At 42.5% G+C, this 144179-nt stretch overlaps 4 protein-coding genes and 1 long non-coding RNA gene across 9 annotated transcripts in view; all 5 read left to right on the plus strand.

Annotated features, from left to right (window-relative positions):
- The first annotated feature begins 1860 nt into the window (after positions 1-1860).
- On the plus strand, positions 1861-2417 carry LOC120237997 (40S ribosomal protein S27-like). Its single transcript, XM_039241565.1, is given in 2 exon segments — positions 1861-1967; positions 1969-2417. Coding segments are annotated over 2 exon segments (240 nt in total). The 3' UTR covers positions 2102-2417.
- A 15727-nt stretch (positions 2418-18144) lies between these two features.
- FAM200B (family with sequence similarity 200 member B) lies at positions 18145-29635 on the plus strand. The gene is given in 4 exon segments (XM_039241566.1): positions 18145-18164; positions 26773-27695; positions 27698-27990; positions 27992-29635. Coding segments are annotated over 3 exon segments (1962 nt in total). The 5' UTR covers positions 18145-18164; positions 26773-27520; the 3' UTR covers positions 29486-29635.
- Positions 29636-40158: 10523 nt separating this feature from the next.
- On the plus strand, positions 40159-68874 carry BST1 (bone marrow stromal cell antigen 1). Of its 5 annotated transcripts, none has more exons than XR_005530111.1 (10): positions 40159-40376; positions 42770-42896; positions 44587-44722; positions 47842-47924; positions 52119-52195; positions 52540-52632; positions 55421-55507; positions 55852-55974; positions 59430-59489; positions 67414-67446. XR_005530111.1 is itself a non-coding variant. In XM_039241560.1 (10 exons), exons 2-10 carry the CDS (start codon positions 42390-42392, stop codon positions 67517-67519), a joined length of 777 nt encoding a protein of 258 aa, XP_039097491.1. In that variant the 5' UTR covers positions 40289-40376; positions 42332-42389; the 3' UTR covers positions 67520-68874. The 5 variants fall into 5 exon arrangements, 4 of the variants coding, with proteins under 4 accessions (XP_039097488.1, XP_039097489.1, XP_039097490.1 ...); XM_039241560.1 differs by lacking the exon at positions 55852-55974 and adding an exon at positions 42332-42397 and having other exon boundaries at positions 40289-40376; positions 67414-68874; XM_039241557.1 differs by lacking the exon at positions 55852-55974 and having other exon boundaries at positions 67414-68874.
- A 2813-nt stretch (positions 68875-71687) lies between these two features.
- On the plus strand, positions 71688-98916 carry LOC120237982. The gene is made up of 3 exons (XR_005530108.1): positions 71688-71764; positions 79367-79542; positions 98844-98916. It is a non-coding gene; the product is annotated as an uncharacterized LOC120237982 (long non-coding RNA).
- A 9748-nt stretch (positions 98917-108664) lies between these two features.
- Positions 108665-144179, plus strand: part of CD38 (CD38 molecule) — a 50422-nt gene continuing 14907 nt past the window's right edge. The window contains exons 1-2 of the mRNA XM_039241535.1: positions 108665-109036; positions 142937-143066. Of these exons, the coding sequence (XP_039097466.1) occupies positions 108783-109036; positions 142937-143066 (384 nt within the window). The 5' untranslated portion in view covers positions 108665-108782. The remainder of the gene's footprint in view (positions 109037-142936; positions 143067-144179) is intronic.

The raw sequence follows: 144179 nt of genomic DNA on the forward strand, positions 1-144179 counted from the left end.
CAGCACTCCAGTTTCTACAGAATAGGACTCAAATACTCCTATGTGTTGTTCAGTGAGGAACCCAGTGCAATACCTCATTTACAATACCCAGTGAGTACAATGCATTTTATTTTCATTGATATGAATATCTCTTGCTTCCCCACTACAGTGAACCCTCTTTGAAAGTAGGGACATTGGGGACACCTGGGTGGTTCAGTCAGTTAAGTGTCCACTTTCAGCTCAGGTCATGATCTTCCAGTTCGCGAGTTCAAGCCCTGCATCAGGCTCTGCACTGACAGTGAGGAGCCTGCTTGGGATTCATTCTCTCTCTCTCTCTCTCTCTCTCTCTCTCTCTCTGTCTTTCTCTGCTCCTCCCTTGCTCTCACTCTATCTCTATCTCAAAATATTTTTAAAAAGAAAATAAATTAAGTTTAAAAGGATAGAAGTAGGGACACTTTTGTTCATCTTTATATAACCATATTTCCCCAGGCCCCAGGAGCCCACAGGTGCAAGGGAGGTCACAATATCATTAATATACGAACCTTAACGATTCATTGCTCTTCCAGCAGGTGCAAGAACTGTAGCTTCAGCAAAATCCACCATTACTACAGAGAGTTTTGGGTTCCCCAGGGATCTTTCTTTTTTTAAAATTTTTAATGTTTTATTTATTTCTGAGAGAGACAGACAGACAGTGTGAGCAGGGGAGGGTCAGAGAGAGAGGGAGATACAGAATCTGACCGGCTCCAGGCTCTGAGCTGGTTGTCAGCACAGAGCCCAACATGGGGCTGGAACCCACAAATCATTAGATCATGACCTGAGCCGAAGTCGGATGCTTAACCGACTGAGCCCCCCCGGCCCCCCCCCCCCCCCCGCCCAGGATGTTTCTGACATGCTCAGTAGCATATTCTCTCCCACTGTAGCTACGCAACTGCCCCGCGTGACAAGTGACCCACTGTGGTTCTCCCATTCATCCTCGGAGCCCCGTGTGCTGCTTGTCATCACGAGCTTAGGTGCCACAGTAGTAAAGAAAGGCTTTCTTCCCTGTGAAATAATGTTAAAGGAGGGTTGGCTTCAGCCTCATGAGTTTAGTGCAATAACTTTCACGTAGAGCCCTATAGCTCCCTGGGCATGAATGACATCTACTGTCAGGGGTCTGAGGCAGGACAAGTTTGAGGTACAGCCATACCATCATTTTTGAATCCCTCGTTCCCTGCAACAATGGTTTCATATTGGTCCAACTCATTTCTTTTCCCTTTCAGATGGTCTGCCTTATTTAAGTGACCTAAGCAAATCTGGTAAAACTTCTATGAGGCCGCCCTGGCAGTGTGCTAGATGCATACGATATCTGAGTCAGAGAGCGCCCACAGGGAGCAAACCCTCCGAGCTGCACCTGTCTGCCCCTCCCCACACCCCTCACCAACCCCACTGCTTAGCACGGAGCTCTGTGCATAGAAAATCTCAGTGTTTTAAAACATAATAAAAATAACTTTTATGCCACTTGAGAAGAGCTAGAGTTTATCTGAGGAAGGGAGCACAAATTGGGGATGAGACTCTTTGGCCCTAAGTCCACAACTACACAGAAATTCTGGCATTTCAGGAAAACAAAAACAAAAAACGTGGGCTCTCAGCTGAGGTGCGTTTGAAAGTTGCTAGGACTCTGGTGACAGCAGTATAAAATGGATGGGTGTTCTCCAAAGCACGCCTTCAGAGGATTCTGGGTCACAAGTGAAGTGTGCAAGACCACATGCCTACCCTTTCGGCTGAAGCAAGGGGAAGCTGATTCATTTCTTGTGACCCATTGCGGAAAGGATTGCAAGTGCCTATTGACACACTCTTTAGAAAGACTATTTATCCGACAGCGATGACCTCCCCCAAGAGAACATGAGCCTTGCAAAAGACCTCCTCCACTCTTCCCTGGAAGAGAAGAGGGAGCACAGGAAGAAGCACTTGGTGCAGAGCCCCAACTCCTAGTTCATGGGTGTGAAGTGCCAACATGACCATCATCTTTCGCCATGCAATAAGAGTAGCTTTGTATGCTGGCCATTCCATGGTCCTCCGCCAGCCTACCGAAGGAAAAACAAGGCTTACAGAAAGATGCTCCTTCAGACAGAAGCAGCACTGAAGGCATCCTGACTCAAGATAAGTAGGAAACTATCCCAATAAGCACATATTGGATTAAAAAAAAAAAAAAAGACCATTTAGTTATCTTGTTCATGTAATGCAAACCTTTTAGATTGACTTGACTTTTCAGGTTCTAAATATATGAGGTATTTGCTTTGGGTGTTTTTATGAAATGGAGCCTATTAGCCATTAGGTGTTAATGAAAGAAACTGCCAACTGGATCAGGGTTTTAAAACATTGGAAGTGTTTGTTTGCAGTTCACTGGTATTAAGATTCATTTAAAAAGAAATTACCAGTTGTTGAATACTTTCCAGTTTAATGTGAGAAATTATAAACTATTACAAATTACAACTATTAATCATGAAATTTCAAAAAAATCATGAAATTTCATCCCATGCTTAATGATTTGAATCATGGTAGGTGTAAAGAACATTTGAATACATGTCACAGTACTTGAGGTTCTATTCTTTGGTTCTTGCACTAAATAACCAAGTGATAATGGGCAAGATCGTTAGCCTTTATGGCAATCCCTGAAAAAAACATAGTAAAAGTGCCTAGCGTAACACTTGACATATTCTACAGGAATTCAATATTTGTTTTTCTGGGTTTTTTAAATTTTTAAAAAATGTATTTTTTTTTTTTAGAGAGAGAAAAAGTGTGAGCAGGGGAAGGACACAGAGAGAGAGGGTGACATAGAATCTGAAGCAGGCTCCTAGCTGTCAGAATAGAGCCTGATGCGGGACTCCAACCCACGAACTGTGATATCATGACCTGAGCTGATATTGGACGCTTAACTGACAGAGCCCACTCAGGAGCCCAGGAATTTAATATTTGTAAAAATGGAAGTTTTAACACAAATTAAACAACTTGTATTCTTTATGAGTTATATACTAAGTAGTAGTATCCTCCTATGTGACATGTACATCTGGAAAGACTCATCATTGCATTAAAATGAGACTAAGCAAAGTCTTATATTGCCCTAAATGCAAACTAAATGGCATAATACAATGCTTTTTTAAACAAGTCACAAGCTCATTGTGAATTGAAACCAGCAAACCTTTTTAATAGAAAATGCCAGAGCAACTTGCTTAAAGTCTGAGCAAGGACTATTGCCTATTGCCACAAATACCATCATTAACCATAGCAACTGTTGTAAGAAACAATCAATGTAAAGGATGTAATAAATAAAACATGAATTGCTAGGATGGTTTGATTGCTGCCTTCTCATTTGCTTTCCTGTATAAGATGGTCACCTTAACTTTGCTTTATTGGGAAAGCTCATAATTGTACAACAAAATGTTTGGTTAATATAATCCAATTATTTGTGGCTTAATGTGTGAAGGAATTCCATCTGCTACCAACAGGAGATATCAAGATTTTCAGCTACAGATGTTCAGTCCATTTGTCAGAAACTATGTAGTACGACGTTTTCGATTTTGTAAATTTTAACATTTTAATAAAATTTATACAAATCTCACAAAATACAAATTGCACATAAACTATGTTTTAAAACTAATTTTTAAAAGTATGAAGTGAAGAAGTCCCTAGCTGGCTCAGTCAGTAGAATATATGACTCTTTTAATTTATTTAAAAAAAGTTTTTAAATGTTTATTTATTCTTTGAGAGAGAGAACATGAGCAGGGGAGGGGCAGAGAAGGAGACACAGAATCTGAAACAGGCTCCAGGGTCCAAGCTGTCATCACAGACTCCAATGTGGGACTCGAACTCATGAACTGCGAGATCATGACCTGAGCTGAAGTCAGATGCTTAACTGACTGAGTCACCCAGGTGTCCCGAGAGCATGCGACTCTTGATCTTGGGGTTGTGAGTTCAAGCCCCAGATTGGATGTAGAGATTATTTTGTTTTGTCTTTTGAGATTACTTTTTTAAAAAGTTTCCAAAAAAAAAAGATTTTTTTAAGTATGAAGTGAAAACAGTATTCAAGCTCAACTCGAATGTTGAGTTGAACATTTGACTGAACATTGGCTGAACCTGGAATATAAAGTAATGACTGTATGGAGAAAAACGTTTATTTGTTTTTTAAAAAACTTTTAAAGAGTTTATTTATTTTTGATAGAGAGGGGGTGTGCGAGCAAGTGCAAGCAGGGAAGGAGCACTCAGAGAGAGAGAGAGAGAGAGAGAAAGAGAGAGAGAGAATTCAAGCAGTCTCTGCACTGATACAAAAGACTCAAACCTATGAACTGTGAGATCATGACCTGAACTGAACCCAAGAGCCAGATGCTCAGCTGACTGAGCCACCCAGGCACCCCCAAAAATGTTTAAACAACAAATCTTTACTTCATCGATGTTACATTCTTCATTTTTAATATTTTTATTTTTAAGTAATCTCTATACCCAGTGTGGGGCTCAAACTCACAACCATGGGATCAAGAGTAACATGCCCCACCAACTGAGCCAGCCAGGTGCCGTCATTCAAGCTACATTCTAAAAAGATAAAAAGTACAGAAGATTATAATAAAGATAATTTAATTTATGGGCTTATCAAATTATTGCTGCTTAAAAAATTTTTTTTAGTGTTTTATTTATTTTTGAGAAAGAGAGACAGCGTGAGCAGGGGAAGGTCTGAGAGAAAGAGGGAGACACAGAATCTGAGGACAGGCTTCAGGCTCTGAGCTGGCTGTCAGCATAGAGCCCCACACGGGGCTCGAACCCATGAACCTTGAGATCATGACCTGAGCCGAAGTCGGATGCTTAACTGACTGAGCCACCCAGGCACTCCTCAAATTATTGCTATTTTTAAAATGAAAGCATAAGATCTTTAAAATTAAAAAGCTACTTGGAAACAAGCTAAAATTATTGATGAAAGAAAAGGAGAAAAGTACATTCAAGTCCCCACTCTAATTTCTTAGTCCACCATTGTTACTGATGAAACCTTACTATCATCATTAAAACATATTATGAGACAAGAGAAAGTGACTTACAAGCTTTCTTTCATCATGTTTGGATACGGTATGTTTACCTTTAAGTTTCAGCTAATTAATTAAAACCTATGCAGAGTGACAGCAAAGTAGCTCATTTATTACTATTTCATAACATTTAGAGTCAATACTTATTACTTAGTCTGTAGAGATTTCAAAATCCGATTTGACTTAGAACAAATTGCATAACACCTTGATATATGTAGCAAGATGAGTTATTACAGGATTTGTTATGTTGTTAAACTATAACATTGCACAAAACTTAATTAGATTTTTTATTTTTTTAATGTTTTTTATTTATTTCTGAGAGAGAGAGACAGCGTGAGCAGGGGAGAGTGAGAGAGAGAGGGAGACACAGAATGTGAAGCAGGCTCCAGGCTCTGAGCTAGCCATCAGCACAGAGACCGATGTGGGGCTCGAACCCACGAACTGTGTGATCATGACCTGAGCCGAAGTCGGACATCCAACCGACTGAGCCACCCCGGCGCTCCTGAATTAAAATTTTTTTTTTTACAGGAGATAATACATTCTTGGGTAATGTAAATTAAAAAAATATATTTTATGGTGGAAAATCCCAAACATAAGAATAGAGACAATAGTATAATGAACACTCTCATGTACCTAACACCGGGCTTCAATGATCATCAACATACTAGGATGCTTAAAAAATGTGCAATCCATTCTTAGCTTATAGGCAATTAAATAACAAGTTGCAGACCTTTTTTTTAGTCTCCAGCATATTTCTACCTGCCTGAAAGACTTGACTTCCTTTAACTTGACTTCCTTCTGCATAACAGATCTGCTAATGATGAATTCTTTCAGCTTCAGTGTGAAAAAGTTTTTTTGCCTTTGTTTTAAATATATTTTACATAGATCTTATTATTTATCTAAATATTTAAATAAATACTTCTCTTTTTAATTTGCTTTTTAATTAGTTAGCATATAGTATAACAATGATTTCAGGAGTAGATTCCTTAATTCCCCTTACCCATTTAGCCCATCCCCCCTCCCACAACCTCTCCAGTGACCCTCTGTTTGTTCTTCATATTTGAGTCTCTCATGTTTTGTCCCCCTCCCTGTTTTTATATTCTTTTTGCTTCCCTTCCCTTATGTTCATCTGTTCTATGTCTTAAAGCTCTCAGATGAGTGAAGTCAAATATTTGTCTTTCTCTGATTAATTTCACTTAGCATAATACCCTCTAGTTCCATCCATCCACGTAGTTGCAAATGGCAAGATTTCATTCTTTTTTTTTTTTTTAATGTTTTATTTTTATTTCTAGGAGGGAGAGAGAGAGAGACAGACAGCGTGAGCAGGGGAGGGTCAGAGAGAGAGGGAGTCACAGACTGAAACAGGCTCCAGGCTCTGAGCTGGCAGTCAGCACAGAGCCCGACGCGGGGCTCGAACCCACGAACCGCGAGATCATGACCTAAGCAAAAGTCGGACGCTTAACCGACTAAGCCACCCAGGCGCCCCAAGATTTCATTCTTTTTGATTGCTGAGTAATACTCCATTGTATATATATACCACATCTTCTTTATCCATTCATCCATCGATGGACATTTGGGCTCTTTCCATACTTTGGCTATTGTTGATAGTGTTGCTGTAAACTTCGGGGTGCATGTGCCCCTTCAAAACAGCATACCTGTATCCCTTGGATAAACAGTAGTGCAATTGCTGGGTAGTTCTATTTTTAAATAAATACTTATCTTTAAATAAAGATATTTTCTCTGGGCATAGAAATTTAGATTGATGGGGTTCTTTTTAGCACATTATGTGTACTGGCTTTTATAATTTGTTTTCTAAAAGAAATCTGATTTCATCCTCATCTTTTAACTTTGTTTCCAAGTTACTTGCAAATAGTGCCTTTATCCTCTGGTCTCTCTCTCTTTTTTAATCTCCCATTGGTACTAAACAATTATAATGTGCCTTGATGAACTTTTCTACATACTTCTTGTGCTTGGGATCAGTGGTTCTTGAATCTGTGGGTTTATAGTTTTCATCATATTTAAACAATTTTTAGCTATCATTTCTTCAAATAGGTTCTTCTAATTCCTACCCCACTCCTTAGTCTATTACAACATATTGGATGCTTTTAAAAATTTGTTATCTTGGATTGTTTCCATTGGTAGTTCTTCAAACTCATGAATCTTTTCTGCTGCAATGTTGAATCTGCCATTTATCCCAACCGGTGTTTTATATTTCAAACATTATACTTTATCTCTAGAAGTCTGGTTGGTGTCTTTCCATCCTCCATGTCTCTACTTGATTTTTGAACAAATGGAATAGTTACAATATAATGTCTGCAAATTCTAACATCTTTGTCAGTTTCAAATGATTTGACTCATTGTGGGTCCTATTTTCCTACTTATGTACATCTTTGGTAGCTTTTGACTTGATGCTAGACATTAGGAATTTTATCTTTCTGGATACTGGGTATTTTTGTATTCCTATAAATCTTTGTTCTGGTACAGTTCCTTGGAAATAATTTGATGTTTTCAGGTCCTGCTTTAAATGCAAGGCAAGACAGAACAGTGCTCAGCCTAGGACTAATTATTTCCCACAACAGAGGTGAAACCCTTTCATGTATTCTACCCAATGCCCTGAGAATGATGAGGTTTTCCAGTCTGTCTTGTAGGAGGAGACACGATTCCCAGCCTTTTGAGCTGCTCTATTGCTTTCGGGTGGGTTTTTCCTCAGCTGCATATGCTGATTAGTACTCACCTAAAAACTCAAGGAGAGTCCTTCCAGATTTCTAGAGCTTTCTTTCTGTACTGCTCCCTTCCCTCTCTTCCCTTTACTCTAAGCTGCAAACTCTACACCAAACTCTCAGCTCTGTCTCCTAAGATCTCACCAGCTCTGTCTCTGTGTCCTCCCCTCTGCCCTTTGCCGTGGCCTAGAACTCTCTCCAGGCAGTAAGCTGGAGCAAGCATAGAACTCACCTTGTTCCCTCTCCATGAGGCTCACGTCCTTTGTTGCCTGATATCTTGAAAAACGGTGTTTTGGATATTTTGTCTATTTTTTACTGTTACTCTCCTGTCTCAAACTTTTAACCATTATGCCCCAGAAAAAACAAACATTTGATAAATTCAAGAAAAATACCTGGATAGATTCATTTGCTTTCTAAAACTCTGAGTCAGAAATTGAGTTACACTCGAGAATTAAAGAACATAAAACATTACTACTTTTCATAAACACTAAACAATGACTATGAGACATTAGCTTTATCATTCTTTTGAATGAAGACTGCCTATTAAAAAACAGAATTATTATAGCACTACTTATTAGTACTTTTAATACTTAATCCAATTAAAAGCAAAAGAAAGAAACAGGGTTAATAGCGTGTCAGACATGTGAGAATTGCCCGTGTATCTGACTGGAATGAACTCATAAAGACAGCACCCTCATCACATTAAATAATAATCTCCCCAGTTTTCATTTGCATTGTGTTTATCTGGGATTATTTCTCTGTTGTATTCATACATTAGTGAAATTGTATGGGATTTTTTTTCTTACAAAGTAAAGGGATCATCGCATGAAACTTTTCACTGATATAACTTTCCATTCTCCCTTTTTCTCCAAACGTATTTCTATTGTGTTAGAAAATGATCAAGGTAATGGCGTTTAAAGATGAATTAATTTGTCATATACCTACAACCATTGTCTCTGCAAATTCCCATCAGTTCACTGGGAGTTACTAAAAAAGAAAGCAGTGAGCCAGGCCACTTTTACATATCAAACAGATGAAGCAACTCTAAGATATTTCAGTGAAGTGGAACCAGGCTTATAGAAGATTTTTTTTGCATCACTGATTTCAAAGCATCTGTTCAGTTATATAAGCTACAGAAGAATGTGACTTCCCTTAAGTTTTCTTGTATTTTGTTACATAACTCATTTGCTTCAAATTAGAATTAACTTACAGCTAATATTTATAAGACAAATAGGAACTAAAATGGAAAATGAAGCATATACTAGTACAAGAAATAAGGTGAGGGGAATCTGGATGGGTGGCTCTGTCGGTTAAGCGTCTAACTCGATTTTGGCTCAGGTCGTGAGCTCACGGTTCTTGAGTTCCAGCCCAGTTCACTGGGCTCTGCCCTGACAGTGCAGAGCCTCCTTGGGGTTCTCTCTCTCTCCCTATCTGCCTCTCCCCAACTCGTGCTCTCTCTCTCTCTCTAAAAATAAACAAACTTAAAAAGAAAAAAAAAAGAATTCTCATACCCTGACAGCAGGATTGCAAATTGGTCCAATTACTTTAGAAAAATAGGAGTACTACTAATTAAGCTGTACACTGACACAATCCTATCATCTAGCAATTCTAACTGTGTTAGTTTACCAGAATTGCCATAACAAAAATACTATAGGTGAGGTGTAGTATAAACAACAGAAGTTTATTTTCTTGGTTCTGGAGGCTGGACATCCGAGGATCAAATTGTCAGCAGGTCTGAGTTCTCCTGAGGCCTCTTCCTTTGACTTGGTCGTGTCTCCCTCCAGTGTCAAGTGGCTTTTCCTCTCTACACGCACGTGTCCAGTGAGTTCTCTGTGCGTTCTAACTGCCCTCTGTTAGAAAAACACCAGTCAGACTAGATTAGGGACCTCTGTCAAAGGCCTTATTTTAACTTAATTATTTCTTTAAAGACCCTATCTCCACGTATGGCCCCATTCTGAGATATTGGGAGTTAGGGCTTCAGCATGTGAATTTGGGAAACACACAGCTCAGTCCCTAACACTACCTCCAGGCATTATTTGCCAGAGAAATTTTTGTACTTGTTTGAGAATGCTGATGGCAGTTTAGTTCATAATATACAAAAGGCTATACTATACAAAAGAATGGATCACTCAAGTGTGCTCTCTAATTATTTTTTTAACATTTATTTATTTTTGAGAGGTAGAGAAAGAGAGCACGTGCCCACACGTGCCCATGTGAGCAGGGAGGAGCAGAGAGAGAGAGGGAGACACAGAATCTGAAACAGGCTCCAGGCTCTGAACTGTCAGCACAGAGCCCGATGCAGGGCTCAAACTTAAGAACCTCCAGATCATGACCTGAGCAAAAGTCAGATGGTTAACCAACTGAGCCACCCAGGCACCCCAATGTGCTCTCTTTCTAAAACAAAATACTGTACTGTCTAGTAGTGAAAAAGAATGAGCTTTAGCTACGTGCATAAATTTGGACTGTAGCTTCTTAGAAACAGTATTATGTGGAAAAAGGTAGTTACAAAAATGTGTATGTAATAGAGCCCCATTTATATTAAGGTGAAAAAAGGCAAAGATAAGTACTTCTTTTGGGGATACATCTAGGTAGCCTTAAAACTATAATAAACTCTAGAAAAGAAAGGTAATGAGTAACACAACATTCAGGATAGTGGTTTCCCCCGGAAAGAAGGGGGAATTCATTCAGAAAAAGCCATAAGAAACTTAACAAAGGTACCTCAGCATTCCATTTCTTAACTTAGATATTAGGTATATGTGTTCTGTTTATTATTCTTTCATGGAGTAATAAAAAATGTATTTGATTTTGATTCCTGGTTTGGAGCTCAAAAGACCTTGGCATTTCCTGAGAGATAGGAATGTCTTGTTATTCTGGAGTCCCTTTCAACTTTATGTGAGTTTATGGTAATGAGGAGACTCAGCAGGGGTTGGGGATGTGAGGACACTAGTTAGATTCAAGATGGAAGCTGATCACCTGAAAAACAATCAGGTGATTACAGGGCAGGAACTTTCAGGCCCATCCCCCTTTTCCTAGGTAGGGGTGAGGGATGAGAGATTTGAGTTCAATCAAATAGCCCATGATTTAATCAAACATATCTACTCAATGAAATCTCATTTAAAAACCCTGAAACAACCAGGCTCAAGCTTCCAGGTTGGTGAATACATTGATGTGCTGGGAAGGTGGCATACCCACACGGGTCACAGAAGCTCTGCACCCTCTGCATCCCATACCTTGCCCTATAGATCTCTTCCATTTGGCTGTTTCTCTTGTATCCTTTACAATAAAACTGTAATAATAAGTATATTGCTTTCCTAAATTCTGTCAGTCATTCTAGAGAATTTTCATCCCGTGGTACAGGGGGGCGGGGAGTCATGGGCATCCCCCAAATTTGTAGTTAGCTAAGTAGAAGTGGAAGTAGTTTGGGGATACTGGAGTCTTGTGGCTGGTGTCTGAAGTCAGGGCAGTCTTGTGAGACTGAACCCGTGCTTGTCTGTGGGTCTGCTCTAATTTTACTTAAATTATAGGATACCAAGTTGGTATCAAAGGATTGCAATCGACTTTAAAAATAAAGAAGGGGGGGTGCCTTGATCTTGGGGTCGTTTCAGTACCCACGTTGCATGTAGAGATTAAATAAATAAACACAAAAGAAAGTATTGCTATTGAAACAATGTATCTTTATTTTTTTAATGTTTATTTATTTTTGAGAGAAAGACAGTGCAAGCCAGAAAGGGGCAGAGAGAGAAAAAGAGGGAGACACAGAATCCAAAAGAGGCTCCAGGCTCTGAGCTGTCAGCACAGAGCCCGATGCAGGGCTTGAACCCACAAACCGTGAGATCATGACCTCAGCTGATGTTGGACACTTAACCACTGAGCCACCCAGGCGACCCTGAAACACTATATCTTTAAATCAGGTGTATGCATGTATCACACACTCTCTTCTCTCACTTATATATTATATATTTAATAAGGAAAAATTCAACTACATGCATTTAAAATCAATAAAAAACTGTGAAGTAGCACATACCTTTAACCATGGAGCAACTGTTACCCATATGTCTTAAGTCTTGAAAGAGCTGGGATTGCCTGTACCATCATATTTGAAATTTTATGTTTTAGTCTAATAAGAGTTTCATCCATTTTATGCACAACACATTCTCATTCTGGCCTTTTCCAGCATACTTCCCAAGAATTTATTTAGAATCTGGCACACTAAAAACTGAACTTCATTGCTATTTGCCTCAGTCATGAAAAAAAAAATCAAATTATTCCCAGGTGGCATTATAATGACAACCATTTGATTTTCCCGAGATTCAGAATTCCAGAATTTAATAATAACTTATGAGAAAGCTACAATTCATGCATATATATATATGTTAATTTAATGCATAGGTATACTAAATATATTTAAGATAGTCATACTAAAAATATATTTAATATAGTCTCAACATAACCTTTACTTGAAATAATATTTGCCAAATAACAAGAATGCAATACTTTTTGGACCAAAAAAAAAAAAAGTCTTTTACCTTCCTATGTACTCATTTATATATATTTACCTCAAACTGGTTCTTAAGTTTTTAAAATTAAAACTAGCATTATAGGGGTGCTTGGGTGGCTCAGTCAGTTGAGCATTGAGCATCCGACTCTTGCTTTCATCACAGGTCATGATCTCATGGTTCATGAATCAGGATCTACACTCTGTGAGATTGAGAGCTCCCACACTCCTCCCCCACTCACAGTTTCTCTCTCAAAATAAAAAAAAAATTAAAAAAAAATAAGCTAGCATTATAAAAGTAACTAAAATAAATTAAACTTAACCTTATAATATAAATTGGCTTTTATTGTGATCATATTTTATCATACAGAAAAAAATATTTATAAGGTGACCTTCATAGGACATTAATATGTGTGTATATACATATACCATGAACTTACTTATCATGACATAAATTTAGATCCCTAGCTGTATTTTTTTTTTTTTTTTTTAGAGAGCGAGAGACAGCGTGAGCAGGGGAGGATCAGAGAGAGAGGGAGACACAGAATCTGAAATAGGCTCCAGGCTCTGAGCTGGCAGTCAGCACAGAGCCCAACGCGGGGCTCGAACCCACGAACCGCGAGATCATGACCTAAGCAAAAGTCGGACGCTTAACCGACTAAGCCACCCAGGCACCCCCTTAAGGTTATGATTTGAATGAGAAAACTAAATAAATGTTTGAAATAGGGAAATTTTAACATTGACTGGATATTACTGTATTAAGAAATTATTATTCTAGTTGTGCTAGTAGTGTTATAGTTTTTTTATGAGTTCTTATATTTTGGAAATATGTACTGAAATATTGATGACTGAAATGATTTTATATTGGGGTCTTATTTAAAACAACCTAGGAAAGTGGGGACTAGGTGAGAGTAGACAAGATTTTCCATGNTATCCCTACTTTCTTAAGGGTTTTTATCAAGAAAGGATGTTATATTTTGTCAAATTCTTTCTCTGCATCTATTGAGAGGATCATGCAGTTCTTTCTTTTACTGATGTGATGAATCCCATTGATTGCTTTGTGGATTTTTAAAAAATGTTTTTACTTATTTTTGAGACTCAGAGAGAGACAGCGTGAGCAGGGGAGGATCAGAGAGAGAGGGAGACACAGAATCTGAAATAGGCTCCAGGCTCTGAGCTGGCAGTCAGCACAGAGCCCAACGCGGGGCTCGAACCCACGAACCGCGAGATCATGACCTAAGCGAAAGTCAGACGCTCAACCGACTAAGCCACCCAGGCGCCCCCCTAGCTGTATTTTCTATAAATTATGCAAGCTCTTGGGGTGTTTGGGTGGCTCAGTTGGTTGAGTGTCCCAGTTTGGCTCAGGTCATGATCTCATGGTTCCTGAGTTTGAGCCTCACATCAGGCTCACTGCTGTCATTGCGGAACGTGCTTTAGATCCTCTGTCCCTCTCTCTCTCTCTGCCCCTCCGCTGCTTGTCCACTCTCTCAAAAAGAAAATAAACATTAAAAAAAATAAAATAAATTTTATAAGCTCTTAAAGCTTTAAACTCAGTAATTTTTTAAAGTTTATTTATTTAGAGAGATAGCAAGCAGTGGCGGGGCAGAGAGAGAAGGAGGGAGAATCCCAAATTGGCTCAGCGTCCTCAGGGAGGAGCCCAGCATGGGGCTTAAAATCATGAACTGTGAGATCACGACCTGAGCTGAAATCAAGAATTGGATACTTAACCAACTAAGCCACCCAGACACCCCAAGCCCAGATTTTTAAATGATATATACACTTACTGTATATGTTAATAAAAAATGACAAAACTCCAGAATACTTTCAAGAGAAGGTAAAATGGGGCGCCTGGGTAGTTCAGTCGGTTAAACGTCTGACTTCAGCTCAGGTCATGATCTCACAGATTGTGGGTTCGAGTCCGACATCAGGCTCTGTGCTGACAGCTCAGAGCCTGGAGCCTGCTTCAGATTCTGTGTGTCCCTCTCTCTCTGCCCCTCCCCTGCTCATGATCTGTCTCTCTCTGTCTCTCAAAAATAAGTAAATATTTTTAAAAAAGAGAAGGTAAAATAATTAAAATAACTTAGAATGTCACTGTCTTCATCGGCCTTCTGTTTGGCTAAATGAAGTAAAATAAACTGCTGCAAATTCTATTTCTCACTCTGCTGCAGGTTCATATTTACAGACTATCATAGTGTATTTAAGGTATGAACAAGTGCTCCCAAAAAATGTTTTAAGAACCAGAAATATTCAATCCTTCACAAACTACATGGATAAGTCTTTATCCCTAGCACTGACCTAAGACTCTTCAAGATATTAATAATTTCTCAGCAAACTAAAATTTTTATTCCTTAATAACTCTTAAATGCCTACCCAGAAGAACTTATTAAGGAAAATAGACTTGAATAATCATTTACTCCTGTCTCTCCTGTTTTTTAATTACTACCGTTATGGAGAAAGGCAGCACAGATTTTGATTACAAAAGATTCTTTTGATTCTTCCACACACCTTTCAATCTATTTAGAAAAATGTACCAAATATACATACAGTTCAGTTAAAAAATATGGGGGGAAGAAAAAAGCCACTGGTGTCAATTCAACACTGCCTTTTCTATTTATGCCTTCCTATAATACAGCAATTTCTTTTTGATATGTTGTTTATCATTGTAACTCATATTCCCACACTGTTATTTCACTTACAAATTTCTTGTCTATCATAAAATGTCCCCTTGGTTATAGTCCAGTGATTCCCAAACCTCTTCCTCCTCAAAAAAAAAAAACAAAAAAACAAAAAAACCCTCTCATACTTGGCCCTTCACTCTATGAAGGGCAGCTTCAGTATTTATCACATTTACAAATAGATCTACTAAAATGGGTACCTAGGTGGCTCAGTCGGTTAAGCCTCCAACTTGATTTCAGCTCACGCCGTGATCTCAAGGTTTTATGAATTCCAGCCAGGAGTTGGGCTCTGGCAAAGAAGTGTAGGATTCTCTCCTTCTCTTCTCTCTCTGCCCCTTCCCCACTTATGCTGTCTCTGTCTCTCAAAATAAACTTAAAAAAAAAATTTCGAAATACAAATCAAAACCACGATGAGATCCCACCTCACACTGGTCAAAATGGCTAACATTAACAGCTCAGACAACAACAGATGTTGGCGAGGATGCAGAGAAAGAGCATCTCTTTTGTACTGTTGGTGGGAATGCAAATTGGGGAAACCACTCTGGAAAACAGTATGAAGGTTCCTCAAAAATTAAAAATACAACTACCCTATGACCCAGCAATTGCATTACTAGGTATTTATCCAAGGGATACAGGTGTGCTGTTTTGAAGGGGCACAGGCACCCCAATGTTTATAGCAGCGCTATCAACAATAGCCAAAGTAGGGAAAGAGCCCAAATGTCCATCAATGGATGAATGAATAAAGAAGATGTGGTATGGGGCACCTGGGTGGCTCAGTCAGTTAGGCGTCTGACTTCGGTTCAGGTCATGATCTCATATGGGGTTCGTGGGTTCAAGTCCCATATAAGGCTCTGTGCTGACAGCTCAGAGCCTGGAGCCTGCTTCGGATTCTGTGTCCCCCTCTCTCTCTGCCCCTCCCCTGCTTGCCCCCTCTCTCTCTCTTGAAAATAAATAAACATTTAAAAAAATGTGATATATATACAATGGAGTATTACTCAGCAATCAAAAAGAATGAAATCTTGCCATTTGCAACTATGTGGATGGAACTAGAGGGTATTATGCTACGAGAAATTAGTCAGAGAAAGACATTTATCATATGACTTCACTCATGAGGACTTCAAGCTACAAAACAGATGAACCTAAGGGAAGGGAAGCAAAAAGAATATAAAAACAGGGAGGAGGACAAAACATAAGAGACTCTTAAATATGGAGAACAGAGAGTTACTAGAAGGGTTGTGGGAGGGAGAAGGAGCTAAATGGGTGAGGAACATTAAGGAATCTACTCCTGAAATCATTGTTGCACTATATGCTAACTAACTGGGATATAAATTTTAAAAATAAATTTAAAAAATTCCCTATTTGACCCAGTTCTGTTCAGACAATCTGACAGTTACCAGTGCAAATGTAGGAAATTATATGTATTCATTAAAACATCGTTTCTCAGGGACCTGGCTGGCTTGGTCTGCAGAGCACACCTCTTGGTCTCAGGGTTGTGAGTTTGAGCCCCACCTTGGGTGTAAAGACTACATTAAAAAAAAATGCTTTGAATGTGTAAATGCTGGAAACAAGTGTGTACACATCGTGGATTGGCTATAAATTGGAGTATGTCCACAAAATGGAATATGTGACAGTTAAAAAAGGGGAGAAAATGAGGAAATTTAACTAGATAGTGATAAGGAGTATCCAGAATATACTATGAAGTGAAAAAAGCAAACTGCAAAATAATGCAGAAAATATTGAAGAAGGGAATGGAGGGAAATAAGAATGCATAGTCACATTTGCTTGTATTTGCATGAAGAATGGAAAGATAAACATGAAACTGATTAAAAATAGTTACCTGTAGAAGACTATGAAGGACAGTACTGGATGGAGACTAGGAAGGAGAGAGCATTTCTCTCTAGGTAGTTTGTGCTTGTAAAATATTTACTGATCAGGGGCACCTGGGTGGCTTAGCCGATTGAGCGTCCGGCTTCAGCTCAGGTCATGATCTTGCAGTTTGTGGGTTCAAGCCCCGCATCAGGCTCTGTACTGACAGCTCAGAGCCTGGAGCCTCCTTCAGATTCTGTGTCTCCCTCTTTCTCTGCCCCTCCCTTGCTCATGCTCTGTCTGTCTCTGTCTCAAAAATAAACTAATAAAAAATTTAAAAAACATATTTACTGATCAATATGTGTGAAGTCTGAGTTAAAATAAAAACTTCTGCACCTAACATTTTTTTCTATTTTTTAATTATATTTTAAAAATTATTTTAATTAATTAACTATAAAAGGCAATAAATACAGGGGCGTCTGGAGGGCTCAGTTGGTTAAGTGGCAGATTCTGAATCTCAGCTCAGGTATTGATCTCAGGGTTTTGAGTACCAGCGGAGGTGGGTCACCACCACCACCACCTCCCCTTACCCCCGCCCCCCACCACAGGCACCGGGTGTGGAGTCCACCAAAAAAAAAAAAGGGATAACTATATCAATCTGAAAAATCTCTGGTTTGTAACAAAGATGCACTTATTTGCACTGATCTTGTCAATAATTAAGAAGTGTGTTTTGTTAAAATCATTACAAGAGCAGAAACATAAATATGTATCTATAGTTGTATCTTAAACCTAGTTTAATGAAATGAAGATGTATGTTAAAAATCAGTGAACTGTTCACCTAAAGAGACACAAGATCATGATTAGTAAATACAATATGGGTCTCTAAATAAGTAAACCAGGAAAGATGGTACTAAAACTCAAAATTCCCTACAATCCTTTTACGAAGACCGTCAGGATTAGCGGGCGCTCAGAGGATCACTCGTGGGTCCCGGGGGCGCAGCGGGGACTCCGGGCGAGGCTGGGGCCGCGCTGACCTTGCAGCAGGTGCGGCTCGGCGCCACCACCCGCTTCGCCGGGTTCTGGTGCGGCTGCTGCGCCAGCTGAAAGGCCTCCCGAGCCGCCGGCAGCCTCTTCTCCGCCCCCATGGCGCTGAGACTTGGCCGGGACGACCCTCGCCCGCGCCGGGGCCTAGTGGGACCGAACGACCGCGAGACCACACTCCAACGTCGACTTAAGATCGAATCCGCCCAAGCTGACCACCCAGGGGTAGGTTACCGCCAGAGCGTTCAAATACCTCCCGCTGAAGAAGCAAATACCGCGAGACTGCCGCGAGAGCGCCGGGAGGCGAAAATTTCGGCCCAGTCCGCCGTTTTGCGCGTGCGCAGAGGGCGGAGCCGGCCCACCCCCCTCCGCTGGAAATGAGACGTTTGTGAACGCCGAGGTTAGACCGGAAGTGGTGTTGCGTAGGGAATGGGTGGGGGCTTGGGGGCGAGCTGAGCCGCTGCTCGTCGAGCGAAGCGGGAGGCTTGTGGCGCTGGGCTGGAGGTGAGAAGAAAGGCAGCCTCTGATAGGGATGGACCAGAGCCGGCTAGCGGGAGATGTCCCGGGTTTCTGAGGGGAGCTATTCTAGGGTCGGTCGGAAGGGGGCAAGCTGAAATTCTTAGAAGGTCTAGTTGGACCCCAGAGGGCGGGGGAGAAGTCAGGAATCCGCTGGGAAGAGGATAACATGTGAATGTACCTAAAGGTGCTATCTGCAAGTTCCTACCCTTAGGGTCTAGTGTGCTACCTAATGAGTGCATCAAGGCAATACGGGAAACGAGAGAACAAGAGATGGAAGGTAATTTTAGGTGACTGGTTATGAGGCAGATCTGCAGTATCTTCAGGAGGGAATCAAGCCTTACATATCCTTTACAAATGAAGAATATTTTATACAGACAAAAGTATAAATCATACATTGTGTATTTGCCACCCAGCTGCAGAAGTAAATTACACTTATTGTTTGATAATATAAATTGAAGTCCTTTGCTCCACCGTATCTCATTCTGTTCCCTCTTGCCCAAGGTAACCACTCTGCCAAGCACCTTTGTGTTTTAATTTTAATTACATATATAGCACTGTTTTTGCATAATTTTAGCAATCAGCAACGTATATATCCTTTGGTAGCTTGCTTGTTTACTTAATGTTTAAGATTACCAGTGTGATGTAACTCTGGTTCATTCATCATAAAAGCTGAGCAGGTATTCCCTTATATTAATTTTTCAGTATTTATCTTTTTTTTTTTTTGGCTTTGTATGCCCAGTGCCTGATACATTGTAAGTTCCTAAACGTTAGTTAAGTGAATGGATGCTATAGCATTTGAATGCTGTTTCAGTCCTGACACAAATGCTGAAATCTTTGAAAGAATGAATAGGATCTCAAATGACTTAAATAATATTCCATACAAACAGAATACTAGTCAAAACCAGAATCATGGACTTGCTTGACGAAGTTCAAGAACTTTGACAGTTCTAGAGCTTAAAACCTAGTAGAGTTGTATGAAAGATAAGATGAGGCTTAGATTTAAAGATATTGCCATGAGGAGAATGCACTAGCTGAGAACCATTAGAGGTTTTTGAATTATGAGAAAACTGATCAAAACTATTTTTTATGAGTACCTGGCAATAACAATAAATAATCTGTATTTTTATTTTTATTATTTTTTAAATGTTATTTTTGAGAGAGAGAGAGAGAGAGGCAGGCAGAGCGCAAGTGGAGGTGGGGCAGAAAGAAAGGGGGACACAGAATCCAAAGCAGGCTCCAGGCTTCCAGATGCCAGCACAGAGCTTGCTGCGGGGCTCGAACTCACAAACTGTGAGATCATGATGTGAGCCAACGAGGGACACTTAACCAACTGAGCCACCCAGGCACTCCCAAAAACTGTATTTTTAGAAGATAATATTCGTAATACTATGGAGATCTATCTAAGATACAAGAATTGGTGTCAGGGAATTAAAGACCACCTGTTAAGCTTACAGCAATAATAATCATTGCATTAAACGTATAAGACAATCATGTATAACTTGCTGAAAATCCTGAAACATTTTCCTAGACCATTCATAGCACCACCTTCCTGAAGGACTATTTCACACCTTCTTCCGTCAAACTTGCAACATTTTCTACTTCTGTGTTCACTTAGCCGATGTCTTGCATCCTGTTTCAGTTAAAAAAGGACTTACCTGGCGGGAGCCTGGCAGTCTGAGTCAGAAGAGCTTGAGACTCTTGATCTCAGAGATTGGGAGTTTGAGCCCCACATTAGGGATAGAAATTACTTCATAAATAAATAAACTTAAAAAAAAAAAAGGATTTCACCATGCTTTTCATCACCGCTTCTACCAGGTCTATATCCTGGTACTAATACATTACCTCTGCTATTACTGTCGGTGAATTGTCTGATTTAGGAGAGGGAGTTAGCTCTTTAAGAATACTTTCTGAGGGTGCCTGGGTGGCTTAGTCTGTCAGGCATCAGACTTGATTTCAGCTCAGATCATGACCTCAGTTGTCTGTGGGTTCAGCCATGTGTTGGGCTCTGGATGGCAGTGTGGAGCCTGCTTGGGATTCTCTCTCTCCCTCTCTGTTTGCCCCTCCCTCACTCCTGTGATCACGCCCTCTCAAAAAGAAATAAACTTTTAAAAAAAAATGCTTTTTGAATACAACAGTCTGAAGCATAGCCAATTATAAACTCCCAAGATGATTGGGTTGAAGTAGGAGTAGTAAAAATAGAAAAAACCAGAATGATTAAATGACAGTTGATTTTGTCTGAAAAAATAGTAATTCATACTTAATAATACAAATGAGATACTAGTATTTTAGGTGAGTAATTCTTAGGTAGATTTAGGTGTTAAGCTTTATAAACTAAATCTAAACATAGTTTACATTTGTGTTTTTATAGGACCATTCTTTCTGCTACTTTAACGTAAGCAGCTTATTGTGAAATAGGATATCTTTGATTATCCTATTTTAAGGAATATGTTTTACTAGCCTTTGTCTTACATATTGCCAAACTGTTCAAATATAGTTAGGTAATTTATTTTTCACTGACTGGTAAAACTAGTGTCATTCATTCTCTCATTTATTTCAGATACATTTACTGAGTTCCTACCATAGACAAACACATTCTAGGAACAGGTAGATAAGATTCATTAGTGCAAAATCAGCAACCTGAAACCACATCACACGACTATATTAATGCATCTTAGTATATAAAAAACTTTCCACTACAACTAGTTGGTCACCTGAATTGAAATTTTGTCATAAAAGATAGCTACACTATATGTACGTCTGATTAAAGAGCATTATTGCTCAGAAATGACAACAGTCAACCTCAATGCGTGTATCTTAAGCATCAGTGCACACATTTATGATTTTTTAAGTTTTGGCCAGAAGGGATCTGTCCCAGCAGAGCCCAGCTGGGCTGTGGAATTACACTGATGTACTCGATCACGTTATGGTATGTGTATGCTCCGATGTATGTTGACTTCTAATTACGGATATGTCTCTTTAAATTAAAATTCCACAACTTATGATTAGACCAAAAACTTCAGATTTGAGCCTGTCACCCAAAATTGACTTCCCATTAAGACACCTTTCAGAGACAAGTTACGAAAAGGGAGGGCAAACTAAAGACTTTGGAGCACATTTAGCTCCATTTTTTTTTTTTTTATTGAGACACATTTTTCTTTACCTATATTAGGTAAATATCTATAAAATACCTGGGGGCCATGGCATATTTTATCCTTAAAATTGTAATGTTTGAGGGGCATCTGGCTGTCTCAATTGGGAGAGCATGCTACTTTTCATCTTGGGATTGAAAGTTCAAGCCTCAAGTTGGGTGTAAAGATTAATTTAAAAAAATATTTAAAAACAAAACAAAAAAAACCCCACTATAGTGGTTTGAGATTTCTTGTAGGGAAAGAAGTATTAAAAACAAGTGAGCTTCTCTATTGGAAATTTTAACTGAGAAGAAATCAGTAATTATTCTCTTTCACCTTTTAAGGGCAGCTGTATATCTGAGTCAGATTGCATTTAAGTCTACTGTGAATTTCCCTCCAACTCTTCTTATTCATTAAAAAGAAATCTAAGTGCAGTTGATTTTCCAATTAGTTCCGGTTTAAACGCTGATGATAATACACCATGCTCTGACATCCAAGAGAAATGAACTTTCATCCTACTAACCTATTTTGGAAGATAGGACATAAGAAAAGCTTCGCCTTTTTCAGACCACAGTGAAATATTTGGAACATGTCATCTTTCAGGGAAACTTCTAACTGAGATGAAGTCAAAGGCATCTACCAGTCCCTGAATTCTCTCCCAGGTGCACATCTTTTTAAGCATAGTCTGGTACTATATACAGTAGATTTCTAGTTCCTTAGGCTACTTAGCCATAGTTAAAGCATTTATAATAACTAGTCATGTTGATAAATAAACACTGACCTCTGTCTCTGTCTGTAGGTCTTCCTGATGGCACCGTTCCTTTATATTACTATAAACAGAAAACTATGCCCAAAGAGTGCTAGCCTAGAGACCAGGTGATGCATTTTGTACTATTGCACATTACAACTTAATCCTACTCTGGTAGCAACCTGTCTTCTCACATGGCGTCTGCTGCTCCCTTGCTGGCACAGTTCTGAAGTTACTTTCCAGCATTGCTCCAAGATGCCCATTAAAGCTTTTTGTAAAGTTTCAGCCCTTAAATTCAAGATTTAACATTTGTCCAGTGCTAAACTTACCAAATAGGATAGATTTCTCTTGACCAGCTCTTCACATCCCTGTTTTTCACTGAATTATGCTACATCGTGTGACCCATCTCACAGCCACCTTTACTTCTGCCTGTACCTTCAGATCTGTACTCTTCAGTTCTAACTTGCTTCTGTTTTCTGACATTTCATATCAGAGAGACCCTCCAACAAGGTACCTGAGTACCATGCTACTCCATTATGATTCATGAGATCCTCAGAGTAGTCCCTTGGGCATTTGAAGTCAGCCAGTATAAATGAATTAACATTGACACCATTTTCAAAAAAAAAATCAATCAACAACTACACTTTGTCTATAATGCCTAATCTGTATCCGCAATTATGGTATGCTCCAGCAACAAAAAGATACACAGCCTTTGCTGGGATCCTCATTTAAAATTCACCCGTATGTACAGTCCAGCAATCAGATACCCTTGTATTTACCCAAAGGAGTTGAAAAGTTATATTCACACAAAAATCTACAACTGATAGTTATAGCTGCTTTTTTCATTAAAAAAAATTGGGGGGTACCTAGGTGGCTCAGGCAGTTAAGTGTCCAACTTTGGCTTGGGTCATGATCTCACCATTCATGAGTTCAAACCCTGTGTCAGGCTCCACGCAGGCAGTGCAGAGCCTGCTTGGGATTCTGGCTCTCTCCTCTTTCTCTGCCCCTCCACCACTTACACTTTCTCTCTCAAAATAAATAAACTTAAAAAAAAATTGCCAAACTTTGGAAGCAACGAAGAAGTCTTTCAGTACGTGCATGGATAAATAAACTTTTATATCCAGACAATGGACTAGTATTCTGTGCTAAAAAGAAATGAACTGTCAACCCATGAAAAGGCATGGAGGAACCTTAAATACGTATTACTAAGTAAAAGAAGCCAATGTAAAAATTCTTCATACTGTAAATTCCAATTATATGACATTCCAGAAAAGGTAAAACGGGAGACATTTTTTTTTTTTAAATCAGTGATTACCAGGGATTGGAGGGAGATAGAGATGAGTAGGCAGAACATAGGAGTTTTAGGGCAATGAACATACTCTGTATGGTATTGTAGTGATGGATACGTGTCATACATTTGTCAATTGCCAAATTATTGTTAATAGTAAAGTCCATATAGATATAATTAGTGAAGTCTCACAATAGAATATCACCAAGACTATAGTCTTTTCTTTTATCGTCTTTTCTGACATCTTTTTTATTCAAGGTTACCATTCTCTGATGCCTCTTTCAAAGTTGGCTTTATAAATAAAAAAATATTTTTTTAATGTTTATTCTTGAGAGAGAGAGAGAGAGAGAGAACATGAGCAAGGGAGGGGCAGAGCAAAAGAGAGACAAAGAATCTGAAGCAGGCTCCATCAGCACAGAGCCCGATGTGGGGCTCGAACCCACAAGCTGTGAGATCATGATTTGAGCCCAAGTCGGACGCTTAACCGACTAAGCCACCCAGGCGCCCCAAAGCTGGCTGTATAATTAAAAGATTAGGTCCCCACATAAATACAATGACAACAGGCTGATGAACATTGATGACATTGAACTAACGTGTAGCACATTTGTCAGAGCCACCAGCTATTCCTTATACCCATACCTTGCTTGCATCCTAGTATATAAGTATTCTCTACTCTGCTTCACTCAGGTGGAGAATTGGTGGCAGCTAGAATGAAAATATTTAGTGTGTCCCCTAATTGGGGGATTCTAATATTCCTCTCAAGTGAATGGGGCAAATCCATTCACCAGGCAATTAATAAGTAATCTTAAGATAATGTGTGTTTCAGTTTTAACACTATGACTTCCTGGAATGCAGAATTTTTATACTGAAAAATAACAGACCTCATGGGGAAAATAGGATTAGGACCAAACTATATGACTTTGTAACTAGAACAATAACAACAACAAGAAACTATTCAAAACATATTCAGGATTTGTTTTAATCAGGCATGATAAGACATATAGACACAGAAATGTCACAAAATAGGAAGTTTTTATACTCCCAGATTCCTAGAGACAGGAGGTAGAGAATGCCAAGCCATGCTAGGGGGCCATGTGGGGAAACACGGGATTGGTCAGGAGGCAGCGGGAGTGGAAGGAAAATTTCAGAAAAGCCTGTATTGTGGAAAAGCCTGGGTTTTCTAGGAAGAGAATCAGTGAGGCAGGGTGAGCTGGTTAAGCAGGTTTAAAATTGGGTTTTTGATTATTTCAATAGGCTCTAGGGCATAGGGGCTGTCCCTAGTTGTCAGATAGCTGGCCCTGAGATGATTGGGCAGATGGGAATATTGCCAGAGTTTAAGAGTTTGATGGGGATGGGGTGGTGTGTGTGTGTGTGTGTGTGTGTGTGTGTGTGTGTGTGTGTGTGTGTGTGTATGCATGCGCGCGTGCGTGCTCAATGGACTCTGGAATGGTTAGTTTGCATATGAAAGTTGTTAACTGGTGTTTAGTTGTTTGCTATCAGTTTTATTGTTTGCCATCTCTAGGGTAGTTTTGGGGGATGGCCAATCCCTCCCTGATTAGTGAGAATCCAGATGCCAGAGAGCATCAAGAATACAAGTAATAAGGAAATATTAATGCAAAAAATTCTGATAAAAGCTATTCACACTGTAAAGTGTTGAATTTCTTTTTTTAAAATTTATTTACTTATTTTGGGAGGGAAAGAGCATGAGCAGAGGAGGGCCAGAGAGTGGGGGAGAGAGAATCCAAAGCAGGCTCCACACTGTCAGCACTGAGCCAGATGTGGGGTTAAGACTCACAAACCATGAGATCATGACCTGATCTGAAATCAAAAGAGTCAGACACTTAACTGACTGAGCCACTCAGGCACCCTTAAGTTGTTGAATTTCTAGTAAACAACACAGTAAGTATAAGACTTTCCCTCTTTCCCCCAAAACGGTGAAACAACTTGATGGAAGGGTACATAAGTAAGTCCTGGGTTATGATACTAAGACCCAAATAACACTAAGATCAAACAACAGTGCAGGAAGCCCCAGTGTCCCCTCAGAGCATTCCTATGAAATCCCCTGCTTTCAGAAAGTTGATGTTAGGCCACTTTGCTTTTACCAAAGACCTACGTTAAGATGGTAATGGCTTTTTTCATAGAAAATCCTCTTTAGATTTCTTTCAGTTAGCAAAAACAGGTATTAGTGTAGGTCTGTCTGAAATGTGAAATGGCATCACACCAACTTTTAGAAAGTAGGGGATACCTGTACTTCTAAGATGGACATACCCAAACTGGGCTAAGAGGAAGTCTAAAATGGCAAATGAACCATGCTCCTCCATGGCTTGCTGTATTCAGCTTTTCAAAAATTAAAAAAAAAATTTTTTTAATGTTTTATTTATTTCTGAGAGAGAGAGAGACAACGTGAGCAGGGGAGGCTCAGAGAGAGAGAGGGAGCTACAGAATCTGAAAACAGGCTCCAGGCTCTGAGTTAGCTGTTAGCACAGAGCCCAATGGGGGGCTCAAACCCATGAACCGTGAGGTCATGACCTGAGCTGAAGTCGGACGCTTAACCGACTGAGCCACCCAGGCGCCCTCCCACCCCAAATTTTTTAACATTTATTTATTTTTGAGAGACGGAGTGTGAGTGGGGGAGGGGCAGAGAGAGGGAGATACAGAATCCAAAGCAGGCTCCAGACTCCAAGCTGTCAGTACCAAGCCCGCCAGAGGGCTTGAACTCTCAGACCACGAGATCATGACCTGAGCTGAAGTCAGACACTTAACAAACAGCCACCCAGGCACCTCTTGCTGTATTCAGCTTTATTAAGTGTATTTTGCAATTCCTGATGCCAACATCCAGGTTTTATTGACATCAATTTTTCTTGTTTTTTTTAGTTAAAAAATTTATTTACTTTCTTTTTTTCTAATTTTTTTAAACGTTTTTATTATTGAGAGACAGAGAAAGACAGTACATGAGCATGGGAGGGGCAGAGAGAGGGGGAGACACAGAATCTGAAGCAGGCTCCAGGCTCTGAGCTGTCAGCACAGAGCCTGCTGCGGGGCTTGAACTCACAAACTGTGAGATAATGACCTGAGCTGAAGTTGGATGCTCAACTGACTGAGCTACCCAGGTGCTCCTGACATCATTTTTTCTATTTACCAATACTGGTTTAGATGATTTGCCTTATAGAAATAGACCTAAGCTGATATAACATAGTGATGAGAAGAGCTTTAAGCCTTTTGTTTCAGCACCCATGACCTTGGATATCCTGAAGGTTGCCATAACTGGCAATAATACCATCTGTATTATAAAGCTTTAATGTCATCTCTCTGCTCTTATTCCCAGGTCAAGGATGAAGTTCAAGAAAGTTCTAAAAATATATCATCAGGTCTGACTTGGTAGTTGACCTAGCCATGGAGAGCCTCATTGGATCCTCATGGGGTCAGACCATAACTGGAATTCTTAAAACTCTTACCACCATAAAGTATCAATAATGAAAATGTAGGATATATACCTACCACTTCAAGAAAGTTCCTGTACCAGCCAGCAGCCTAACAGATTAGCTAGCTGCTTTGATCATCAAGCAGACATACTCAAGCTCAGCTCAGCAGAGGAAAATCTCTCTATATCAATATTTTTCACATTCTGTGTATGACCTATTAGAAAGTTATGAAATCAGTTCTGTGAGTCACACTGAAAAATTTTTTAAAACAAAGTAAAATACATCAAGTGCTTTGTGTGAATCCTTTGCCAGAATTGTGCTACCAGGAATACTAAGGTCAATTTCAATATCTGAAAAGATAATTAATTAATGTAGGGTATATAATGAATAGAGTGTATACTGACCAAGAAATGTTTTTTTAAGCATTTGTCCACTCATGTCTTATTGACTTTTCATAATAATAAAGTTGGTGAGCAGTCTAGTTTTATGTTACCATGACTTACAACTAGATGTGAAGTCTGAAATGTTCAACTGAGATGCATTTGCAAACTATGTTTTTTGGAAAGATGTTATCTAGGCCATATATGTGTATAAATATATATGTAATTCTTTTAGTACCATTTAAAACATTTAATCAGAGTTGCTTTTAAAATGGATCCTATCTTTTTTAAAAGAGAGAGGAAAAATGAAGTGATATGTGCAGAAGCTTGTCCAAGTTCAGCTGCTGGATCTGGAAATGTGAGTAGTGAGCATATTGAGAGAAACACTGACTCTAATCTGCAAACTTCAACTTCATGTGAGCCACATTTCAAAAAGAAAAAACTGCAAGACATGACAATTATTTAAAATACGGTTTTATCAAATGTGAAAAACCCTTTGAAAATGACAGACCTCAGTGTGTTATTTATAATAATATTCTTGCAAATGAAAGCTTAAAACCTTCTAAATTAAAAAGGCACTTAGAAACTCAGCATGCTGAACTCACTGATAAGCCTCTTGAGTATTTCCAAAGAAAGAAAAAGGATGTAAAGTTGTCCACACAATTTCTTGGTTGTCCTACAGCTGTTAGTGAGAAGGCCTTACTATCATCATATCTGGCTGCTTATCAAGTGGCAAAAGAGAAAAATGGCTCACACGGTGGCTGAAAACATCATTCTTCCAGCATGTTTGGATACGGTACGTGCAATTTTTGATGACAAATCAGCTGACAAATTAAAAATGATATCTAGTGATAACATAATATCTCTTCGAATGTGTGCTATTGCGGAACACTTAGAAAGGATGCTTCTTACCCGGTTACAGACTGGTATAGACTTTGAGATCCAGCTCGATGAGAGCACTGATCTGGGGAGCGGCACAACACTCTTGGTTTATGTTAGATACGCGTGGCAAAATGACTTCATGGAGGACTTTTTGTGTTGTTTAAATATAACCTCACACCTAAGTGGATTAGAGATTTTTACAGAATTAGAGAAGTGCATCGCTGGCCAATATAAACTGAACTGGAAGAACTGCAAAGGAATTACGAGTGACGGAGCAGCAAGCAAAACTGGAAGACACAGCAGAGTGCTTAGAAAATTGCTAGAAGTTACTGATAACGGTGCTGTGTGGAATCACCGTTTTATCCATCGTGAAGCTTTCGCCTCCAGAGAGATTCCACAGAATCTCATGGAAGTACTGAAAAACGCAGTGAAAGTTGCCAACTTTATTTAAGGAAGCCAACTTAATAACCAGCTTCTCGAAACATTTTGTTCAGAGATTGGAACGAATCATACCCACTTACTGTATCATACCAAAGTTCGTTGGTTGTCTCGCGGCAAAATACTAAGCAGAGTTTACGAACTCAGGAATGAGATCCACACTTTTCTTACTGAAAAAAAATCTCACTTGGCAAGTATTTTAGAAGATGACATTTGGGTGATGAAATTGGCATATTTAACTGATATTTTTGGCATTCTTCATGAACTGAGTTTAAAACTACAAGGGAAAAGTAGCAATATATTCCAACATGTGGAACGCATCCAGGGGTTCCGAAAGACGTTGTTGTGGCAAATGAGGCTTAAAAGCAACCGTCCCAGCTACTACATGTTTCCAAGATTTTTGCAACATATTGAAGAGAATGCTATTAGTGAAAACCTTTTGAAAGAAATAAAATTAGAGATATTGGTGCATCTGACTTCTCTGTCTCAAACTTTTAACCATTTCTTCCCAGAAGAGAAATTTGAAACATTAAGAGAAAACAGCTGGGTAAAAGATCCCTTTGCTTTTCGAAACCCAGAATCAATAATCGAGTTAAATTTGGTGCCTGGAGAAGAGAGTGAATTACTGCAGCTCAGTTCTTCTTACACATTGAAGACTGATTACGAAGCATTAACATTATCAGCATTTTGGATTAAGGTAAAGGAAGACTTCCCTCTGCTAAGTAGAAAGAGCATCCCGCTTCTGTTACCATTCACAACAGCTAATTTGTGCGAGCTTGGGTTTTCAGTCCTAACCCAGGTAAAAACAAAGGAAAGAAATGGATTGAATGGTGCTGCAGATATGCGGGTAGCACTGTCGTCCTGTGTTCCTGACTGGAGCGAGCTTATCAACAGGCAAGCACACTTGTCACATTAAATAAATCTTCCCCGATTTATGTTTTTGTGTTTCTTCTTTTGTGATATTTTTCTATGTTGTATTTAGATGTTAACATAGCAGTGTATGTGGTAACTTTGTTTTCACTTTTGTCATATTTAAGTATTAATAAAATTATAATGTAACTTTTCATTCTTTGACCAACACTATCATGAACTTCTGTTAGAGACCAGGAACTGTTCTAGAGACATTTGTGATACAAAATGAAGAAAGCAAAGATCATTCTGTAGTGGAACTTAGGTCCTGGCGTGGAGAGAGAGACCATAAATAAGCCTTATAATATTTTAAAGGTAATAAGTGCTATAGAAAGAGTAGTAAGAAGGAAGGGTAGGAAACTATTTTATGGGGACCAAATCATGAAGGGCTCTGTAGACCAGCAAAGGGCCTCTGGGTTTTTGTCCATGAAATGGAGAGCAATTGAAGGGTTATGCAGAGGAAAGACATGATGTGAAATAGGCTTTAAAAGATTCACTTCATGGGTGCCTGGCCAGCTCAGTCAGTAGAGCATGTGACTCTTGATCTTGGGGTGGTAAGTTTGAGCCCCATGTTGGGTGTAGAGATTACTTAAAAAAATAAAATAAGATGAAATAAACAGAAGACTCTGACTGGCATTTTGAGAATAAATTGAATTTAATGTGACTTCCCTAAAGAAGATTTTCCTAACCACCTTAGTTTTTGTTCCATTATTCCCTTTATTTCTTTTCTTGGTAGTGTATCATTTGTAATATTTTTTAATTTTTTTTTTTATTTCTGAGAGAGAGAGAGATGACATGAGCAGGGGAGGGCCAAAAAGAGAGGGAGACACAGAGTCTGAAACAGTCTCCAAGCTCTGCGCTAGCTGTCGGCACAGAACCTGACACAGGGCTCAAACCCACAAACCAGGAGATCATGACCGGAGCCAAAGTTGGACGCCCAATCGACTGAGCCACCCAGGTGCCCCTTATTTGTAATATTTTTGTTTATTTGATTACTAGTTCTGTCATTCTGCTACCCTGGAATGAGTGCTTCATAGGAGCAGAGTTCATGTCCGTTTTGTATGATACATAGTAAGTGGGTATGCACTATATATCTGGTTGACAAATAATGATCTCTAACATCTGTAACTTGAGGTCAACTTCTAAGGAATAATTATTAAATGTGTGGCAAAGCCTCTTTTACATTTTTTTAAATGTATGTTTATTTTTGAGAGAAAGAGACTGTGTGCAGGCAAGGGAGGGGCAGAGAGAGGAACAGAGGATCCGAAGCAGGCTCTGCGCTGACAGCAGCAAACCCAGTGTGGGGCTTGAACTCCCTAACCTTGAGATCATCACCTGAGCTGAAGTCAGATGCTTAACCGACTGAACCACCTAGGCAACCCCTCCTTTTTTTTACATTTTAAAATCTGATTTCATCAGATAATCTATCAGCATTCAAAAATGGCCTTGAATGATATGACTGCCTCACATTGTTGCTGATAATAAGCAACTTAAATTGCTTCATAGGTGTTCCTCAAATTAATTTGAACTTCTGCCCTTATATATTCCGTGATTCCAATGGGTGGTGTTTCTCTTGGCAAGGCCTCTCTCTAAAACCGTAAAGTTGAGCAATTCCTTCCCATCAGCTACCAAGCTTAGCATTCTTATATTTGATTTTTAAGCTCCTGTATTCTATTGAAGGTAATTTTTTCCTTTCCTTTTTGGTGATTGAAATAAAGTGTTGGAAGAAAAGTGTTGACTATCTCACATGTATGCTCAGTGTGGATTCTCTGAATGAGGGTATTTGCATCAAGTTAAGAATGTTTGTAAAGGGAGACAGTTGAGGATCATGAAGCTAGAGACAGACCAGGGAAGTAAAGATAAAGCCTTCTCCCCACCCCCCCACCCCCAGATGTTTGCTTGCATTCCAGAGCAATGGATAATCTCCCTCAAGGCGAGGATGGGAAGATATATTAGCAACCCCATAAAACCCTAGAGTCTAATGTCATGCAACCCACTGCATGATGGAGAGGTGATATCTGATCGTTACCATGTCACGCTGTGGGAGTTAGGGTACGGAGAAGTAACACACAATACTGATGTGTCTGGTGTTGTTTTGTTTTCTTTTGTTTTGTTTTTTGGCTGTGAGTAATAAATCGTTTCTGACTCAGAGATCGAATCTCTTTTCGTCAGTATATGACATTCTGCAGAATCCCTTTCAAGGTAACACATTCAAGGTTTTGGGAATTAGGATCTGGACATCTTTTGGGTGGTGAAAGGAGGACTCAGCCCATCACAGTCTACTCTTCCCAATGACTCATACCTATCTTGCATGAGAAATATACTCGCCCATCTTGAATGTGGCCAAAGCCTCAGCCCGTTAACATCAACTCAAGTCCAAAGCCTCATCTACGTCTCACCAACTCAAAGGCTCAAGCCTTACATCTAAATAACCTAGATTAGGTGTGGGCACAGTATCTGGGAATAATCTATCCTGAGGCAAAATCCTTCATTTGTGACCTGTGAAATTAGAAACCAGTTCTGTGCTTCAAAAATATAGTGGTAGGACAGACGTAGGGTAACAGTCACAACCCACTCCCATTCAAAAAGGGAGAAAATGAGAGGCAGGAAGGAGTCACCATCCAATCACCTTCAGAGTCCACCGAGGAAAATGCCATTAAGTTCCAAAGCCTGGGGATAACGTATTATGCATACCTCTGCCCACTCCCTGGACCTGAGACCACTCTCTGGAGCTATGGCTCCGCTCTTGGAGTCAGATTTTTTTTTTTTTTTAAAGTAAATTCTACCCCTGGGGCACCTGGGTGCCTCAGTCCGTTGTTTCCAACCCTTGATTTCGGCTCAGGTCATGATCTCAGGGTTATGGGATTGAGGCCCACATCTGGGTCCACACTGAGCATGGGACTTGCTTAAGACTCTGTCTCTCTGTCCTTCTTCCCAGCTCTCTCTCTCTCTCTCTCTCTTTCTCTCGCTCTCTTAAAAAAAGTAAAACTCTACCCTCAAGGTGGGTCTTGAACATGCAACCCCAAGATCAACAGTCACATGTGTGGGGCACCTGGGTGGCTGTGAGTTAAGCACCTGAGTCTTGCTTTTGGCTCAGATCATGATCTCACTGTGGTGGGATCAAGCCTGAGTTGGGCTCCTTGGGGCTCCATGCTAGGCGTGAAACCTGCTTGAGATTCTCTCTCTTCCTCTCCCTTTGCCCCTCCCCTGCTCTCTCTCCTTCTAAAAAAAAAAAAAAAAAGTCACATGACCTACCAACTGAGCCAATCAGGTGCCCCTGGGGCCATACTTTTTCATGAAGAGTAACACATGTCTGTCATTGAGTAATATTCAGCTTGTTTTCCACCTATAGAATTTGGGGAACCTGACTGTGTTCTTTCCTCTCTCTGTACCATTGTAAGTCCAGCTAGACAGTGTTACTATTGGTATGATATTCTCAAAAACTTTGTGGGTCACAGGGATTCACTCCAGTAGAAACGAAGCTACTCAGATGTTTCTGGAATAATCTCATCTCTGTTTTTGGTTTCTGTTGGATGGTTGAGAGGACCCCTGAATCACCTACCCCCTCAAAGAGCCCTATGTACTCATACTCTAACCACAGATACTTTCCCTGTGTCAGCAAAGGCTGTCACACTTAACACTGGTTAAGATGGTAAATTTGATGTATATTTTATGAAAATTTTAAATTACTTTCTACTTCATGTTGTCCAACCACTGCATTGGCTTTCTCTCTGACAGAAGATCAATCTGGATAGGCTGTGAGTTTCCCAAAACATAAGATTCTGCCTCCTTTTTGTAACAGTTCCATCCTTTTTATCTCTTTCATATCTTACTAAAAGCAACAAAAAGAAACCAGGACATACCTCCAATATTTCACTTGGAAATCTCAACTAAAATCAAGGTTGGTTGCTCTCAAATCCTGTTTTCTATATAACTATAGGACATAATCCAACCTACACTTTCCCTTTCTACCATTCCACCAGCAGAACCCCAAAACACCCAAAAACTGCTGGTGAGGTGCTTCTGTGCTCCCTCTAGCTGTCAGCACAGAGCCTGATGCAGACTCGAACCCATGAACCATGAGGTCATGACCTGAGCTGAAGTTGGACTCTCAACTGACTGAGCCACCCAGGTGTCCTGGTATTCTTTTTTTAAAAAATTTTTTAATGTTTATTTATTTTTGAGAGAGACAGAGAGAGATAGAGCATGAGAGGGGGAGGGGCAGAAAGAGAGGGAAACAGAGCACGAAGCAGGCTCCAGGCTCTGAGCTGTCAGTACAGAGCCCAATGTGGGGCTCAAACTCATGAACTATGAGATCATGGCCTAAGCCAAAGTCGGACACTTAACCAACTGAGCCGCCCAGGCACCCCCGATATAAGTATTCTTTAAGACCATCTAGGTTTGGGGTGCCTGGATGGCTCTGTCAGTTAAACATCCCACTCTTGATTTCAGCTCAGGCCATGATCTCACATGGGGCTCTATACATGGGGATCTTTTCTTTCTGCCTCTCTCCCACTCACATACACACACACACACTCTCTCTCTCTCTCAAAATAAATAAATAAAATTTTTTAAAAAAGACCATATAGGTTTTCTTTGCCATGCTCTTCACATCTGAGACCTCAGAGAGCTAAGTCTTTAACACCCATATTTCTACTAACAATTTGTTTTAAGGCAAATTAGGTTTCTTCTACTATGTCCCTCAAAATTGTTTCAGCCTCCACACAGTTGCATACCACTTCCCTATTTTGAGTATTTGTTCCAGGCAGAATTGCCAGAAAAATCTCCTTGTTTTGATGACTGAAGCTGCCTCACCTGTTCTCCAATGTCACCTCTGCTTTGGGGCATCCCCTTGAAGGATCTGGCCACGATTAGCCAAGAGTAACTGTCCTGTCCCTGGTGACATCCCAAGATCAGTCTTGGAACTGAAGAAAACTGAAAAAGAAAAGGAAAACTTCCAAGATTCTTCTCTAACAAGCTACCATAAACCTGGGGCTTAAAACAATATGCATTTGTTCAGAAATGAGATCAGAAGTCCAGTGACAGTCTCCCTGGACTAAAGTCAAGATGTCGGCAAGTCTCCTTCCTTCTGCAGGTTCTAGGGAAGAACCTTTCTTTCTTTCTTTCTTTTTTTTTTTAATTTTTTAAATGTTTATTTATTTTTGAGAGACAGAGACACAGGCAGTGTGAGCAGGGGAGGGCAGAGAGAGAGAGACACAGAATCTGAAGCAGGCTCCAGGCTCTGAGCTGTAAACACAGAGCCCAATGCTGGGCTCTAAACCACAAACCGTGAGATCATGACCTGAGCTGAAGTTGGATGCTAAACTGATTGAGCCACTCAGGTGCCCCCCACTTTTTTAATATTTACTTTTGAGAGAGAGAGTGCAAGAGGAAGAGAGGTGGGGGGTGGGGGTGGGTGGGTGATGGGGACAGAGGATCCAAAGCAGACTCTGTGCTGACAGCAGCCAGCCAGATGTGGGGCTTGAATTCATGAACCGCAAGATCATGACCTGAGCCAAAGTTGGAAGCTTAACTGACTGAGCCACCCAGGAGCCCCAGGAAGAATCTTTCTTTATCTTTCCTACCTTTCAAGAGTCTGCCTACATTCCTTGTCTCATGGCCCCATCCTGCAGCATAGCACCCTCACATATCTCTCTGCTTCCAATCATTACATTGCCTTCTCTGTGTTTCTGATCCACCTGTCTAGGGAGACAGAGCAGGGACTGGACTCAGGTCCCCTCAACCCTAACCACAAAACCCAGCATTCCTTGATAGCAAAAACTTTATGCCTCCTGAGTAGCATATCTTGCAGGAATGCAAATGCAGCATGCTTATCTAAAGGAGGGACTTCACTATGTAGCCTGGCAGAGACCTAACGAAACCAATCTGCACCAAGGTGGACCCCAGTGCTGACCTTTCACCAACTTCCTCCTTCATTATAATACTGAAAGTCATACCCAGGGGGTGGAGATGGAACATGCTAATGAGACACACCATGCATGATGGACCACTGTGCTTAAGTGCCCCACTTCCTATATCTCTTCCCACCCATACACACTTAGATGTTACTCCTTTCCCTCGGTCTCTTTAAAAAAATTCCCTGGCCTTTGTTCAGTGAGCCAGCATGAGAGGTCCTTTCCTTCGTACCGTCTCTCCTGTGCTTGAGCTTAAGCCCACATAAAAGTCATGTCTTATGTGGAATTCCTGTTTGGTCCCAATATATTTCTATTTCTTGGGGAACCCAAGGACTGGAGTTGGTAATATAAGGACACTTAAAATGACATTGGATCCATCCATTTTATTCATTTCATCTCAAGATCCTTAGCTTAATCACATTTGCAAACTCCCTCCAACTGTGTAAGGTAATGTGTTCACAGTTTCCTGGGAATTAGGATACGAACATTTTTTTTTTTTTAGAGAGAGAGATACAGACAGCATTAGCAGGGGAGGGTTAGAGAGAGAGGGAGACACAGAATCCAAAGACAGGTTCCAGGCTCTGAGCTACCCATCAGCACAGAGCCCAACGGCGGGGCTTGAACCCACGAACCGTGAGATCATGACCTGAGCTGAAGTCAGATGTTTAACCAACTGAGCCACCCAGGTGCCCCTAGGATAGGGACACCTTTGTGGAGCCATTACTCTTGCCTTCCATAACGGAAAATAAACACAAAAAGCAAATAAGATGGTAAGTATTCAAAACATTCATTGAGAGAACTTTATGAAACACACAGTTTTAAGACCTTTAATGCCTCATCTCTCTCACTTCATCCTTAACAACCAAGAATGGCAGCCAACAAAAGAGACATTTTTAATAAGGAAGTCGCAGAATTCTTGAAAGCTCTTAAAGTTCAAGAATACAAAGTCCAGATTAGTACTGAGTTCAAGGTCTTTGAGGTGTGACCCTAGCTTTCCGGTCAAGTCTCAGACTACATTCTATTTACCAATAAAACTAATTTTTGATCTTTTCCAGAAAAAGTCCCTTACTTTCCCATTATTCTGCCTTTGAGTGAGCAATTGGTGCCATCTGAACTCTCTTTCCTCCAATTCTGTATGTCATTATCCTATTCCTTCTTCTAGAACTTCCTATAAGGGGAATAATAAAGTATGTATTTTTTTTCCCTGTAGCTTCTTTCACTCAGTGTGTATACTTTTAGATGCCCCAGTGTGTCAGGAGTATGTACCTTTGTGTTGGTGAGTGGTGTTCCATTGTATCACTAGACCACAATTTGTTTATCTGTTCTTTTCTTGTTGCACATTTACATTGTTTAGTTTGGGGGTTTTATGGATTAAGCTCAATGAACATTTCATGTGTAAATCTTGGGACAGACACATTTTCATCTTTTTCTTGGTAAATATCTTCTTTGTGGTGAGGTATCTGTTCAATTATTTTGCTGATTCAAAAATTTGTGTTGTGTTTCTTCTTGTTTTTGAGTTGTTGAGTTCTTTCTGTTTTCTAGATACAAGCATTAAATCAGTAATCAGCATTCATATTATTATGACCTGTGAATATTATTCATGGCTGAGCTTACAGTATTCTATGATTGTTTCCTTTATTGTAAACTTCTTGCTAACCCCAGAGGTAATAACTGTCTCCCCCTCAACCCCCACCCAAACTTATTTGTTTATGTGCTTGATATTCTATTTAGTTTCCATTCATTGTGCTCTGGGAAGAATGTTACTAGGGAAAGAAGGAAAGCGAGAAAGCAAGAAAGAAATAAAGAAGGAGAGAGGGAGGAAGGAAGGAAGAAAGAAAGAAACTAAGGAGTGGGGAGGGAGAGAAGGAAGGAAAGAAAGGAAGGGAAAGAAAGATATCAAACCCATCACCTAAAATACAGACTGATACTTAAAAAAATTTTTTCTGACTGTTTATTTTTGAGAGAGAGAGAAAGAGAGAGAGTACAAGCAGGAGAGAAGCAGAGTGAGAGGGAGACACAGAATCCCAAGCAGGCTTGAATTCACAAGCCAAGATTATGACCTGAGCTGAAGTCTGAGGCTTAATCCATTGAGCCACTCAGGTGCCCCCAGACTGATACTTTTGAATGCACTTAGAGAGTCACACGTCTTGCAGAGAATTTGACCATAATCATAAGTGTACATAGGGTACCAAGCACACAAATAGGCGAGGGTGGTGGGTGAAGAATGGGGTAGAGAGGACGATAAAGGAGATTATTTCCTCTAGGGTAAGCAAAAAGTTCACAAGAAAGGAAACATAATCATAGAATACCACAAGCTCAGCCATGAATAACACAGGTCACAACAACGTAAATGCTGATTTAAAGCTTGAGATAAAACACTTGGGATGAGGAAAGGCACAGAAAGATGCCTTTTGAGGACGTGCCAGGTTAAAGATAAAATTTCCTTTTCCATCCTAGGAGGTCAAAGAATAATATCCAAGATGGAAACATCAAGAAGCAGCACACAGGCACGTTATCTGGAAATGTGGAAGTAAATACAAAAAGGTTTTGAAAGTGGACTGAGTCAGGGAGGGCTGGAGAGAAGAATGTGGGTTTGGTTATAAACTTTACAAATGAAAAAGAAAGTCAGGGTGACTCAGTCGGTTAAGCATCTGACTTCAGCTCAGTTCATAATCTCACAGGGCTTTGGGTGAGCCCTACTTCCTATTATCTCTCTCTCTCTCTCTCTGCCCCTGGCTCATTTGTGCCCTCTCTCTCAAACAAAACAAAAACCTTAAAAAATTTTAAAAAGTAGATGGGACACTTTGGCGGCTCAGCCAGTTGAGCATCCAACTTCGGCTCAGGTCATAAACTCGAGGTTTGCGAGTTTGGTTTGTGAGTTCGAGCCCACATCTCACTCTCTGCTGTCAGCAGGGGGCCGGCTTGGATCCTGTCTCCCTGTCTCTCTGCCCCTCCCCCACTTGCACTCTCTCCAAAATAAATATGCATTTAAAAAATAAATAACAAAGAGAGATTCAAATAAAGTGTTATAGAACACTCCAACCCCACCTCTCGCCAGCTTCCCATGTTTACCAGACGCCTGTCCGGGGCACTCAGAGTTCACACCTATCCTCACCGTGAGAATAGAGGCTTAGGGCTTCCAAACTTCAAAGTGCAGTTCTGGCTCTCTGAATTGCCTCCCTCTAGGATTTTGCATCTATCTGGAAGGGAGATTATGACCTCCTCCGACAAGTTACTTAACTTCCCAGCTACTTAATTTCCCGGAGTTTTCTCATCTAAAAATGGAGATGAAAATTAACATTTAAAAATAAACAAACAAAAATTTTTAAAAATGGGGATAATAAACCCAGTTGGGAGGGAAGTTGTGAAAAGTTAATTTAAAACTATGCTTATAGGGGGCTTGGCACATAATAGCAACTCAACAAATATTAGTTTTTATGGTTATTACTTCCTGAAAACAAAACCCACTCATCACTGACCGGTGGAAAAGAGAGCTTCTCTGTCAAAGATGTCAGAGTTTGGGGCCAGAAATTCTTTATCTCGATGACTCAACTTTCCTCGCCTATTCCCCAACCTTGTTTCTTTGGAAGCTCCTTCCTCCTGGACTCTGGCTAGCATTCCCAAGAGCCTGTTTTTCTGTTTGTTTGTCAAACTGGTGGTTGCCAGGGCAGAGGTGGGGGGTGGGATGGACGAAATAGGAGAAGCAGATTAAGAGGTGTATAAAATAAATAAGTCAGGGAGATGGAAAGTATAGCATAGGCAATACAGTCAATAGCATTGTAATAACCTAGGATGACAGAAGTTGACTATCACGTGTGGGGTGCACAAGGAAGGTATAGAATTGTCCAATCACTATGTCCTACACCTGAAACTGAGTGTTAATTATACTTCAATTAAAAAATAAAACAACAAAACAGAAAAACAAAACGGGGCGCCTGGCTGGCTCAGTCTCTGGAGCATGCTACTCTTTTTTTTTTTTTTTTTGCGCCTGGCTGGCTCAGTCTCTGGAGCATGCTACTCTTTTTTTTTTTTTTTTTAAGTTTTTTTTTCTTTTTTCTTTTTTTTTTTTTCCTGAAAGAGAGAGAGACAGCGTGAGCAGGGGAGGGTCAGAGAGAGAGGGAGACACAGAATCCGAAGCAGGCTCCAGGCTCTGAGCTGGCAGTCAGCACAGAGCCCGACGCGGGGCTCGAACCCACGAACCTTAAGATCATGCCCTGAGCCGAAGTGGGACACTCAACCGACTGAGCCCCCCAGGCGCCCCATGCATGCTACTCTTGATCTCAGGGCTGTGAGTCCAAGCCCCACCTTGAGTGTAGAGATTATTTAAAAAATAAGACCTTTAGAGGCGCCTGGGTGGCTCAGCCTGTTACGCGTCCGACTTCGGCTCAGATCATGATCTCGCGGTTCGTGGGTTCGAGCCCCGCATCGGGCTCTGTGCTGACAGCTCAGAGCCTGGAGCCTGTTTCAGATTCTGTGTCTCCCTCTCTCTGACCCTCCCCTGCTCACGCTCGCGCGCTCTCTCTCTCTCTCTCTCTCTCAGAAATAAATAAAGCATTAAAAAATTTTTTAAAATTGTTAAAATTAAAATAAAAACAAAATCTTTAAACAGAGGAGGAGGAGGAGATTAGCCAAGAGGAAGAGCTCGGTCCCGGGTGAAGCCCTACGTCGGTGACTGCGTCCCGGGGCCGAAGCCACGGGCGGGGGCGCAGAGCCAGGGGAGCGCCGCTAGGGGGAGCCAGCCGGCGGCGGGGGACGGAGGCGAGTGCGGGCCGCACGGAGCCGGGACGCAGCGCGGGAGATGGCAGCCCGGAGGCGCGCGCCCGCGCTGCTGTGGCTGCTGCTGCTGCTGCCGCCGGGGCGCACCGCGGGCGCTGCGGGCGCTGGGGGCGCGCGGTGGCGCGGAGAGGGCAGCAGCCCGCACCTGCGGAGCATCTTCTTGGGCCGCTGCGCCGAGTACATCTCGCTGCTGAGCCCGGAGCTGCGGTGAGCGCGGCGGGGACGGGGGTCTAGAGGTGAGGAGGGTGCGGGGAGGGGCAGATGGAGTCCGGAGGTCAGGGCCCGGGCGGGGTGCGGAGGGGGGGAGGGGAGGATCTTGACCCGACAGCAGTGGAGGAAAGGGGGGGGGTTCTAAAAGGTCCCGGGAGGGGCGCCTGGTGGGGGGGCTCAGTCGGTTGGGCGTCCGACTTCGGCTCAGGTCATGATCTCACGGGTCCTGGGTTCGAGCCCCGCGTCGGGCTCTGTGCTGACAGCCAGCTCAGAGCCTGGAGCTGCTTCAGATTCTGTGTCCCTCTCTCTCTGACGCTCCCCTGCTCACGCTGTCTCTTTCTCTCAGAAATAAATAAAAAAAACATTTAAAAGAAAGTAAAGGCCCGGGGAGACAAATGTGGAGAGCGGGGAGCCTAGAGGTGAGGAGTGTGTGTGCGTGTTTAAGTGTGTAAGTGAAGCAGGCTGTGGGTGGTCAGTCTAGAGGTGAGGCTTGGGTGGAGGGGAATTTGGATGACAACCAGCGAGTGCTTAGCCAGAGGGGTCAGACCCAGGAAGAGGACCTTCTGCAGGAATTGGTGAGTCAGGGACTTGGGGAATTCAGTTTCAGATCCCCGAAGGGAGAGGACTTTCTGAGTTTGAGTCTCCCTTGACAGCACGCTGCTTCTTACTAATCGTTATACTTTCTTTGGACCTACTTTTGCTATTTTCATAATGTCCGTTTCTTGTATCAGGATGTGTGTGTGTGTGTGTGTGTGTGTGTGTGTGTGTGTGTGTGACACGTTCCAGACAAATAAAAAGAGCAGAGACTAGAATAAGGAACACCATGTTAGCCACTGCCCAACACAAGAAATAAAAAGGTGCCAATGCCTTGGGAAATGTTTTTGGAAAGCTAGAATGGACTTCAAGAATTGTGGCTGTCACTGGAGGACATTCTTTCTGCTTTAGTGTCACTTAACGCAAAGGGTAACAGCTTGGGGTGTGTCAGCCAATAGATCAGCCCAAATCTTTTGGCTTGAACAAATGGTTTTTATTACTTCCAGCAAGGAAGGAGATGGGGAGATAGTTCTCAAACCACTGTCTGCTCTTAACACAAACTTCAGAACTGCTTTATACTGCCAGCCAGCAACATTTTGCTCAATATTCTTACAAATAGGAAGCTGGTCACAGGAACCTGATTAACTTTGTAATCTTTCCAGCGTGGCTCACAAGGGGTTTGCTTAACTTCCATTTCGCAGGAACATTTATGATCTTCTGTGTTCCCAGACATCCATTCTCTCTCTCTTTTTAATTTCTTTAAGTTTATTTATTTTGACGGAGAGAGAGAGAGAGAGTGCACAAGTAAGGGAGGGGCAGATAGAAGGAGAGAGAGAATCCCAAGCAGTCTCAGAACCATCAGTGCAGAGTCTGATGTGGGGCTCGAACTCATGAACCATGTGATCATGACCTAAGCCAAGAACAAGAGTCAGATGCTTAACCGACTGTGCCACCCAGGCACCCAAGGAATCTACTCTCCCAAGTAACTTTTTTTTTAAATATTTTTATTTATTCCTAGGAGAGAGAGAGAGACAGCATGAGCAGGGGAGGGTCAGAGAGAGAGGGAGATACAGATTCTGAAATAGGCTCCAGGCTCTGAGCTGTCAGTCAGCACAGAGCCCCACGTGGGGCTCAAACCCACGAACTGCGAGATCATGACCTAAGCGAAAGTCGGACGCTTAACCCACTAAGCCACCCAGGCGCCCCTCTCCCAAGTAACTTTGAAGGTTTTCCAGGAACAGGGAGGTTCTCAAGGGCTCGTGAAGCTAAAAACAAATATGCTGGAGAAATAAGATAGTTTATCTGTTTTAATTTCTCACTGATGAGAAGTTAGGTCCCTGATGACCTTATTCTAACTAACATTAGCAGGAGGTGTAACAGCTTTTCTCAACCATCAGAGCTCATTCCTGGTTTTATAGGGTCTTGTCCACTGGCGTGACCTCACCTGGCCCCTGACACAGTGGACCTTCTGTCTGAATGAACAGGTACCTCAAGTTGGGGGCCTGCGTGGTTTATTGGAATTGTCATCCTCCATTACTGTGTTTTTCTGCTCGGCTCTGGGAGCCTGAGACAAGACTTGGGGTCCTTAGCTCTGAAAAATGTGTGTAGTTCCCTCTTAGTTCCTTCTGAGAGCCGCTTTCACTGCCAGCTTTCTAAATCCATCACAGGTCTGTCTTCTCCTCTTCTCAGTTGGGGTTAATTCATAAGACACGACACTTGGATATCTTCCTTGGTTCTGCAGAGTTAATAAGTGGCAAAATTGCTTGTAAAGCTGTTGAACTTTGAGAGGCATGGCACTACTTCACATCACATCATGGCTGGGTTTTTTTCTTTTTTTAATGTGTACTTCTGCACAGGGACAAGAACTGCACAGCTATCTGGGAAGCCTTTAAAGTGGTTCTGGACAAGGATCCCTGTTCCGTACTGCCCTCGGACTATGACCGTTTTATTAGCCTCTCCAGACACTCCATCCCCAGAGATAAGGTAAAATGCTCCTCTCCGTCTCTACAGAGATACAGAGTGCCTGCGACAGGTGTAAAGACCCTGTGGGACCCTGTTTCAGTATCAACAGAAAAATTAAGCAACAAACTCACCTGAGCCGTCTGATGGGAAGACGTCTTTGTCTACACTGGTAATCCCGGGTCTCCTGCCTGTCTGAGCAGAAGGAGCTTTCCTAGGTCAACAAGTCTGTGCAGGAATCGCTACATTAAGACATTGCCACACCTTTTTCCTGGGCCTCTGCCCCCAGCCAGTTCTGAATAACTTGTGTTCCAACTGGCCCCACTTGGTCTGAACTTTGAGGGACTCAGAAAGCCTTTTGCCTCAGTATCTTCCCAGAAGACTGATCCCTCCTTTTTAAACAATTATTATTATTACTATTATTATTTTAATGCCTGCTTATTTCTGAGAGAGAAGGAGAGACCGAGTGTGAGCAGGGTTGGGACAGAAAGAGAGGGAGACACAGAATCCGCAGCAGGCTCCAGGCTCTGAGCTGTCAGCACAGAGGCCTGATGCGAGGCTCAAACTCACAAACCGGGAGATCATGACCTGAGCCGAAGTCGGACGCTTCACCGACTGACCCACCCAGGCGCCCCCTGATCCCTTACTTTAAGGAATCTTAGGATTCTATCTATTCAGTACCAGTTTCTTTAAGAAAACCACATGTCTGTGTTCTTTCTGAATTCTAATAAAATGAAAATAAATGAGAAAATCTACATAAAATGCTTGCTTAGAACAATACTTTGAGTTTAAAGAAAGATATATTCTTTGTTTCTCTGAAAACATAATTCTTCACCTGATTTTTCACTATAAAATCAGTAACAGTAATGTCTACCAATGAGAAAATCTTAACATTGTGTCTGATGGAGCTGGAAGGTTCAGTGATATCATAGATGAAAATAATGATTTTTAAGAATACGTTGCATTTTGCACCTTGCTGCCTCCTTGCCAGTAAAGAGAGGAACCATAAATTTTGTTCTCTTCTTTCATGATTTTGGTGCTAGCTGATGAACTCAGGAAATAGTTCCTGCTGGACATTGTGCTAAGGCTTGAGGTTGTGACAGAGAACAAAACAGACCCCCCTCAGGAAGCTTCCAGCCTAGGCATAGACCAAGTGGACTTTTAAGGATCTAATGAGATCATAAGAGGGATATCATTATTTGTTTTACTGTTATGTGAAAACTAGCTTTAGAGTGGAAATTGTAAAACAAATATAAAAGTAACATATTTCGGAGGCACCTTACACCCTGGGAAGTGCTTTTTTGTGGTTACATATTACCCTGAACACAGCTGTGGAAGAAGAGAAAGGGCTCATGCTCCCCATTTTCCAGATGTTGAAACTGAGGCACAGGGAGATTACAGGCCTTGCTCAAGATCACACATCTAGTATATGAACAGAGTCAGGATTCAAAGCCAGGTCCTTTGATCTTTTTTTAAATCCAAGAATGTTTATATATACACCACTGGAAAAGTATTTTGTTAATTGCCTGATACCCCAGGAATAACGGGAGTAGCAATTAGGACACTCTCTGAATGGGTAAACAAACACAAAGAAAAAGAAAGTTCAGTTGTCAGGCAAGCTGGAGTTGAATGAGAAATAGACTGCCTGACGTGTCTGGAAAAAAGTACCTTGATTTTACTTTATATGGTAATTGTGTGTTTGTTTTTTCCTTAGTCCCTGTTCTGGGAAAACAACCACCTCCTTGTCACTAGTTATGCAGAGAATGCCCGTCGCTTTATGCCTCTGTGTGATGTTCTGTACGGCAGGATTGGAGATTTTCTGAGCTGGTGTCGACAGGAAAATGCATCCGGTAAGAGTCCTGGACAAACCACAAGAAAAGTTTGAGCTCTGGGGACATGGCTGGCTCAGTTGTTGGAGCATGCAACTCTTGATTCTGGGGTTGTGGGTTCGAGCCCCATGTTGGGTGTAGGATTGCTTTAAAAAAATAAAAGCTGGGACGCCTGGGTGGCTTAGTCGGTTAAGCATCCGACTTTCGCTCAGGTCATGATCTCGCGGTTCGTGGGTTCGAGCCCCGCGTCGGGCTCTGTGCTGACTGCCAGCTCAGGGCCTGGAGCCTGTTTCAGTCTGTGACTCCCTCTCTCTCTGACCCTCCCCTGCTCACACTGTCTCTCTCTCTCTCTCTCTCCTAGAAATAAATAAAAATATTAAAAATAAATAAATAAATAAATAAAATAATAAAAGCTTTTTTTTTTTTTTAAATGTTTATTTACTTTTGAGAGAGAGAGAGCGAGCAGGGAAGGGGCAGAGAGAGAGGGAGACATAGAATCTGAAGCAGACTCCAGGCTCTCAGCTGTCAGCACAGAACCTGACATGGGGCTCGAACTCACAAGCCATGAGATCATGACCTGAGCTGAAGTTGATGCCTAACTGACTGAACCATCCAGGCGCCCACCCCGTAAAGTCTTAAAAATAAAAATAAGAACTCCTATTTGAGTACATACTGTGCATTTGCCATTTGTGCTAAGTGCTTTCATATGCATTTGTCTCATTTGATTCCCCACAAATCCTCTAAGGCAGGTGGTAATAATAATTAATAATAACAATAATAGGTAGAAAGCACTTATCTTTTGCTGGGTACTCTCTAAGCACTTTACATATACAGGATTAACTAATTTAATCTCTGTACCAGCCCCAACAGATAGGTCTTCTCCTAATCTCTGTTTTGATAAATGAGGACACTGAGGCACAGCAAGGTAAAGAAACTTGCTGAGGAGTGAACAGCCAGGAAGCAGCAGAGTCGGACAGCCCGACTCCAGAACATGTGCTCCCAATCCTGCACACCTTGGCCTCACCACCTTCATTTTCCAGAAAGGGAAACTGATCCTTAGGGAGGTTAAATCACTGGAGGAAGCTGGGCCAGGAGTTAATTCTCTCCTGATGGATTCTGAAGCCTGTGTGCTCTTACATGCCACGCCAAATGCCAGCAGACATTTGGAGACTGAAATCACAGTGAAAGTCGCAGGGGCTGGCCTGGTGGGGATGAAAACTCTCCTCATGCATCCAGATCCTTCTGGGAACCGGAGATAAAACAGCCCCCATCCTTGAGTCACTTATAGCCTCGTGAGAGACATTCCTTTCTGCGCTGTGCTCTGACGCAGGAAAAGCCACATCCCAAGTAGTAACACAGACACCAGCCTACACCAGGGGATCTGGGAAGCTTCTCAGCAGTTCTTGGTTCTCAGTGAGTCTTGAAGGGCTAAGGGCGAGCAGGTAAGGTGGGATGGGGTGCTCTCTTGATAAAAACTGGAGATTCCCCCTCCCTGAGTATTGGAGTCATGTTCAAAGTTAGCCTAATTGTTCTGTATATTCTATAGTCATCCGTTCATCCAACTGAGAGCCATAGAGTGCGTACTATGTACCAGGCCTTCCTCTTCTAGGCACTGGGAACACAACAGAGAATAAAACAGGAAAATCATACTATAGAGGGGGAGATAAGACAATACACAGGCAAGTAGTCTGTGGAAGGGTGTCTGGCATATTTAAGGAACAGCAAGGACCACAGTAACTAAAGAGAAAAGTTAGAGGAATAGAGGAAGGCCAGACAGCATGAGATCTATGAGGACTCTGGCTTTCACTGGGAGATGGGAAAATTCCAGGGCTCAGATCAATGGACACGGTCATTCGTTCAATGGACAGCGACCAGGAAGTCTGTTTGGTTATCCTGCAGCAGAGTGGGGAGAATGCGGGAGGGGTATGAGAGAAAGAACATGAAGGAAGGGAGAGTATGGTATAATCCCAAACAAATATTTGTTCTCTGTCCCCATTTCCTGGCACATAGCTTCTAAAGCCCTGGGAATCTGAAGAGAGAAGAGTGTCTTTTGTGGGTTAATGAAATGACTAGGGGCTGGGGGCCCCTTCGTAGCTTCACGTGGGGGCTGAGAGCCTGTGAGCTTTCAGTCCATATCTATCCTCCAGGATGGAAAGAAGGGCTGGAGGTTGAGTTAATCGCCAAGCTGGCGATTTGATCCATTGCATCTGCATAATGAAATTTCATAACACTCCTGGGTAGTGGGGTTCAGAGGGCTTCTGAGTTGGTGAATGCAGATGCTGGGAGGGTGGTGGGCCAGGAGGGGGTATGGGGGCTCCCCATGTATCCCCTCAGAAGCACACATGTTGCCCTGTTTGATTCTCTCTGGGACACCTTGTCAATGAGTACCTTTTCCTTTTTTATAGAGAAAATGCTGGACAGATCCCATTATATGGCTGCTGAATTCTATCATTAAAATTTTAAGGAATTAATACATTTTAACACTTTATACATTTTAAATTTTATAAAATTTCTGTTTTCTGGCCAAGGACTATCACTTTCTTGGTGTATTTTTGTTGTATTTATGTCTAAGACCAGGGCTAACTGGAGAAGGCACTTCTCCCAACAAAGCAAATTTCTTTTTTTCATTAAAAAATTTATGTTTGAGAGAGGACATGAGCAAGGGTGTGGGACAGAGGGAGAAAAAGAGAGAGAGAGAGAAAGAATCCTAAGCAGGCTCCATGCTCAGTGTAGAGCCTGATATGGGGCTCGATCCCTCAATCCTGGGATAATGACCTGAGCCAAAATCAAGAGTCAGATGCTTAACTGACTGAACCACCCAGGCACCTACAAAGATTTTTTAAAAATCACTTCACTAGAACTTCAGTAAAGAAATAGCGCAGCTAACAGGCTGATGCTCAGTGGTCGGCAGCCTTACTCACTAGCCAACTGCTTAGTTCTCTGCCTTTCTACGTTTATGCTGAGCAAAACGACACTTGTCTTCCTCACCGGTTCCTTTGGATTGGGTGGGCAGAACTGTCGTGAATGTCAAACTCGTAAACACAAGCTAAATAGATTTTGTGGGGACAGCAAATATTTTAAATTAATTCTTCTCTGATATAACGTTTGAAATGAAACATGTTTGTCTGTTTTCCCCTTAGGACTCGATTATCAGTCCTGCCCTACGTCAGAAGATTGTGAGAACAACCCTGTGGATTCTTACTGGAAAATGGCGTCTTCGCAGGTAAGTGTGGGGAGGGCGGCTGAGAGGCTGAGCACGTGTGGGCCCGTAAACACGAGACAGTGGGGTTCAGAGTCTGGCCAATCGGGTCATGACTTAACTTCTCTGAGCCTCTCTTCCTATCCATGTGAGCCACAGTCAGATTCACTCTGCTCCATAGAGGTATGAGGACATAGGAGCCCAAAATACTTAATGCAGGAAGTGCCGCATGGGACACGTTCAGTGAGTGTTGGCATAGATGAAATATTAAATCATCATTATTATCACTACCATGCTGTGGTTCCCCTTAGTGTTTCAAATCAATGTGGTTTTGATTGCTATGTAACATGGGGTGACCCTTGGGTTTTTTTGTGTGTGTTTTTTTTTTTTACAAATAGTTTATTGTCAAGTTGGTTTCCATATAACACCCAGTGCTCATCCCCACAAGTGCCCTCCTCCACGCACATCTCCCCCCTCCCCCCCACATCCATCAGTCCTCAGTTTGTTCTCAGCATTCCAGAGTCTCTCATGGTTTGCCTCCCTCCCTCTCCCCCACCATTTCCCCCCTTCTTCTCCCCCATGGTCCTCCGTTAAGTTCCTCCTAATCCTCCTATACATGCAAACAGTGACCCTTGTTTTATACAANGGTTTGCCTCCCTCCCTCTCCCCCACCATTTCCCCCCTTCTTCTCCCCCATGGTCCTCCGTTAAGTTCCTCCTAATCCTCCTATACGTGCAAACAGTGACCCTTGTTTTATACAAACCCCTGGGACACCTGAGACTGTGATGTGGGAGTCAGATATGTCTCTGAGACTGATATTAATGATAGAGGAGGTGATAGGTGAGCAGAAGATAAACTGAAGACACACAAAATGGCCCTTTGTGGAAGGACTATCCTGCTGCGGGTTAATGCTAGTCTATGAAACGTTGGCTATATTGACTAGGAGGCCAGTGGACATCAGGGTCATCCCACCTACCACCACCAACCCCCTTTCAGGGCTGTCCATGTCCCTCTTTGTCCCATTCTGGATCCCCAGGTGTCCACCGGGTCCATTGTGAATCAGTGTGACTGTTGTTAGATCTTCCTCCATGCTGTGGTTTAGAGCAGGGCAAAGGGCCCGTTCCAGGCAAAAAGCGCTGTTTATTTCTGTCTTTTGCTGCTCCAGCGGGGACACCCCACTTCCACTCACACCCATAGGCTTCGTTTCCAGTGGAGACTCCACTCTGTGAGCACTGGGCTGCCAACCCTCATGGAGGCTGGGGATGAATCATCGCCTGAATGTGGGGTTATAACAACAAATGAGGGGCAATGTCAACATTCTCGTTAAAGAAAACAAAACCAAACCAAAAAAAACACATACTCTTTGCAGTGGATCTGCCCAACATCAGAGCGGGCTCCAAACCAACCTCCTATACCTTCTCCAACTCTAGGATGGGAGTCCAAGAATTACGCCCACATTTTATGAGCCCTTAGAATGTGCTGGGTCGTCTATGCATAAAGAGAGGGAGTTTAGTATAATAATGAGGACAGGGTTTGAATTGTAGCAGAGAAGTATTCAATAAATGTTAATAATTATTATTTAAATTTTTTTTAACATTTATTCATTTTTGAGAGAGAAGAGTGTGTGCAGGGGAGGGGCAGAGAGAAAGACATAAAATCTGAAGCAGGCTCCAGGCTCTGAGCTGTCAGCACAGAGCCCGACGTGGGGCTCGAACTCACAAACCGTGAGATTATGACCTCAGCCAAAGTCAGACATTTAGCCAATTAAGTAAGTCACCCAGGTGCCCCAATAATTATTATTTTAAATGATTTAATCTTTACAATAATCCTATGAGGTAGGGATCCTTATGACCCTTGCTTTACAGATAAGAACAATGAGGCACAAAGAGATCAGGGAACTTAACCAGGTTTATTACAGAGCTAGGAGGATCCACTTACAACCACTACCACCATATAGCTTCATTATATCTGCATACATTTTTTATTATATTTTTTTCTTATCAATGTAATAGCTGCTCAGGATTTTAAGAAATGACAAATTGCCGGAGCACTTGTGTGGCTTAGCCAGTTAGTTGTCTGACTCTTGGTTTTGGCTCTGGTCATGATCTCACGGTTTGTGGGATCAAGCCCTGAGTTGGGCTCTGTGCTGACAGTGTAAAACCTGCTTGGGATTCTCTCTCTCTCTCTCCCCCTCTCTCTTTTTCTCTCTCTCTCAAAAATAAATGAATAAACATTTATAAAGAAGAAGAAAGATCTTGAAGTTCTTTCTAAACTTATTCTGTTTTTTTTAGACTTATTCTTAAAAAAATATTTTTAAAGGGTGCCTGGGTGGTTTGGTTGGTTAAGTGTCCAACTTTGGCTCAGGTCATGATCTCACGGTTGGTGGATTCAGCCCCACATCAGGCTCTATGCTGACAGCTCAGAGCCTGGAGCCTGCTTAAAATTCTGTGTCTCCCTCTCTGTCAGCCCATTCCCTGCTTGCATTCTGTCTCTCTCTCAAAAATAAACATTAAAAAAATTAAATTTTTTTTGTTTTAAATGACAAATTATAGAAAATATAAATAAGAAAATTCATCATGTATAAATAAACGTGACCCCTTCAGCATAGTGGTCATTAGACCTTGGCATTTGTGGATTTAACTGTGACCATTAGCATTATTTCAAAGCAAGCAAAAACATACACAACATGAAGTGCATTGTCGCTTTGCTGCCGCTGATATTAGACATCACTTTGTAAGATAATAAGTCCAGCCATGGATATCTCAGTGCCACTTGCGTTTCAGGCTCCCTGCTTCACTCTAACATAAACATTTTATAAGGGAAATTGTATGTTCTAGTACTATCCTTTTTTTTCCTTCTTTTAAAGGTTTTATTTGTAAGTAGTCTCTATGCCCATTGTGGCGCTTGAACTCACAACCCCCAGATCAAGAGTTGTATTCTCTATGGACTGAGCCAGGCAGTAGTATTCTGAACTGGAGAGTTGGGAACTTCTCTGGACCTATCTCTTCCTTGGGAATTTTGGGGGGTTAACTAATGTTCCCAGACTTTTGCCCATTTATTTTGAGCACTGTAGGGCTCGTGCTCTGTCTACATCATCTTGCATTTTGCTTCAAATGTGAGCACTTCTTGATTTTGCAAATCTTCTGTGGACTTTTAGTAACAGTTGGCTAATATTTCCGACATGTAAGTACTTTGGGTTACTTACCAGTCCTTTGTTGTTGACTATTTTAGGTTGCTTACACACAGTGCTGCTGCACACACCTCTGTGCACAATGCTTGTGTTGGTCTTTAGAGTTGTTTAGAGTTGTCTACAAAATATGTCTGGTTCATCTTCTGCATACATGGTTTGCATTCCCCTGCCTGTTGAAGTTACTTGTGTGTGACTTGCGCTGGTCAAAGAGATGTGAGAGGGAGCGTGTGTGATTTCTGGGTAGATACTTTTAAGAACTGGTCTGTGATCTGCCACTGTCTCCTTCTCCCTTCCCTGACAATCAACAACTTTACAGATATGGAGTCTTCATCAGCTTGGGTGCCAGAGCAAGGACATATGGAGCAAACCCCCAGTCGACCTGTGATAAACATGTAGAGTGAGCACGAAACAACTCTTTCTTGCTTAAAGCCACTGTGATTTTGAAGTTGTTCGCAATGGCAGTGTAATTTAGTCTGTTCTAGCTGTTACAATGCTGGAATCACATTACTTCCTCAGAGTAGATTCCCAGACATGGAATCACTGAATCATGAGCTTTTGACATTTCAAAGCAATTTGGATTCCAAGATACACTCGTTGTATCTCTACCAGCTATATGGAATATCAAAATCGTTTTGAAATATCAAATTTAGTACATTCTTACTAATATTGAAGATTGTCAGTTTTATTTATTTTTTTAGTTTTTTTAAACATTTATTTTTGAGAGAGGGAGAGACAGAGAGTGATTGGGGCAGGGGCAGAGAGTGAGAAGAAGACCCAGAATCCAAAGCAGGCTCCAGGCTCTGAGTTGTCAGCACAGAGCCCTATGAGGGGCTTGACTAGCAAACTGTGAGATCATGACCTGAACTCGGATGTCCCAAGTCCGTCAAGTCCATCAGGCCTGAAGTCAGATGCTTAACCAGCGGAGCCACCCAGGCACCCTGAGGATTGTCAGTTTTAAAAAATTGCTCATTTCGTAGCTGAAAGATGACATGTCTTCATTTACTCAAAAAACTTGTTCCTTCTTACAGTATTCAAGGGATAGTTCTGGGGTCATTCACGTCATGCTGAACGGTTCAGAGCCCAAAGGAGCCTATCCTGTTAAAGGGTAAGAACACCAGCATGAACAAATACAACAAAGAACACCAAAACGTATACTTCATTTTTTCAAATGGAGGCTTAAGAACATTGTCTTAATCCCCAGTATAAATGCTTGCTTTTGTAAATTTCAGTAAAGCAAAACAATTGAATGACCTGGAGATCAGAGCCATGTCTACACATTTCTGCCACTAATAGCTGATGAATGCATGAATGAAATAAATTACCTAAAAATAAAAGCTAAAAATACCCCCTCGAAACACCCCTCAAAACAAAAGTAATGTATAAATCAATTAACAAAATGGGAAAAGTTATTGCTTTAAGACTTTAAGAAATGTCTTTTCTGTTTCTCAGTTTTTTTGCAGATTTTGAAATTCCCTATCTCCAGAAGGATAAAATCACACGAATTGAGATCTGGGTTATGCATGAAATTGGGAGACCAAAGGTGTAAGTCATGGTGTTTCTGATGATGGAAACTGTGCAAATATGCTTTTCTTGATTATAATATGATCAAGCCCATTGTACCTTTTCATTTTTGGGGAAACAGCACTCTTCTCTGTTTCTAATGTCATGAGTAAAGAAAGACAAAGGCTCAACTTTTTGGAAATGCCACTAACCAGTCCTGAGTCGAGAGAAAACCTCCTTTATTCAGATACTATTCTCAGTAGAGGAAAATTGTGGTCCTTTCTGAGCTCTCTGGGCAGCATTAATGGGAGAGTTCCTTACGCATCCCTGTGGGTCAAAGCCAATTTCTCCTCATGGTTGCTTGAAGTCCCCCACCAGGAGTTCTCACAATTAACCCAAGGAGTTTGTAATGAAAACTTTATTCTTGGAGAAGACCCAGTTTTACAACTGGACTGGGTCTTAGATTTTTGTGCCCAAATCGCGAGTCCCCAGAGACCTCCAAGGAGCCGACACTGATGCAAGTAAATAAGGGTCTTTATTACAAGCTCGAGCAGGGGCTCACCCGTCTACCGGCGCAGCGGCAGCAGGGTGAAGCCCCGAACAATAGCGAGCAGGGTTTTTATGGGGTAAGGGACGGGGGTGTTACAGTGCACGTGTTGTACGTATAGCATCATCACATAAGCACCAATCCTAATTGTACAGCACCCATAGTAACAGTTTTGACCATTCAGTATCCGTGAGGCATCCGTTACTTTTGGCGGGACCCAATCATGAGCTTTGAGAATCCTTTGAAAATGACCAATTATGAGGTGAGCTCAAAGGGCCTACGTGGGGCTTAGGCCAGCGGTGAGTGATTGCCTAGTTTGTGCAGAGTAACTACCTGCAGTTCCCAGCCCTGACTCAGGCCACAGGAATGTTACACGTTTCTTTTGATTGGCTGATCGAAGGTGGCTTCAGCTGAAGCTTTTCCTGGAACTGGGGCTACGTGCAGCCCGAGGTTGCTCTTAATGGAGGCCTTAATTTCAGGCTCCTCAAGATCACTGGACAAGGAAGTGGTTAAGGTCCATCTTTTCTGGAAAACCACTTGAGTGTACATAAATGCAGGCCTGAACTCATCCTATTTGTCTGTGAGGGGCAGTGCTGGGAAAACTGAAGATAAGAAACATAAACCTAGGGGTGTCTGGGTGGCTCAGTTGGTTAAGCATCCGGCTCTTGATTTTCAGGTCGTGATCTTACGGTTAGTGAGTTTGAGCCCCACACCCGGCTCTGCGCTGACAGTGCAGAGCCTGTTTGGGATTCTCTCTCCCTCTCTCTCTGTCCTTCCCCTGCTTGCTATGTCTTTCTCTCTCTCTCTCTCAAAATAAATAAATAAACATTAAAAAAAGAAACATAAACCCAGGTGATTCAGAGACAAGCCAAGGAGGCCAAGCCTAGTTCGAGCTGGCAGCCACAGTGGAGCGTAAGGGGCAAGTTGGGGCCTTGTTCTTCCGAGCATTGAGGCAAAGCATTGCCTGGGAGAATCTTAGCAACTTCCCCATTTAAGGCCCCCAAAACCCTGTGAGACTCACCCTATAATGAGTGAATACTTTTTCCTGTCTCTTAGGCAAGAGATTAGATTTGCAAATGACTTACTACACAATCATACCAGGATCTACATTTCTCTTCCCATAAGACAAATTATACTTATGTTGCATACAAAAACGGTACATATTATTTTTCCTTATTCTGTGGGAAGTTGCTCCTCGTCTGGAAATTATGCTTGCTTGTTATTTTAACCTTTCTATCAGAGAAAGCTTGTCTTTTGAACCTACATTTAGTGAGATAAGGAAATTGCAAATGATGACTTGTCCTGAATTAATCATGTCTTTTCTTTTGCTAATAACTTCCTTGTTACACCCTCCTGCCCACACAAAAGACTTCCACTTTGTGCAACTCCTCGAGGCGCCCATCTGTTTCCTAGAAGGGTTGCAGCTCTATTCCTGAATTGTTGAATAAAGCCAATTAGATTTTCAGGTTTACTCCCTTGAATGTTTGTTCTTTAACACTATCGAAGAGCCTTAAAATGCAATGAAAACTGTGGTGCAGAAAACGTACTTTCAGGAATTTATGCTAAGGAAATAAGTAATTTAAGATGGGTTTGGAAATGAAGCTTCCACAGGGTGGATATTGTGACATCAAAATATAGGCATCAGCCTTGATCATCAACAAGAGGGGTCTGGTTTTATGAATCGTGTCCTGATGATGTAAGGGAGATCATGCCAGATTAAAGAAGTATATATACATACTTAAACAGACATGGGCCAAGGCAGACTACAAAATGCGTTGCACAGCAGAAGCCTATTGTTATATTTAAAAAGTCTCGTGGGAATGAATGTATTTCAAAGGTCTAGAACCCTATACACCAAAATGTTAATGGCAGTTACCTCTAGTGATGTGCGATTGCAGTGAGGTTTTTTTTTTCCCTGTTTGTTTGCATTTTTCATAATTTTTGGTTTGCATGTTCTTGTTTTCATTTAAAACATACTGTATGGTGCACAAGTCGCCAGCATTCTGGGGACCTGGGGCTCTGCCCTAAGGTGTGCTGATGGGGGGAGGGCGGAGGAGCGCCCTGTGGCGCACCACGCATGCGCCAGGGCAGGTCCGACCCTGAGCTGGACCCGACAGATTGGTTCTCAGCGCTCAGCTTTCTAGGTTGCCCTGAGTTTTCCCGTATTCCCTCAGAGTGGAGCCGAGCTCAGGAAGCACGTGGTCATAGGACATTGTAGTTCACGCGGAAACCAATTCCTTCTTTCTTCTTCTTTAATTTTATTTATATGTTTTTGTATTTTAGGGAATCCTGTGGAGAAGGCAGTGTGAAAATCCTGGAAGAGAGACTGGAAAAAATGGGTTTTCAGTACACCTGTATTAATGATCACCTGTAGGTTGTATGTCCTAATCAGTGCGCAGTTTCAAAGGTGGAGCAGTGTTTTTGGAAGGATTCTGGTGGATCAGCGCTGAAGACCACTGGGCTGTGCCTTCTGGGCTATTACTGGGCGTGAGGGCAGAAGAGTGCCTTCTGGCCAGACCTCTGTCTGGGTCACACCCATTTATGTCCAGAGTCTCTTTTAAAGATGTTTCAAGGACATACCTGGGTGGCTGAGACGGTTGAGGGTCTGACTCTTGATTTCTGCTCAGGTCATGATCCCAGGGTCGTGGGCCTGAGCCCTGTGTTGGACTCCATGCTGAGCATTGAGCCTGCTTAAGATATTCTTTCTTTTCCAGTCCCTCTCCAGCATGCTTGCACGTGCTCGCTCTCTCTCCCTCAAAAAGATGCTTAAAGGACAGACAGAAAAGCCCCGTTTCCCTTGTGCATGTCCCGTTCCCCCTCCCTTGCTTAGAGCAATGGTGAGTAACCTGAGGTCAGATGCTGTGTTCCCTGCATCTGTGGATGCCATGGATCCTGGCCCAAGATAGGTGCTAAGGTGCGTTTGTTTGAGATACTTACAGATAGATCTTGACAGTGGACCAAGAGGAAAATAGTAAGGGCTATGGTTTGCTGAGCACGTTATGGGTTAAGCACTTTGTGTGCTTACGTATTGCCTGAGGGCTTTCCTGATTCTTGGAAACTTAGATTCAGCTTGGCTGAAACCCTGGTGCAGTTGAAAACCCTCCCTTGGGCTGGGAATTCCTTTCCTTGCTGCTTCCTGCTTTTCTCTGCCTCACTGCCTAAGTCTGCAGCCCTGCTTGGTTCCTAGGGACTGAAGTTCGACATTGCAAGGCCTTAGTGGCTTTCCCGAAAATTGGTGGATACAGCAGGGTGGATATTCGATCTGTAGTCTTGTCCTGTCCCCACGAACATCCGTCTGGCTCTGGTGCACTATGCCTTCTCAGTGGCTCTGTGTCATCCCCACTGAGCAAAGCCCATGGGAAATGTGGGTTGCCTTCCACTTTCCTGGAGAAGGAGCCTCTCAGAGCTGTTTTCCACAGCTTCAAGCTGTCCCATTTTACTCATCTGTTATTATTAACGCTCTCAGGAATCTCAAAAGTTAGGTGTTACCACCTTCTATTAAGAAACCAAACAAGGCACATACTCTGTGGGGGAAATATAAACTATGTACGGGAAAATGCACAAGCCCTAAGCACACGGTTGAATGAGTTTTCACAAGTTCAACACACACACGTCTAGATCAAGAAGCATATAACCTGCACCCCAGAGTCTCCCCTTGGCCTCCGTTTCAGTCTCCCCACCTGCCCACAATAGTAACTTCTGTCTAGACTTGTCGCAGATTTCTTTTGTCTGTTGTTAACCTTTATATAAATACTTGCTTTCCACCGATGAGTAAATTAAGGGTCAGAGAGATTAAATAAGTTTTCTAATAAGTTTGAACCCAGCGTTGTATGGCTTTGAAGTATGCTCTTTTCTTCCTACTATATGACCCTTTTTAAAGTTTTTTTATTAATTGTTTATTTTTGAGAAAGAGAGAGTTTGAGCAGGGGAGGGGCAGAGAGAGAGGGAGAATCTCAAGTTAGCGCCACATTATCAGCGCAGTGCTGGATGTGGGGCTTAAACTCACGAAACTGTGAGATCATGACCTGAGCTGAAATCTAGCATTGGATGCTTAACCAACTGAGCCACCCAGGCACCCCTCTACTCTAGGACCCTTTCTTTTCTTTTCTTTTCTTTTTTTTAATGTTTATTTATTCTTGAGGCAGAGAGAGAGCATGAGTGGGGGAGGGGCAGAGAAAGGAGAGGGAGACACAGAATCTGAAGGAGGCTCTAGGCTCTGAGCTGTCAGCACAGAGCCCGATGTGGGGTTCGAACTCATGAATCCTGAGATGACCTGAGCTGAAGTCAGACACTTAAGCAACTGAGCCACCTAGGCACCCCAGGACCCTTCTTTTCTTAAGGCACCAGATTTTATTTTATTTATTTTTAGTGTTTTTGTTCAAATTCCAGTTAGTTAACATTCCATGTAATTTTAGTTTCAGGTGCACAGTATAGTGATTCAACACTTCCATACAACATCCAGGGCTTATCACAACAAGAGAACACCAGATTTCTTTATATTTTTCTTAAAATACAATTTTTTTTAATTTTTTTTTAATGTTTTATTTATGTCTAGGAGAGAGAGAGAGACAGCGTGAGCAGGGGAGGGTCAGAGAGAGAGGGAGTCACAGACTCTGAAACAGGCTCCAGGCTCTGAGCTGGCAGTCAGCACAGAGCCCGACGCGGGGCTTGAACCCACAAACCGCGAGATCATGACCTAAGCGAAAGTCGGACGCTTAACCGACTAAGCCACCCAGGCGCCCCTTAAAATACAATTTTTATTTGCTAAAACTGCTCAGTGATGGAGAAAATTGTGCCAAAAAGTTGCACATGTAGGACCAATTTGCTTTGGCCCAGAATTCCCTTGAGGAGGCTGTCTTTATAAGTCGTCAGGCCAAGTATGGTGACCCAGGCCTGAGCCCAAGGTCTCCTTCCCTGCCCATGTGGGGCTGTCCTCGGGGACTCAGCCTGCTGTCACTGGCTTCAGTGTGGTCCCCACTGATGCTGGCCTTTCGGGCGCTCCCCTTGCAAGCCTGGCTCAGCTCCCCTCTTCCACTTCTTCACTGCCCATGCATGGGCCCTTGTGTTAAGGTGGGGTTTTGTTTTGCTCCATGGAGCACAGGGGAGATAGCAAAAGGCTTACTGTAGCAGAGTCACAAAGGGTAACAATCCAAACTCCAACCCAGATGTAACTGAGAGCCCGCCCCATAAATTTCAGGTGACATTGTCCTCTGTCACCTGTGGCAGACGGAAGTTCTCCCCAAGATTCTTGCAAACTGTGGCCAAGTCTTCTCTTTTCATAGCCTCTCTTGCCTTCTGGTTGATTTCTGTGAGCCAGACTCGGTGAAACTCAATGACTTTGGAGTGGGGGGGCATAAGACAACGGCGAGAAACTACTGTCCTAACAAATAGCCGTGTATCGTAGACTTTACTGGAAAGTAGGCAAGTCCCAGGAAGCAACAGAGCAAACAACGCATTTCCTGACTCCTACCTAGTGTGGCATGTACCTCTGTGACCTGGCCGCTCTGTGCACTACTGCTTTCCCTGCCGTCCCAGGACTCCACGTCTCCTCCCTCTGCTTCCAGAGTGGTTCAGCTTTCTTTGTCGCTGGAGCCTGGGAAATAGCCGTCACCCGTGTGTTTCAGGTCCAATTTTCTGACTAAAGAACTCATCAAGAGGATTTTCCAGGCAAGACTGTACATCCTTGCTTGGGTGGCTCCATGCTTGGGCTCTAGTGTGAGCCTGCAAGGTGCACATTCAGCTCTGCAGCCGCCTGTATGTTCTTGGGCACGTTACTCCGATTAGCTTCCTCAGCTGTACGTTGGAGACGGTAATAACAACCGCGCTGTTTTGCTGTTGTGAGGATTAAATGGTAAAGTCTATATAAAATAAATCCATCGTCGGGGGCGACTGGGTGGCTCAGTTGGTTAAGTGTCTGCCTTCGTCTCAGGTCATGATTTCGCAGTTCGTGAGTTTGAGCCCAATGTCGGGCTCTGTACTGACAGCTCAGAGCCTGGAGCCTGCTTCGGAATTTGTATCTGTTTCTCCCCTGTTTGCACTCTGTCTGCTGTCTCTCTCTCTCAACAATAAATAAAGCTGAAAACAATTCAAAACAAAAAAATCCATCATCAAATTTCTTGGTATGTAGTAAATGCTCAATAAATGCTGGCTAATATTTTTAAAAACAAATAGCTTGTGTGCTATTTAGGTGAGAGACTTTGTGTCCCCAGTGTTTTCCAGGTACACTGTGAATATTTGATGAGTGAAAGTCACTTAAATAATGCCTTAAATATTATTTCTTTTCACTCTATAGACCAGTGAAGCTCTTAATGTGTGTGGACCACAGCACTCATCCCGACTGTGTCTTAAATTCGTAAGTAGATTTCCTGCCCCGACCTTGCTTCCCGAAGATAACCAGGCCTGACTACTCACACAACTGATGAATTGCAGTATGATTTTACATGTGCGCCCTAAAACACGTGGCTGTGGAATAAGTTCTGTGCTTGCACTGTGCTGCTCAGGCTCTCTGAGGATCTAGGTTGGTGCAGGTTTGATGGACATCTGCCCAAGTGAGCTGAACTCCCATGTTGGCAGAGCCGAGCCTACCCTGATGCAATGGCTGTGCACAGTGGGTATTCCGTAATGTGTGTAGCATCCGCTCTTCCATCTACGGGGGGACGAGGGTGTTCACCGGGGCTGTATGCCAGACATTGTACTGTCTGCATACATAGAATATTTTGTTCATTTTGGGGCACTTGGGTGGCTTAGTCCCTTAAGCATCTGGCTCTGGCTCAGGTCGTGATCTCATGGTTTATGGGTTCGAGCCCTGTGTCCAGCTCAGTGCTGACATCTCGGAAGCTGGAGCCTGCTTCGGATTCTGTGTCTCCCTCTCTCTCTGCACCTCCCCTGCTTGTGTTCTGTCTCTCTGTCTCTCTCTCTCTTCTCTGTCAAAAATAAATGTTAAGGGGCACCTGGGTGGCTTAGTCGGTTAAGCGTCCGACTTTCGCTTAGGTCATGATCTCACGGTTCATGGGTTCGAGCCCCATGTCGGGCTCTGTGCTGACTGCCAGCTCAGAGCCTGGAGCCTGTTTCAGAGTCCGTGACTCCCTCTCTCTCTGCCCCTCCCCTGCTCACGCTGTCTCTCTCTCTCCTAGACATAAATAAAACATTTAAAAAATAAATAAATAAATACATGTTAAACATTTTAAAAAATAGTATTTTTTTCCATTAGAGAAAGAGAAACAGACAGACAGACATAGAAAGAGAGAGGAGGGCTGCTCACCATTCCCACAGAGCTCTTCTCTCCTTCATTTAGTAAGAGAACCTTGAATTTTACTTGGGCTCACGGCTGCCATGAATAGCGAGTGTATTTTCGAGCTTCCCTTGTGGTGGGGTGATGGCCACAATCCCACGTGAAAGGAAGGAGCTGGCTTTCCCTCTGCACGTTCCTGCTGCCTTGTGGATGGACCTGGACCACGCGACGGGGAGCCGCCCACCGCTGGGTGGGCAGAGCAGCACAGGCAGGGAGGCTGGGTGCTCCCTGACCATGGAGCTGCCGGGTCTCCCCTGGACAGTTCTGAGAGCAAAGTAGCGAGCAGATCTGCCATGACAGCTTGTGACCTTGGAGCTAACCTCCTGGGGGAGCCGTGCATTTTTCTCATCCGCTTATGAAAGAGCAAGAATGGTCTATGAACCTGGGGTCTCCCTTGTTTCACCTGAAAAGGAAACCCACCCTCCATCCACGCTGCTAAAGACCTTCACGGTTCCGACCACTGTGTCCAACCTTCTAGTGTGGCCTTTCGGGTCCTTCATGCTTTTTCTAAAAACACCACCCCCCAAGTGGGAACTTTCCTGCCCACAGACTGTGGACACTGAGGCTTTTGGCGGTGGTAAGAGCACTGGGCTTGGAGTCAGATAACCTGAGGTGGGAAGTTTTCTCAGGCCCAAAACTAAAAATAATGGAAACCATCTCACAGGTTTGCTGTGGAGATTGAAGAAAACAACGGGTGTATAAGCCCCCAACTTCTAAATTTTTTTTTACATTTATTTATTTTTGAGAGACAGAGTAAGACAGAGTGTGAGCAGGAGAGGGGCAGAGAGGGAAGGAGACACAGAATCTGAAACAGGCTCCAGGCTCTGAGCTGTCAGCACAGAGCCTGACGTGGGGCTCGAACCCACGAGTTGTGAGATCATGACCTGAGTTGAAGTCGGACGCTCAACCGACTGAGCCACTCCATTCTAGACAGGACACTGGAAAGACTCTTAAAGAGCCAGGCCTGGGCACAGGGTTCAGATTCCTCAAATTCAAGTAGGAAGTGCATCAGTTGAAATTCTTGTCTGCAAGCATCACACACCAGCTCCAGGTAGTTCAGCAGAAATGGGACGTATTAAACAATTTTAAGTCATGGACAGAATCTTCCTGTGAGAGCCAGAGAAGCAAGACTGGAGGCCAGCCCCAAGTCCCACCCAGAACTGCTGGAGGGGGGTCTGTCTCGGTATACACATCTCCGAGGGTATCTGGGCTTCTCACACTTGGGTGCTTCTTCTAGAAGATCTCTGGCACTGCAGCCTCAGAGAGAGAGAGACAGAGCATGCGAGTGGGGGAGGGAGGGAGGGAGGGAGGGAGAGAGAGCAAGAGAGAGAGTGAGAGAGCGAGAGCGAGAGAGAGGATCCTAGGCAGGCTCCACACTGTCACTGCAAACTCACAAACCAGGAGACCAAAACCTGAGCCAAAGTTGGATGCTTAACCGTCTGAACCACCCAGGCACCCAAGTTTATTTTTTACTGCCTGTCTCCCACCTCTTAGAACATAAGCCCCAGAAGGACAGAGACTTTTACCTGTTTTGTTCACTGATGGATGTTTCCCAGGAGACTAGCACGGAGCCTGCAGCCTGCAACCTCGTGGGCATTTAGGAATGAATGAATGAATGAATGAACGAACGAATGAATAATTGATTTCCACTCCGCAGAGGCATGGATTTGAGACAATGTCTCAGTTCAGCCAGGTAGCCAAAAGGAATGACCAGTGTCCTACGAACATTGGAGACATGTCTGGTGGTAGCATATGTATAAGTTCCAGATTTCGATCGCAAGAAACAGAAACCAATGGCTGACTTAGGCAGAGAAAAGGGGAGTAAGGTTGCTGGGAGGATTTTGTGGGATGCGCAATCCGGAGAGCTGAGGCGTCGGCTCCTTAGTGTTACAGTGTAACTCAGGTCTTTACTGTTTTACTCCCTGTTTCCTTAAGCAGACTCTCAAGTTTATACAGATACAGATCATTAAAATTTCTTTTTGTGAAACCATTGTGCCCTACACTGCCGCTCCTGAAATAGGCAAGTGGTGCCACCCTGGCACCCCATACCTCAGTTTACCTCCTCTGCTGCAGGATGTGCCCGGTGACTGAGGGTGGCTCTCCTTACCTGTCCTGATGCCTTTCTGAGGACTTCGGATGTGTCAGGCTTCCAGGGTGGCTGTGTGGGGTCATCATCTTGCTTCCTTCCAAACGCATTCCTGGAAGGTGGATAATCTGATCCCCATCAGTGATGCTGAGGGGGTTAAGCGATCTCTTAGAGTCACTCAGGGCTGGCTAGAGCCAGACGCAGAATGCAAGTTTGTGTGTCAACTCCTTGTTTTTCCCACCGAGCCACACTGCCTCAAAATGTGATGCCTCACATCACAGCAGATAAGGAAGGTTTTTTGTTTTTGTTTTGTTTTTAATATTTATTTATTTATAAGGGATGGGGTAATGGGCAGAGAGAGAGAGGGAGACAGGATCCAAAACGGGCTCTGTGCTGACAGCAGAGAGCTTGATGTGGGGCTCGAACTCTCAAAGCTTGAGATCATGGCCTGAGCGACCTGGGCGCCCCAGGAAGGGGCTTATCATCCCTGATCTGTTCTTTACTTTGTTTGGGCATTCTTTCAGTGACTTTGAATAGTTCTTTCCCAATTCTATTGGATGTCAAGAATAAAACCCTCAGATTATCCTCCACTTTCATTGCCCTGGAAGGAATTTTACTGATCTCTTTTTTAAACAACGTCGCTAAGAATATTGATGGACAATTTGCAAGAGATGATCCCAAATGGCAAATATGGAGAATGAGTTTCTCTTTGAAGCAATAATGAGATACAGTTTTTTAAATGTTTATTTTGAGAGAGCACAAGCAGGGGAGAGGGAGAGGGAGAAGGGGACAGAGAATCTCAAGTGGGTTCTGTGCTAAGGTCAGCGAGCCCCATGCAGGGCTCCAGCTCACGAACTGAATGTCAAGATCATGACCTGAGCTGAAGTTGGACGCTCAACCGACTGAGCCACCCAGGCGCCCCAGTGAGATATGGATTTAATGAGGTGTGATTTTCACCTCAATGTCTTTGATGTACCTTAGCCAGAACTAGCAAAAAAATATTTTAAAGGTGTTATTAAATGCTTGATGCCATTGTAAGTTTGTAAATTGCTTTGGGAGAAAAAATTTGACAATATATATCAGGCATTATAAAAGTATTCATAATCTTTGACCTTAAGTCAGACAATAGGGTACTTCTGGTACCCTCTTCTAAAGAAACGATTCAGAATATGGGCACAGCCTGTATGCTCGAAGGTGTTCCCCAAATTGAATCAGAGGTGCAGACGTTGGAAGCTGGTAGATATCCAATGAGAAGCGAATGATTACATCAACGGGTTACATTTACTGGAATAGAATGTAGACCTTGTATGTAGATTATATCTCCATAAAGCTGTGTGGGGAAAACAGTGATAAGACACAGAGAATACAGAAAAATTCTCATGAACAATTAAAGTGAAAAAATATGTAGAAAACAACCTTATATGCTCCAATGACAACCTACAGGATTGGTGAGGAAATGAGAAAACAGACCTGTTATTGAAATAAGGACTCCATGTATCAGTCAAGATCAAGAAGAAACATCGAATGTCTCATCTTGGTCTGAATTCTCTGTCCGAAATGCATTGTTGACACCTCCTCCCCCACACACCCCCAGACACAGAAGTGGGAATTCCAAGCTCAACTTGCTTAGGAATAGTGGAGCAAAGGACTTTTAATCTATAAAGATTTAGAATGGAATAAACAGCTGTTAATGTAAATCCAACTCATATTATTAATAGTTCTATGGTAAGTTTAGGAACAGCTTGCATTTTTTGGTACTTAATTTAATTTGCAGCATTTTAGAGAATTTAGCACATAAAAATAGAATATAAGCATTTATTTACAACATTTTAGAGAATTTGGCATATAAAAATAGCCCTGTCATTCCAGACATATACATAGCTATTAAATAACTGATTTTAGGCTTTTTTTTTATGTTGAAAGTTATAAGAGATTTTACTACGTTTTTAGCTGAAATTGGAATGCTTAAGAGAATTAAGATGTAATTTTAAACATTTATTAGGTTTACTAGAATCAAGTGTTTGAGAAGGTTTTGCTCATTTAAAATCATGTGAAGTATTTTTAAAAAATGTTTTCCTTTTATTTTTGAGAGAGAGAGACAGAGGGTGAGTAGGGGAGGGGCAGAGAGAGAGGGAGACACAGAATCTGAAGCAGGCTCCAGGCTCAAAACTGTCAGCACAGAGCCCAACGTGGGGCTTAAATTCATGAACTGCGAGATCATGACCTGAGCTGAAGTCAAATGCTTAACTGACTGAGCCACCCAGGTGCCCCATTTGAAGTATTTTAAAAAGAAAATGTAGCATTTAAAATGATAAATTAAAAATAATTTAGCCTAAAATAGCCTGAGTTAAAAATATCCAAGGAAATTTGAATAAGTATGAAGCCCCCCCCTTAAATGTTATTGTCAGGGGCACCTGGCTGGCTTATTCTGTAGAGCATGTGACTTTGGATGTTGGGGTCGTGAGTTCGAGCCCCATGTAGGGCACAGAGATTACTTTTTTTTTTTTTTAATTTTTTTAATGTTTATTTTTGAGAGAGAGCAAGAGACAGAGCATGAACGAGTGAGGGGCAGAGAGAGGGAGACACAGAATCTGAAGCAGGGTCCAGACTCTGAGCTGTCAGCACAGAGCCCAATGCAGGGCTAGAACCCACAGACTGTGAGATCGTGACCTGAGTGAAGTCAGGTGCTTAACCGACTGAGCCACCCAGGTGCCCAGAGATTACTTTTTAAATAAAGTTATTATCAGAGGTCTCTAGGTGTTTTTGTTTTGTTTTTAAAGTAAGCTTTAGGCCCAATGTGGGGCTTGAACTCACGACCTCGACTTCCAGAGTTGTATACTCTGCTGACTGAGCTGGCCAGGTGCCCCCTGCCTACAGTTTTAAACAGAACTCATAAATTAAATAGAAAAATGTATGGGGAAATAAAGTTTTTGAATTTATAAGTTTAATAGCTAGAACTAAACTTTAAAACCAAAGTAACTGCGAATAATGTTTTTTCTTTGCATAAAAATTGCCCTCAAGCACAACCTTATGCCAACAGGTAAAGTTTAAATTAAAATGTGACAAATCAATGCCTAGAACATGAACCCAGTCGTGAAAAGCAAAGCAAAACTGCGTGTTTCTATTTGTGCATGATAATGGACATCAATGATGAAAAAGGTTTAAGGAGATGAACTCCAAATTGCTACCAGTGGTCACTTCTAGGAAAGGCAGTAAGATCTGAAAAAGGGTGGAGACTCTTATTATGACTGTGTTTAGTTCTGTAATACTTTATTTCCCTAAAAGAATAAAAATAAATATACCCTTGTATTCGTTAATTATTTTAAAGAAAAGAATTTTGAGTAAATCAAGTCTGAAATGTTACTGAATCTGAATCAGAAGTGCAATTGTAGAAAATGTCCAGCAGGGGGAGCCCTATACAAACTTGTGTCTGCTTGAGGTTCCTTTATTTCGTTTTTATTAAAGTTTTTTTATTTGAGTGTAGTTGACACACATGTCACATTAGTTTCAGGTGTACAATATGGTGATTGGACAGGCTTATACATTATGCTATGCTCATCACAAGTATAGCTACCATCTGTTAGCTTATAACACTATTATAGTATCATTAACCAAATACCCTATGCTTTTTTTTCTTTTCTTTTCTTTTTTTTTTCTTGTGACTTATTCATTCCATAACTGGAAGTCTGTATCCTCCACTCCCCTTCCATTTTGCTCATTCTCCCACTCTCCTCCCCTCTGGCAACCATCAGTTTGTTTTCTGTATTTACAGGTCTGATTCTACGTTTTGTTTGTTTATTCATTTGTGTTTTTTTCTTTTAGATTTACATATAAGTGAATCCTATGGTATTTGTCTTTCACAGCCTGTCTTATTTCACTTAGCATAACACCCTCTAGGTCCCTCTATGTTGTTGCAAATGCTAAAAATCACATCTTTTTTTGTGCCTGTGTAATATTCCTGTGAATGTGCCTGCACGTGCGTGCGTGCTTGTGTGTGTGTGTATGTGTGTGTGTGTGTGTGTGTGTGAATATCACATCTTCCTTATCCATTCATCCATCAATGGACACTAAGGTTGTTTCCATATCTTGCTATTATAAATAATGCTGCAATAAACATTAGCGAACAAGGATGACCAGCACTCAAATGGAGTCCCAAACCAAGGAATAAATTTCCAAGCCAACATTCGATTGTTTCATGATTTAAAAAAATGTGTCTTTGAACTGGTGTCTAAAAAGTCAGTAATTTCTGTTTTAAAAAATCCAGTCAGTGATCAGACTCTATTTGCTATGACCAGTCCATTTTTAAAATGTTTATTTATTTATTTTTGAGAAAGAGAGAGAGAGAGAGCAAGGGAGGGTCTGAGAGAGAGGGAGAAAGAATCCCAAGCAGATTCTGTACAGAGCCCGACACAGCCTCAAACCCACAAACCGTGAAATCATGACCAGAGCCTAAGTTGGATGCTCAACCAGCTGAGCCACCGAGGTGCCCCGACCAGAGTCCATTTTTTTGGCCCAGTCCTCTCCTGGTGACTTTATGTCAAGATAGGTTTTCCCTCGCCAGTTAAACTCTGACAATGTAATGTCCATCAGTAGGGAAGTTGGCTAACTTTATGATCTTTCCATACAGTAGGGATTCATCCATGAAGAAGAATGAATGAACTTATATGAACAATATGGAAGTATGTCCAAAATATGATGTTAGGGGAAAAAATTACAGTTCCATTTGTGCTGAGATGAAAGGGTATGTGAAGTAAGAACGGGGAGTCTAAGGCACTTTTACTTGTTACTTGATAATTTTCTCTGCTATTTTGAATTTTTTTGCCATGTGCATGTATATTTTTGAAAGTATGTGTTGCACACCAATGCTGAAAGTTTCTCTCTTTCCTTTTTAATTTTCAGAGCAGTAACATTCACTCGAAGAGAAGCCGCACCCCTCTGTGCAGAATGTGGCGCCAGCATTATCATTGCTTTCTTAGTGGCTCTGGCTTCAATTGTTCAGATGTAACTGGAAGCTTAGCTGTGCTGCCTTAACAGTTCCCAGCCCTGAAAGCTGCCCTTGCACATTCATCCTTCTTGTTCTGTGCATACCAAGTGGTTCCATTGTCTAAAAAAGCTTCCTTCTGGGAAAACAGTGTCCTGGGTGGGGTTTTCAGTGATACACATGCTTGGGATTTCAGAGACAAGAAATTAATCTCGTCCTATTTAGCAGGTTAAAATCGCTGCATTAAAATGAAAGCAAGTTATTAGTTTCTTGTTTCATATTGTATAAAGCATTGAGACCCCAACTACTATTATATAATAAAATATTTTTATGAAATTCTAGTAGAATTAGATTTTATACTTTTTCTGTATTTTCCTGTGTCTCCAGTGGGACACACTGAATGCTTATTGATAGCTTAAGATATATATACACTATATATATGTCTACATATTTGGCATGCAAAGATTTATGAATAAAGGTGTTGATTTAATGGTTATGTATAATGGGGAGGAGAAACTCATAATGTCCAATAATAGGGAGCTGTTTTCTCATGGTTTGGTATATCTGGAGGATAGAATAGCATTCGATGTAAAAGTCATGTTTCCCAATCCAAATGTCCTTCAGCTGGTGAGCAGATGAGCTCACTGTGGTACATCAATACAACCCTCTCTATATAGTCAGAAAGAGAATGTGACATGAGAAACACTCATATTTGCTAATAAAAGAAGCCAGACTAATAGGCTGCATACTGTATTATTCTACTTTTGTGACATTCTGGAAAAGGCAAAACTGTAGAAATGGAGAATAGATCAGTGGTCGCAAAGGGTTAGGACCAGTGAGAGGGGTAACCACAAAGAGGCAGTGTGAGGGAATTTTGGGGGAGTGAGAAACTGTTCTGTATCTTGATTGTGGTAGTGGTAACCTGAATCTATGTTTTTTGTCAACACTTAGAACCGTATATCAAAAAATAGTAATTTTCACTGTATGTAACTGAAATGTTTTCGAAGAACGTTTAATGACATAGAAAAATGTCAACAATAAGTACAAGAAATAAGATATAAAACCTTCTAAAATATAATACAAATGTAACAAATTCTATTATGTATGTGTGTATGTATGATATGTGTATTGTAAATGAATGAAAGAGAAAGCAATAAACTCAAAGGCAGAGCAATTATCTCTGGGTAGTCATCTGATCAGTGACTCCTATATTTGACTTTTGGCATTTTTGTGTTTTTCAGATGTTCTCTAATGAGTATGTGTTACTTTTATAATCAGAAAAGGAGAAATCCACACACACACATCGTATATGTGTGGTACTTTGTTTTGACACAAAGCATTTCCAGAAGGCAAAAATAAAACCAAAAGCTTGTCACAGACATTTCTCTGTTCTCCTTATTTCTCTTCTTACCTATAGCAAGTGTGGGAGGTTCAGACATGAGAACTCTCTGATTCTGATGCCCCAGAAGCCAGAAACAGGCAGTGGGAGCTCTTTCACTTCCTATAGCGCCTCTGCATCTCTGTAAGAGGGAGAAAAAAGATTGCCCAAGGGTGGTAGAGCTGTTCCTCAGATGTGTAACCCTGAGCACAGGGTTCTTTCTCTCACCCTGATACCCCTCATCTCTAGGTGAGGCGCCCCCTGGCAGTGTCTCCCCTCAATTTTTGTGGACACTTGACCAAATATTCCCTATATAGTAGGAAAACTGCACAGCCCGATGATCACCGTATACAACATATACACACATAACAACCTCATGAACATCTAAAGAGCATCTCAGACATTGCTCTGGGCTGGCCTCAGTCTCTCTCACTGGAAATGACACAAAAGCCTCTTGACTACCTGTATCTTCCATCTCTTTCTCTCCTGTTTCCTTCTGTCCCACCATGACCCTCCCTGTGGCTTCCACAGGTTCATTGGCCCATTCCTGGTGACCTGGCAGGAAAGACCAGCTAACTTCCTTGACCACTGTCATCAGCTACCTTCATTATCATCACCATCATCATGACCATAGCTAGTATTTCATGAGTTCTTATCATCACCCAGTCATTGTTATAAATGCTCGGTAAGGGATACAGGAATGCTGATGCATAGGAGCACATGTGCCCCAATGTTCATAGCAGCACTCTCAACAATAGTCAAAACATGGAAAGAGCCTAAGTGTCCATCAATAGACGAATGGATCAAGAAGATGTGGTTTATCTATACGATGGAATACTACATGGCAATGAGAAACAATGAAATCTGGCCATGTGTAGCAACATGGATGGACCTTGAGGGTGTTATGCTGAGCGAAATAAGCCAGGCAGAAAAGGACAAAAATCATATGTTTGCACGTATAGGAGGATTAGGAGGAACTTAATGGAAGACCGTGGGGGAGAAGAAGGGGAGAAATAGTGGGGGAGAGGGAGGGAGGCAAACCATGAGACTTGAATGCTGAGAACAAACTGAGGACTGATGGATGTGGGGGGAATGGGGGGGGTGATGGGCACGGAAGAGGGCACTTGTGGGGATGAGCACTGGGTGTTATATGGAAACCAACTTGACAAACTATTTGTAAAAAAGTAAATAAATAAATGCCTGGTAAATGATTTAATCATTCACAGTTATCATTACTATCTCATTTTGCAGACAAAAAAACCCTCAGGCTTGACAGCTCCTCAAGGTCACAAAGCTAGTAAGTGGAAGGGAGTTTCTACACCCAGAATTGGGGTGCTTGACCATCCTCTGCACTAAATAAGAGCCCACAATATTAAGGATCCCTAGATTCTGTTTCAGAACCATCTGAACTGATTCCTTTCTCCTCTTGGTAGATTTTCAACCTTGCTATCCATATATCATCTTTGCTTTTGTTTCTCCCTCACACTTTGACACAAGACAGTCTCTCTTTTCCCCAAACTGGACTTCTCTCCTGTCCATACTGGCATCTCTCCTCCTTGCCTCTGCATGTTTGAGGACACCCGTCAGGATAGCATACTTCCTATCTCACTTCCAAGGGCTGACACTGTCATATCCCTATGCAAACCCCTGAGTACTGTAGGCAGAAATTAGACTTACAGTTACATGGAAATAAGAGTCTTCCATGCATACGAACATGGCTATTAGCAGTTTCCAGATTTCTTTTTTTGTAGCTGAGATCCCATGGATTTTTGTAGAAACCTGGTATGGATGATTGAATTTGGGGGTGTTTTTTTCTTTTTATATAAATGTTAGTCACCTTTATGTAGCCTTTGGCATGCAATATCAGACCATCGATATCTCCCTTTAGCTTCAAAGGATACATTTGGCCAAGGTTTATTTTATTATTTTTTTAATGTTTTATTTATTTCTAGGAGAGAGAGAGAGAGACAGCGTGAGCAGGGGAGGGTCAGAGAGAGAGGGAGTCAGACTGAAACAGGCTCCAGGCTCTGAGCTGGCAGTCAGCACAGAGCCCAATGCAGGGCTTGAACCCACGAACCGTGAGACCATGACCTAAGCGAAAGTCGGACGCCCAACCGACTAAGCCACCCAGGCGCCCCGGCCAAGGTTTATATAAGAAGAGAGGGCGGGGGGAGAGAGAAAGGAGGGAAGGAAAGAAGGAAGAAAGGAAACCTTCTCTGCAATGTTTCAAAACCCTGCCCCAGGTCGCCCACTGTGACAAATCATATCCTATGACAGGCAGGAGAGCATTGTTATAAGATCAAGCAGGATGAACAAGCTGGTCAAAGTAGCTTTTCTTCTCATTGAGGCCTTGGAGTTTCATGATTTCTTCTTCCTTGTGTAGACTCCAGAGTGATGTCCCCAAATGAACTCTAATAGGTTTCCAGAAGGATCCAGACCTTACTAGATATTGTGTTATCAAGAATATCATTTGAGTTCCCCTCTCTTCCCATTATGTCTAGCAACACTAGATTAGACAAAGGTTCAAACAACACAGTCCTACTGGCCACAGAGGAAGAAGGAAGCAGAACCATCCTCAAAGCCGTGTGACCTGTGCAGGTGCACAGGGACTCATATTCAGAAGGGCCCAGCTTGATCTAATGCTCTTCTGTCTCTGTCTTTTAAATTTTAAATTGTTGAGCAAGAAGCCTAGCATTTGCGCTTTTCACTGGGGCCTGCAAGTCATGTGGCTGGGCCTGAGTGGAAGTAAAGTATTGCCAGACAAAGGGGGCCTTATTTTGTCTTAGGTGGCTCTGTTTCATAGATAAGAAGCAGGACAGTGGAGGCTCTAACTCTGTCCCTTCTTGGAAAACAATGCCTCCAGGCTTGACTACAGACCTCCAGCATAAAGGGTAAGGTCTGACTCCTTTGGAGCACATTTCATATGCCAGGGAGCTTTCTTACCATTTAAGTCCTACTTCCTCAAGAAGGAAGCTAGCAGTCTGCTTTCCTCTTTTGCCCTTGAAGCCAGGATGCAGATACTTGATGTAAAGCTCACCAGTTGGGTGCACATGCTTGAGGCTTCTTTTCAGGGGAGTTGTGTCCACAGAGTCAGACGGGGCAGAGGGAAGGACGGTGGTGGGTGGGGTCCTAGGGGTGCCATGGCTGTTTCAGTCCGAGGTGACTGAGACCAGGATGGGCTCAGGATCTTTGCTGGGCGGTCGGACGTGGTTCACTGGGGTTTGGCTCTGAGTTGCACAGTCTGGAAGCTCCATTCGCTGGTTCTCCTGTAGATTCTATCCTTACTTTCTGCTTAAACTGGCTGGAGTGGATTCTGTTCTAAGTCCTGAGTGATTAACTTTTAATTCTAATTAAAGGTCTCCTCAGCCAACGGTGAAGGGAAGAGATGACTTGGCTCAGCCATGTCTCCACATTTTCATAGCTTATATGGTTTTTCATTGGTGAAGGGGGACATCCCCCATGGGAAATGGCAGCTTTTACCTGTGTGCACAGAGCTGGAGGAACTGCTTGTCTAGGCTCGTTCTGCTGGTTGTGAGGTCCCTTGCCGTGCACATTCTTTCCAGCCTCCACGGTGCACAGCAGTACTGAGGTCAGTCACTGCACTTTGGCAGTTAGTGGTTTGAGCCATCACCTCTTGTTATGTGAATCCTATCAGTTCCTCCTGCCCCACAGAAGAGATGCTGTCATAGTTTGTTTGGGCAGCTATAACAAAAACCACAGGCTTGGGTAGCTTACAACTAATAGAAGCTTCTTTGTCATTGTTCTGGAGGCTGGGAAGTCCTTGGCAAGTCCAAGGCACCAGCATGGTCGTATTCTAGCGAGGACCCTCTTTCCACATACACAAGCTCACGCCTTCCTGCTGCATCTTCACACGGTGGGGGCACTAAGGAGCTTTCTGGAGCTCCTTCATATGGCACCAATTACATTCAGGCGGGCTCCACCTTCCTGTCTCAAGCACCTCCCAGAGGCCCCACCCACCAATGCTTATACTTCAGGCATTAGAACTTCAACATGGGAATTTAGTGGGGGACACATGCTGAAACCAACCTAGAAGCCTACACTATTCTCAATTCTCCACTACTTCAGCTGAGAGGAGTCAAACACACTATCCACAAAATTGTCTGACTCCCTATGGGTTCAGATGTGCTACTCTCTGTTCCACTTTCTGTGTCCACCAATTATCCCCAGCCTGTCATCTGGATCTCAGCTCAAGGGTCTCTCCCTTGGTAAAGCTCTTCCGGACCAACCCTCCAAATCTAGGTCGGGTTCAGAGGTTTTTTTTGTTTGTAGTTGTTGTTCCTTATTTCACTTTGTAAATATACATGTGTTAAAAACAAGGCTGGAAATTTGGGATGGCATTAAAAAATATTTAATCATTGTGACACAGCCTGGTCAATCAGAGCAGACACCCAATAGCCTAAGCAGGAAAGCCACCAGTCTTAACTGGCCCACCATGTTGTGGGTACCAACAGCGACCTTGACAGGGATGCACTAACTCTACTAATGGCTGTATCTTCAGCCCTTGGCCTGGTGCTTAGTACATAAATGACGCTTAATAGATATCCAGTGAATAAGTTATTGTCCTCTGTGGTTAACCTCTTTATTTAAATGTTTATTTTTGAGAGAGAAAGAGGCAGAGAGCAAGCAGGAGAGGGGCAGAGAGAGAGGGAGACAGAATCCAAAGCAGGCTCCAGGATCTGAGCTGTCAGCACACAGCCCAGCATGGGGCTTGAACCCATGAACTGAGATCATGACCTGAGAGGAAGTGGGATGCCTAACTGACTGAGCCACTCACATGCCTCTTGACCCTTTTCTTTAAATACCACTTTTGAAGTGCCAGGGTGGCTCAGTCAGTTAAGTGTCCGACTTCGGCTCAGGTCATGATCTCACGGTTCATGGGTTTGAGCCCCACGTCGGGCGCTCTGTGCTGACAGCTAGCTCAGAGCCTGGAGCCTGCTTCAGATTCTGTATCTCCCTTTCTCTCTCTGACCCTCCCCTGCTTGCTCTGTCTCTCTGTCTCTCAAAAAAATATATATATTAATAAATTCTTAATATTTAAATAAATAAATAAATACCCCTTTTGCTCTATGACTGTCTTGGACCTAGTGTATTGGACCTTCTGAGACTTCCTAAGATATGGATAGCAGTTAGCTTTGCTCCCTGAAGCTACTTGTCATGCCTTCCAGCTTCTTTGTTCAGCGACACTCAGGCACCTGATGGAACAGTCCTTTTTATGCCAGGACACTCTAGGGCTCCCTGGGAGTGCCATCTACACAGAGAGTGGGCGAGGTTGGGAACCAGATCGAGCTCAGAATAGGTTAAGTAAACAAACTGTGGGAGACAGAATGGAAGGGAATGAATTCAAGAAGATCTGGGATGTGCTGGGATGTTCATTAGTGTGGCCACTGGGATGGTTTATAAGAGGGGTGTCAACTTCTTGGAGAAGTTGTACCCAGCTGGGCACCACCAAACCATGTAGATTGTCATGACCTAGATGTGCCCTACTCTCTCAGCCCTAGGGGTCTTGAACATACTGTCTCTCTGCACTGATTTCCCTTCCTGCTCTGTCATCCATTGGGCAGACTTTATTTAAGATCCTCCTCAAGTGTCATCTCCCCAGCAAATCCTCTAGCACTCTCTCCCACCAGAGCCTTGGCTGTGCTTCGTCTTTTTCTCCCCAGACCCCTATGAATTCCCCTAACACGATCTATCTCCACTGTCTTTGTCATTATCTGGGACTGTGGCTTCTTTGAAGTCTCACCCATCTTTGCATCCCCAGCCCACTCACGCCTGGATGAAGTGAACATTCCACAAGTGGGTTTCATGAAAGGATGGACATACAGAGGGGCGCCTGGGTGGCTTAGTCGGTTAAGCCTCCGACTCCGGCTCAGGTCTTGATCTCACCACTTGTGGGTTTCAGCCCCGCATCGGGCTCTGTGCTGACAGCTCAGAGCCTGGAGCCTGCTTCGGATTCTGTGTCTCCCTCTCTCTCTGCCCCTCCATGCTCATGCTCTGCCTCTCTCAGTTTCTTAATAATAAATAGATGTTAAAATTTTTTTAAAAATGGACATGCGGATGAAATTTTAATAATAAACAAATGTTAAAAAATTTTTTAAAATGGACATGCAATCTTCAGAGAAGAAAACACAGGGTGGGTGACTCCTTAATTTTCTTTTAACACAATTTTATTTATTTATTTTAAGTCGGCTCTATGCCCAAAGTGAAGTTTGAACTCATGGCCCCAAGATAAAGCCTCACATGCTATGCTGACTGAGCCAGCCAGATGCTCTTTAATTTTCTTTCAGTGTAAGTTTTGATGGAGGAAATCCAGGATGGTACGAGAGAGTAAAAGCATTGTAAGAAACAAAAAGCATCATGGGTCATATTTTTCTGTATTTATGCTGTACTTCCATAAGTATATATGATAAATGACTAGCGGGGTTAGGGGAGCAGAGAGGAGGGTGACAAGAGGCACAAGAACTTGGAGTACCTAGTAAGGAAAGGCCCCAACTGATTTGCAATCCACAGTTTTTGATTTGCAATCCACAGTTTGTCTCGGGACCAGCAGCTCTTGAGGCTAATCCCATGGAAGCCCCAGCCAAGGCGTCTCTTGAGCCAGGCTTGGAGAACACAGTGCTCACTGCCTTTCGGTTGCCTGGGTTACCAGTCAGTTTGCACAGTCATTCACAGCACAGTGGCCTATGACTTATTTAGATGCTGCCTGTGATCTAGCAAGTAAATGGGTTTCTGTGGAAAAAGAAAATGCCTTATTTAAAAAATAATAATAACTTTACTGCTTCTTGAATCTAAAATTAATAACACCTGCTCACTTGAAAAATTTTGAACAATACTAACAACTTGGTGTTTTGTTTGACATCAGGAATGCAGACATCGAGAGCAGAATCATTAAATGGCAGGTTCTAGGCTTTCTACACACTAACATGCTGATTTCAGACATAGAGTTGCCTCTTGATTGGTCTCCTGGCTTCTAATGCATTTTCTCTCCAGCCTAACTTCTCTATCACTGTTTGAACAATCATCCTGAGCTAGGGTCCCAACTGCATCAGCCCTACTTCAAAATCATCAGTGCAAAATAAAACCTATTTTTATTTTTTATTTTTTTATTTTTATTTATTTTTAATGTTTATTTTTGAGAGAGAGAGACAGAGCATGAGTGAGGGAGAGACAGAGAGAGAAGAGAAGACATAGAATTTGAAGCAGGCTCCAGGCTCTGAGCTGTCAGCACAGAGCCTGACACGGGGCTTGAACTCACAGACTGCGATATCATAATCTGAGCCAGTTGGAAGCTCAACCAATGGAGCCACCCAGGCGCCCCCTATTTTTTACTTTTTTTAAAATTTAACATTTATTTATATTTTGAGAGATAGAGGGAGAAAGAGCATGAGCAGGGGTGTTATAGAGAGAGACAGACCAAATCTGAAGCAGACTCCAGGCTCTGAGCTGTCAGTATGGAGCCTGATGTGGGGCTCAAACTCGTAATCTGTGAGATCATGAGCTGAGCCAAATTTGGACACCTAACCAACTGAGCCACCCAGGCACCCCTAAAACTCATTTTTTAAAAGTTTATTTATTTATCTTGAAAGAGAGAGCATGGGTGTGAGCAGAGGGAGGCAGAGAGAAAATCCTAAGCAGGCTTTGCACCATCAGCACAGAGCCTGATACAGGGCTCAAACTCACAAACTGTGAGTTCAAGAGTCGGACACTTAACCAACTGAGCTACCCAGGCACCCCTAAAATGCATTTTTTAAAAAATATTTTATTTTTAAGTAATCTCTACATTACAATGTGGGCTCAAACTCATAATCTAAGATCAAGAGTCATATGTTTCACTGACTGAGCCAGCCAGGTGCCCTCCAAAACCCGTTTTCTTTTTTTTTTATTAAAAAAATTTTTTAAATGTTCATTTGTATTGGGGGGAAGGGGCAAAGAAAGAGACAGAATCTGGAGTAGGCTTCGTGCTCTGAGTTGTCAGCACAGAGCTCAACATGGGGCTTGAACTCACCCGCCATGAGATCATGACCGGAGCAGAAGTCAAATGCTTAACCGACAGAGCCACCCAGGCCGCTCTGCAAAAACCCATGTTTTTAAAACTAATATTCAAGATCTTTTCATTTGACCCCAAATTGCTTTTCTAGTCTTGTGTCTCCAGGGACCTTTCATGTTCTCCAGGTGCTCTCTCTCAACTCCCCACTGTTACTCAGAGCCACTGTACCTTTGCTCACCTCCTTGATGCCTCACTTTGTTTCAGTCTCAAACGCATTTGTTTTTATGTCTTTCTTGCAGACAGAGTCTTACTCATTTGTCTTTGTCTGTCACAGTGCTTCATCCTGACCAACCATGACCCAGTGAGCACTTGCTATGTAAAGGATGTGAGAAATAGGCCCACTGACCCAATCAAAGGAGGGATGTGGAGACTCAGAGCACAGTGAAATGAGGTCTTAATCAATGTTCTTGGCAAGAGCGGATATCTGACGGACAGGCACAGTCAGGGTAGTTACAGCAGACAATTTATCTCATAGCATGTATGTCCCTTCCCTGGTTCCTCATTGGCTGAGTCCTACAGAGGTTACAGCCTTACCAGGAAGCCGCCTTTGCCCATGTGAGGCAAAATGTAGTCTGATTGGAACAAATGTACATTCCCGGAGGTGATGCAGAGACTTTCAGTCCCTCCTCCCTTTGTTCTTTGGCTCATGCTCGTTGCAAAGTCCATGAAAATAAGCCCTCAAAATGGAGAAGGGAAGAAGAGGGAAGTAAAGTGTCTAAAAATTTGGGACTCCATTGTGTGTGGGGAGGGGTTTGTACATATTTCCAATAGGTTGTAAACAGACTGTTAACTAGAGAGTACAACTTTTATTTGGTATTTCTGAAAATGAGTCATCTCCCTTACTTCTCACAAAGGAATCAATACTGAATCTGCATTTAAAATTTAGCAAGATTATCAGGTTTGAGGAATGTAAGGAAAAAACCTACACATCTCCTCCTGTATTTCTCCTGTGTACACAGAACACTTCACAGAACACTCCTCGTCACCAAATGTGGGGTTTTTTTTCCCCACACCAACCAGCTTTCTGACACCAGTTGGGTGACCTTCAACTTAACTGATTTCTGACACTATTTACCTGGAGATACCTTCAGATTCTACAGGTTGAGGGTTCGGTCCTACAAGACTGTGCCCCAAGCCCTCTTCACACCAATCATGAATCCAGATTGTCACCTGTGTTTCTGATTCAATAGCTGTTGATCAGAGGCTCCCATGATTTTCTCCTTGGGTTAAAGTAATTTGCTAGAATGGCTCATAGAACTCAGGAAATCCATTTACTCGCTAGATCACTGGTTTCATACAAAGTATATAACTCAGGAACAGCCAGATGAAAGAGACACGTAGGTCGAGGTATGGGGGAAGGGTGAGGACTTCATGCCCTTTCTAAGTGCCGCTTTCCCCACATCTTCATGTAAACCTGGAAGCTCTCTGAACTCCATACTTTTGGGTTTTTATGGAGGCTTCATTGAATGGGCATGATTGATCATTGGCCATTGGTGATTGATTCTATCTCTAGCCCTTTTCCCCTTCCTTGGGGTCCAGGGATGGGACTGAAATTTCCAACTCTCTATGCTCCTATTTGGCTCCCTTGATCAACCCCTAGTTGTGGTCCAATGTCACCCATTAACATAACAAAAGATACCTTAATCCCTTGTAGGATTTAGGAAATTCCAAAAGTTTTAGAGGCTTTTTGCCAGGAATGGGAGAAAGACCAAATATCTATTTCTTACTATGAATCACAATAGCATTGGGAACCAAGTCCCATGTCAGTCCAATATGGTGGCTAAACACATGTATTCTGGGGCCTCACAATTGGGCCCAGATCCTGCCTTTATGACTTGCTAGCTGCTAGGCTTTGGGCAGATTGTGTATATCTCTGAGTCTTTCATTGTAAATAGTGATTACAAGTGCCCAGAACAAGGGGAGTCTGGCTGGCTCAGTCAGTAGAGCATCTGACTCTTGATCTTGGGGGTTGTGAGTTTGGGCCCTACATTGGGTATAGGGATTACTTAAAAAATAAGTATGTAGGACAGCCTACATAAGTGGCTAGGTTAAGCGTCCACCACTTTGTTTCAGCTCAGGTCATGATCTCACAGTTCATGAGTTCAAGCCCTGCATTGGATTCGATGCAGGACTCTGAGCTGACAGTATGGAGCAGACTTGGGATTCTCTCTCTCCCTGTTTTTCTCTGACCCTCCCAGGCTTGTGTGTACTCTTTCTCTCTTGCTCTCTCTCTCTCTGTCTCTCAAATAAATAAATAAACTTTAAAAATATAAGTAAATAAATTTCTAAAAACAAACCAAGTACTCAGAATGAAATGAGTTCATGTGCATAAAGAGTCCAGAATGGTGCCAGGCAGGTAACTGAGCACTGTGTAAGCATTCGTGGCTACTACTGTTATTACTACTACTAATCTTACCCTGTTTTACAGAGGAGAAAACATGAACGTAGGGAGTTTTCTTTCCTTGGCTAAGATCCCACAACTTCGGTGCTCCTGAGAGGTCCCCCTGGTCTGGATGACAGCCGGTTTGAGCTGAAGCAGTGACAGCAGTCTGCTTCCTCATGAGCTGATACATCCAGTGTCAGCACCATGCCAGCAGTCACCGGGTACTTGATACGTGTCTGCTGAGTGAGTGGCAAATGATTTGGCCCTAGGAGAAATGCTCATGGAAGGCCCCAGAGCACAAGAGGGAATGGGTAGGTCTGTGGGAGTCTTCTTGTTTTGTTCTGCATCTCTTCGGTAGCCACCCTAAAAGTTGGTCATTCCCTCTTGTACAGTAAACTTGATAACAAGGGACTTTGGAACCCAAAGAGAGGAAATGGTAGAAGCCATGATGGTCAAGATACTGACTGCTTAGCAAGTCAGAAGACAGAAGTACTTTTAACCTGCACAGCAGGGAAGTCAACAACTCCAAGTTCTCTGACAGGAGCTGACTCAAAGCTGACCAGCCCGCCTGGCTTACTCAGTCCATGTCAGTGTCCAAAAAGGTTCATAGGTAGCAGGATAAAATAGAAGCCCAATTTGAAAAGGAATTTCAGACAAATTGAGAACAACTATAGCCATCTGTGTGAGGACTTCTTTGCTAAGACATCCGATCTGCCTGGTGCATCCATCAAGTTAGTGGAGGGACATTCACAGAAACTGGAGAACATGGGAATGTTAACCAAGAAGGACCCAGTTTTAAGGCAAATGATGATGCTGGTCAATAAAAAAGGAGACAAAGAATGAGAGAAACTCCAAAAAAAATCCTGAATATTAGTTGATTTAAAATATATTTGAGAAAGCACAGGACTTCCATCAAAAAGCATGACAATCCTTTTCCAATGGTCTTCAAAGATGTGAAGTGGAAGTGATCACCTCTTGGTTGCCTGATAGGTTACATGTCTGAAATTCACCCTGAACATAATTGTTATGGACTAACTTGCATCTGCCCAAAATTCATATTTTGTTAAGGCAGCCCCAGAAAACCAATGCTTAATGAATATGTCAAAAGTAAGGTGTAGAGGCAGACGTGCTAAAGTGAAAACCATCTTCCATGATTCCTTCTTTCATGAGATAATGAAAATCGAGGTTTGAAAACGGTGCCAAGTAGACGTGGGTGAGTATACAGTGTCACGGGGAGAACTGATTGTGACCCCATTCCACATGGGAATGTCCAAAGCAGAACTGATCCAGCTCTTAGTGTTTATTCTTCTATTGATTTAGTCTTTCTGTAATTGCTCAGTGCAGAAAGTGGAACTCATGGAAACTGAATCTTCATAAAACATTTTGCAGTAGTTGGAAGCTAATAATAGACTTGTGAAACACAGAACTCAACTTTACACTTCACAGGGGACTTTTGGCACCAAGGAAAAGGGGGAACTGCAAGCCTGTGCTGGTCAGCAGGGCACAACTATCGTTGAGACTGCGAAACTGCCTTTTTGAGACCTGGTGAGGATTCTGAACATTCACATTAATAATCAATGAAGCAAGTTTTAGAATCTGAACTTAGCTAATTTTGCTACAATTATTCATTACTTATAGCATCATGATTTTGTGTTTACTTGGTAGAGTTTATCTTTTTATTTATTTATTTATTTATTTATTATTTTTTATTTATTTCTAGGAGAGAGAGAGAGACAGTGTGAGCAGGGGAGGGTCAGAGAGAGAGGGAGATACAGACTCTGAAATAGGCTCCAGGCTCTGAGCTGGCAGTCAGCACAGAGCCCGACGCGGGGCTCGAACCCACGAACTGCGAGATCATGACCTAAGCGAAAGTCGGATGCTCAACTGACTAAGCCACCCAGGCGCCCCTTGGTAGAGTTTATCTTAAGATATGTCCCAATAATAAGAAATATATATGTATTAAATTACCTTACTTAGCATTTTAGGAATATAGTTATTTCTTTCCCTAAAAGCTATGGATTGCAGCAGGTTCTCTTAAGCATATTTATTCATTGTTATGATATTTCAGTCCTTTGAAAGTCATATTATCACATAGCTGTTAAAGGGTAGCAGTCAAGATTACCCAACTCTTCATTGAAATGATCTGTGTATTTGAGAAAAATGCATACTGAAAAGCCAATCCAAGCGTGTGAATTTCTACCTTGTGTAGAAGTAAAAGGGGCTTAATTAGGCTTGTACCAGCTGCACCTGCATGATTTTGCTTTACAAGTGTGACATGATTAACTCTAAGATGGTTCTTATAAAATTTTGCTGTTTGGAAGGAACTAGTATATAGTTAAAAGCTCTCTGAAGAACACATTAAACTCGTTTGGATTTTGAGCAACACAGCAATCTGTACAGAATTACAATCAGAATGAAGTTCTTCTTTACTACTGCTGCTGTCAAAAGAATTCCGGGGGCAAGGTGTGTGGGTTAGGGAGGGAAAGAGAGAGAGACTCTCCTGACCCTCACCAACTGATCACTAAACTGGTAATTGCTCTCTACTTTTATATGAGTGATGGAGACACAGGGTGTTTGGAGATTGCATGGTAGAAGACCTAATCTAGTCTAGTGTCAGGGAAGGAAGACTTTCCAGAAGTGACCTGTAAGTTGAGATGGGAAAGATAAGGGTTCTTTAGCCAGATGAGAAGTAGGAGATTGAGGGGTGAGTTGGAAATATTTCCAGGTAGGGAGACTTACATGTACAAAGGTTTATATCCACAACTATTCAGTTTGTCTTAAATGTTTGCACTTTATTTTTTCAATAGGTACTGGATTTATTATTTTAATGAATTAATACTGAATTTTAAATTTTTTCCCATTCTTAACTTCTAATACAGTAAATATTTATATACATAACCCATATAAACACAAGCTCAATTAGTCTTTAATAATTTTTAAGAGTACAAAGGAGTCCTGAAACCAAAAATTTGAGAACTATAGCTTTAAAGAATGCTGTCATTCCTGATAGCCTAAGCAGTCAGGCAAAAGGAGAATGTATTTCTGCTTGTCAAGATTCATTACTATCAAAGTAATGTTACTGCATATTTCCCTTTATCCCTCTCCAAGTTAGCAGTAAAATATTCTCAAAAAAAAAATAAAATAAAATTATGCAAGTAAATATGAAGCCACAATTTATCAGGCTCTTGAGGTGGTAAAGAAGTCAAACTTTCACTTTTCGCAGATGACATGATATTCTACATAGAAAACCCGACAGACTCCACCAGAAGCCTAGTAGAACTGATCCATGAATTCAGCAAAGTTGCAGGGTACAAAATTAACGTACAGAAATCGGTTGCACTTTTTTTTAATATATTTTTTTAAATTTATTTTTAGGAGAGAGAGAGAGAGACAGAGTGAGCAGGGGAGGGTCAGAGAGAGAGGGAGTCACAGACTGAAACAGGCTCCAGGCTCTGAGCTGGCAGTCAGCACAGAGCCCGACGCGGGGCTCGAACCTACGAACCGCGAGATCATGACCTAAGTGAAAGTCAGACGCTTAACCGACTAAGCCACACAGGCGCCCCATCGGTTGCATTTTTATGCACTTTATTGATTTAACAAATTTATATACTCAGCCAAAAGTTGCTGATTATCTTAGGAGTTTGGGAGAAGTAGTGACCAATGTCTTACATCCAAGGACACAAGACTATTTTGAGTTTGGCTCTGCTGGTCTTCTCTCCTCTAACGGATAATGTGCTCCTCTAATGAGCACAAGCACCAGCTGGAAATGAGCTATCATTAGTTAACCACTGGATTGTCAGGCTTCCCACCAGGGGCCACCCCTGTCTATCTAGGCAGATAGGTCCCCGAAGATGTAACCTTGGTGTGGTAACCTTGCCCAGGAGTAAACATGGTCCAAGAATTCCTGGCTCTTAGCACTCATATTACGGAGTTCTTTCTTCCTGAAAGAGGGTGATGGAGGTTCGGAGGTGGAAACAGGAGAGGCTAGGCAGATAAGTAGGAAGAAATGGTGAGAAATTCTTTCCCTACTCTGGATAGCTTCATGAAAAATCACAGTGAGAGTTTCTGGGAAGCTCTCAAGCTTCACAGGTGCTTACACACTTCACACACAGGTGTGTGTGTGTGTGTGTGTGTGTGTGTGTGTGTTATGGTTGAAGGGGAGCCATAATCAACAGTATTATTGAGAGTATGTATCAATGGTCCATAGCAGGGGCCAAATTTGGCCCATCACTTGCTTTTGTACAAAAAATCCACAAGGCGGTTTTGCCTTTTTAAATTGCTGAAAAAGAGCAAAAGAAGAACAATATTTCATGACATGTGGAAGTTACATGAAGTTCAAGTTTCAATGTCCATAAATAAAGCTTTGTTGGAACCTAGCCATGCTTGTATCTGTGGCCACTTTCAGGTTACAGTGAAGGAGCTGAGTAGTTGTTAAAGAGATTGTGTGGCCCTCAAGGCTGGAAGAATTTATTATCAGTCCCTTTGCAGAAAATATTGCCTGACCTATGGTCTGAAAGTCCAAGGATGTCAATGGTCCCTGACCCAGCTGCCACTCTGGGTGAATCATGGACAATCTGGTTGGTGCATGGTGGCTCCACCCTACTTTCTTCTCCAATGCACAATACAGAAAAGTAATATTTCATTTTCTACTAACATCTTCAGTTCAGCTCTGTGCTCACCCTGTGACAAGCCTGTGACAGGCTGTGAAAAGCAATTTTTCAGGGAAGAGGAGGAGATCCCTCCCTCCTTCCCCACCCCAGGCTTTTGCTGAGCTTTTTTTTTCTTGAGAACTTGAAAATCAAGGGATCCTTTTCATTACCTGAGCCAGATATAAGTTGTTGACTGACTTTAAGTTGTTGAATTTGCTCAAAAGCAGACCCTGCAACAGAATAAATATAGGTGGTTGATTTGGCAGATTGTTTCCAGAAAACACTGGTGAGGGAGTGGGAGTGAGACTGGAAGGGCAGGAAGCCGATCCAGGGTTACCAAGGGAAGACAACTGGAGTTTATTTCTGCAGACAGCATAGGACATACTTCACAGAGTGTTGCCCGTGAGGCAGGAGGAGGTTGAGACATTTATCTACTTATCAGTCATGGGCTGAGAGCTGCTCCACGTGACATCTAACCTGCACTGTGGCTGCAGCTGGCTTCCACAGCAGAGATGCATCAGGGAAGTCATCAAAAGACCACTGCATAACTTTACATTTAAAACCAAATCTGGGGCGCCTGGGTGGCTCAGTCAGTTAAGCAAGCATCTGACTTCAGCTCAGGTCATGATCTTACAGTTTTGTGAACTTGAGCTCCAAGTCAGGCTCTGTGCTGGCAGTGTAGAGCCTGCTTGGGATTCTTTATCTCCCTCTCTCACTCTCTTGCTCTCTGTCTCTCTGCCCCTTCCCCATTCACTCTATCTCTATCTCTCTCAAAATAAATAAATAAACTTAAAAAACCCCAACAACAACAGGGGTGCCTGGCCAGCTCAGTCAGAAAAGCATGTGACTCTTGATCTTCAGGTCATAAGTTTGAGACCCATGTTGGGTATAGAGATTACTAAAAAACAAAACAAGACAAATTCAGACTTACACAGAATGGACTTGGACAAAGAGTTAAGTCTTTTTAGAAAACTGTTCTGCAAGTTATCCTTTCTAGGGGTTTCATAATTTACATTATGAAATAATTTTTCCTATTTAGTCCAATACTGTCAAATCCTCTAAAATACATGTCACAATTCCAGTAACAGTTGTATCTGCAGAAAATCCTTCTCAAAACTTAAGATGATCAAAAATTATCTGTAATACTGAATTTGCCAAGAGTGACTGACAAACTTTGATTAAATGGGTTGGTAATATGTTTGCACGTATAGGAGGATTAGGAGGAACTTAATGGAGGGCCATGGGGGAGAAGAAGGGGTGAAATGGTGGGGGAAAGGGAGAGAGGCAAACCATGAGAGACTCTTGAATGCTGAGAACAAACTGAGGACTGATGGGTGTGGGGGGGGAGGGGGGTGATGAGCATGGAGGAGGGCACTTGAGGGGATGAGCACTGGGTGTTATATGGAAACCAACTTGACAATAAACTATTTGTAAAAAAAAAAGAAAAGAAAAGAAAAGAAAAGAAAGAAAGAAACACACACACACACAAATGGGTTGGCAATGAAGTTGCTAAAAGTATGAACTTAGATGACCTGATAAGTGAATTTGCAGAGAGGTTGAGTCCTGACTGTGTTTTGGGTGTGACAACTGTGCAATATCTGGCATTGATCTGAGATCTGAGTATTTCCATTCCTCCAACATGCAGTAACTCAGATAAATGCCCACAGGTCCCTTTGAGAAAGCATGGGGAAATCATGATTTCCTCCCTAAAATGATTGGACGTGGGTCTGCGATTTAGATACAAGTCTGGGAACTAGGTGGTGGGTTGTGATCTTCCACAGCAGTAGCTGACATCAGCCTTCGGTTCACTTGCTCTTAATCAGTTTTGATGGTAAAGGTGGAACACATCTTCATTGACTGCCCATCTCTCTTGCTGTAAGGAATTATAGGATCTCATAGTCTCTGTCTCAGATTCTTGCCCGTGAGTTCCCATTAGCCATGTTGACGTTGTTGCCATTATGGCAGTCATGTATGCCTTGCCTATGCTAATTAAGTGCTGCCTCCTAGGCTCCTCTATTTCTTCTTGGCACTAGGAAGCCCTGTTTCATAACTATATCCCCACCATGATTCCTGGCCTTTAGCACATAGCTACTTCTGAGCTTCTCTATAAGGCCAGTATCCTCATTACTAGTGCATTCTTTACTGCTTTAGTAAACCATAATAGTCATATTCTTTGGAGCATGCCCATCTCTCTGAGCGTTTAACCTCATTCAACTCCCTTTTTTACTGCTTCTGCCAAAGTAGATAGTAAATAAATCTTATTTACTTCAAGGCATCTTTTTTCCTAGGTTTCAATGAACCGTTCCGACAGGATTATGAAGACTGACTCTATGTGTTCTTTCTGGGCTGTTAAATTTGAGGTATTTGTAGGGTGGGACAGTGCCCTCTTACAATACATTCTTTCTTATCCAGCCTTTATGTTCAATACCACCATCCGCAGTCTGGTACCATGCTTAGGCATGTTTTCCAGTTCTTGGCGTACATGTTAGGCAGATCCCCGTAACTTTCCTGGTTAATAATTCCTTTTCTACATGAGGGAAATTTTTTTCCCCAGGTGCATGCTTGAGCCTAGTTATCACTCTAGAAACAACGAAGGAATGTAGATCCTGAAGAGGACAAGCATTATCTTGCAATGTAAGGCCTGTGCTGGTCTCCAGGCAAAGGGAGCTGCTCTCCTCCAGGAAGGGGAAGAAAGCTGCTCCTGCCAACTCTGGGGTTTGTGGGAATCTGGGGGTTCAAAGTTTCCAGTCCAGTGTACAAAGATGTCCCTAACCCAAGTCTCAGTGTCTTACACCTTCCCTATCAGGTAAGAATGTCTACCGGGCTGTGAGTTTGGACTTCTTCTCACTCTGCTCTGCTCACAGTGAGCATGCTCACTCACAGTACAACTAGATGCTCAGTACAGTTTGTCCTGGGCTGCCTTCCTGTAGGAAGTAAGGGTCTCCTTAAATGCACTGTAGAGGTCTTCTGACTTCACACCATGCCCCAAGACCATGGCTACTGACCTGCCTTCCTGGAGGAGGTAAGATTCTCCTTAGTTGCACCAGATAGGTCTTCTGACTTCACGCCACGTCCTGAGTCAATGGCTAGCTGACCCAATTCTGTCATTTTTTACCCCTTAGCACTTTGTGGCAATGGAAGGCAATAACTAACTCCACATCCCTTATAATTGCCATTTTACTTTCATCTCTCAGTTGTTCAGATGGTGTGTAAGTCAATGTAGCCATTTCCCCTAGCACATCAGTTTCCCTCAGTGAGAGTCTTAGTGCTACAATGCTAGGGGAGGAGGTCTGAGACGAGGGAGGGAGGAAGCCAGTGATGGATGGATTGCTGGGCAAAGTGTCACTGCAGGCAACTAGAAAGCAATCCTGCGGGGAGTTTGGGTTGACGGGGTGGAATATTTCTCAGAGTTATCTCAGTGGAGGCACCCATGAGCTGAGGTCTTTCTCCTTCATTCCCGTCAGTCATTGGTTGAGGGCTGCTCCCGGGGAGGATGTTAATTCCTGGGCATGTTCAGGCTGCCCTGCGTGTGGGCAGAGCAGGTACTGGAAGTCAGAGAGGGCTCTGGGGCAGAGTTACAGGTGCTTCTTGCGGGAAGTTGGGCAGGTGTGCCTGGAGATGACTATTGCCCAGGGGATAAGCGTGAGGCACCAGCATTTTCTGCTCTAGTCAGACTTTTTGTCACTTGAGTTAATGCTTCCCAGTTGACAGTTTAGGTTTTATTCATTTACTCTGTTCAGATCTTTCTGGATCCTTACAATTTTGCCCTTGCCTCAAAATTCATACTCGTTACGCTTCTGCCTAAATTCATGGCAGACTTCCTACTCTATCACTATCCTGGTCACTTCCTTATTTTTTATTTATTGAATTTTAAAAAAATGTTTCATTTATTTTGAGAGAGAGAGAGAAAGGGAGAGAGAGAGAGCAGGAGAGAGGCAGAGAGAGAGGGGGACACAGAATCCGAAGCAGGCTCCAGCTCTGAGCTGTCAGCGCAGAGCCCGACGCAGGGCTTGAACTCACCATCCGTGTGATTGTGACTGGAGCCAAAGTCAGACACTTGGTCTACTGACCCACCCACATGCCTCTCCTTATTTTTTGTTAAGCAAATAATACCTTTGGAAATACTTTCTTCACTCAGAACCAAGCAGTTTCCTTGTTTAACAGTGTAACACCTTTTTATTTTCTTTTAAGCAAATAGTACCTTTGGAACTACTTTCTTTAGTCAGAAGTAAACTGTTTCCTTGTAACAGTATAAGAAACCCAGTAGGTTATAACAAATGCAGTAGGTGTGGCACTCACTAGCAAATGACAGTAAAGGATATTTAGCAATCCACTCCTACCTCTTAAGCTGAAAGACTTAAAAAAATTTTTTTAATGTTTATTTTTGAGAGGGGGGAGGGACAGAGAGAGAGAGAGAAGGAGACACAGAATCCAAAGCAGGCTCCAGGCTCTGAACTGTCAGCACAGAGTCCGATGTGGGGCTGGAAGTCACAAACCGTGAAATCATCACCTGAACCAAAGTTGGGTCAGACGCTCAACCGATTGAGCCACCCAGGTGCCCCCTCAGCTACATATTATTTTACATATTAAAAGTAAGACTTTTAATATGTGTCTTTGCTCAGACCTAGAGATATGTTTATTAATTATTTGTCAAAGAGAGCAGGATAAATAAGATACAGATCTAAAACTCAAAGAACTGCTTCCAAGGCTGTGTTGTCTAATAAATGGTAGCCACTAGCTATTTGTGACTACTAAGCAACCAATATACGACTAGTCCCAGGTGAGGTGTGCTTTATGTGTAAAATAAACACTATATTTCAAACACTGAATACAAAAGGGAGAAGAACATAAAATATCACATTCATAATTTTTATATTGACTATATGACAACGTTTTACTTACTTGCTTTTCTGGTCGCCCTGAATAATACATGCACACAACTCACTATTCCTGAATCAGGTTATGCTTGTGTCCCTGGTTCTCATTTTTGATCTCAATGCATAAACCAGTATTCCTTATGTTTCACATATTGCGTGTGTTCTTCTTTCATAACAATTCATGATAAGGAGGGAGGGTGGCCTGTCTCAGATAAGGAAGTAAATTGCTACCAGTTTAGAAACATGCTAAAAAAGCTTTAGTTTTATCCTCAGAGCAATGGAGAACTACAGAGGACCTCTGACATGGAGACGTATGATCAGATTTGTGCTTCAATCACGAATTCATTCAATAAATAGTATTGTGGGTCTATGGGTTCTGGGCATTGTTGTGAGTGCTGGGATTATGTCAGCGAATGGACAAATATCCCTGACTTCTTGGAGGACACATTCTAGTAGGTGGTAGACATAAGCAATAAGTTAATTTGTTATCAAGTTAGTACATTGCATTTTGCAAGGTGATGCGAACTATGGAGAAAAACAGCAAGGAAGGATACAGAAAATATTGGGCTGGGCTAGGGTTCTAAACACAGAGGTCAGGGAAGGGTTCACTTAGATGACACTTGAGCAAAGATTCAAAGTTGTGGAGGAACCAAGCTGTGCCAATATCTGTGGAAAGAACATTTTAGGTAGGAGGAAAGAGCAGACGCAAAGGCCTTGTTGCAACCACTTGTCTGAACTGTTCAGCAACAGCTAGGAGGCCAGGGTAGCAGGATCACTGTGAGGGAAAGGAAGGGGCCAGATCAGTCTGGCTCTTGCAGGCCTTTTCACAGACTTTTCTCTGAATGGGATGGGAAGCTGTGAGGGGGCACTGGAAAGAGCCTTGCAGGGGCGCCTATGTGGCTCAGTCAGTTAAGTGTCTGACTCTTGGTTTCTCCTCAGGTCATGATCTCACGGTTTGTGGGACTGAGCCCTGCCTCGAGTTTTGTGCCAAAAGCACGGACCATGCTTGGGATACTCTCTCTCTTCCTCTCTCTCTCCCCTTCCCCCACTTGTGTACACTTGCGCTCTCTCTCTCTCTCTGTCTCTCAAAGTAAATAAATAAACTTTTTTTTTTTTTTTTTTTTAAAGAAAAGAGCCTTCTGGCTATAGCATATTGATGCTCCCAACTGTGGCTGAGAATGTAAACCAAAGCTAAGCCTCTAGGAAGGTAAAGTGTTATCCTGTTAGAGTAGTATCTGGCAATGGATGGCATTTCTCCTTTATATCTCTAATTGATGTCATATCCAAAATACAGTACTCTTCTGTACTCTTCTTCTATAAGTCAAACTGTCTCTGGGGCTCAGATAAGTCTGGGCTGATTATATGGGGCTTCCAGAAGTCCACTTGTAGGGGAAATTATCAGATATTAAAGGAGTTCTGGAAAGCAGAGAAGAATTGGGTGGTCATCATATTTGTAGCGGAGATTGGCCTTTGTGTGTGCCTGTGTGCATGCATGTGCCTATGTGTGTGTGCAGGGGTAAAGACCAAACTTCCTGGTTGGCCCATGACCATGCCAATTGGTGTCCTTTGTCTGACTGTAATTATTAATAGCACCCTCTCTGTTAGAGAGAGCCTAGGGGAGAGAGAGTGCTGTGAGATACATTGTATCTCTGTGAATGGCAATTGTAGGGCGACCCAGCTTTCAAAAAGTGACCTAGCCTCGGCAGAGCTGAAGACTCCCAATGAAGGTGGCCACCAAAGGCGATGGTGGGACACAATCAAACTGCCTTGCAGAAAGGACCGAGCAGGGTCCTAGCAGGACACAAATGACACACTCAGATTAAGATGCTTTGAGGAGCATTGAAGGAAAGACCCCTTACAAAGGCGGTAATAGTGTGCAGGGACACATCAAGGCCTGTTGGGACGAGTGGATGGAGTGGCTACAGAGATCTGGAAGGAAAGGGTCCCACAGAGAGGCCATCTGTAGAGGAGCAGTCCCCTTCCATCAGTGAATCCAGCAGGCACAACCCTGCAGGGAGGGAGCCAGCTGGGGCAGTGCTATGATCTGAGTGTTTGTATTCTGCCACTTCAAGTTAATATCTTGAAATCCTAACCCCTAAAGACAATGTTCTTGGGGTGTGGGCCTGTGAGAGGTGCTTAAGTCGTGAGGGTGGGGCCTGATGAATGGGATTATACCTTGTAAAGGAGATTCCATGGAGATCTCTCACCCCTCCCACCATGTAAACACAGCGAGGAGGCACTAGCTATGAGCCAGGAAGAGGCCCTTCACCAGACCATTCCCAGTGCCTCAGTCTCGGGCTTCTCAGTCTCTAGAACTGTGGGAGAGAAATTTCTGTTGTCTTTGGTGTTTTGTGACAGCGGTCCTAATGGACTTACCGTTCTTCCTCCCTCTGAGAGAGCCTGTTGGCACAGAGAGATGAATGAAGAAAGGTGAAGCATCTAGAAGGCAGCAGTGCCTGGCTGGCTCAGATGGTAGAGCGTGAGACTCTTTATCTTGGGGTAGTGAGTTTGAGCCCCATGTTGGGGTGGAGATTACTTTAAAAAAAAAAAAAAAAAAGAATCTGGAAGGTCAAATGGAAGATGTCCAGCCTGCAGGCTCTTCAGTGTAATCGGCAGTGGTGACTGAGCAGGAAAGGAAAGTCCCGATAGAAGCCATAGGGCTGTGTGAGCAGAGATGACTTGTCTGCCATGAGGATCTGAAGAAATAATGAAGGGGGGGACTCTTTGAAAGGGGCTAATGCTTTGCAAAACAAGTGGAGGTTTCAAAAGCTGCTGAAATAGAGCGTTTTGGGACCATTGTGACCCCATTATGAAAAGGCCAAAGGGACTCAGGGACATGTGTGTGTTTAGCTTGGAAACATTTCTGGATTTCCAAATAGTCTTCTGTTAGGCATGCACATATTCATGAGTGCTTCCTCTCTAAGGGATTTATGATAAATATTTGCACTTCCTGTCTGGGAATTTCGTCCTCAGGGCCCCTGGGGTGGCTGCAGAAGCGCCATCGAAGAGAGGAAGGATATTGTCATTAGCTTTGTGTGGTTTCGAATCACATGAAGAAGGAGCAAAGGATGCAGCTGTACATACAGTGAATTTTGTTGATTTCTCAGTGGGAGGTGCTTTGATAAGCATGCGTGATAAGACGTGAAATCTGTGCTGTCTCTAATGGTCCATGTAGGTAATATAAACAGTTATTTTTGTCTTAGATTATATCTGGTGATGTTCATGTGGTTTCTGAAAAGGCAATCTATACACATCGTTCATAAATGAAAACAATAGCAAAAGCCTCATTCCTGCTCTGTGATCTTCCTGTTCCTCCACCTTTCACTGTGATAACCACTTTTTTCCTTGCCAGAGATACAGCACTTAGGACTAAACATCAGGACTCCCTATCTTTTCTTACACAAAAGGGAGCCCTGGATCCACGATACTTTGTGTCTTGCTTTTATCTACTTACTAATGTTTCCTAGACATTACTCTATATCAACGCATACAGAGATTCTTCACTTTTTTTTTATACAGATACATAATATTCCAGAGGAAAGTTGTTCCATAACTTACTTAACACGTTTCCTGTCTGAAAATTCAATGCCTACTGTGTTCAGCTTCCAAATCCATGAAGTAAGTATGGTAGTACTACCTAGCTCACGGGGCTATTTTTAGGAATTAATAACATGATACATATAAGAACCCAGTGGCATGTTCAGCACCTGCTTAATGCCAAGTTAATGTTTCCTCTTCCTGTTTCCTTTTCTTCCTCTTTCCCTTCTCTACTTCCATTTTTTCCTTCTTTTCACCCCATTCTCGTTCCCTCCTCCTCCTAAGAGTGATGAAATGCAGCCTATGAACAGGATTGCCTATGGAAACAATTTTCCCTAAATCCAGGTGCAGGAGGAGTTATAGGGAACAGTGCCAAAAAGGCACTGTGTTGTTGGATAGTATCATAAACTAATACATGCTAAATATACTTCGTTTCCTTGTCATTTTCTTCCCCTTGGTTTTTCCCCAGTGGCATTAAATATGAAATGGGCTGTCTTCATATCAGATCCAGGAGAAATGGGACAGAGCTGCATTAAAGAATGTAAACTTCCCTGAGGGCAGAAAAATTTTAAAACATTTCTATTGAGGGGCGCCTGGGACGCTTAGTCGGTTAAGCGTCCGACTTTCGCTTAGGTCATGATCTCGCGGTTCGTGGGTTCGAGCCCCGCGTCGGGCTCTGTGCTGACTGCCAGCTCAGAGCCTGGAGCCTGCTTCGGTCTGTGACTCCCTCTCTCTCTGACCCTCCCCTGCTCACGCTGTCTCTCTCTCTCTCTCTCCTAGAAATAAATAAAAAACATTAAAAAAATTAAAAAAAAAAACCCATTTCTATTGAGATATACTTCAATTTAAAATTCATCCGTTTAAAGTTTATGATTCAATGTGGGTTTTTTTCCCCTTAAGGTTTATTTTTGAGAGAGAGCACATGAGTGGAGGAGGGGCAGAGAGAAAGACAGAATTCGAAGCTGGCTCTGCATTGTCAGCGCAAAGCTGGACACTGGGCTGGAACCCATGACGTGTGATCATGGCCCGAGCTAAAGTTGGACGCTCAACTGACTAAGCCATTCGGGCGCCCCTCACTGGTTTTTAGCATATTCACAGTTTTGCAACCACCATACAATCCAACTTAGAAAATTTGAATCAACCCAAAAAGAAGCCCATCGTCTTCACTCTTTATTCCCCTAACATGCAGCCATAGGTAACCAGTAATCTACCTTCGTCTCTAGATTTGTCAGTACTGGGCATTTCTTATAAATGGAACTATACAAAATACGGTCTTTTGTGACTGCCTTTTTTCACTTAGCATAATGTATACTAATTACTAATTTAAATATTAACAATAAAGTATTAACCAACAGTAAATTATTAATAAATCCAACCAACCAAATATCAATGATGTATTAACCAACTTATTAACAAAAGTTATCAATTAATAACTGGTTGTTAATTAAATACATAATTATAATCAGTAATATGATTAATAAATTATTCATTAAGTAGTATAACATTATTAACATAATGATATTTGCTTTTTAAAATTACGTTTGCTTTTGAACAATAAAGTTGTGAGTAACTTGATTTTCTTCTTTGTACTATTCTTAATTTTCAAAGTTACATAGGAGCCTGAGATTGTTTTGATACCTTGAAAAAAGTATTAGTAGAGCTATTACTTTGCAAGAAGAAATATCTTTCTAAAACATAAATCTGAATTTGACTACTAATTACTCAGTAAAATCAGCAAAATTTTAAAACTCTTTAGGGTCAAAAAAATTTAGTTTCAGAAAGTAACCAAAATGTCCTTTAGTAAGTGAATGGATAAATAAACTTTAGTACATCCAGACAATGGGATATTATTTAGTGCTAAAAGAAGATGAGCGTTTAGGCCATGAAAAGACATGGCGGAACTTTAAATACCTATTACTGAGTGAAAGAAGCCAATCTGAAAGGCTCCTCATTGTGTGATTCTAACTATATGACGTTCTGGAAAGGGCAAAACCATGGAGACAGTAAAAAGGTCAGTGGTTGCCAGAAGTTAGAGTTCTATGTGACACTATAACGGTGGATATAGTCATTATACATTTGTCAAAACCCACGCAATTTCTAGGATTCAGAACCCCAAGAACTTTGTATTTTCTGCTCAGTGTTGCTCTGACCCTAAAACTGCTCTAAGAAGTTAAGTTTATTTTAAAAAACAAAAAACAAATCAAAGGGTAGCTGGGTGGCTCAATTGGTTGTGTCTAACTCTTGGTTTTGGCTTAGGTCATGATCTCACGGGTTCGTGAGTTCGAGCCCCGCATCGTGCTCTGTGATGGAGGCACGGAACCTGCTTGAGATTCTCTCTCCTCCCTTCTCTCTCTGTTCCTCTCTGCTCATTTTCTCTCTCTCTCTCAAAATAAATAAATAAAATTTAAAAAACAAAAAAGCAAAACAAACAAACCCAAAACAAAAAACAAATCAAAATTTTAAGTCAGCAAATGATTTTCACTACCCTTACTTTCAATGAATTTTACTTGAGGCTTTGAGTTTTTGGTTTCTTTGTTTTGTTTTGAGCCTGTTCTGAAGAACACATTCCTTGCAGTTGCCTCTTAGATATTCAAGAATGTGTTCCTCCTCCCAGCTGAGATATTTGGCCTTTAGCCTCTGTGTTGGAATAGAAGAAGAATGGAAAGCACAAATGTCCCAGGAAATCAAGTAAACATCTTACAAGCAAATCTGCTGAGAAAGTTTGGGCATGAATTTTGGGGTGCTCTGGGTGATTTGAAAAGCATATGTGGGATGATTAATCTATAAATGGCCCAAGTTGTTAGGAGTGGGCTCAATCTGACATTAATCTGTGTGGTTTTCTGTTGTTTTCGAAATTTGGCATCTATTCACCCCTCTTCTGGTGATAATATCCTGACTTTCCTCTGGGGAACTTCCGCTGCTTGGCTCTCAGCCCACGTTCGGCTCCATTCCCCCAGGTCAGGCAGCAGGGGACTCAGACCTCATGTAATCAGAGCACACCAAGCCACAGGAGGCCGTGATTGAACTAAAAGCAAGGATTTTCTTTCTTAGTTTTTTTCTCCTTCATATCATATCATATCATATCATATCATATCATACCATATCTATGTATATTTATTTTTGAGAGAGAGAAAGAAGGCACACACAGGGGAGAGGCAAAGAAAGATGGGATAGAGGATCTGAAGCATCTCTGTTTTGATAGCAAAGAGCCTGATGCAGGGGTTAAACTCATGAACTGTGAGATCATGACCTGAGCCAAAGTCTGACACTTAACTACTGAGTCACCCAGGTGCCCCTCAAATATATATATATATATATATTTTTTTTTTTTTAATTTAAATCCAAGTTAGTTAACGTATAGTGTAATACTGGTTTCAGGAATAGAATTTAGTGATTCATCACTTGCATAACAACACCCAGTGCTCATCTTTAGTGCCCAATCACCCATTTAGCCCATCCCCCCACCCACATCCCCTCCAGCAACCATGTTTGTTCTCCATATTTAAGAGTCTCTTATGGTTTGTCTTCATCTCTGTTTTTATTTTACTCTAAGGCAAGGATGTTCTTAAGTGGCTGGAACGATGTAGGGGGTGTGTGTTTGCTCGGCCGCCAGACAGCCTGGTGTAGAGGAGCATGTGTGCTGGAGCCCATTGTGTAGGTTTGAATCCCAGCTCCCCAGTTCCACCACCTATTGGCTGGTAACCTTGAGTAAGTCACTCAACCTCTCTGGGCCTCAATCTCCCCCTATAAAATGGGGCCAAGTATACTCTCTCACTTGTGGGGTTGTTATTGGGGTTGAATGGTCATATTTGTAGAGCATGGTGTTTATTTCCTCAACATTTTCACTTGGGTATGTAATAGGCATCTCAAATTTAACCTGCCCCCAATGAATTCTTCTATCAGAGTCTTCCTCAACTCAGTAAATGACAGCTCCATCCTTCCAGTTTTAAAAAAAAATTTTTTATAGTTTATTTATTTTTGAGACAGAGAGACAGAGCATGAGCGGGGGAGGGGCAGAGAGAGAGGAAGGCACAGAATCTGAAACAGGCTCCAGGCTCTTAGCTATCTGCACAGAACCTGATGCGGGGCTCGAACCCACAAACTGCGAGATCATGACCTGAGCTGAAGTCGGACACTCGACTGACTGAGCCACCCAGGTGCCCCCATCCTTCCAGTTTTCTTAAGCCCAAAGCCTGGGAATTGTCTTTGACCTCTTGTTTTGCCTCTTTAGTATTTAAACAAATTCTCTCAATTCTACCTTAAAAATATATCCAAAATTCAACCACATCCATGGATGCCAACCTGGTTCAAGCCACTGTCATCTCTTGTCTGGGTTATGGCATCATAGCCTCCTAAGTGGTCTCTCTGCTCTACTCTTGCCCCATTTCAATTTATTCTCAACAAGGAGTCAGAGTGAGTCTGATGAGATGCAAGTCCGGGAACATCTTCTGCTGTTGCTGCCCACATGCTGCCCCATGTCTGTTCTCATCTTCCTTCCTCCTTGCTCTCTCAGCACCTTGCATCCCTTGGCTCCTCTCTCAACACGCCAGATGTTCAGCACTTGCCCCTCTCTGCTGCAACTTGTGTTCCCGAATGTCGTGTGGTAATTTCACTGTCTTCAGATCCTTCCGCAGATGCCACCTTCTCAGTGAGAGCATCTTGGCCCTCCATCTGATGTTGTAACTCTCCCCCTAGTCCTTATGCCATCCCCTGCCTATTTCATGTCTTAGCCCCCATCACCACCTCCCATACAACATACACTATGATTTACTTTTTTATCTTGTCTGTTACAGGTCTGACCCCCCCCATTACAATTTTTTTAAGTTTATTCTTTTTCCTTTCTTTCTTTCTTTCTTTCTTTCTTTCTTTCTTTCTTTCTTTCTTTCTTTCTTTCTTTCTCTACACCAATGTGGGGCTTGAACCCATGACCCAAGCCAGCCAGGTGCCCTAGGACTGAATGAGAAACAACATGAGCAAGGGAGGGACAGAGAGAGGGAGTGAGTGAGAGAATCCCAAGCAGGCTCCACGCTGTCAGCACAGAGCCCAATGCATGCCTTTAACCCACAAACCATCAGATCATCACCTGAGCCCAAATCAAGAGTCAGATGCTTAACCGACTAAGCTACCCAGGTGCCCTAGGATTGAATTTTCTTAAAGTGTTGTATCCCCAGTACCTAATACAGTCCACAGAACACAGAAGGTGCTTAGTGAGTATGTAATGCATGAATGGAAGAATAAGTGAATGAAAAACAAAGATTTGTGTTAAAGTGTGATATTCATCAACACACAGGTTTATAGTGCCTGCTAGGTACCAGGGACTTGTTAGTAATTGGAATCATACTCAAGAAAAAGACTGTTTCAGAGTCCATTTATAGTCTAGTACAAGGTAAAAGGAGATGAGGAAACTATCCAAATCCAAAAATAAAAGCAGGAAGTATAAGATGTATGAAATCTCAGGAATGACAGCAATGAGAAAGCTCATAAAAGGTGTCCAAGGCATAGGGTATCTAAGTTGTTACCCAAAAGTTCAGGAAGAGCAAGTAACTAGGTAACACAGGGGAGGGTGGAGAGAGCTGAGAAGTAACTCGATCTGTTAGGTTGAGGTTAGCCTGAACTGAGAAAGTGGATAAGAAGTTGACTTTTCATGCGCTCAAACCTCTATCCAGATTAACTAAACAAGTAAGCCTGTGACTACCAGTGATGCCCAAGTGTATGAAAAGCATTTCACGGCATTCTGCAAAGTTCTACTAATTCCTGTGTGGTTTAAAAATGCAGAATAAAGAGTGAATACAAAATTCAGCTCTGCTCAGTTGTTAGATGTGGGAGGAGAAATCATACAGCTTTCGTTTTCACAAGACTACTAGAAAAAAACCAGATTGCCAACTGACATCAAAGAGTGTGGTTCTCTGTTGTTTTTGATATTTAGCGTCTATTCACTACAAACTTTTTTTTGGTGATAGAACTTTAATTTGAGGAAGTCTAAAACACCTTGAGAAGAAAAACACCTTCCTAGGAAAACAGGTCCACCCCAAGCTTTTCAGTGATACTCAGAGCCTCATGGTTGCCACAGACCCATGCTCAGGAATATATTTCCAGAATGCCCCACTCTAGATCACAAATTCTCTGTCAGCACATAGTGGGTGCCCTTTAACTATCTGTTGCCTAATGGCACATAGGTAGTGTTAGCTGGACAGTATTGAAATGAGATTGTCTGGGTTCAAAGCTCTTCTTGACTAACAACATTGTCCAAAATTGCTTACCTTTTTAAGTCTCTGGTTCCTCATTTTTAATATGGAAATAATAAACTGATTACATGACAGAAATTGCTGTAGGGCATTGTACACAAAGTATTTGACACGCAATGGTGTTAGCAATTATTGTTGAAGGAGGAAAGAGAATTATGTAATTAACCCTAGCCTCTCCCTTCTTTTCCTTTCAACACTGTGCTTCACTATTCAGCAGATGAACAACAGACATTGATGGATGGGTTTTAACTGGTGAGTCTGTTGAAGACCCTGGACTTATTTCTGGTTTCTGATGAGTGATCAGCCTGTTGTCACTGGTTTTTCTGAAAGCATTGCTTGAATGCCAGCTTCATACCAGGCATTGATATGGTGGTAGGGGCTCAGTGGTGGGCAAAGATGGGCACTGGTCCTATTCTCATGGAGCCAACCTTCAAGTGGGAGGGGTAAGGAGAGGCATAAGCCCCATTTCTAAGAGGTTATGCCAGGGCTGTGCTTTACGAGTTCTTACAGATAGCCCGAGACACAGGGAGATTACAGAATAAGACACTCAGCTTCAAGCTACCAAGGGGTGCAGAGTTGGGATTTGAACCCGACTCAGTGTTTTGGGAGAGGACACATGGCCTGGCAGGAACCATGTATGCACAGTGAAGTGGAAAGAGCAGAAATTTTTAAAAAATTTATCTATGTATATATAAATATGAAATAGTATAGAGTATGACTACTTTTAAAGCCATCAAAGATTAAAAGAAAGGCTGGAAGGAAAGATACCAAAATATTCAAGGTAGTTGGGTTAGGGTTTTGGAAAAGGGGAGATGGGGAAATTTTTCTTGTTTTCTCTTTCCAATTTGTAAAATGTGATTGTATTCCTTGAGTGATTTAAAAATACTTAATGAACATATCGGATAAGGGGCAAGTATTCAAAATCTATAAGGAACTCATCAATCTCTACACCCGAAAAACAAATAATCCAGTGAAGAAATGGGCAGAAGACATGAACAGACACTTCTCCAAAGAGGACATCCAGATGGCCAACAGACACATGAAATGAAGCTCAACGTCACTCATCATCAGGGAAATACAAATCAAAACCGCACTGAGATACCACCTCATGCCAGTCCGAGTGGCAAAAATGAACAAATCAGGGGAGTATAGATGCTAGCAAAGATGTGGAAGAAACAGGCACCCTCTCACACTGCTGGTGGGAATGCAAACTGGTGCAGCCCATCTAGAAAACAGTGTGGAGAGTCCTCAAAAAATTAACAGTAGGACTCCCCTATGACCCAGCGATAGCACTGCTAGGAATTTGCCCAAGGGATACAGGACTGCTGATGCATAGGGGCCCATGGACGCCAATGTTCATAGCAGCACTCTCCACAATAGCTAAAACATGGAAAGAGCCTAAGTGTCCATCAACAGATGAATGGATCAAGAAGATGTGGTTTATCTATACGATGGAATACTACTTGGCAATGAGAAAGGATGAAATCTGGCCATTTGCAGCAACGTGGATGGAACTGGAGAGTATTATGCTAAGTGAAATAAGTCAGGCAGAGAAAGACAGATAACCATTCACTCATGTGGATCTTGGGAAACTTAACAGAAGACCATAGGGGAGGGGAAGGGGGAAAAAGGTTACAGAGAGGGAGGGAGGCAAACCATAAGAGATTCTCAAATACTGAGAAGAATCTGAGGGTTGATGGGGGTGAGAGAGAGGGAAAGGGGTGATGGACATGGAGGAGGGCACTTCTTGGGATGAGCACTGGGTGTTGATTGGAAACCAATTTGATAACAAATTATATTAAAGAGTAACCAAAAATAGCTAATGAAGGAGCAAAGAGAGCTTGAAACCCACGTGCTAGGACCCACACTTCCGTAAGCCAGCAATTGGCCTGGAGATAGTCACTCCTCTAGTGCCCCAGACATCTCAGTATCTACACTACAGTGTTCCATACAGATCTGTCTGAATGCCTTCCTCCCCTTTCTGCTTGTCCTTCAATAGCCTGATCTAGTGTAACTTCCTTTTCAAAGCCTTCCTAGAATTTTCTCTGACTCATTGGGATCTCTCCTATCTGCACATAGCCACCCAAACATTACTTATGCAGTAGCCCCCTCCCCACCCCCAACTTATCCACCGTTTCACTTTCCCCAGTTTCATTTACTGGTGGTGACCATGTTCTGAGGCAGATGCTCCTTCTGACAAATCGGCAGAAGGTCAATAGCAGGCTGGTGCTATTCACATGCCTGCACCATTCACTTCCTTGCATCTCTGGTCTCATAGGCATCATCATAAGAAGAGAGGGGAGTATAGTACAATAACAAATTTTGAGAGAGAGAGATCACACTCACATGCCTTTTATTACAGTACATTGTTATAATTGTTCTATTTTATCATTATTATTGTTAATCTCTTACTGTGTCTAATTTATAAATTAAATGTTATCATAGGTGTGTATGTATAGGCACAAACATAGGATATATACGGTTCAGTGCTAATGGCATCCATTGGGGGTCTTGGAATGTACCCTGTGGTTAAGGGGGACCACTGTACTTATATGTTGGATTCTTGCTAGATGCCAGACACTTAGCTAAGTTCTCTGTATATGTCACTTGATTGAACCCTCAAAATAATTCAGTGATGCCCACAGATATTTTTAAGCCCACTTTACAAAAGAGGACTGTGTCTTCACTTGCCCAGGTGGAAGAGTCCACTCAGGTCTACCTGACCAGAAAGGCTGTGTTTTTACTGCTCTACACAGGGATTCCTCAAGGCCAGTCTATTTCTGTCCCTTCAGCAAGCTACCATGGTGCCTGGCACATGGTCCCTAATATTGGTTGAATGAATGAATGTAGAATATGCCATTTTTGGAGCCTCAGTGTATTGTGACTATATGCAAATAAGTCCACAATAACAATATTACCATGTGTTGAGTGCCTAGCCTGTCTTAGATATGTCTATTAATCCAGGTAATCCCTGCTTTATTTTAAAAGTTTTTTTTAATGCTTATTTATTTTTGAGAGAGGGAGAGACAGTATGAGTGGGAGAGGGGCAGAGAGAAAGGGAGACAGAAGATCTAAAGCAGGCTCTGTGCTGACAGCTGAGAGCCCAATGTGGGGTTTAAACCCACCAACTGTTAGATCATGACCTCAGCCAAAGTTGCATGCTCAACCAACTGAGCCACCCATGTGCCCCAATACCTACTTTAACCTGACAAGTAGGCATTACACTGTGACCATTTTACAGAAGAGAAAACTGAAATTCAAAAGTGCAACTGGCCCCAAATCAGAACACAATTAAATGGTGTTCTGGGAGGGTGATCACTTTCTTGAGCATTTGGAATCTTTATCCATAACCAAGGGCATAGTCTAATATTTGACACTTGTGGCTGAACACCTCACTTGCAGAAAGAGAAATACCAAGTGAGAAGGTTCACAAGCCAAATGGCTTTGCAGGAGTAAAGGATTTCAGGATCCTTTTAGATTCCATTTTCCAAATGTTCATTACATTTAGCAGAAGGAGAAACTAAAGCTGAAGGGCTCCCAAATCACTGCTGATTCAAAATCAGATATGAAGACAAAGCCAAGTCCGAAAGTGTAACTGTGTGGGTGTGGAAAAACCTGTATTCTTGGGCAATGCTAGTGTGAGTGTCACCTGGTACATCCTCTTCGGATTTCCAATATCCTGCAAAAGTCTAGATGTCTAAGGCCTTTGACCCTGGAAACCTACTTTTAAGGGTGTATATACTTGGCTCTGTGAAAAAAATTTGCTGATACAAGAATATTTATTCCAAAATTTTATGTCATAACAAAGGAGCAGAAAATCTAAGTGCTTAACTAGACTTTAGTAGGTCTAGTTAAATTGGGTCTAGTTAAACAAAATTTAGTAGGCTATATAATGGAATACTAGAAGTCATTTAATAGAATTAAGTAGAGCAAAGTGTGCTGATAGAGAATGTCCTCAACGTATATCACTGTGTGAAGAAAACCTGGTGCACAACAGGGCGTATGATATGCTATAATTTTTATGAAATGGTGAAAGCTTGCTTCTCAGTATGTATGTATCTGTATGAGTGCTGCCTGCTCCTTACTATAGTAAGAGGAAAGTCCAGGGAAGGGGAAAGAGTGATTTTCTACACATATCACTTTGTTCTTTTTGACTTGCATTCCATGTATATTTATTATCAAAAATAAATCTCCCCGCTTTTTTTTAATGTTTTATTTATTTCTAGGAGAGACAGAGAGACAGCACGATCAGGGGAGGGTCAGAGAGAGAGGGAGTCACAGACTGAAACAGGCTCCAGGCTCTGAGCTGGCTGTCAGCACAGAGCCCGACGCAGGGCTTGAACCCACGAACTGCGAGATCATGACCTAAGCGAAAGTCGGACGCTTAACCGACTAAGCCACCCAGGCGCCCCATAAATCCCCTTTTTAAAGGGGCTGTTTTGTGGTAGCTCTTCAAGGTTTTACAAGCCTGAATAATATTCGACTGCTCAGTTCAGTAAGGAATGGGTGCCAAGCTTTGTTACACATGAAGTGATTTTACACCGTCTTTAATATAAATGGAAGTCTGTGCTCAGGAAAAGAGTGTGAAGAAAGACAGAGTACGGCAAAGACTAGCGAGCAGAGAAGTGGACCCTCAGTGAAGCCAACAGTTTTCATCCCATTTACGCATAATTTTGTTTAGATCTGGGATTGTGAGAACAACTCTATGAATTCAGTTTGGAAAGGATAGAATAATGGGTGTCAGAAATAAAATTTTGGTTGGTCATTCATTCATGTATTCATTCAATAAACACTTGTGGATGCCACTTTGAGTCCTGGAATACTAAGATAATAAGCTTCAATTCCTGCCAACCTAGCCCTGCGCAAACTCCTGGTCTATTTGGGAGAGAAGGTCTAGATAACATTTTCAGAGGATGTGTTCCAGGGCTGGGCTCTCCAGACCAGAGCTTTGGAGATCTGTACTTGCCCAGGAGATCTATTGGTGTCTGTGTTCTTCTGCTGGGAAAGTGTTCCATTTGGAGACAGAACCCAGTTTGGAAACTACATGGGATTTGGACAGGCTTCCTGAGGACATCACATGGAGCTCAGTAGAAGTTAGGAGGGAGAGATAATGGCAACTCTTAAGGCCCCATGTCAGGGAAGAGCTTGAACTGGCTGGTGACAGAGAGAAGGCTGGCAGTTCTGGAGTGCCTGGGGTTGGAGAGAGACGTGCCCATGAAGGCTGGAGAAGTAGGCTGGAGCTTATGCACTTCTTGCTATGTTGAGAGCAAGTGGAGGCGTGAGGTCATCAGAATGATATTTCAAAAGTTACTTCTTTACAAAGGTTGGTTTAAAAGGCAGGCACCCCTTTTATTTATTTATTTATTTATTATTCATATTTGACTTTATTTTTGAGATTTCTTTTTTTTTATACAAATAGTTTATTGTCAAGTTGGTTTCCATATAACACCCAGTGCTCATCCCCACAAGTGCCCCCCTCCGTGCCCATCTACCCCCTCCCCCCCCACATTCATCAGTCCTCAGTTTTTTCTCAGCATTCAAGAGTCTCTCGTGGTTTGCCTCTCTCCCTTTCCCCCACCATTTCTCCCCTTCTTCTCCCCCATGGTTCTCCGTTAAGTTCCTCCTAATCCTCCTATACGTGCAAACATATGATATTTGTCCTTCTCTGCCTGACTAATTTCACTAAGCATAACACCCTCAAGGTCCATCCATGTTGCTACACATGGCCAGATTTCATTATTTCTCATTGCCATGTAGTATTCCATAGTATAGATAAACCACATCTTCTTGATCCATTCATCTGTTGATGGACACTTAGGCTCTTTCCATGTTTTGGCTATTGTTGAGAGGGGAGTCACCCCTTTTAAGGAGGGCTAATTTGGGGAGATTGGTGGGGAGCTCTTCCTAAGTGAAAAAGAGTGTGGACTTCTTAGACTAAGCCAGTGGTAGTGGAGATGAACAAAGTGGATACTTAATGAATAACTTTTAGGCAGAAAGAACCAACTTCTAGGTGGATGTGTGGGATGAGGAGAAGGAACACAGAAGATTTGAACAATGGGGTGGGGATGTGAATTCTTTTTGCCAGATTTCAAAAGGCCAGAAAAGGGAGGGCACCTGGCTGGCTCAGTCAGTAGAGCATGTGACTTTTGATCTCAGGGTCATGCGTTCAAGTCCCACATTGGACATAGAGGTTACCTAAACAACAACAACAACAACTAGAAAACGAGGTGAGAGCTGGTTTGAAGGAGGAAGATTAACATCTCAGTTTTGGAAGGATTGATTTGTAAGTGGAGATGTTCCCTCCTCTAGCAACATTTTGGCCTCATAAGGACCTCCCTGGACATGGGCTCTCAAACCCTCAATAGTGTCTCAAACCCTCCTTCTGCCCTTACTTCAATTTCTGTGGGAATTTGGAGAGATGGTCCATTATTAAAATCCCATCATTTCTTCCTTCCTTGCTTTGTTGTAGTTACCTGGGGTGATGGGCTGATGGGTGTCCCTTTTGCTCCAAATTTAAATGCTGGAGTCCTAACATCCAGTACTTCAGAATGTGATTGGATTTGGAGATAGGGCCTTTATAAAGAGGTAATTTTAGTTAAAATGAGATCATTGAGGTGGGCCATAAACTGATAAAACTGGTATCCTAAGAAGAAGAAGAAATTGGAATGGACACACAGAGGAAAGGCCGTGTGAAGACACAGCAAGAAGGCAGTCATCTACAAGCCAAGGAGAGAGGACTCAGAGGAAATCAGCCCCGTGGATACCTTGATATCAGGCTCCAGAACCGTGAGATAAAAAATTTCTGTTGCTTAAGCCACAACAGGCTTTGTGGCTTTATGGGTTTGCTCGCGCAAACAAACCCCAGCCTCATCAAATCTCACTCTCTGCCTACTTTTTGCCCTTTCTACTAGGCAGCAGAGAGTAGTTACGCGAAAAGAACACCCCCTCACTGACTGGCCTTTCTTTAAATTCTTGACCACTTAATAACACCCTGAGAATGTCTCTCATTTCTCCACTCCATCCATACACTCTGCTGGTCTCTTGCAATTCTACCTACTCTCAGTGGATGGATGACCTCATTTCACTGAGAAGTGGTCATGAGGATGTCCACATGTCCCTGTCAGCCAACCCACTAACCTCATCCTTAAAGCTGTGTTCTCTACCTTCCTTCCGTGACGTAGCAGAGCTCCCACCCACACACCCCCGTGACTCAGTTTCCTCTTACCTCCACACGAGTTTTGCAAATTTTAAGCTTTTCCCAGCAATTCCCCCCTCTTCTGCATTATCAGCTGCTGCCTGTCTCTTGGGTCATCCAGTCCTCACACAGACACAAGTTTACAGATCTCTCCTCAGACAGAATGTTCTTTCCTGATTACATGGTGTTCTCCTGCTATGTCCTCATTTTTCTATTCTTTGGACAGAAACTCTTCAGGACAAGTCATCTAGCTTACTGACACCACACCTTTCTTGCACACACTCTTATGAAACACTCGTCGGGCTTTGTCCTGCATCTTCCTCTGAAACTGCTCTTTTCCAGAGCACCAATAGCTCCCTGTCTGGTGTCAGGCTTTGTCTCAGGGGTCACCCTGGCCTTCATCCTTTGCTGGAGCTCTCCTCATCTTTCTGACCTTTACTACTGACTGGGTCTCTCAAACTTCTACTTCTGCACACACTCTCTATTGAACTTGTTTATCCCCTTGGCTTTAAAAACTGTCTGTATGGAGTGCTTCCTGGGTGGCTCAGTCAGTTGAGTGTATAACTCCTGATTTCGGGTCAAGTCATGATCCTGCAGGTTTGTGAGATCCAACCCTGCATGGAGCTCTGTGCTGACAACGTGGAGCCTGTTTCGGATTCTCTCTCTCCCCTTCTCTCTACCCCTCTGCTGCTTGAGCTCTCTCTCAAAATAAATAAATAAACTTTAAAAAATAAAAATAAGTAAAACCTTTCTGTATGGTAAAGACTCCCATATTTATGCTTCCAGTACTGACCCCTTGAATTACAGATATTTTTACCCAAAAAGCTACCTGATGTCCCCTACTGGGGGTCTAGTAAACATCTCAAACTTACCTCCAAAACCAAATTTTTGTTTGGTGCCTTTCCCCCCCCACCCCAAACCACATCTATCTCCCTCCACTTTTCCCATCACTATAAATGGCAGTGCTGTTCTTCCTTTGGTGAGTTACTCAGACCCAAATTCCTGGAGTGCTCTTGACTCCTTTTTCTTGCACCCCCCGCCCCCATCTGACTTATTGGCAAATCCTTTGTCACTTCTACTTTCAAAACGTATCCAGAATCCAACTGATTATTTTCCTTGACACTTTTGTTACTACTCTCCTGGACAAAGTCATCATAGCTGGTCTCCATCTTTCCATCCTTCCTTACTTTCCTACAATTTATTCTCAGTGCAGAAGCCAGATTAAGGATTTAAAATATCATGCCAGGGGAACCTGGGGTGGCTTTGTCGGTTAAGCCTCAGACTATGGCTCAGGTCATGATCTCATGGTTTGTGAGTGTGAGCCCTGTGTCAGGCTCTGTGCTGATGGCCCGTAGCCTGGAGTCTGCTTCAGATTCTGTGTCTCCCTCTCTCTCTGCCCTTCCCTGCTCGTGCTCTCTCTCTCAAAAATAAGTGAACATTAAAAATTTTTTTAAATGTCATGCCTGATCAAGTCACCCAATGACCTTGAATGGGTTCAAAATAAAATTCACAATCCAAAAAGTCCTCATTCTGTTTTACAGGGCTATTAGTGATCTAGCCCCCTGCTAGCCTCTGAACTTGTCTCCTGTTCTGTCTCCCTTAACCCTGCGTTACAGCATTACAGCTCTAAAGGCCTCCTTGCTGCTCCTGCAACAGGTCAAGGTCAAGGGCTTTTTTTTTTGCCTCAGAGTTTTTGCATATGCTAGTCCCTCTGGAGAACTTTTGCCCCAGAAAGTCCTGCAACTTTATTTTTCACTTTCCTTAGGTCTCTGCTGAATGTCACAGAAGGTCTTAGTGCTAAGGAACCTGGAGAGAGGCCAGGCAAGGCATATCTGAGACTAGCCACTCAATTCGTTCTTGAACCACCACTTAGAGTGTTTACTGCATGCCAGATACTTTTCCAAGCACATCCCATGGGTTATAGAGCTATGTCCTTTCATAGCCTCACGGAGCAGGTTTTTTTTTTTTTTTTAATTTTTTAAAAATTTATTTGTGAGAGAGAGAGAGGCAGCGTGAGCAGGAGAGGGTCAGAGAGAGAGGGAGACACAGAATCTGAAGCAGGCTCCAGGCTCTGAGCTGTCAGCACAGAGCCCGACATGGGGCCTGATCCCACGAACCATGAGATCATGACCTGAGCTGAAGTCGGACACATAACCGCTTAACCGACTGAGCCACCCAGGCGCCCCTCACGGAGCAGGTTTCAATAGCTAACACTTACTGAGTACTTCGCATGTGCCAGGCATTGTGCTAAACACATTGTAAATATGAGCTCTTAATCCGCATCATACCCCATGAAGTAGATAATGCTATTGTCCCAGTCTTAACTCTGAAACACAGAGAGATCAAGTAACTTGTCTGGTATTACTCCAGTAGTGGTGAGTCGTGGAGCTGGCTTCGAACCCGGGTTTAATTACTGATGTCACTTGGGTTAAGGGATGAGTCTTGAGTGGAGCTTTTGAAGAGGGCTGAGCAGGCATTTGTCAAGGTTGCCAAGTAGAGGTAGAGCATCCTCCCTGCATGCCACAGAAAGGAGTGCTTAGCAGCCAGCCTTCACGCTTTCCAGGATTGGGTGTGGCTAAAGGGTAAAAGTGCAAAGTTGAACGAGGGAGCTGGTGGAGAAGTATAAGGATACATTGTGGTTTGTTCCCCGGAGCCTGCGGAGAAAGCTTCAGGCGGCGGCTTCTCCCTGCAAATGCAAAATGTGGTCCTTGTCTGCTCCGGAGCCTGGAAGTGAGCCGCTGTAGTAGAGGTCTTTCAAGTCCTTAAAATCCTTACTGGTCCAGCCGGCCAAGGAACTTTGCAGGAGGGGGTGGGGGTGGGAAAGGAAGCCGAGAACCCGCAAGTGCAAGATAAAGGGGAGGTGCGCTTCCAGAACCGGGCTAGCTGCCTCCCGGATTTCTGGCCGGCCACGGGCGGCCTCTCCGGCGACTTCGCGCGGCAGAGCCCCCAGCGGACCCCATGGCCGACCACAGGTTCAGCGCCGTGAGCAGGGAGAAACCCTGCTGCGACATTTCCAGGAAAGCCCAGATCTGTCTCTGCGTGGTTCTCGGTCTTCTGGTCGTGGTGGTCATCGCGGCGGTGGTGGGCACCCTGATGTGGCACCAGCCGCCCAAGCACAAAGAGTGGAAGGGGGCGGGCACCACCGCCCATTTGTACGAGATAATCCTGGGACGGTGCTACACCTACACTCAAATCGTGCGACCTGATCTGGGGTGAGTCGGCGTTCCGTGGCGCGCGGCTGGGCACGGCTGGGCACGGCGGGGCACGGCTGGGTGCGGCGGGGCGCGGCGGGGCACGGCTGGGCACGGCGGGGCACGGCTGGGCACCGCGGGGCCCCGCGCGCGAGCAAAGCATTTTCTACCCCGGATTAGCGGACACCGGCTGGCCAGCGCCGGCTAGGGAGCGCTGGCCTTGACATTGCGCGCGGTTCGCCCGGGCGCCTGGCGATGGCTCCCGGGCGTGCGCGCGGGGAGCGCGCGGCTTAGAGGCCGAGCCCGGGGCGCAGACGCTCGCCTTCTGCGCAGGGTGCGCGGAGCGGGCGAGTCCCGGGGACGCGGAGAACCGGCTCGCGCGGAGGATCGCTGGCGTTCTCTACTTTGCATGGGATTCCTGTGCGCAGGCTCTGGCCCGGACAGTTACACCTGACACCTGCCTGGTTAGGTGGCTTGTGGAGCCTGCAGGGGTCCGTGTGTGGCGGAGGGAGCTGGGGGTGGGGTTGGGGGGGGGTGGAGGATGGCATCAGAAGGGCCAGACCACGAAAATGAGTTCTATTCATGAATGCAAAACAGCCTTCTTGCGCTCCCAGAGATCAATGGGACCAGAGAACTCGGTAACAAAACTAAAACACAACAATGTAACTTTGAAAAGTCAGATAAAAGTTACACTGTCAGGGGCATCAGTTGGGCTCATCAGTACAGACCCTGAAAACGCCACCCCCATCAGTCCGCGGAAACTTCCCCGAGGGTTCCTGGTTCCTCCTCCCACCTAATCACCTCCAAAGGGAACCGCTTTCTTGACTTTCATTCCCAGGGTTTGGTTTCACCCACAGAACTCAGTTTTGAAATTGTACATGAAGGAGAACCAGCCGGAAGTAAAAAGCTACTTCTCAGGCTGCCAAAGGCGGGCACGGGGAGCCACGATTTCTGCTCACTGTGAGATCGTGCCATGAATTCCGCCTGCAAAACACCTGCAGCCCCGGAGTCCAGGGGTAAAATCCAACCCCCTCCCCGCACTCTCTCCGCGCGTCGATTCTTGCACATTTTTCCCCGGCCAGAGATTGCCAGGGTCCTTTAAGTGTTTTGTTTCCAAGTAATTCAATAGTTAATTGAGAAACCAGAAATTGAAGCGTTCCCTTAGGTTATACTTAAAGTGTAAATAAAATGACGCCCTATCTAATCTGACTTGGTAATGAGCAATGGAGTCTTTTAAGTTTCATCTTAATGTAACAGTTTTAAGGCTTTTGCTGTTGTCCGATGTAAATTCACACTATTGGTTGGGTTATCACCACCATATAGCAAGCAAGATGCTCCCTAGAAACCACATGAGTTTTTAATGTTTGTCAGGGTGTCTGCTCAATATTAAACATACTCACACATGCAGACACTGTATAAAAGGGTTAAAAATCAATTTGGTACTACGTGCCAGGCACTTAAGAAATATGAAATCATCGAGTCCCTTCACAACTGTTTGAGGCAGTTAACTGCTACCCTCATTTTAGAAATGAAAAAACTGAAATAGAGAGTTTGAGTCAATTGCCCTTAATTTGGATCCAGAAACTGAACTCACACACTGCACTATGCTGTCTGTGTATGTCCTGTAGGTAGCGTGACCATAAAATTTACTGTCTGGGACTTTTTGAAAAGAAAGGGGATGCTGTTAATAATTATGCTGAGTCAATAGACATAAAACATATGGTCACTTTATCCTTCTAGAGTTTAAGAACACAATCTCGGGAATCACGTTGTTTGAGTTTAAATCTTGGCTCTGTCACAGTGTAATTTTGGACAAGATACTTTCTCGGTGTTGCAATGCTCTCAGCTGTAGAATGGAATGATAGAATCTACCACATGTGGAAATTCTGAGGATTAGGAGGAATAATCCTGATATATACTAAGTGTTCATAATGCTGTTGCTTTGGGAAAGGCAGTATCACAGACATCTTTTAACAATAATAAATGGAGATCAAGGCCAACACGAAAATGGATACCTAGTATTAAAGTTATTTAAATTACAATCCAGTGTATCAGTTCTCCAATGATGGAATTTATGTTGTTTCTTTTTTATAAGTTTATTTATTTATTTTGAGAGAGAGAGAGAGTACAAGCAGGGAAGGGGTAAAGAGAGAGGGGGAGACAGAGTCCCAAGCAGGCTCCGCACTGTTAGCACAGAGCTGGATGGTGGGCTTGAACTCACAAACCTTGAGATCATGACCTGGCCTGAGATCTACGTTGGAACCTTAACCCACCGAGCCACCCAAGCACCCTAAATTTATGTTGTTTTTAATTTTTTTACTATTATTTTTTAAAAAAAATAAACACATAGCTTTGGACACCTTTCAGTGTTAGTACAGGTAAATTTACCTCATTCTTAAAAAAATACTTTTGTTAGTGTTTATTTTATTTTTGAGAGAGCGTGAGTGGGGGAAGGGCAGAGAGAGAGAGGGAGACACAGAATCTGAAGCAGGCTCCAGGCTCTGAGCCATCAGCACAAAGCGTGATGCAGGGCGTGAACCCATGAACTGTGAGATCATGACCTGAGGTGAAGTAAGACACTTAACCCACTGAGCCACCCAGGCGCCCCTCCAATTTTCAGTCCCATTCATCAATTCAACAGATATTTGCTGAGCACCTACTATAATACTCCAGGCAGTGATCTACTGCTGACAACACAGGAGTGGATGGCGAACTTCCCACTCCCATGAAACTCTCATCCCAGTAGGGAGAAACATACTTCAGTGAATGTCTTTTTACATATATTTAAGTGCACTTACAGGAGCATTTCTGTAGGATAGGTTTCTGGTGGTGGAATTGCTGTATTACGGGGAGGAACATGCAGCTTTTAAATTGTGATAAGTATTTCTAAATTCCCTCCAAAAGAACAGTACCATTTTATGATCCCTTTATCATCTGTTGCAGGACGTGCTTTCCCACAATCTCTTCATGGCTGAATAGTATCAACTTTTTTTTAACTGATAAGAAAAATAGCATCTCATTGTTTTCTGATTATCAGAGGGTCTTAGCATATAGGATATGTTTACTGGTCATTCATATTTTTATCTGTGAATTTTCTGTGCAGATCTTTGCTAATTTCTACTCAGTTGCATATTTATTTCTTAACATTTTTTTTAATGTTTATTTATTTTTGAGAGAGAGAGTGGGAGTGGGAGAGGGGCAGAGACAGAAGGAAACATAGAATCCAAAGCAGTCTCCAGGCTCTGAGCTGTCAGCACAGAGCCTGACGCAGGGCCCAAACTTATAAACTGTGAGATCATGACCTGAGCCGAAGTCAAATGCTTAACCAGGTGCCCTTATTTATTTCTTTTTATGGGCATTTTTTAGATACTGTAGATCATGTATATAGTTTTTTTTCCCCCTTTCTGCTTGTTGTCCTTGGAACCCTTCTAATTTCTGTTGCTCTCCCAACTCTTGAGACGTTAAGTTCAAGGTTATGACTCTGATCGGGGCGCCTGGGTGGCTCAGTCGGTTAAGTGTCTGACTTCAGCTCAGGTCATGATCTCACGGTTAGTGGGTTCGAGCCCCGCATCCAGCTCTGTGCTGACAGCTCACAGCCTGAAGCCTGCTTCAGATTCTGTGTCTCCCTCTCTCTCTGACCCTCCCCTGCTCGTGCTGTCTCTATCTCTCTCTCAAAAATAAATAAAACAGTTAAAATTTAAAAATAAAAGGTTATGATTCTGATCACTAATCCTCTATGTTGTTGACAGGCTGGCATGCTATTTCCCGTGTAGCCAGAGCCCCTCAGCATCAGAAATCTTTTCTCTGATGAATTCTGAAACCATTCCTGTGATCATTTTCTCCCATCCATCCCTTGCTGGGCCACTGTCTCCTGCTTTGGTCTTTTATATTGGTCCAGAGCATCAATTTATGCCAATTATTCAAACTTGTAATTCTACTTTGATCTGGTATTTCTAGTTCTCCTTACCTCTGTAGGTCTTTATTACAGCTACATGTTAATATACAAAATTTGATATGTTACATGATCCCAGGCAAACCAAAACCAGGATCAAAAAGAATACATATGATAATCATAACTATGTAAAACCGAATGTAAATGGAAGAAAGGTAGTAAAATATGGCACTGCTGGGTGAAGGAGATTGTTAACCACTGATTCTTATTATTCCACCACTGATTTTAGGCCATCAGTAAGTTTCTTGTAGATTACTTTCCTTATTACTCTTCAGTTTCAAATGATCGATAAGTAGCATCTCACTCATCTGTGACTATATAATAAACCACTCCAAAACTTAGTGGTCTAAAACATAAACCATTTTATTATTTTAAAAGACTCTTGGATCAACTGGGCTTAGCTAGATGGTTCTTCTACTCCTTGTGATGTTGGCTGGGGCTGCAGTTATTTGGGGGCTCAACTAAGTTGACATATCCAAGATACACGAGACATCACTCACATGAAGGACACCATGGAGGGGTCCGCAGAAAGGCTGGCATTACCGGGGGTGCCGGAAAGATGGAGTATCACAATGTCTCTCTGCTGTCTCAGAGCCTGAGAGTCACAGCCCTGATATTTTGACCCTGTGAGCATGTTTTACTGGCAGCACCCTGAAGGTGATCACTGCCTCATGACCATTTCTTAGTTGATATTCTTTTACCAGGAAAGACTAGCAATGAAAACCAGCTTTATTTTCCAACCCAGCAAATGCTGACTTGGAAATGTTTACTCTTGATTCTGTCTAAAAAATGAATCTGTACCTTATCGTACGTGGGGAAAAGAAATGAGGTGCACTTCTGACACTCTGCCTAGAAATCTTCTTAGTCAAATTCCTAAGTTGTTCAGGTATTTCTTTTACTGAAGATGACAGTGTTACTACCACCAGATAACACGGGTCACCTTTTTCTTAGGCTCCAGTAACAATTTCCACCCTGTCTGTCCAGCCTTCAGGAACAGTCCCCTGGAGGTCTTTCTTTTTTTCTTTTTAAAGTTTTCTTTACTGAAGCAACGTCCGCACCCAAGGTGGGGCTTAAACTCACAACCTGAGATCAAGAGCTGCATGTTCCTCCTCTGACTGAGTCAGCTGGGTGCCCCTCCCTGAGGTCTTTCTTACTGATGCCACACTGTGGTGGTCAGGGTTCTCCAGGGAGAGAGAGATTTGGGGAAAGGCAGGGATGGGGGGAGAGGAGATGTTTATTTTGAGGCATTGCCTCACATGATTGTGGCAACTGTCCCATCCAAAATCTGAAGGGGGTGGAGACAGGCTAGACACCTAGGGAAAAGTTGATGCTGTAGCTTGTGTCTGAAGGTTATTTGCTGGCAAAATTCTCTTTTCCTTGGGGGAGGTCGGTCTTTTTCTTAAAGCTTCAGCTTGAAAAGGGGCCCATGATTGAATGATTGGAGGGCAATCAACTTTACTCAGAGTCCATCCATTTAAGTGTGACATCCACATGTGTGTGACCAAATATCTGTGACCAAGTTGACACAGAGAATGAACCATTGAACGCATGTGTTAGGGTTGTGTTACAAAGCACCTCACTTCTGGGTTCCGCTTTCTATTTTGCCTATCTACAGCTGATATACTACCCCAAACTGTAGTGATGTAAACCAGTAGCCATTTATTATCTTTCATGATTCCGTGTGTTGGCTAGGGTCAGTTGGATGGTCTGTTCCACTGATGTCAGCTGGGGCTGTAGTCCTCTGGGAGGCTGACTCTACTGGACCACCCCAAACGTTGCACTTGTGTGATGGGACCTTGGCGCCTGGGCACAGATGGATACTCAGGGGTCTTTTTCTCTGTGTCATCTCAGGGCGTCTCCTCCTCATAGCTCCTCCACATGACCTCTCGGTGGTGCGGTTCCATGTCTTCAGAGCTCCTCAACTCTTTCCAGTGGAGCCCTGTTCTAGACTCCTAACTAGCACAGCATCCCTTCCACCACATTCTACAGGTTAAAATGATCACCAGGCCTGTCTAGGTTCAAGAGAAGAGAAAACAAGCTCTACTCTGTGATGAGAAGAGCAACAAAAATTCTGCAGAGAGCTTTAGCCCTTGTGCATCTTTCTGTTAGCTTTTATTTTTATTAAAAATTTTTAAATTTTATTTATTTACTTATTTATTTATTTTAATGCTTTATTTATTTCTGAGAGAGAGAGACAGTGTGAGCAGGGGAGGGTCAGAGAGAGAGGGAGATACAGAATCTGAAACAGGCTTCAGGCTCTGAGCTGGCTGTCAGCACAGAGCCTGACGCGGGGCTTGAATCCACGAACAGTGAGATCATGACCTGAGCCAAAGTCAGAGGCTTAACCGACTGAGCCACCCAGGCACTCCTTATTTATTTATTTTGGGAGAGAGAGAGAGCCATCTCAAGTGGGGGAGGGGTAGAGGGAGAGGGAGGAACTGAATCTCAAGCATGGAGCCCAATGTGGGGCCTGATCCCAGGACCATGAGATCATGACCTGAGCCAAAATCAAGAGTCCGACACCTAACCAACAGAGCTACCCAGGCTTCCCTTTATATTAGCTTTAAAATTTTTATTTGTTTCTTGTCTCTTTTGTTCTTCTGTTATATCATTGCTCTTTATACATTACGACCTTTTATTAACAAGATTTTTAACATTTGTATTTTTTAAATGTTTATTTATTTTTGAGAGAAGGAGAGACAGAGTGCAAGCATGGGAGGGGCAGAGAGGGAGACACACACACAGAATTGGAAACAAGATCCAGGCTCTGAGCTGTCAGCAAAGAGCCTGACACGGGGCTTGAACTCATGACCTGTGGGATCATGACCTGAGCCGAAGTCACATGCTTTACTGACTGAACCACCCAAGCACCCCTAACTAGATTTAACAATGATAAAAGATCTGATATATGCCTCCTGAAATATAAGCTCATTGAATCTAAGGGCTTTTTGTCAATTGATATATATTGATGACCTAAAATAGTGCCTGCAATATAGTAAGCAAAAATAGTTAGTTGAATTAAATTAATGGTATAGAAGCCAGTATATTACAAATAATAAAAACAAGCAAAGCTATAATAAATATACTTCCCCAACAAACTTCCATACCATTGCTCTCCCAAATCTCCATCAATCTCTATTTTGGGTTTATAGAGCATTGGTGTGTCTTTCTTTTTTTTTATAAAATTTTTTTAATGTTGTTTATTATTGCGACAAAGAGAAACACAGCATGAGTGGGGGAGGGGCAGAGAGAGAGAGGGAGACACAGGATCCGAAACAGGCTCCAGACTCTGAGTTGTCAGCACAGAGCCCGATGCGGGGCTTGAACTCACGAACTGTTAGATCATGACCTGAGCCGAAGTCGGACACTCAACCGACCGAGCCACCCAGGGACCCCAATGTTTCTTTTATATAATAGCTTCTCAGTATTTCTTTGTAGGTCTTAGGACTTTATCTTCTTTATATATTCCTTTTCCCAATTTTCCTTTTCCAAAATCCCTGACCTCTGTAGAAGTCACTTTCTGTCAGTCTTCTAGTGTGGGTAGGCCAGTATTGAAACTTGTCCCTGCTTATGAAGATGGAACTTTCTTAAGTTAAATCAGGGGCATTAAATGCAGAACATTCCTGAACAGATCACACCTGGTTCTGCTGTCTCAAGTTCACACCCAGGAGCTGCATTTATGATCCAAGATGGCCCTGGGCACATGACCTGAGAGACATGTGGCCAAGACTCACCAGAGGGTTAGTAGATGCTTAATGCTGACAATTTGCAAATGTTGATACTGTGGGAGACTGTCACCTGTCCGGGCAATAGTCCAGGAGCCAGGGAATACAGGTGGAGGGTGGAGTAGAGTCTGCAGGTGGAAATGGAGAACCAGCACCCTGCGTAAGATGGGCCTCCAGGGCGGTAGCCAGAGGTGTTGTTCAGTTCCAAGAATCTTACCGCCTTGGAGAAAACCAGCCCTCCCCATGAATTTCAGGCATCAATGATAGTTGCTGGCTGTTTAGGGAGAGAAGCTGGCAATTGTCTGATAGCTCTCTTCATCCCTGCCCCATACAAGCTGGGGTTCCTGAGGACAGAGACTGTTTTTCTCACCCCTGCATCCTCTGTTGTCCAGCACATTGGTCGTCACATTATAGTCCCTTGGTGGATGCTTGCTAAGGTGAACTCAGTGAAGTCCTCATCATGCTGGCTGAAATATAAACATGCACGGTATTTAGAAACTTAATCAGAAAACATTTCATCCGTCTTAACTTGCCTTCTGATAATCACAGACAGATCATCTGCCCTGTCCCTGCATTGACTATGATTTCTGATTCCTTTTTCTTCATCTCACAATTTCTTTTGGTTTCTCCTTCCTCTTCGCAACTTCTAGCAAGATTTTTCAGGGACCAATTCTTCATTGTCACTTCCCCGTGGCTCCTATTTGAATGACTATAGCATTTTATTAACATACTCAGTAAAATTTATGAATTCACAATGTACAGAATAGCAAATTCATACAAACATATAATAAAGATTCACTGTGGGCCTGATGCTGGGGCTCATGTGTGTGTGGGGGTGGGGTTCAGAGAGGAAGAAAACACCAGTCCTGCTGTCCAGGGTCCAGAGGAGAGGTCTGGGAGGACTGGCCTGAGACATGCTGCCAGGTAGTGTGATCTGTTGTGGCACAAGGGTGTGTCCATGGATGAGTGTGGCTCTACGGAGGAGGGGTGGTTTCTGTGCTCTAAGCCCTTTGCTAGATTCTGTAGGGGTAAGAGGTACTCAAGTACCTATCAGACAAGAAAATAGGTGAATTTCTTTGAGCCGAGCGCCTGCACCATGCCACAGAGATTCAGAAATGAGCACCTGGTAGACCAGAGTCAGGAAAGACTTCATGAAAGAAGTCGCATATGAGGTCTTGCTTTTACGATAGAATTTCAGCAAAGGGTGTTCTGAAGAGTGTGTGTTAACCTGTTGAATAAACCTGAGAGACAGATAAGATGCTACTGCTGGAGGAAGACTGGCCAATGGATGAACCAAAACGCTTTAAAGGCTGTGGGGGGACCTTGGCAGGACCCCACTGGTGAGAGGGTGTGGACCTCATGTTGGTCCAGCCACAACCTGCACCCTCTCCGTATGTGAGAGTATGAGCGTGAGCATGTTTGCATTAGACAGAATTCTAGAATGTCTTCCCTGTGGTTGATGGGATGACCATCTGCTCAATGTCTGTATTCCCAGCTAGACGCTGAACCTCATTAGAGCAGAGTAAAGTTCATGGCCTCACATTCACCTGTGTGTGTCCTCAATGCTTAGTGCTATCATGATTAGAGGCTTCCTTCAACCTCACTTTTCATTCTGGGCTCTAAACAGAGACCAGTGGCCAGAGTCTTAGATGCACCTGACTGAATATGGAGGGCAAAATAGGGAAAGTGAAACTGGTTCCCAAAGTGTAGGGCCTGGGTGCTCCTGTGATTACAAATGGGGAAGTTGGACCACAGAGCTGAGTTATCTCTGGAAGGAAGGGTGGAGTACACATGCAAACAAACTGTTTGGAACTTCCAGACTTGAGGTGCTACCAGGACACCTGAGAAAATGTAGCTTGGGGGTAGAATCTTCTAGGAGAGGCTACTTGAAAGCCTTGGGAGCACATCAGATGGCTGAGTGAGGAAAGACAGAAGTAAGGGAATAGAGAAAAGGAGAGAGTTACTTCTGTGTTTCACTTCAGAAGTTCCTAGATAGGTCAGGAGTGCTCACTGCTGACATCCAGTCCATGCTCCTTGTTCCGGTATTAGTATTATTAATGGTGGAGAGAAGTGGTGGTATTCTGCCTGGAGAAAACTTGTTCTTTATCACAATGATCACTCATGACTTGTCTGCTTCCTCCTTTTCTCTTCGGAAAAAGGGCCCTTGAGAAACAGTTCCCAGAAGTCCATTTAGAAATTTTGAACAGAGAACGTTTGAGAATCAGTGTTTATGGGTTATATACAATGTACTCAGAAATATATATATATAATTTAGTTAATTAATTTAATTTAATTTTTTCTACTTTTTAATTTAAATTTTATTTAAATTTAAATTTTAAAAAAATGTTTTATTTATTTTTGAAAGGGAGAGAGACAGAGCAAGAGTGGGGGAGGGGAAGAGAGAGAGAGAAAGAGAGAGAGAGAGAGACAGAATCTGAAGCAGGCTCCAAGCTCTGAGCTATCAGCACTAGCAGGGCTCAAACTCATGAACTGTGAGATTGTGACCTGAGCCAAAGTTGGATGCATAACTGACTGAGCCATCCAGGTGCCCCTAGAATATTATTTTTAAAGTTATGTATATATATATATGTATGTATGTATTTTTGAGTGAGGAAGAGCAGACAGAGAGAGAGAGAGAGAGAGAGAGAGAGAGAGAGAGGAAGAATCCCAAGTAGGCTACACACTGTCACTATGGAGCCCAATTTGGGGCACAACCCATGAACCATGAGATTATGACTTGATCCAAAGTCAGACACTTAACTGAGGTACCCATGAAGTCCTATTTAAATTTTAGTTAGTTAACATACAGTGCAATATTGGTTTCGGGAGTAGAATTTAGTGATGAATCACTTACATACAACAACCAGTGCTCATCACAACAAATAAATGCTCTTTATAGTGCCCATCACCCACCTAGCCCATCTCCTACCCACCTCCATCTGTCAACCCATAATTTGTTCTCTACCATTAAGAGTCTCCTGTGGTTTTTTTCCCCTCTCTTCTCTCCCCCCCCCACTTCCATATATTTATCGGTTTTGTTTCTTAAATTCCACATATGAGTGAAATCATATGGTACTTTTCTTTCTCTGATTGACTTATTTTGCTTAGCATAAAACATTCTAGCTCCTGCCACATCATTGCAAATGACAAGATTTCATTCTTTTTGATGGCTGAGTAATATTCCAATATATATATACACATATAAATGTATATGTATCACATATTCTTTTTTTAAAATAATTTATTGTCAAGTTAGCTAACAGTGTATACAGTATAGTCTTGGCTTTGGGAGTAGATGCCCGTGATTCCTCACTTATATACAACACCTAGTGTTCATTCCAACAAGTGCCCTCCTCAATGCCCATCCCCCATTTTCTCTGCCCGCCCCCCACCGCCTCCCCCATCAACCCTCAGTTCTCTGTATTTAAGAGTCTCTTATGGTTTGCCTCCCTCTCTGTTTGTAACTTATTTTTCCTTTTCTTCCCCTCTTGTCTTCTGTTAAACTTCTCAAATTCCACACATGAGTGAAAACATATGATATCTGTCTTTCTCTGACTGGCTTATTTCACTTAACATAATACCCTCCAATTCCATCCACATTGTTGCAAATGGCAAGATTTCTTTCTTTTTCATCATCGAGTAGTATTCCATTGTATATATAAACCATATCTTCTTTATCTGTTCATCGGTTGATAAACATTTGGGCTATCCCCATAATTTGGCTATTATTGATATCACTGCTATAAACATGTGCCCCTATGAATCAGCACTCCTGTATCTTTTGGATAAATTTCTAGTAGTCCTATTGCTGGATTTTAAGGTAATTCTATTTTTAATTTTCTGAGGAATCGCCACACTGTGTTCCAGAGTGGTGCACAAGTTTGCATTCCCACCAGCAGTACAAAAGGGTTCCCCTTTCTCCACATCTTTGCCAACATCTGTTGTTTCCTGAATTGTTAATTTTAGCCATTCTGACAGGTGTGAAGAGGTATCTCAATGTGGTTTTGTTTTGTATTTTCCTAATGATGAGTGGTGTTGAGCAACTTTTCATGTTTCTGTTAGCCATCTGGATATCTTCTTTGGAAAAGTATCTATTCATGTCTTCTGCCCATTTCTTCACTGGTTTATTTGTTTTTCAGGTGTTGAGTTTGGTAAATTCTTTATAGATTTTGGATACTAACCCTTTATCTGATATGTCATTTGCAAATATCTTTTACTGTTTCATCAATTGCCTTTTAGTATTGCTGACTGTTTCCTTTGCTGTGCAAAAGGTTTTTATCTTGATGAGGTCCCAATGGTTCATTTTTGCTTTTGTTTCCTTTGCCTTTGGAGACATGTCAAATAAGAAATTGGTGCGACTGAGGTCAAAGAGGTTGTTGCCTGTTTCCTCCTGTAGGATTTTGATGGTTTCCTGTCTCACATTTACGTCTTTCATCCAATTTGAATTTGTTTTTGTGTATGGTGTAAGAAAGTGGATCAGTTTCATTCTTCTGCATGTTTCTGTCTAGTTCTCCCAGCACCATTTGCTAAAAAGACTTTTTTCCATTGGATACTCTTTCCTGCTTTGCTGAAGATTAGTTGGGCATACATTTGTGGGTCCGATTCTGGATTCTCTATTCTATTCCATTGTCAATGTGTTTGTTTTTTGTGCCAATACCATACTGTCTTGATGATTACAGCTTTGTACTACAGCTTGAAGTCCGGGATTGTGATGCCTCCAGCTTTGGTTTTCTTTTTTCAATATTACTTTGGCTATTCAGTGTCTTTTGAGGTTTCTTGAAAACTTTAGGATTGTTTGTTCTAACTCTGTGAAGACTGCTGGTGCTACATATTGATTGGGATTGCATTGAATGTGTAGATTGATTTTGGTAGTATTGACATTTTAACAATATTTATTCTTCCAATCCATGAGTATGGAATGTTTTTCCATTTCGTTGTGTCTTCTAATTTCTTTCATAAGCTTTCTATAGTTTTCAGCGTACAGGTCTTCTACCTCTTTGGTTAGGTTTATTTCTAGGTATTTTATGGTTCTTGGTGCAATTGTAAGTGTAAATCAAGATTCCTTGTTATCTCTTTCTGTTGCTTCATTATTGGTGTATAGAAATGCAACCAATTTTTCTTTCTTTTTTTTTTTTTTACAAATAGTTTATTGTCAAATTAGTTTCCACATAACACCCAGTGCTCATCCCCACAAGTGCCCCCCTCCATGCCCATCCCCCCTCCCCCCCACATCCATCAGTCCTCAGATTTTGTCAGCATTCAAGAGTCTCTCATGGTTTGCCTCTCTCCCTTTCCCCCACCATTTCCCCCCTTCTTCTCCCCCTTGTTCCTCGGTTAAGTTCCTCCTAATCCTCCTATACGTGCAAACATATGATATTTGTCCTTCTCTGCCTGACTTATTTCGCTCAGCATAACACCCTCAAGGTCCATCCATGTAGCTACACATGGCCAGATTTCATTGTTTCTCATTGCCATGTAGTATTCCATGGTATAGATAAACCACATCTTCTTGATCCATTTGTCCGATGATGGACACTTAGTCTCTTTCCATGTTTTAGCTATTGTTGAGAGTGCTGAAATGCAACCGATTTATGTGTATTGATTTTATATCCTGTGACTTTGCCGAATTCACGTATCAGTTCTAGCAGTGTTTTGGTGAAATCTTTCAGTTTTTTCATGTAGAGTATCACGTCATCTGTGAAGAGTGAAAGTTTGACTTCTTCTTTGCCAATTTGGATTCTTTTTATTTCATTTTGTTGTCTTATTGTTGAGGCAAGGGCTTCCAACACTATGTTAAACAACAGTGGAAAGAGTGGACATCATGTTCGTTATCTCAGGGAAAAGCTCTCAGTTTTCCCCATTGAGAATGATATTAGCCTTGGGCTTTCATATATGGTTTTTATGATGTTAAGGTATGTTCCCTCTATCCTGACTTTCTTGAGCATTTTTATTAAGAAAGAATACTGTATTTTGTCAAATGTTTTTTCTGCATCTATTGACAGGATCATATGGTTCTTACTCTTTATTCTATTAATGTGCTGTATCACATTGATTGAGTTGTGAATATTGAACCAGTCCTGCTGCCCAGGAATGAATCCCACTTGATCATGGTGAATATTTTTTAAAAATATACTATTGAACTCAATTTTCTAGTATCTTGTTGAGAATTTTTGGATCCATGTTCATCAGGGATACCGTCCTATAGCTCTACATTTTAGTGAGGCCTTTGCCTGGTTTGGGAGTGAAGGTAATGCTGGCTTCATAAAATGAGTCTGGAAGCTTTCCTTCAGTTTGTATTTTTTGGAATACAAAATATTAATTTTGAGAAGAATAGGTATTAATTTTGCTTTTAAATGTCTGGTAAAATTCCCCTGGGAAGCTGTCTGGCCTAGGACTCTTAATTGTTGAGAGATTTTTGATAACTAATTCAATTCCTTTGCTGGTTACGAGTCAGTTCAAAATTTCTATTTCTTCCTATTTGAGTTTTGGTAGTGTGTGTGTGTCTAGGAATTTGTCCATTTCTTCCAGGTTGTCCAGTTTGTTGGCATATAATTTTTCATAGTATTCTTTAATAATTGTTTGTATTTCTGTGGTGTTGTTTGTGATATCCCCTCTTTCATTCACGATTTTATATATTTCAGTCCTCTCTCTTTTCTTTTTGAGACATCTGGCTAGGGGCTTATCATTTTTTTTTTTTTTTATTCTTTCAAAAAAACCAGCTCTTAGATTCATTGGTTTCTTCTACTATGTTTTTAAATTCTATATTGTTATTTCTGCTCTAATCTTTATTATTTCTCTTCTTCTGATGGCTTTGGGCTTTCTTTGCTGCTGTGTTTCTAGTTCCTTTGGGGTGTGAGATAGGGTTCTGTATTTGGGATCTTTCTTGCTTCATGAGATAGGCCTAGATTGCAATGTATTTTCCTCTTAACACTGCCTTTGCTGCATCCTAAAGGGTTTGGACTATAGTGTTTTCATTTCCATTTTCGTTTGCTTCTCTTCAATTTCTTGGTTGACCCATTCATTCTTTAGTAGGATGTTCTTTAACCTCCATGTATTTGGAGGTTTTCTAAAATTTTTCTTGTGGTTGATTTTGAGGTTCATAACGTTGTGATCTGAAGATATGCATGGTATGATCTCAATCCTTTTAGATTTGTAGAAGGCTGTTTTGTGACCCAGTATGTGATCTATTTTGGAAAATGTTCCAAATGCACTCGAGAAGAGTGTGTATTCTGCTGCTTTTGGATCAAAAGTTCTGAATATATCTGTTAAGTCCATCTGGTCCAGTGTATCGTTCAAGGTCATTGTTTCCTTATTGATCTTCTGCCTAGATAATCTGTCCATTGCTGCAAGTGGAGTATTAAAGTCACCTACAATTATCATATTCATTTCAGTAAGATTGCTTATGTTTGTGATTAATTAATTTATATATTTGGGTGTTGCACGTTGGGGGTGTAAACATTTATAAATTTTAGCTCTTCTTGATGGATAGACCCTTTAATTATTATATAATGCCCTTCTTCATCTCCTGTTACAGTCTTTGGTTTAAAATCTAGTTTGTCTGATATAAATATGGCTATTCCAGCTTTCTTTTGACATCCAGTAGCATGATAGATGGTCTCTTGTAGGCATCATGTAGATGGATCTTGTTTTTTTTTTTTTTTTTTTTTTTATCCATGTTGATATCCTAGTCTTTTGATTGGAGCAGTTAGTCCATTTACATTCAGAGTGATTATTGAAAGATAGGGATTTAGTATCATTGTGTTATCTGTAGGTTTCATGCTTGTGGTGATGTTTCTGGTCCTTTGTAGTCTTTGCTGCTTTCTACTCACAGAGTTCCCCTTGGGATCTCTTACAGGGCTGGTTTAGCAGTCATGACCTCCTTTAGTTTTTGTTTGTGCAGGAAAGACTTCATCTTTCCTTTTATTCTGTTTTTTTTTTTACAAATAGTTTATTGTCAAATTAGTTTCCACATAACACCCAGTGCTCATCCCCACAAGTGCCCTCCTCCATGCCCATCCCCCCCCCCCCCCCCACCCCCCTCATTCCTCAGTTTTTTCTCAGTATTCAAGAGTCTCTCATGGTTTGCCTCTCTCCCTTTCCCCCACCATTTCCGCCCTTCTTCTCCCCCTTGTTCCTCCGTCAAGTTCCTCCTAATCCTCCTATACGTGCAAACATATGATATTTGTCCTTCTCTGCCTGACTTATTTCGCTCAGCATAACACCCTCAAGGTCCATCCATGTTGCTACACATGGCCAGATTTCATTGTTTCTCATTGCCATGTAGTATTCCATAGTATAGATAAACCACATCTTCTTGATCCATTCGTCCGTTGATGGACACTTAGGCTCTTTCCATGTTTTAGCTATTGTTGAGAGTGCTGCTATGAGCTCTTTCCTTTTATTCTGAATGGTAGCCTTGCTGGATAAAGGAATTTTGGCTGCATATTTTTCCTATTCAGCACATCGGATATTTCCTGCCACTCCTTTCTGGCCCACCAAGTTTCTGTGAACGACAGATTTGCTGTAAACCCTATGAGTCTATGCTTGTAAGTTAACGCCCATTTGTCCCTAGCTGCTTTCAGAATTCTTTCTTTATCTTATGTTGTGACAGTTGTACTATGATATGTCATGGTGTTGACCTGTTTTTGTGTCTCCTGTACTTGGATGTCTGCTTCCTTCTCCAGATTAGGGACGTTCTCAACTATAATTTGTTCAAATAAGCCTTCTGCCCCTTTTTTTCCTCTCTTCTACTTCTAGGACTCATTTGATAGGAGTATTATTTCACTTCATTGTATCACTTAGGTCTCTAATTCTCCCCTTATGATCTAATAATTTCCTAACCCTCTATTTTTAAGCTTCACAATTTTTCATAATTTTGCCTTCTATTTCACTTCTTCTTGCCTCTTCTTCCATCCTTGCTGTCACTGCATCTAGTTTATTTTGCATCTCATTTAAGGCATTTCTTAATTCATCATGACTATTTCTTAGGTCCTTAATCTCTGTAGTCATAGATTATCTGAGGTCTTCTATGCTTTTTTCAAGCCCAGCTATGTCTTATGACTATTATTCTAAATATTGTCTATATCTGTTTTGAGCAATTCTCCGGCTGTTATTTCTTCATGGAATTTTTTTTTGAGGAGAATTCTTCCATTTCATCATTTTGGCCAGTTTTCCATCTTTTATGTGTTTTAATAGCTTGTTAGGTGCCCTGCACTTGCGAGTACTACTGTATTAAAAGGGGTCACATATTGTTCATGGCCTGGCCCTTCAGGAAGTGCTTTTGGAGTGTGTTGCATACACTCTGTTGCATCTTTTGTTGCTTTATCTCACTGCTCGTAGTGATGGATTGGTCCAGGTGTGTTTTGATTTGTTCGTTGAAGTAATCTTGGAAAAAAGGAAAAAAGGAAAGGAGGGAAGAAGACTTATTTTATACAAAGAGAGAAATGACAGAAGCAAGGAAGAAAAACAAGACCAGGCAGGGAATCAAAGAAACTATAAGGCTTAATCCACAGAGAGAGAGGAAAATAAAGAAGGAGATGCAGAAAAGGTGTAAAAAGACTAGAGTAAAAGTGCCTGATTAAGCAAAGAAACAACCAGAACAGAGAAAGAAAGAAGAAGAAACAATAATAACAAAAAGCTAGATTAACATACAAAACCACAGGACAGTTGTCTGTTGATGCCTTGAAACTGGTGGTTGTGCTGGTCTGGAGGAGGTGGCCTCTGGTTTGGTCGGTGTCAATCTCAGGCTGGTAGATAAGCAGTTACCAGGTACAGAGGTGCGGGTTTGGTGTAAGCAGGTCCTGCCTCCACTGGGGGCTGTTGTCCTGCTCTCTAAAGTCCCACCTTATTGGTGATGAGGAGAAAGATGGTGACACCCCAATATCTCTTCCCTGGACTGGACCATGCTGTTCAGGTAGCCTTCACAGAGTAGCCCAGGCAAGCTGGCTTGCCCTGCTCCATAGTCTCTCGCATCTCCTAGGTGCTTGGTTTGGATTCAAACCTCTGTGTCTTAACGGATCCCCTCCTCCCAGGCCCGGGTCTAAGATAATGCCACTCCACCCAGCCGACAAAGGGCCTCTGGCTGGTGCCTGCTCGGTCTTTTGTCCTTGGGGGGCAATAAACCCTACTCCCACAATACTTGATGAGGGGGACTGCTCTTTCCCAGCACACCCCTAAGATCACTGCAGAGCCACTCAGGCATGCACAGACGTCCAGCTGTGGTCTGGAGCAAGTTGCACACCCATGAAAACACTGATCTTTAGCTCCTAAGGCTGTTTGCAAGGTAGAAACTGGCTCTCTCCGTATTTTTAATTCCCCAGTCCATGGTCCAGAGAGGTTTTCCTCTTTGCCAAATATAATCCCACACTCACCCAGCCTTTCTTTCTCTCTTTTTCTCTCTCCACCAAAGGGGTTACCCCCTCCATGCCTATGCTGCCCCTTTTATCTCTCTCAATACACAAACACACAACTCTGTCCTGCTAAGCTGTCTTCGTACACCTGTGGGGATGTTTCTGTTATTCTCTAGCCTGGATTCCTGGTGTTGCAACTGTTCTGACCTCAATACTGCTATATTTGAGGGATGAGGGAAATTCCTATCCCCCTACTTCTCCACGATCATGACTCACCACCTATGCCATGTCTTCTTTATCCATTCATCAGCTGAAAAACATTTGGGCTCTCTCCAAAGTTTGGTTCTTGTTGATGAAGCTGCTATAAACATTGGTGTGCATGTGTTCCTTCAAATCTGTATTTTTGTAACTTTTGGGTAAATACCTAACAGCGCAATTGCTGGGTCATATTGTAGTTCTATTTTTAGTTTCCTGAGGAATCTCCATACTGTTCTCCAGAGTGGCTGCGCCAGTTTGCATTCCCATAGTTGGTTCATTGTAAACTTTATCAGAATCCTGTCAGAAAAGTCTCAGGTCACACATCCTGTGGTTGGGGAAATGGATCCCGAGAGAGTTTAAATAATTTGGCTTATTCTACAGTCAGTCAGAGCAGACTGGGTAATTTATGTGGCCCAGTGCAAAATGAAAATGCAAAGCTCATTATTCAAACAGCAAGAGAAAGCTTTTACTTTCTTCTGAGATCTTTTCACACCAGCCAGGTGGTTTTTACTTGATATTTAATGTTGAGTCTCCTTGGAACCTGGGATTCTTTCAGGGACCAAGCTGACCCTCACAGGTTCCTGGGGCCACACTCTACAATTCACCTGACCCTGACCCTCCTGCACCCATGCTTCTGCTGGGGGCTGAGTGTGGTAGCCTGAAAATCCCCCCTCCCTTGGGAGGTGAGAAAACAGTAGGAGGTGTGAACAAGGCTTCAGGCCCCTGGTGCAGCTTCAGTTCCCAGGGGCCTTATCTCACAAGACACAAAGCAAAGATAAAATTATTGAGAATTTCCAGACAGCAGCTGCAGAGCATTAAACTCCAAGCATGGGAACTTTCTGAGTCCAGGGCCCCATGTGACTGCTTTGGTCAGATGCCCAGTAAGTCAGTTTTGTAGTTAGTTAGTCAATGGCACAGTGAGGATTGAAACTTGTCTCTTTCCACTCTTGGGATCATCAGATCCATTAGACTGATGGGAAAACCAAGGCATGGAATGATTTTCCTAAGGACCAGTGCTGGTAAGTGGGAGAGCTGGGTTTTGAACTGACTGCACAGCCTGCAACCATCATCTGACTTCCAAAAGACTGTGTTCTCAGCATACCTCAGGGCCTGAGGCAACCCATAGGAGCCTGAGGCAACACAACTCCTATAGGAGCATTTGTGTAGTTTCCAGATGGAGGCATCTGTTACTTTCTTTGTCTCAAAGGTGAGTCAGGAGGCTGCAGTATGAGGTCGTTGGGCTCCTCCTTTTAGGGAAGCAAGGTTCCAGAGCCCAGAGCATTGTCTTACCGTACTTACGGATCTCTGCGAGTAAAGTAGCAGAATGCCACGCATGGCGGCCAGGACATTTTCTTTGTGGCTTATCTCTCCTCTTGAATCATCACCTCCTAGATCTGGGTCAAGAAAGATGTAGTGCACGCTCTGCACTCCTAATCTTGTGCTTGTAGAAGGCATTGCTGATTGATTCCAGCACACCTGGCCCAGTCTCAAAACTATCTACACAGTATGCCACATAGAGGCCTCCAGTTGGCCAGAGTTGTTCCAAGAGATCTATTTGTCATTCTGTGTCAGAATTGTGTTGCTTGTCAGCCTATGTAGGTCAGTATGAACTATTATTTATTCCACCTGGGGAGAGTCGCCATCATGCCATCCATGGTCAGTTCTGGGTGCTTAAGTTCAAGAGTGACTGACAAGTGAGTTGATCCTGAAGTGGGGGCAGCAGGAGAGGAAGCTGGATAAAAAAGTTTGAGGGCCTGGGGCTGCTTGGCTTGGAGAAATCTGATGTGACAGAGTATGGGTGACCCGGCGGTCTCTTTTAGTTGAAGAATAGTCGTGATGCCAAGGGATCAGGGGTGTGTTGTGTTGATCTCTTTATAAGGCAGAATCAGAAACTCAAATAGCAAAACGTCAAGAATAACAGCCAACATTTGCACAGCTCCTCACAATTGGAGTTCATTTGTCAGGGTAGAAATTTCAGAAAGTTAAGAGCATGCCTTTCATTAATATACAGAAGCAATGCATGCCAAAGATTTATTTACTCATTCATGAAGAAATCAGTAAAATGATAAAGTCAGTTCAAAGAACGACTTAGGGGCACTAGGTATTTATACATATTTAAAGTAGAATATTAAAATTAGATAGGTTAGACATAAAACTGGTTAATGCTCTACAAGTTAATTAAAAGAATGCTCTACAAATTAATTAAAAGCCATAACCTTTGGGGTGTATCTTTTCTATCAGACAAAAATTATTTCCATCTTTAACCAACAGGATGTATATAGTTACCATCTAACTTCATAAGCTTTGATAGTAAATAGAAATGACAAAGATATATTCTGCTAGATAATTAAGTAGTTCTAGGGGAAAATCTATCAAACAATGCCCTGTTAAGACTCTGAAAGGACATCCTGCCCACCTTTTTGCCTTATTTCAAAATTATAAATATTTTCGTAACACATTTATTCTTAAATATTCTCAACCTCCTGTTATATCCCAGAAATTCTTCTCAATCATGGGGAAATAGCAGTGAGCACAGCAGACTACACCCTTGCTGACATGGGTCTTTTATTCTAGTGGGATTGGGGTCCAGACAGGGAATAAAGCAAGAAAATATACCATGTGGCAGATGTGGAAAGTGCTGGGAGGTGGTGTTAGGGTCTTAAGTATAATATTAAAATAAGAAAAGTTTTACTAAAAGCTGACATTTTAGCAAAGACCTGAATAAAGAGGGAGAGCAAACCCAGAAATGTCTGGGGAGAGTCTTCTAGGCAAAAGGAAGAAGTGTAGAGGCAATCAAAACAGGGGGAGCCCCAGTAGGAGTGGAACTTTTTGTTACAGAAATGTTCAAAAAAATGTAAAACTGGAGAGAATAGTAGTTATCCCCATTTATCTAATGCCCATCTGTATGATTATCAACATTTTGCTGTCTTATTTCTTTAATCTCCTCACTTTTTTCCCTCTAAAGTATTTTAAAGCAAATTCCAGACTTTATGTCATTTTGTGTGTAAGTACTTCAGTCTGTATCTGTAACAAAATATAGCATTTAAAAAACATAGTTGAAATACTATTGTCATACCTGACAAAACTTGGTTTTCATAGTTAAAAAAAGGTTTTTCTTCTTCCACTTATCAAATTTATGAGGAATGTAATTAAATCACATAATTAAAACAAATAAAAACATACTTATACACAGGTAAGTAAGCAGTCAAGTTGGGTATACTATACAGTAGCCTGTTTATTATGTAGAAGATGGGCAAATTGTAGAGAGAACGGATAGTGCTGGTTAATGCAATGAATCAGGTAAGATAGGGTCAGATAAGAGTTTTTGCAATAAGTAAATTGAGAAGTGGCTAGGTATTTTTTCTTGCTATTAAGGAACCTTTTAGAAATAGATCAGTTCAGAAAATTACTAAGACAATTTTGTGGTTTTTAATGTTTTATTTATTTCTAGGAGAGAGAGAGAGACAGAGAGACAGCGTGAGCAGGGGAGGGTCAGAGAGAGAGGGAGTCACAGACTCTGAAACAGGTTCCAGGCTCTGAGCTGGCAGTCAGCACAGAGCCCGACGCAGGGCTCGAACCCACGAACCGCGAGATCATGACCTACGCGAAAGTCGGACGCTTAACCGACTAAGCCACCCAGGCGCCCCCAAACTTTGTGGTTTTTAAAAAATTTTTATTTATTTTGAGAGAGAGAGAGAGAGAGAGAGAGAGAACGAGAAAGTGGGGGAGGGACAGGAAGAGAGAGAATCCTCAATCCCATGAACTGTGAGATCATGACCCAAGCTGAAATCAAGAGTTTATGCTTAACTGACTGAGCCACCCAGATGCCCCAAGTTTGTCGGTTTTCTTCATTTTTATTTTTTAAGTAGGCCCCATGCCCAAGGTGGGGCTCAAACCTACAACCCTGAGGTCAAGAGTTAGATGAGAAAGAATCTGTTCCATATCTCTGTTCCTAGGTGTCTAAGAACACCTGAAGCCTTGGGTGTTCCTTGTCTAGTATAGGCTCTCCCTGTGTCTTCACATTTTCTTCCTTCTATGCATGTCTCTCTCTGTGTCCAAATTGCTCCCTTTAATGAGGATTGCGGTCATATTGGATTAGGGTTGACATTTGGATATTATAGTGATGATAATAGATTTTTTTTTTTTAATTTTAGAGACAGAAAGAATACACAAGGTGGGAAGAGAAGCAGAGGGAGAGAGAGAGAATCTGAAGCAGGATTCAAGCTCAGTGCAGCGCCTGATGCAGGGCTCCATCTCACAACCTCGGGATCATGACCTGAGTTGAAATTGAGTCAGACATTCAACCAACTGAGCCAGCCAGGCACTCTGATAACAGGTCTTAATGAGTATAGACATTTGAACTAAGGGATTACAAGTGACTATCACAGATTGATTCAAACCTCAACATTAAATTTATTTTACTAATTTGTTTTGCTTTAACAATTTTAGGAAAATTTTTATTCCAACAGATGATTAGTGAGGAACTGGCTTGCTTAATATTCTAGGAGAAGACATGCTCAGGCTTGAAATGGGCATGAAAGGTGAGGGCACAGCAGGATGAATTCAGGGATATTACTTTCTTGATACATTTATAAAATATTTAAATATACACAACATTTCCCACAATCTTCCCCCAAGTAAATTCACAAAATCCATGATCTGGATCTTAAGGCAAAAAACCAAAACCAAAAAACCAAAACAAACCTAGAAATCAATAACAAAAAGATAGGCACCACCCTCCATTGCATTTGGAAATTAAAACAGCCCTTCCTTGTGATAATTCAATCAGTCTGTCTTCATAGTCCTTGACTAATCAACAGCATCTGACACAGTTCATCACTTGCACCAGCTTAATATACTTTCTCCCCTTGGCTTCCAGAATAACCCATTCTCCTGCCTTTTGTTCTACATTTCAATCTTTATTGGGTTTTTCTCCCTACCTCTTCTGTTGGATTGCCTCAAGCTCAATCCTTGGTAATCTTCTCTTCTTTGTGTTTTGCATGCTGACCTCAGGTAGTTTCATGGCTTTCATTCTCCTGAACTTCAGACTCAGATACCACTCTGTTCATTCCACAGCTTCACTTGCATGTCTAATAGAAACTTGAAAATCAGCGTGTTTGAAACTGAACTGATCAATGCCATCTCCGCCTAAGCCTCTCCATCCCAGTTCATGGCAACTCCCTCCTTCCAGTGTCTCAGGCTACAAACCTTGGAATTATTATCGACTCCTTATTTCTTTAACACCACACATCTAGTCCATTAGGAAACTTAAGGCTAAAGGGAATGTATCACTTCTTACCATCTCTACTCCTACCATCCTGGTCCACGTCACCACAGCACCTGTCCACATTACCGGTCTATCTTCCTCTTTCAGACTATACTCAATGAAGATGTCAGAGAAATCCTTTGAAACTTAACTAAGATCATGTGCTTCCTGTGCTCTGGGTCCTCTGTGGCTCCACAGTTCTCTATGTGCAGAGGCTGAATTCCTGACAATGGCTCAGGGAGCGCCACCCAGTATGCCCTCATTTCTGTCTACTGTCCACCTGGCTTTCTCTGCTCCAGCCACCAGCCATACTGGTTTCTTTGCTGTTTCTTGAACATATCAGGCATTTAAGGCCAGATTAACGGAATTAATGACCTCTGAGCTTTCCTGAAGAATTTTTAAAAATATAATTTATTGTCAAGTTGGCTAACATATAGTGTATACAGTGTGTTCTTGGATTGGGGGAGAGATCCCCATGAATCATTGATCACATTCAACACCCTGTGGTCATCCCAACAAGTAACCTCTTCAATGCTCATCACCAATTTTCTCCTCTCTCCCATCCCCCCCATCAACCTTCAGTTTGTTTTCTGTGTTTAAGAGTCTCTTATGGTTTGCCTCCTTCTCTCTCTATTTGTAACTATTTTTTACCCTTCCCTTCCCCCATGGCCTTCTGTTAAGTTTCACAAGTTTCACATATGAGTGAAAACATATGATATCTGTCTTTCTCTGACTGGCTTATTTCACTCAGCATAATACCCTCTGGTTCTATCCACATTGCTGCAAATGGCAGGATTTCATTCTTTTTCATTGCTGAGTAGTATTCCACTGTATACATAAACCACATTTTTTTTTATCCATTCATCAGTTGATGGACATTTAGGCTATTTCCATACTTGGGCTATTGTTGATAGCACTGCTATAAACATTGGGGTACATGTGCCCCTATGAATCAACATTCCTACATCCTTTGGATAAATTCCTAGCAGTGCTATTCCTGGGTCATAGGGTAGTTTTATTTTTAATTTTTTGAGGAACCTCCACACTGTTTTCCAGAGTGGCTGCACCAGTTTACATTCCCACCAACAGTGCAAGAGGGTTCCCATTTCTCCACATCCTCACCAGCATCTATAGTCTCCTGATTTGTTCATTTTAGCCACTCTGACCGGCATGAAGCAGTGTCTCAGTATGGTTTTGATCTGCATTTCCCTGATGATGAGGGACGCTGAGCATCATTTCATTTGTCTGTAGGCCATCTGGATGTCCTCTTTGGAGAAGTATCTCTTCATGTCTTTTGCCCATTTCTTCAGTGGATTGTTTGTTTTTTGGGTGTGGAGTTTGGTGAGTTCCTTATAAATTTTGGATACCAGCCCTTTATCTGATATGTCATTTGCACATATCGTTTCCCATTCCGTTGGTTGCCTTTTAGTTTTATTGATTGTTTCCTTTGCAGTGCAGAAGATTTTTTTCTTGCTGAGGTCCTAATAGTTTATTTTTGCTTTTATTTCCCTAGCATTTGGAGATGTGTCGAGCAAGAAATTGCTGAGGCTGAAGTCAAAGAGGTTGTTGCCTCTTTTCTCCTCTAGGGTTTAGATGGTTTCCTGCCTCACACTTAGGTCTTTCATCCATTTTGAGTTTATTTTTGTGTGTGGTGTGAGAAAGTGGTCCAGTTTCATTCTTCTGCATGTTGCTGCCTAGTCCTCCCAGCACAATTTGCTAAAGAGACCATATTTTTTCCACTGGATACTCTTTCCAGAAGAGTTTTTAAGCAAGCTCTATGCCCAGTGTGGGACTTGATCTCCTGACTCTGAGATCAGAGCCAGCCAGGAGCCCCAAGAGTCCTCTGTCTTTAAGATCCTACTTAGCAAAATCCTGACTTCCTCAGGGAATCTCGCTGGTTGCTCTCTTTGCCCACAAGGTGGCAGTCTTCACCTTCAATAAGGCTCCTGTGGTCTCAAATTAAAGAACCACTGAGTTAACTGGTTCTCATTTTTCTTTGGGCCAAGACAATGTTCCTTGCAGGATTTCACAGCAGAAAAATTCATAGAATGAGTGTAATTACCCCTCGAGATCTAAGTGATTTTAGGGATGAGGATTTTAGGCTGTGAGAGCTTTCTTGGGGGAGCAACATATTAGGAAATTGATGTTGCTTTATTGGCAGGAACTTTGAAATAGAACCATTATTTGTGGGAAGGGTGACAGCATATCCTGAGAGGTGACAGCACTGAGTTAAGAAGTGTAAAGTAGGCTGACAACATACAGATTTAACCACCAGACATACCTGGCTTTCACCTTGGCATAAGACTTTGTCTGCCCATCCCCTGTACCCTGTTGACTTTATCCCATTGCCTGGGAAACACGTGGCTATTCTGGTCTTCACCTTCACAAGGGATCTAGGAAAAAGGCAGCCCCTCTGGGGTCTTAGGTCTTCATTTCTGTTAGGAACAACTTCATCTCCTGTGTGGAGCAGCATTGTTCCAGAGAAAGAGTGGAGTTTGCAATGTCAGGCAGCTCTGCCCCTTGCTAATTGTTTGGCTTTGGTCTTGTTGCTAAACTCTGTGCTTCAGTAGCCCTAATGATAGCACCTTCCCCACGGGGCTGGTGTGAGATTTAAATAGGATAAAGTATGAGTTGAGGACTAAGCACAGTGTCTGGTAAATGGGGAGCATCTGTGGTGGTCATATGCTTTCCCTTTCTCCTTTGAGTGCTCCCTCCTGCCTCTGGGCTCCTGGAGACAACTGTCTGGGTAGCCAGAGGTAGGGAGAAGGGGGAGAAGCCAATAAGCTGGACTGACCCATCAGGGATAAGGCAACTGAGGAACCATCTGGGGTCTGCTGATGAGCTGAGTGGTAGAACAGGGCAGGATGTGCCACTGACCTTGAATCTGGATGTTTGTGCCCAGCCTGTACTGCATTGACCCTCCAGGTCCCCAATTAAGGAGGTAAGCGGAGAAATACTGTCATGGCTAAGACACCAGCTCAGCCTGCGAACTTTCTTACTAACAAATCGAGTCTTCCAGAAGCTGCTCTCAGAGTTTCTGCCAAGTGTAAACACTGCTGAAGGCACGCTGGTTTTCACAGGACCTCTGATTCTTGAATATCCTTCTCAAGATTGGAGGTTACTGTCAGAGTCGCTCAGCCCAAGGCCACTAGGAGCACAGGGCAGTTGAACAAGATGGGTTTCCTCACTCTTTCCAAGAGTGAGCCCTAGTTCAGGGACCCAGGGGCAGGGGAGGTTTCGGTGTGAGGGTGTTAGAAAGGACTGATAGGACTGGGCTTGTTTTATGAGATTTTGGGGCAAGGAGGCTGGCTTTGCCTGGATGCTGCCAGGAAGCACAGGGAAAGGGGGTCATTCTGCGATAGGGTCTGTCAAGCTTCAAGAATGAAGCAAAGCCAAAGCTGTCACTGGTAAAGAGCAGTCACTGATATTTGCTGCGATACAAGGGTATTTGGTCTGTGTGTGTGTGTGTATGTGTGTGTGTGTGAGTCTGTGTGGTCTTGATATTGTCTGTTCACATCACAGTCTCACAGAGAAGCTTTATCTGATATCAGGTGCCCTTGAATTGTGTTTAAGAGGAGAATAACAGGCCAGTGCGATTCTTTTTCTCATAGGTAACATCTCCACATACAACCATATACAACGATTGAGCGTCTGACTCTTGATTTCCACTCAGGTCATGGTCTCACAGTTCGTGGATTTGAGCCCCACACTGGGATGTGTGCTGACGGTGCAGAGCCTGCTTGGGATTTCTGTCTCCCTCTCTCTCTGCCCCTCCCCTTCTTGCTCTCTATTTCTCTCTCAAAACAAACAATCAAACAAACATGGTTTGATTATCATGGTTTCTTTTTCCTTGTTTTAAAAAATTGGCTGTGATTTTGCTATATCTTCATTAAAAAATTGGACTCACCTTTCCCCCCTTTTTGGATGGCTTGGATAATCCATTTTTATTGTAAACCAACAATACAGAAAAATATGGGGTAAAAGTGGAAATTCGCCTTTATTTTTCTTCTGAGAGACAACTCCAATTACCAGTTTGATGTGCATCTTTTTTCTGTATTCTATAAGATGAGGTCTCCTTTCATCACATCCTCCGAGCGATTCCAAGCTCTGTATAAATACGTTGTTCAAAGGCTGTTTTATTTTCCACTGAGCAGAGACACCTTTTGAAGCCGTTCCCTTCTGTTGGCTACATATCTCTAATCTCTGGAATCCATCAAAGGAAGCAAAGCCAGAAAGGGGCACATAGAAATCCACAGTGGTTATAAATATAAATAGATTTTGCATGTCACAACAACCAGGGGAACCCACAAAGAAAAATCATTTTTTTTCTTTTTTAATATTTTATTTATTTCTAGGAGAGAGAGAGACAGCGTGAGCAGGGGAGGGTCAGAGAGAGAGGGAGTCACAGACTGAAACAGACTCCAGGCTCTGAGCTGGCAGTCAGCACAGAGCCCGACGCGGGGCTCGAACCCACGAACCGTGAGATCATGACCTAAGCGAACGTTGGACGCTTAACCGACTAAGCCACCCAGGCGCCCCAGAAAAATCATTTTCAAAGTAGAAGACTGATTAACATTTAATCAAGGAGTTTTTGTTTTTGTTTTTGTTTTTCAATCCTGTTTCTATCCTCTGTAGTAGAAAATTAGAAAATGTTCAACTGTTTATCGTGTTTTCAAGTTTTAGTGCCTTGGGTGTCACCAGTGCGTTGATTGTAATTAGTTCTAGTCTTTGTCCTGAACGATCATCTGAGTGCCTTGACACTAGCTCTGTGCCTAGTGGGAGGGTCTCAGTAAGACCCAGGTAAGTATTTGTGGAAGGAAAGTGTGGATGATGAAGCAGCCCAACTGTCCGCAGTGGGTGAACAAATAAACAGAATGAGGTATAAGCCTACAGTGGAATGTTATTTGGCCTTTGAAAGGGCTGGGGATTCTGACAGGTAAGCTGTGAGGACATTGTGCTAAGTGAAATCATCCAGTGATGGAAAGACAGGTACCCACAAGTAGTCAAATTCACCGAGACAGAAAGTGGAAGGGCAATTTCCAGGGGCTGGGAGGAGGGGGGGAATGAGAAGCTTTTGAAAAACTCTACTCTTACCACCTTTCCCGTTCTGACTTGGTTGGCCTGGAGTCAGTCTTCTCCAAAGCACTCTGGTGATGGTCAGGTGTGGCCAGAGCTGAGAGCCACAGGACCAGATGACCCCAACAGTCTGGTTCAGGCACAGACAGCTCTTGGGAATAGCTCTGGGGCTCACAGTCTATCCCAAGCAGCAAGTCTGCCTGGAGGTAGTACCGTTTTGGAATGGAGAGCCATTTTTAATGCAAAACAAACAAACAAACAAACAAAAAACAACAACAATGAACTTCCAGACATGGCTCTTTTTCTATGCTGCTTCTTCAATTTTTTAATGTTTTTATCTTTTTTTTTTTTTACAAATAGTTTATTGTCAAGTTGGTTTCCATATAACACCCAGTGTTCATCCCCACAAGTGCCCCCCTCCATGCCCATCTCCCCCCTCCTCCCCACACCCATCAGTCCTCAGTTTGTTCTCAACATTCAAGAGTCTCTCATGGTTTGCCTCTCTCCCTTTCCCCCACCATTTCCCCCCTTCTTCTCCCCCTCGTTCCTCAGATAAGTTCCTCCTAATCCTCCTACACGTGTAAACATATGATATTTGTCCTTCTCTGCCTGACTTATTTCGCTCAGCATAACACCCTCAAGGTCCATCCATGTTGCTACACATGGCCAGATGTCATTCTTTCTCATTGCCATGTAGTATTCCATGGTATAGATAAACCACATCTTCTTGATCCATTCGTCCGTTGATGGACACTTGGGCTCTTTCCATGTTTTAGCTATTGTGGAGAGTGCTGCTATGAACATTGGGGTCCATGTGCCCCTATGCATCAGCACTCCTGTATCCCTTGGGTAAATTCCTAGCAGTGCTATTGCTGAGTCATAGGGAGTTGTATTGTTAATTTTTTGAGGAACTTCCACACTGTTTTCCAGAGGGGCTGCACCAGTTTACATTCTCACCAACAGTGTAGGAGGGTGCCCGTTTCTCCACATCCTCGCCAGCATCTAGAGTCCTCTGATTTGCTCATTTTAGCCACTCTGACTGGCGTGTTTTTATCTTATATGAGAGAGAGAGAGAGAGAGAGAGAGAGAGAGAGAAATGGCCAGAATGTGAGCAGGAGCCGGGCACAGAGACAGAGACAGAATCTGAAGCGGGCTCCAGGCCTCAAGCTGTGAGCACAGAGCCTGATGCGGGGCTCAAACCCACAAGCAGTGAGATCATGACCTCAGTCAAAGTCAGTTGCTCAACTGACTGAGCCACCCAGGTGACCCCCACCCCATGCTGCTGCTTCAGTGAGAGGCCTACCTCCATCTCTGTTGGACATAGGAATTCCTGAAGCCATCTGTTTCTTGTAACTGGTTAATTTACTCAAAGCAGCTTGGCTTGGCTATTATTTGATCTAATGGAACTGTGCTCTACTCACGGGGAGAAAAATGAAGACAGGGGATTCTTGCAAAGAAGCCACACTAATGAACTTGAGGCTCCTTTCTGCATTGACATATATAAATGAGTACTGCAGACATCTCTGTACAATACTATCGTAATGCCTTTTTAATTCTATATGTTTTAGTGCCAATAAAAATGGTGACTTGCACATCCAGGGTGAAACGTTTACTTCTGAGTTTATGGATAAAAAGAAGCTTCAGGGGCTACTGGGTGACTCAGTCACATAGGCATTTGACTATTGATTTCAGTGCAGGTCATTATCTCAAGGTCATGAGATGAAGCCCCACATTGGGATCCATGCTGACCTTGGACCCTGCTTGGGATTCTCTCTCTTCTCTCTCTGCTCCTCCCCCTGCTTGTGCCCTCTCTATCAAAATAAAGAAATACACATGAAAAAAAAGTAGCTTCATAAAGCCTGACCCCAGACTTCTGATTGCCCCTCCTCATTATCTCTCACGTGTCGGCACAGGGAGGCTGTGATCTCTGAGACAGAGAAAGGGAAGGCAGTTCAATCATAAACTCTTCCCAGGTCTGTTTCAGCTCTAATGTTCTAGAACTCTGCTCCTTCTAGACCAGGAGCTCTGTTAAATTTATTAACCTGGGGATTCTTGAGCCCAGAAGGTAATGTTTCCTGAACTGGGTCTACATACTTAAGCAACATAAAAATAATTCTGGGGGTTTGTGAGTCCTCTAGGAGGCTCTATCGAGTCTTTGGTGATTACATAAGAATATGTTCACTAAAACATCTGGTATACAGAGGGTACTCGGTGCACACTCATTCCTCTTTCCTGCCAGATTTTTTTGTAGTGGAAAATTCTTTTGCTCTTCATCTCAGGGAGATATCTCTCCTCCTCCAGCCTTTGTCTGCCTCAAGTCCTGCAGATGCTGGTAGAAGAATTTTACAAAGGAGTTGGGATCCGGAACAGGACATTTTTGAGAAGGTCACTGCATTAAATTAATGGAAGTAAAGCTGATCCCTGAAGTGACACAGCCGCCAAACACCTTTTCTCTAAACTTGCCACGATGGTGCCCCATAAATTTTGATTGACATTGAAATACATAATGCAATATCCTGTTTTCTTTTAAATGTATAGCATATGGAGAAAGCCAGGTGGATCATGGTTTCCTGCATGGCTTTGGAAGGCAAGCCACGATGCAGTTGAAATGTCCTGTGCGGATTGGGGCTCAATGAATCCTCCTCGAAGCCTGCACATGTCATGTGTTAGCTCATCGAATCCTCTCAAACCTCCCATGAGTGAAGTGATATACCTCCCTTTCACAGACGAGGAATCTGAGGCTGGAGAGCTTTGCTAGCCTGCCTTACAAGGAGATGCTGTAGTAGTATGGTAGGAGCCCATCCTTCAGGCTCACACAGACTTGGGATCTGTCCTGACTTTCCCACTCACTAATCCTGCAACCTTGGATGGTTCCTTAACCTCACAGCCTTCAACTGTCCTCATCAGTAAAACGGGACAATGGTAATATCTCCCTGTAACAGAGGTCCTTTCTTCTCTAGAATCAAAATAGTGATTTTAGATGTACAATGGCCACCAAGGTTACAGACTGTGTTTCTCACCTTCCTTTGCAGGTAGGTGTGGCCTGTGGCAACATCTCAGCAAATGCAATGAGAGCAAATAGAAAGAACATTTTCCAAGTACCTGTCCTTAAGAGGCAGTCCGTGTGTTCACCGCTGATGCTGTTTTTCTCTCCTCTTCCTTTTTTCTCTTCATTTTCCTTTTTCCCTTGTCTTGCCTGTTGGCTGGAATGTAGTCATGATGGCTGGAACTGAAGTAGCCATTTTGGACTGAGCAGATGGGTCTCTGACATGCGCAATGTCATAGAAATCCCAGATACTGGTCTTGAGATTCAGATATGAGCAAAAAATAAAATTCTCTCTTAAGTCTCTGTAATTTTAGGTCTTGTTAAGTCAAATCAAATCCTGATACATTTGCTCATAGAAATAGTATGAGATTAAATGAGATATATAGGTGAAATATTTATTAAACCCCCAATAAATGCTACCTTTTGTTGTTATTGCTTATATTACTACTACTATTACTTATTATTATTATTATTAATTATTACTTCAGCCCACCCAGCTACTGGATGACCAATCTGGAATTCTGTCCTGTGGCTATTGCATATCAAAGCCATTACATTGTATAGGCTGATTATTACTAACGGTGGAAGATCAAGGAGACATCAAGGAATAGTCAGTATTGTTACCCTCTGGCTTGGGTTTATACCCTAGATCTGACCCCTAGTAGCTAGCTGGGTGTTCTCACCACCCCAGGCACTGGGCATACTAGTTCTCTGTGCCCTTCAGGGACCTGTGAGGATGAGCCCCGTTCCTAAATTGGCCCAGGAGTTATGGGCCGTACTTGCCTCTATTGGCTACAGATGGCTGCTCACAACCAGGAAGATCTGAGCAAGGGGCATGAAAAGCAAGACAGGAAATATTATTGCTGATGTTGAGTGAGCCCTTATTCTGTTCTGGGCAGTGTTCTGAAAAGATTTACCATCTGCTTTATTTAAGCCCAGACATCTGCATTAGGTAGATACTTTACAGATGGGGAAACAGAGGCAGAGAGAGGCTGAGTGACATTCTCAAGGGCACACAGCATAACAGGCAGAGCCAGAGTTCAGACAGGCAACTTGGCTCAAGGGTTTTTCACCTTGCCCTGAACAAAGGGGCTTTCACACATTTCCTGTTTCATGGGCAGTGTAGCTTCTGTGTCATGCAAACATTCTTGGATTCCTTGACTTATCTGGAGGAAGTTGGTCTGAGCTGGGGCGGCAAAAAGCCATCTGGAGGGCAGTGAAAAGGAAGCTCAGAAGGGAAGAGAAAACTAGGGGTCTTGTCTTAATCCCCCCATGGGTCTAGTTGCCTGAGTTGGTGTTGTAGTTAGGATCCCCCACTGCAAAGCCTGGGGTTTATCCCGATCATGATATCTGAGCGCTCCCAGGGGAGACCCACTTCTTTGTCTGGAGGACATGATGGGTTTCTGTGCACCTGTTAACACAAGTGCAAGGAAGCCCAGCTGCTGTCTTCTCCAGCCTCCTCTGTGCCCTCACCTCTCCCTCTGCTCTTCCCTATCCACCTGCCTCCTCGTTGCTGACGGCTGTCTGGAAGGGGACGTGGTGTGGGAATTCTATTTCAGAGACTTCTGTCATTCTCTGGGGCCAGCTCAGAATTTTCCAGTGATGGAAAAAAAAAAAAAAAAAAATATATATATATATATATATATATATCAGATGAGACCACTTTCATGCTTAAAACCATCCAATGGCTTCCCAGTAATTAGAGTAAAATTTGAAATCATTTCTTTGGTCCAAAAGACCCAAGTAATCTACCACCTGATTGTTTTTCTGACCTGGTTTCTTACCACTCTTCCCCTTATTCTTTTCCATGGCAGCTATGCTATGCGCCTCAGGGCCTTTGTATTTGTAGTAGCCTCTGTCTGGAATGTTCTCCTTCTCATCATTCATTCTCAGCTTAAATGAAGTGTTAGGTACACCTCTGCTGATCAGCCTCCCTAACCTGGTCATTGTATTCTGCTGTCGTCCCTCCTCATTGATTTTATGAATATTTAGAATAAACTGTACTGATTTTGTTAACTTATTTGCTCATTTCATTACTGTCTGTCTCTTTAGCCAGAAAGGCAGCTCCAGGAGGGGCAAGGACCTTGCAGGGTGGAGAGGATAACGCTCATCTCTTAAAAAATGCTGTACAGATGTGTGTGAATTACCTATCACACAGTCCATGCTTTGTAAATGACATCTTCCTGTGTAATTGTGTTCAAAATCTAACCTTTCATGTTTTATTTTATTTTCCATGTTTTATCTCGCAGACTTAAAGACTGCCCAAAGATAGGGAAGGCATTCACAAAAGCGTTTCTTTCTAAGGACCCTTGCAACAGTACGGAACAGGACTATCAGCCACTAATGGAGCTGACAAATCAAACTGTACCTTGTGACAAGGTAACGGGATTCAGTTACTGATTTTTTTTTTTTTTTGAGAAGAAGGTGAAAAATTATTAGAGTGTAAAGCTCTCTTTACAAAGAAGGGACATTTGAAAGTGAGTGCCCTGAGTTATTGATTTTTTTTAAGTTTCTTTATTTACTTGTTTATCTACTTATTTATTTAGAGAACCAGTGTGGGGAGGGGTGCAGAGAGAGAGGGAAGGAGGATCTGCAGTGGGCTCTGTACTGACAGCAAAAAGCGTGATGTGGGGCCCAGACTCATGAACCATGAGATCATGAGCCAAAGTCAGATGCTTAATTGAGTGAGCCACCCATGCACTCTGAGTTATTGAGTTTTGAAACCGAGGATACTCTCTCTCTCTCACAAATAAATGTAAAGAAACATTAAAAATTTTTTTAAAAAAATGATTCAGATTCTGTATCTCCCTCTCTCTCTCTGACCTTCCCCTGCTCACACTGTCTCTCTCTCTCTCACACAAATAAATTAAAAAATTAAAAATAAAATAAAATAAAACTGAGGATAAAAGGGGCTGGTGGCTCAGTTGGTTAAACATCCAACTCTTGATTTCAGCTCACGTCATAATCTCACAGTTCATGAGACTGAGCCCCACATCAGGCTCTGTGCTGTCAGCTTGAGATTCTCTCTCTTCTTCTCTCTATGCTTCTTACCTGTACACGTGTACTTACTATCTCAAAATAAATAAACAAAACAAAACAAAACAGGATAAAAAAGAAGAGGTTACAGGACCAAATTTTGACCAGGACTAGGGAGGAGGAAGATCTGGAGGTTAGGGTGTATGTGTGGTTCACCAAGATGGAGTCTGGAGATTTTGCGGGACCTGGATATCATCAGGGTTTAGGACATCTGAGGAAGGAAGGTAAAAGAGACCCGGGGACAGGGAAGGAGGAAGGTGACATGGCCAAAATTCAGGCAAAATGAACCTATAGGAAACCCAACCCAATCCAAACAAAAATGACCCAACTTTATATAATTGCAGAACTCTCCCCTGACCTCTGATGATGACGATGATAATTCACAGCCACGCTGCAGAATAATCAGCACCCCCATTTTACCAGTGAGAAAACTGAGGCGCGGTGAGGTTGGGTGGT

The sequence above is a fragment of the Hyaena hyaena genome, unplaced genomic scaffold, assembly GCF_003009895.1.
Source record: "Hyaena hyaena isolate Hyena2069 unplaced genomic scaffold, ASM300989v1 scaffold_195, whole genome shotgun sequence".
NCBI lineage: Eukaryota > Metazoa > Chordata > Mammalia > Carnivora > Hyaenidae > Hyaena > Hyaena hyaena.

Bases quoted from the DNA above. Each gene is read 5' to 3' on its own strand.
- BST1 (XM_039241557.1), top strand. From the start codon at position 40,192: ATGGCAGCCCGGAGGCGCGCGCCCGCGCTGCTGTGGCTGCTGCTGCTG. The intron at 44,723-47,841 runs GTAAGAGTCCTG...TTTTCCCCTTAG, and splicing joins TCGACAGGAAAATGCATCCG to GACTCGATTATCAGTCCTGC. The intron at 52,196-52,539 runs GTAAGAACACCA...TCTGTTTCTCAG, and splicing joins GGAGCCTATCCTGTTAAAGG to TTTTTTTGCAGATTTTGAAA.